The sequence below is a fragment of the Harpia harpyja genome, chromosome 14, assembly GCF_026419915.1.
Source record: "Harpia harpyja isolate bHarHar1 chromosome 14, bHarHar1 primary haplotype, whole genome shotgun sequence".
Taxonomy (NCBI): Eukaryota; Metazoa; Chordata; class Aves; order Accipitriformes; family Accipitridae; genus Harpia; species Harpia harpyja.
This window is the reverse complement of record NC_068953.1, coordinates 19,613,596-19,757,774: the sequence shown is the minus strand read 5'-3', so window position 1 is coordinate 19,757,774 and position 144,179 is coordinate 19,613,596. Positions and strand designations below refer to the sequence as shown.

General features: G+C 39.6%; 2 protein-coding genes across 20 annotated transcripts; one reads left to right on the top strand and one right to left on the bottom strand.

Moving 5' to 3' along the window:
• The first annotated feature begins 27,140 nt into the window (after positions 1-27,140).
• Positions 27,141-120,337, top strand: MEF2A (myocyte enhancer factor 2A). 10 transcript variants are annotated; one of them, XM_052808117.1, is made up of 12 exons: positions 27,175-27,525; positions 63,548-63,746; positions 69,871-70,074; positions 90,892-91,023; positions 91,089-91,226; positions 94,218-94,437; positions 94,653-94,712; positions 104,963-105,153; positions 106,819-106,842; positions 110,530-110,656; positions 115,585-115,711; positions 116,225-120,337. In XM_052808117.1, exons 2-12 carry the CDS (start codon positions 63,693-63,695, stop codon positions 116,601-116,603), a joined length of 1,656 nt encoding a protein of 551 aa, XP_052664077.1. In that variant the 5' UTR covers positions 27,175-27,525; positions 63,548-63,692; the 3' UTR covers positions 116,604-120,337. The 10 variants fall into 10 exon arrangements, with proteins under 10 accessions (XP_052664073.1, XP_052664077.1, XP_052664068.1 ...); XM_052808113.1 differs by lacking the exons at positions 27,175-27,525; positions 90,892-91,023 and adding an exon at positions 27,141-27,159; XM_052808108.1 differs by lacking the exon at positions 90,892-91,023 and having other exon boundaries at positions 27,177-27,525.
• On the bottom strand, positions 116,517-129,572 carry LYSMD4 (LysM domain containing 4). Of its 10 annotated transcripts, none has more exons than XM_052808127.1 (5): positions 129,086-129,273; positions 127,994-128,281; positions 123,491-123,839; positions 122,466-122,589; positions 116,517-116,659 (listed from the first exon to the last, which is right to left on the bottom strand). In XM_052808127.1, coding segments are annotated over exons 2-5 (747 nt in total). In that variant the 5' UTR covers positions 128,267-128,281; positions 129,086-129,273; the 3' UTR covers positions 116,517-116,658. The 10 variants fall into 10 exon arrangements, with proteins under 10 accessions (XP_052664087.1, XP_052664088.1, XP_052664079.1 ...); XM_052808119.1 differs by lacking the exon at positions 116,517-116,659 and adding an exon at positions 128,371-128,683 and having other exon boundaries at positions 121,019-122,589; positions 129,086-129,275; XM_052808121.1 differs by lacking the exon at positions 116,517-116,659 and adding an exon at positions 128,371-128,450 and having other exon boundaries at positions 121,019-122,589; positions 129,086-129,275.
• Positions 129,573-144,179: the final 14,607 nt, after the last annotated feature.

Sequence of the window (144,179 nt, the reverse complement as noted above, 5' to 3'; positions counted from 1 at the left end):
GTAGCATCATCAGGCTTAGAAAACCTTGGGACACAAATGGCCAGGTCTAACAATAGGCGTGAGTCAGTCGCTTTGCAGTTAGGTGATTTGATTTCCTGTTGCTCTGCTGTCTGGGCTGCTTGTTTTGGGGAACAAATCCTTATTAATGCTTTATCTATAACATCCTTACTTCCACCGAAAGGATCCCTCTGTGCATTATTTTCCTGACTTGTGCTGTGCATCACTTCCTCCTGCTCCCCAGCTGCGCAGCTGCTCCTGCTGCAGCCGCCTGCGCGAGGAGTTTTGGCTGAGCTCCTTAATGAATGCTGCTCCAAGATGCTTGGCTTAACTTCATGGCACCCATGAACATTTGTCCTTTCCCTCTAATCTTCTGAATTGCAGGAGTGTTCAGTATTTGGGCTTTAGATCCTTCCTGGTTTTATTCAGGTGTAGAAAAGAGGAGAAGGGAGGGTGATGGAGGATCTGTTTAAATAGAAAGAAAAGATAATGGTTTGGGGCTACGTTGTCCTAGTTCTTTCTTTTTTTCCTTTTCTTTTTTCTCTTTTCTTATCTTTTCTTTTTTATCTTTTCTTTTTTATTTTCTTTTTTCTTTTCTTTTTTCTCTTTTCTCTTTTCTTTTTTCTTTTCTTTTTTCTTTTCCTTTTTCTTTTCCTTTTTTCTTTTTCTTTTTCTTTCTCTTTTTCCTTCTCTTTTCTCTTTTCTCTTTTCTCTTTTCTCTTTTCTCTTTTCTCTTTTCTCTTTTCTCTTTTCTCTTTTCTCTTTTCTCTTTTCTCTTTTCTCTTTTCTCTTTTCTCTTTTCTCTTTTCTCTTTCTTTCTTCTTTCTTTTTCTTTCTTTCTTTTTTCTTTTGCTTTTTATTTTGTGTGCATGCATTTATTTTAACTTTTCTGTTTGAAGGGAAGAAGGGACCACAGGGTCTGAGCTGTGTTTTTAACGAAAAGAGAGCACCGAATGAGAGAATTTCAAGACGTTTTCACAGTTGTATTAAAATAGCCTAAGATTCCTGTTTCCTTAATGAAAATGGGAGCAATGTGTATCTTTCCACAACAGATATGAAACAAAGAGAACTAAGAAATGTGTTGGCATTCAAAAGAGCAGGAAAGTAACACTGTTCCTGTCACTGTTAGGAGGTTAAAATCCTGCCTGGCAGCCTATAAACTATTTAAACGATCCTACAGAAATTCCACTTAGTGAATCATCTTTGGGATTTATATCTAAATCCTTCACCCCAATTGAAGACCCAATGTACTCACAGCCCTGCCGGAAAATACACTTTAATGAGGGGAAATTGTAAAACTGGACTGAAAAAAAAAAAAAAGCCCTCTTCAGCAGAGGTCCTTGCTGCAGTCCTCGCTTCACATGGCCATTGAGATGATGGCAGCTGTGCTGCTGTGATCATATGTGACCTAGATTTTCCTCACAGTAGTCCTGTGCTCTCCCTGATCTTGTGTAGGCCTGAATGAATTGAATAGAAACGTTTCTGGATGCTTTCAGAGAGCAATGATATCTTTTTCTTTTTCTCTCTCTCTCTTTTTCTTCAAACCACAGCATCTGTTCGCCTTGTGGTTTTCTCCTTTTGCTCTCACGCAGTGGTTGTGAAAGAGGACAGGGCTGGCGCAGCTTTAATTTGGGTGATGGTGGATGGGGAAATCAGGGCAGGTGCGATTCCTCCTTGGTGTACTGCGACACAGCAGAGTGTAAAACTCGAGCCTGTGGATTTTAGCACTGAACACATACGAAGGATGATTAGGAGGGCTGTTGGGAAGATTGAGGGGTGAGACTTGCAGCATCAGGAAGCCCTGAGTCTCAGCACTGACCACGGGTCTGAGCCCAGCATCAAGAATGCTTTTAGGTACTGTTCACATTAAGGTCTACTGCCTGGGCTCAGAAATTACCCTCGTGCAAGCTCCTAATTCTCTGTGGGAGAAAATTTGGAGAGACTCGGCTCCTCAGTTCATGCCCAAGCTCTCATTAATGCTGTTTGGCCGGATTAGGTGTGGGCAGGAATAAAGCGCATTACGTTACGGCACCCAGCAGAAAGTGTGAAACCCTCCCTGGCTGCTGGGCTGGAGGCTGTGGGTCCTCGGACCCACTCTCCTCCTGAATGTAGCTTGTGACTTCTCACTTCCCAGCTCTGACACTGATACTATCTGTGTACGTGAATAAAAATCACTCCATTCGGAGGGTCTTGGTTAGGGTACTTGGAGGAAACTAGACAGATCTGGTCTGATTTCCCTGGGGGCGGACAGCAAGGCCTTGCAGCAAAAAAGGCTGAAGCAATCTGTAGGGCAGACTGCTAGTATTTCCTTCCTTCCTTCCATGCAGATCCTGCCGAGTCTGTTGAAAATTCAAGTTTCTAGGATCAGATGCAAATTTTTTTAAACTTCAAGCAAGCAACTAGCACTTACAGTCAGAGTCCAGTGGAGACTTTTAGATACTGTTCTGATAGGAACAAAAATAAACACTCTCCGCCTCAGTTCCTATGTAAAATAAATTGTAATGATCCCATCATCTGCTTTGCAGAAAGCTGTGAGGACGACTTCTCTTTAGTGCTGTCTTCAGTTACAGAGCTGTTCCGACAGTGGCGAGTGAGCGTTACAGGTGGTGGGTGGAGGTTCCTTCCGAAATTTTATATAACTCCGATATTATCTGTTCCTGTGATTGACTTGACATATGAATTCAAAACAGTTGGAGCTTCTCTCCCACTCTGGTGTAGCAAACTGGATGTGAAAATGACACTTCCCTGAGAGCTGATAGTTTGCTGTTCGGTGCATGGTGTTGGGTTCCTTTGTTCACTGAATGTGGCGCTTGGCAAGTGGTTTTTGCCACTTCAGGGTTGTCAGTTCTGTCTGCTAAAGGCCAAGATAAAGCTTCACAAAAAGCCTTTCACTCCAGACAAATCTTCTCTGTAATGTACTGACTCGATGACTAAAGGAACCAGGAGCTTAGAGGTGGTTTGGATTTTTTTCTGCCCCAAAGTGTGCCCTCTTCCCTTGTCATGCTTTTATTTTAATGTGGTATTTCCTACCCTGCTGTAAACACCAGGGTGGTTTTTGTCTTGTGACTCTGGCAGCGCTTTGCCATGACATTCCTTTCATAACATGTTGCTGATAGCACTAGATGTGCTGCTGGCTGCTTCCAAGGCTTATCAGAGGGTTTGGACCAAGAGCACTTAGATAATCCCATGAGGGGATGCATTAGCAATAAGAAACCTGTACGAAGCACTGTTGTGATACATTTGCAACAAAGCAGTATAAAATACATGGGAACAAAACTGTGGTCCTCTAGAAAGTTGTTATTTCAATACAGCCTGGTGAAGTGACACGTATAGAGCGTCCTGGTCCATTATGGTATTGTTTAAGCTGTAAAATGACCTCAGTTACTTATCAACAGTATAGTGCCAAAGGTGCAAAGCTGGACAGCAGCATCTGTCCTTCTGAAGCCCAGTGTGAAATGCGCATTGGTCATTATTAATGTAAGTATCAGAAATGTGAGAACTATTCATACCAGTGAAAGTTGCTTGGCTCTTGTTTTTAGTTGAAGAAAACAAACTGAGTTTATCATAGGGTTCATAAAGGTGTCTGAATACTTAAGAGATTCTCAGCAGCTGTGACTTGATCCACCTTAGTGGAATTTGCAGCTTTGACTGTTGAGGTGAAGCCCGCCTTTTCATTGAGTTATATTCTGTTGTATTAGTCCTTACACACCAACAGCATAAGGAATCAGACATGAATTCAGAATTACTGTGCTTTCAAATTATATGCAAATGGTCCGACCAAAATCACAAATTGATATCATGGCTTGTTTTTGCTGGCTCCTATAGCAAAGAATACACAAGCCACCCAAAGCTATTGGATCCTGTGCTGTGCACCATGCTTTTTCCCTGCAATTTGGCAGTTGTCTGAATGCTCAGCTCCTAATGAGGAAGCGGGGGTGATATACATATAGGGACAAGGCAAAAACCATAATTCATGGTCAAACACGAACGAAAGGAAGCTTTTGTACGGAAGGGACCTCTCCTGTGTATTGTGTCAGGACTGTCACAACCCCCAGCTGCCAGAACAACCTCTAGGGCAGTCGGATAAGTATCCAAATGCAGGAAGACAGCAGTAGTAGGCAATGAATCTGCAAAACTGGAGATAAAATACATGCAGTCTAACTGCAGATCTAATTATAATCAATGTAGGTTGTTTTAGGGAATTTGCAGAAACCAGGATTTGACTTCACAAGATGAAATGAGAAATTTAACAGGGATGAAGAAAGGCGTTACCACGCTATTCATAACACTCCTTGTTAGAAGCTGCCAGCTTCTTCCTGCATAAAATGAAGGAAGCTACAGGTGATGGAAAAATAAATTGGTCCCTGTGGGCATAGTGATTTTGACTATACATGTGTATTAGAGATGAGCCCGATGTGCTATGAACTGCAGGTGAAATGGCAACAGTGGTACATGGAAGCCTGGTATGTGTCAGTGATGCTGGAGAGCTGCTCAGAAATGGTCAGGGAGTAATGCCACATTTTATTCAGGATGAGGCTAAAATAAACGCTTCCAAGAACACAGAAGTTGCTTGTTGGAAGAGTAAATGGCAGACTGTGTGAATGCTTCTGAATTTTCTGCCCCCTTCTCACAGTTGTACCTTGCAATGTGGGGCTTGCCGAAGCTGCAGGAGAACATTGTGGTACAATGAGGAATTGGATGTAGTTTCCTACAGGTCAAGCCAGCTCCTCACTGCTGGCTCATCTCCTTGTATGCACTTTTGAAGCACTGAGTTGTATATGGTACTGAAAAATGTCTGCAGTTTTATAACCCCCCATACAGCTTTGGCTTCGGTCTGAAGCACAGTTATGTGGGCAGGGAGAAAATGTTCTCTGAATGAACCCATCATAAACATAGCGCCTGTCCCGTAATAGCTGGGATTGGAGAATAACAAACTAATAAACCAAAGTCCTTTATTTCTTCCCTTCTTGTAGATTGCATGCTGAAGGCTTCTGAAGAGTGCCTCTGTCTCTCAGTCACAAGCTAGTAGCAGAGACAACCTTACAGCTTGCTTTAGTCAGATGTGCTGAAGAAGAAATATTTGCTGGGTTTGCCTGGAAGCTCACAGCTGGGGTAGGTTTTAAATCCAGTTGGCGGGGCCAAAGTTTTTCAGTAGCTTTCCGTTGTCTAGAATAGGACTATCTAGACCACCCCACTGAGGATCTTTAGTTTCATGAAGGCTTTCTGGTCTCTAGTTATATCTGAATATTTAGCACCATGTAACATCACAGAGCTACTGCCATGCCCGTGTGGCCATAGAGAGTGGGTGTGACTGGGCTATGGGTACTGAACTTGCATGGTTTTGTCTGGACTTGTATGAGGTGAGTGAATGGTGACAGACAGGGAGGGAGCAGGCTTGTCTGGAGGACCTGGGTTTGCTTTCCAAGATGTGGAAGTCCAAGCAAAATCTGAGAGATCTGAAAGCTGCCTTCATCTCTGGCTGCGCTGCCCAGAAAGAACTGGACGTGGCCAGATCTTATTCACACTGCAAGTTTCCCAGTGAGCTCAAGGTGAAAGATAGCTTTCCTCGATCCTGTCCCACCAGGACTATGCATGATGAGCCCAGTCCTGGAAAACACCAATGCTTTGCTGATACATATATATATAAAAAAATAAATAGAAGATGGTCTTGCTATCTAAGAGAACTTAGGCCCTCTGTTCTCTACCCTTTCAGACGGTGTCTTTTTATCTTTCTTGTGGCCAGTTTTGAGTTGACAGCTTTACATCCAAGAGCTTTTTTGTGATCCATGGAGAGTTTTGTGAAGCTTCTCTCAGCTCTGTTTCAAACATGAAGGTTCTTTCTTACAATTCAGGTGCACAAAGCTAATGACTAAATGGCAGAGGAGAATCAGCCTTAGGGGGTTAATTTAGTGCCTTCTTTTGAACTACAGCACATGATGCTGTCCTTTAGTAACAGGACTCTAAGCTCACCTAGTGTAGTCTGTGCTCCTTCTGATGACCGTCTGTAGGCTCAAACCAGTTTAAGGAGTAAAATGTCCCCTTCCAAGGGAGCTCAGCATATATTCATGGTGCTAGAAATCACCTGGATGCTAAAGCAGTGCTTGAATTATAACAAGAAAGACCAGAAATTTTGATCTGGGTATTCAGGTTCACTTCAAAATCAAGCAGGCCTCACTTCAGCTATGGAAAAGAAGACTTTCCATGGCAGCCTGAAGGCCAATGAAGTCACAAGAATTACTGTCCTTTTCTCCAGGCTGATGTGTTTTTGTTGTTTATTGTATTAATCATGTGCTCTACACCCCCAAATTAATGGCAAATTGACTACGCAGTGAATTGCTGTTCCATTCACAAGATCCATGGTTGTGTCGCATCTTGGCAGTACCAGTTTCTTCTTCCGTGGCCTCTGAACTCCTGCCTGGCTTTCCCCAGCCCTTCTAAAAGTCATCCACTTGTCCTGCTGGCCACATCCAACAGTTTATCCGGTCCCTAAGGGAGCTGATAAGTTCCCTTCAAGTTACACAGCTCTCTCATCTCTGTTCTATTCTCTTTCTCTTTTCCTCCACCATCTTTGCTCTGCACAAATTACACCCAGAGCAGAGCAGTAGATTTTGCATAGAGGAGAGACAGTACAAGGCATATCTGCCAAGTTATTGCTTCTCCCACAAGTTGCTTCTTTCACTGTCACTTTTCTCCCCAAGCTTTGTAGCCCAAACTCTCCCTGGCCTCCATAGGCTGAGGACAGAGATAGCAGGAAAATGCTGCCTCAGATTAGTTTTTCTCTCTGGTCCTTTTTCTGTATCTCCACATTTTCTCTGTCTGGTTTATTGCATTTGGGGACAAAGATTTTTTGATACTGTGCAGATAATACAATGGTAAAATACAACATTTGGTAAGTGGACCACCTGTAATCTTGCCTTCACAGTTCTCTTTCTTATGCTTACATCTTGAATGTGAGATTTGGATTTGCACATTTTCCTTCCTCTGCAGCACAGCCACCCTGGTAAAAAGCATTGGCTTTATTGTATGTAATAGGTCCCAGAAAGTTGCTTAGATCTTTATTTCTGAGCTTGGCACAAATAATGTGCCATGAGCATTTTCAATGCTGTTCTCATTATGAAGGTAGAACTTTGCCCTGGAACTCTACAATCTTTTTTAGAAAAGAATTGGGAGCAGTAAGAGTGAGTGACAGCTCTCTCCTCAAACCTTTTCTATTAACTGACAAGAAAGGATGCCATTTGCTTCCTTTGCAAATAAAATGTATAAAATAGTACTAGCGATACCTGAAAATATCATGTAAAAAGTGGTAGTAAAAGGCAGCCCTGGTATCTGTTGAGAATGGACGTTGTTCTTATTCAGTCTCAGGAGTGACTAGAAACTTACCTTCCAGACCTGACTACAGGACAGGCTATTTTGAGGACATAGCTTGACTGTACAAGGGTTTTAAAAAAAATATACTATAAGTAGGCAAAAGGATTACATTACTCAAAATTGCGCATGCAAATGAAAGCCCCGTCAATCTTTGAAAAATCTTCCTTAATATTATATAATAAGAAATACATAACTGTGCCTATTTTTACCATAATTTGCTTTCATTTGATGACATTCAATAGTAAGATTTATTATTACCCGCATGGAAAATATCCTGCCTGGGGGTGGTTGAAATAGATCCTGCCGACAAGTCATCAATCAGCTCATGTTTATCTCTTCAGAGATCAGTGATATCAGTGGCAGGAACAATTTCAACCAATCCAAGAGTATTTACCGATAATAAAAGGAAATGTTCATGTGGATTTATACTGCATCTCTCACCAGAGGTCACACGACGTTTTTGCAGGAGGGCTGATTTATTGAGCCTCATTTAAAGATGAGGCATGGAGGGCTCAGAGGTGCCCGAGCTCCCTGCTCGACCAGCGGCAGTAGCCCTTACCCCGACGCATGCTCTGGCCTTTGCTCTCTTCCTGGGAGAGGGTCTAACTTTCCTTGGAGAGGGTGGCATGTAGAGGGCTTTAAGATAATACTGGTTTCCCTCTCCCCATTGCTAACGAGTTCAGCTGAAAGGATTTAAGACTAATGCAGACAAAAGATCTTTTACATCAGATGAATAGCATGCAAAATGATTGTCTTACATTTCTAAGAAGTGAATTGTGGCTTCTAACTTCACTCCGCTATAATTTTAAAGCAGAAGGTCTTATATTTGTGTCCCTGATAGAGAGGTTTTTCAAAATTTTATGACAACATTCAGAATATTTATAGGTATTGACTGCAGGGTTCAGGACAAAGATCTGTTGTCCTTGAGGCAAAATAACAACCCTGACTTTACCTAGTATTCGCCTCTCAGTGTAATCAGTCTGGAACTAAGACTGCAATTGTTATTTAACCCATGTATGAGAGAAGTTTTCTTTCTCTCACTTTTGCTTTTTTTCTTTGTAAAATTCTGTATTTATACTTAGTGAAACAAAGAACACTTTGAATCACAACATGAAGTATATGTTTTTTAAAAAGTTACAAAGGGGTCTTTTTTATTATTTTTTATGTTTTTATCTAAGGAAATTTACTGGAACATTCATTTCTGTTTGAGAGGAAACTTGTTCTATGTGGACAATAAAGATGTTAAGATCAGGATGAATGTCTATGGGAGATAATAATAGTGAATAAAAAAATGCACCAGTCCAGTACTCATATTTTCCAGGAACTGCAAGAACTCAGTTCTGGGTTGTGTTTTAAATCTAAGCCCCATTGTTCCTGAGTGGGCTCTGTGTCTGTCAGAAAGACTTCTTCTTTGTTCCTGCGAGCAGCTTCAATCTGAAGCATTTGGACGGGTTTCATATTTTAAACAAAATTTTGAAGATGTACATGTATTTTCATTCTTCCAGCTTTAGAATGTAAAGCAAAGCATCTTTTTACAGTTTCCTGCTGAACATGAGCAGAGTACGTTGACACCGGCAAAAGTAATTTGACCTACAATGAGCCTGTGTGTGGGATGGCCAGCAGTTATCAATCGTACGTGATATGTGCCATTAATATATTGCTCTTCTTATGCCAAGGAACATGCCTTGTGAGGCCACACAGCGCTAGGAAGAGCTTCACCTCAGGCATCCTGATAGCCTGGCGTATGTGTTGTGGTGATGCCGACCATACCAGCTGACGTGATTTGCTCTCCCGAGAGATACAAGGTGGGTGAGAACATTTTTTTCCTGTTGACACTGTTGCACTTGGTAGCAGGAATCATACACTTGCAGTGTCAGGACCAGAATTTAGTTGTGCCCTTTTACAGGTGAATACCCTAGGCTGGCGGTACAGAGTGATTTTTCTTCCTTTCTTTTCGTTCTCAGTCAATATGTTCTGGGTTGTTTGGTTTTTTTTTTTTTCACAAAGCAAATGGTACTTCAGCTGTGAAACACTGAGGGTGATCCACCCTCTACCGCTTTGGTGTTCACTCTGGCTGCGTGCAGGAGCATGGGAAGCTGCTTCCCATTCACAGACGGGATTTGTTAGTGGGTAAAGTTACTCTCCTTGTAAGAGAAGTTACTTGGAAATGCTGTCACTCACCCCTTTAACACCCACCAGTTAAACTTCTTCCCTTTCAAAATGCCCGCATGAAGTTCCCTGGCCCAGCCCAGCACCCACCCACCTTTTGCCTCTGTGGCTGTGCTTGTTCTCCAGTGTCACATCGTGCGTGAAACAATCTTTCACACGAAGAACTTCAAGAGTCCTTGATTCCTGTGTCACACTGCATTTGTAAGCCGAACTCTGCTATTGGCAGATTGCTGGTCTGTGAGACAGCTGTGACAATACAACCTGGCAAATATTAGCCTAGAAAATACTCAGGAGCTTGCTGCCATCAGCAAACCTGGGGTCCCTAAGAGGTCATTGTCAGCAGCGTGCGGGGTGAAGCCATCCAGTATGATCGTGTTAGAGCTAGCACGGAGGAGCATGAACTCCTGAGAGGGGACTTGGCACTGGCTTGTGCTCAAGGGCAATTGTTGGAGCAGCTTGTGAACAGGCAGCTTGCCAGCTAGACGGGCATAGCTGTGGACAGCTAATAGACCGTGCGTGTGTGCAGGGAAGGCAAGATGCACAGCTGGGAAATGGGAAGGAGGTTTCTATAAACTTCTGCTCTGAGGGGTAAGAGTACATTCAGGCGATGCCAATCCATGGAGAAGTAAAGAAATGATTTCTGGCAGCTAAGACAGGTTCTTGGTCCGGCTGAATCTGACAGAATGCTGTGGGGGAGAACTGGAGATGTCATGGTTAATGAGTATGGAAATTATATCAGTAGCTCGGCCATGTAGGTTTTAAATGTTGTCAATCTATAACACGCAATACTTCAGTCTAACATTTTCTGGCTGCCTAGTTTAAGGCATAAAAGCAGGCAGCCTCTCTCTAATGAGTCAGTATCTATAGACAGCAAGCTGTTGATAGCAAAGCAGAAATCTTGGCTTCTCATCTCAACAACTTAAGTTTAAATTAATCAAAAAAGATGGTGGGCAGGAGGGGAAGAGGGGTTGTTTTGTTTTGTTTTTCCATGTTTGACTCACCTGACAAGCTGAATTCCCCATGATTTTTCTGTCTCCCTGCTAGGCTCGCAGGAGCATTGTCTTATTCCTCTCTTCTCAGCTATGTGCACTCCAGCTCATGAGCTATGCAGTGACCTTCTTGCCCAGCTCATCTTTGCATCCTGGAGTGTATTTAGAATCTGCGCCACGAATGCTGGGATAAGGCAAAACCTATTTGCTGTAAACACATTGCCACCCAGCATTTCAGTCCAGCAAGGGAAAATTACCAAAACTCCAAGACAAAGGTGTTGTGTATCTTTTAACCGGTGTATGGAAAGGATCCTCTTCAACTCTAATGAGTCTGTGGCTGTTGCAGACATCCGAGTGGGCCTTGCTGTCTCCAGAAGAGACAGAAAGTGACTCTGGGAAGGCAGAGTGTGGAATCTGACACTGCTGTGTAATTGAGGAAAAAGAGGCCATATGCATTATTTATGAGCAGAAGGCTGGGCTTAATGTTAACAAGTGAGAAGAAAGTGGCTTCAAAACACTGGCTTTCTGCTCTTCCCTGTAAGAAAGGCTTGTTTTAAATTGCTTGCATTTTAGAGCAGGAGAGAGACAGAGCTGTTATTTATACCGTGTCTTATTTTGTGTGCGTGGTGTTGTACAAGATTGAGGGAGAGGCAGGGATTGCCCCAAGGAGTGCTCTCTCTGTTCACTCAAGCTGTGGCAAAGATGTGTCATGCTGCCTTGTAACTAGCTAATCCCAATCAGCTCCAGGCAAAAGATTTCACTGCAAGAGAGAAGCAAGCAGAATCGCTACCCGTTTGGCATTTCCATTGGGCAGGGACAGTTTTAAAAAGTCGACGAATTTTCTCTGAATCACTCTATCCACTAGATGCCCTCTCCTTGCAACCACTGTCCAGCTTTGGGGTTGGATGAGCTGATCTTGTGGCTTTTGTCCTCTTACGGATCCCCGTCCTGTCTGATGTTGGGGTACATGCTGGAACTGGCATGAGCAGTCCAGCTCAGGCTGTCACAAAGTCTCATTGCAAAGTCACACAAATGTGCTGCGGTTTTGTTTTTTAGCCGTTTTCTGATGATTTTCTAGAGAAACCAGGCCTGGCCAGCTAATGTCAAGTTTTGCTCTTAATGATGGCAACGTGTGATTATTGCCAGCAAACGATATTATGTTCCGAATAACATGGGAAGCTGAGCTGCCTCTTTTCCTGGGAGAAAACGGCGTGGGCTGAGGCAGGGCAAGTCCCTCCCTGTGGAGAGGTCCCCTTCGTTACTGAGCAAACGTTGCAGTTACTGTCTGCATGGCAGTCGCACCTAGAGCAGAGCTTGAGCTCTCACTGGACCTCCTTCCAGATAAGCACATCCATTGAAGACCCCACCACAAAGGGGTAAGGGCTCTTCCTCCCACTCCACCTAGCAGCTGTAAATGACACTCACTGCTGGTGCCTGCTAACTGCAGCCCTGCGAGGGTTGGAGTCTGTGATCGACGTGTTTGTGATGCAAATCTGGCACCCAGTACTAATCCATAAGCTTGTATTTCCAAAAGTTGTATCCTGTTATCTTCTGTGGGTCCCAAAAGGTAACCCCCCCCCTCCGCCCCCTGCCACTTTCTTCCCTTTGTAAAGGCTACTAGCTTCTCCTGTCACCATTTCTGCATTACAGCCAGCTGTCCTTTCTATGGTATAAAATCCAGGCACTTTTTTGCTTCCTGACTGCTTGCTGGTGTGATCCCGAGCAGCCAGTACTTTGTTTCTGGAAGAAAATTACCCCAGTGGGGTAAGATGAGAATAACTAGGCCTCTGTAAAAGTCAGGAAGCAAAAAGTGAACACCATTGCACTGGAACTGATGGGGGGAAGAGTACTCTGTTCCTTGATTTCTAACACTGGCTCATTGATTCTTGGTTCAATCAGCAGTTACTGCTTGTCCTTAATCCAGGTTCATAACTACTTAGTGGAGTGGGTTCTTAACAGAAATACCCCTGAGAAATCGTAACAACGGGGTGAAGGCGAAGCTGAAGAACACTGGGATCTTACCTGTGGCCCAGAATGAATGTATTAGAGCAGGGAATTGCTTTTTCTAATAGGCCTCACTTGAAAGTCACTTCGCAGACAGGTTTGTGGCGGCACAGCTTGCATGCATGTCCAGAGGGAACAGGAGACACTTACCTGAGTGCTGAAAACCAATAGCGCTTTCTTCCCATATGAAAGCAGGAGTACTGTTAAGATTTCCCTGTCCCCAAGCTTATTATAGCAAAGCAGGTAATGACAGGAAGGACTAATGAATAAGGATGGGTTTTGTAAAGGTGGGATTGGAATAGGAGAGGCTGGAGGTGAAGCACAGTGATGGGGGAGGGAGGCAGCCGGTGTGGGGACTGGTGAGTCATGCATCCTCCAGCAAGTCGCACTGACTCACTGGGAAGATGATCACTCTGCTCTTCCCTTTCTGCTAAGACTGAGCAATAGTGAATCAATACTCAACTTTAGTCTGGAAGCTCTCCAGTCAGAGAATGAGATGTAAAAGGGAAGAAGCTGGAGACCATGGAAAACTGAAATGAGAGGCAAAGGTGAACGCTGGCAAGCGCAGCCTGAGTGGCTGGTGTTTCTGCAGAGGATCCTTGCAGCAGCTGGAGGGGAGAATCCCCAGGTGCCTAGGCTGGATGTGCAAGAGTGGTTCAGCTCCTACAGCCAGGCTATGCACCGGAGTCTTCGATACCTGTTCGTGTTCCCTCTGCCACAGGGTCAAGGCTCAGGTGCTCTCAGCACTGCTGCTCCCGACAAGGCGCACAAACTCCTTGGAGCCAGACTTCGTAGCGTGCCACCTGGGAGAGGTGTCACCCACCTCCACCATGGGTTAAAGTTCGATCAATGCGGAGGTAGTTCTGATGTTTGTTATCTCCTGTCCAGCTCATAATGCTTAACAGATGAGGAAAGCCATCACTTAATCTGCAGAATCTGCAGATTTCTAAAAGAAAATACATCTTTTTATTACTTGTGTACACAAGAGAGTAATTCTGCATGGCTGAAGAAAGGGACCAGAGGGCCACGTGGTCTCTTCCTCCTCTGAGAAAGGAGGAAAGAAAATGTCTAAAAAGAATCCAAAAAGACCCTAAAAGCTGATTCGCACTCATATTGTTACAGCTTGAAAGACATTTCTTATGAGCGAAGTGCAAAGAGCCCTAATACACAATGTGGTGTTGTAATTATTTTCAGAGCAGCCAACGACTCTTGAGTGTGTTTGTGCGGCAAGCGTTGAGGGCAGGGGCTGTAACTGCAGAGTACAGCCAGTCCCCGATTCTGGGATCAGAAAATGTGATAGCAATTGCAAGTCAGTGCTGCAATTTTCTTTCGCTTTACAACTTTTGTGTTGGTAATGTGAAGTAATTAATGAACCAGAGCAGTGCTGCAGAGGGGGAATAATTCTAATGCTCTTTTTAAAGACGCTACTAAATCAATGGGGCAGTTTAAAAAGGAATGATAGCCTGGAGATCAGGAAACCTAATACGAGAAATTAGGCAGGGTTTTGAGAGTAATTGAATCTCAAGTAGGAAGGTACTTCGTGATCTGCTGTGTGGGCATTTGTACGTTTGGCATACACTGGCAAAGACAGAACTTGCTGACTTTTAGGCCAAACTAGTCAGACTCTGCAATCTTGGTCTGAACTAAAGATCCCCAGAAAAGGCACTGAGAGATTGTAAAGCACAAGCTACGCTCCTGCTTTCCACTGTGCAGGAGCAGTATTTTTCCACTCCTGTCATAGGTCTTCTGACTACCAGCTACACAAGCGATGTCTACATGGTCTTTTGAAGGCAGATACGAGCTTACTCTGGCCGCTGTCCAAGAGAACCAGAAGCCATGTAGCTGCAGCTAATGTGCTACATGCCCAAATTACTGTGGCCTGCTGAGAGGCAGGATATTAGCTTGGGCTGAGGGCTCTGGCCAGCTCAGACCATAAGTAAAGCAAGTTTTTGTCTGCATGCAGGAAAGCATGTAGACAAGGACAGCCAACTTGCATAGGATTTGGAAAGCCATTTTTATTATCAGTTAGGACAGGTTAGCTGACCCCATGAAGATCAGGCAGACACAACTTACTGTGCATCCTGCCCCAAGCACAAAGAGCAACACCACGTGGTTGGCCTCAGAGCCAGCCAGCTTCTCAGTGGCCAAAGAAAACTGCTTTGTGGGCTTAATCCAAATTCTGTGGGCCTCCAGTTGGCTATCCCTGTTGTAGGCATACCCAGGGTTTCTCTTCTGTTTTGGATGGCAGTGACTCGTTATGGACAGGGAGGGTTTGAATTCAGTCTTCACTGGCTCTGTGATTTTCTGCAGGAGCTGTATAATGTGACCCCTGATTGTCCACATTGAATTCTGAGCTGCGAAGGTGTACGTGCACATATAATGTGTTTGTGCAGTCCAACGCTTAACTACGAAAAAAGGGTGTCTCCATTTTGGATGGATATCTTTGCTGGCTTTTTCTTCCTAAAATTTTTTATTGTCTTAATTTTGAAGACTGCTTCGCTTAAGAAGTTTCACCACGTGTTACTATTTAACGTTAATGAAGGAAGCACTGTGTGTGTGTACATATATGTGCGTATGTACACATGCCATGTATAATACGAGAAAGCAGGTATGGTTATGTGTAAGTGCATACACAAAATTCAGTCTTGCTTATCTTAGAATGATACATAAAGATATTAAGGATCCACAGCAAAAACTAAGAATGCAGTATCCTACATACTAGGCAGTATCATGGTGCAGTATCAGGGACTTCTTTTACGTTTCACTCAAAACATGAAACCCCCCTCTCCTGCTCTTATGTTCCCCCATTTGCAACATTTCTGGAACATTAAAGCATTTTAAAAGCAGGCATTTGAGTAACTGTCTCAGTTACTGAGGATAGAACTCCAATTTGAAGAGGAAGAAGCTTTTAATTAAACAGACCCATCAGGTGAAATCCTGGCCCTATTAGGGTGAATGGCACAACTCTCACTGACCCTCCATGGAGTCAGGATTTTGCTCATATCTTGTAACACTTGCCTTTTCTGAATTTGAGTTATTAGTCCTATAACGGAATAGATAAGATAAAAATAGAAAACAGTCTAACCTAAAATAGTTTGACATCCATATCATAGTGCTTATTGTCTGAGAATACATCTAAATGACATGTTGATTAATCCTGAACTGAGGAAAATGTGATTAATTAGAAAGAACTGGGATTGTACCAATAATTCAGTACCAGAAGCTACACAGCCATTGACTCAGTGTGCAATGTTTCCAGTAAAACTTTATTTGCAAGCTGTCAGATTCATCTGCCATTTTCCCAGCCACTTTGGTTCACTTCTGAGTGGCCTGGATGAAATATTCCAATCCAGTTCATGTGGGTTATCAGCTACTTTACTAAAGGAACTTTTTCCTCTGCCTTTTACTGAAAACAAAACAGTCACATCAAGTCAGGTTGCTGTGAGCGGCTTTTAAGAGAGATGTCGGTTACACTTAGCGCACAGCTGGGGCCAAAGTGAAGCTGTGTAAGTGCCTGAGCTATTCAGCTGGAAATTACATCTTGTGCAGGAACCTAAATGTCAAGTTCCCCAGTCCCCTTCACAGCCACAACTCCGACAACTCGCCTTTTCCCATGACTCTTCTTCACGTTCCTACAGATGTAACTGTGCTTTCCTTCAGATACAATAAATCATAGATGGGAATGCCACAATCTAAAGCAAAGCAAGCTGTCACCCAGGAACTTCAGATGACACTTAGCCACATTAACGAGTAAACAGAGCCCACAGGAAAGATGCCTTTTGAAATGCACTGTTTGTGTCAGCAGTGCGAAAACTAATGAACCAAAACAATGAGGGGAAAAAAGGGAATCATCAGATGCACCTAAAGCTATAGGCTATAAAGTCAGATTGGTCGAGAAAAGCTCAAATACGAGCAAATCTTTGGGACAGTACATAAATTATATTTTCCATAAGCAGTAAGACAGCATATACTCCCAGCCTTATGATGAGAGGAAAGCACTAAAAGATACACTAAATGTAACCAAGTGAAGAGAAGGGAGCAGGAATGAATGTGTTTCTTATTTTGGAACCTTCTCATGGCAAACAAGCAAGACTTGAGCCAAAATCTTCAGGACACAGAAGGAAGTTGGAACTGTTACACTGCCGCATGGCTCACAAGCAAGCTGGCATAAAGAAAGGGATCAGCTATACATTGTTTAGAAGGAGCCACACAGAGCATGCAGTATAACATGCATCCCCAGGGCATTTGGAAGCAATGACTATCAACAGTCAATGGAACCCGTCCAAATTTACAGCAATGTAACTGAATGATAATTTCACTCTTGATGATGGAGGAGCAAAAATGTGCACCGGAAAAAAAGAAACAACTGGTGGTAGGGTATAGAGACGGTGCTGGGGAAATGGCTTTGCTTTACTTGCTATTGTTAGTTCCCTCAATTCTGAGTCTTGTAGTATACACTCTAAAACTAGTTACTCTTCCATTGAACCACTTCTTAAATAATAATCCTCTGAAGGAACCTTTCAGATCACTAACATGATGAGAGGAAAATAGTATTAGCTACAGTTCTTATATTTGTGGTTACTTCACGTTGATACAAACTGAAGTGCTTGGTCTTGAATTAACAATAGCTGTGGTTTAGGTTTTCTTCCTTCAGTGATCCCCAAATTATGCTTGCGTGCATAATTTGGTACTAGAGGCAGAATAAACATCAACTGTAATAGCTGAATTTTTAAGGTTAATATTAAGGCTAAGTACATAACATTTATTTTTCTCTGAAGAAAGCATGTATACTCTGGTTGAGGGGGAAGATGAAAACCATGTCTGTGAGAGCAATGGCTGATGGCTTAGTTCTCCATGACAAAACAAATAACTTCGATTAACTTCAGGCTCCAGTACCTCAGATGTTTGTTGTCACAGAGCAGCAGCTTGGCTGATTGGCAGCTCTGGTTTAGTCGACATGTGTTAACAGAAATTGCTCAATTTACATGGAGTACTTCAATCTGCTGGTTTAGAAGTTTCTGTCTCACATAGACTAGCATTTCAGCTTTTGAATAAATGGAGGACTTGTAAGGGTCATTAAAGAAATTGCTAAAGCTTCTGCAAATGCTATAGGCCAGATTGCTGACTGAGATGCATAGTGCTCACATGTCACTGCAGATACTTCCCAGATAATGGTACTGATTGAGATTTTAATCTGGACAAAGTGCTGGAGGCAACTTTCTTTCCAACACTCAATTATCCTGATAATAATATGCTTGTTTTTTTCTTGTGTTCAAAATGTGTGGTCTGCTGCAACTGTGCAGTGTACATACAGTGCTGTTTGGAGTGAGGGGGAAAAAAACCAGTGACCAAAATTCACGCCATGGCAAAGGGCACTTACAGCACAAGTCCCATAGCATGGAGGACAATATATTTTTACCTTGGATGGATAAGCCAAGTAACCACCATAAGAGCTGCATTTCTTTCCACAGGCTGCAGGACAACTTCTTACTAATTCTCAACAGCCATATAGGAACAAATTTGAAGCACAGCCTGCTGCTAGGACTATGTAGCATGTCATAGGGGCAAGACTATCATTTTATTGTGCATATGCATCTTGTATCCTCCCTAGTGGGATGCCGATCCATAACAGAGTCTTCTAAAATCGCACACAACACAAAGAATTCAGACTAGTTTCCCACGGACATTTTCCATAAAAGAATTTCTTAGAAGAGATAACTCAGTCAGGAAATGGGAACTAGGGGGCCAAATTCCTTCCTTCAAGTCAATCTCCCATTGGTAAGGGACTTAAAAAATTGTCCCTATATGACTAATCCCAACTATGCTTCCCTAATTTCAGTAACAGTTTCTAGAGATGAAGGGTGAAGCCATTTGAGAAAATCAAGCTTTATTTGCTTTTTATTCATTAGGGATTTTTCTGCTAGATTGAATTACTAGTAACACTTCGTTTATTAAAATTTATGAAACCTAGATTTACTTTTCAGTATTTATATCATCTTCTGATCCTTAATACTTCTCATCAAACTCCAGGAATGAAAACAAACTGAGCTGTTTCATGTTTGTTCACAATCAACTTTTACCAGGATCATGTTAGCATTGTTACATACTTGTTATTAAATGATGGCAGAGTGCATATTTCTGAGATAATGCAGAAAACCTGTTCTTACCTTCAACAGTTTACAACTGGAAATAAGTGTACCAAATCTGCTAGGAGAGTCAGAGAAGGTATTGCTGCTTTCACAGCTACCTCTGTCCCTCTCTCTACATCGTCTGCAGAGATAGCTGTGAATTGGGCTCACTTTCTGTTTATGTGTCCAATTGTATTTGTTGCTTGAAGTGAATGCACATGCCCTGGGCAATGCACATAAGATTTTTGGCTTTTTATGGCTAGTTGAAAGTCTTTCCGTTTATGTTAGATTAAGCTGTATTGGATTTAGTTAAGCTGGTGCTGGGTAGCCACTTTTATTCTGGACTAAGAGTGATTTGTGTCTATTTATCTTAAATCCATTCCTAATTGACTTGCACTGAACTGAACTAACACCTGATTTATGCCCTCAATTATGCCATTTTAACCAACAGCTCAGGCATGCTGTCCGGTTCCAGCAACTTAGCAAGTTACCGCACAACAGTTGAGGCACAGTAACTGCAGCGTGCCTTTCTTTAGCCTGCAGCAAACGTGAGGTTCAGTGTGTCAGTTTAACCTCAGGACCAAGAAAAAGAAATGTCTAAACTGGTTTCTTCCATCTGAGATCGCCACAGGCTAAGAGCAAACACACATGGTCAATTACCACGGCTCAGTTGAGGCATGGTAAAGTGTCAAGCATGTCAGTACGTGAATGAGATCACTCATTCATGTATTCAGACCCTGAAAGTATAATTTTAAACTGGTGTTACATAAACAAGTGTAACTATGGATATGGACACATGGACAAATTAGTGTGGGGATAACAAGTCCTTATGTGTCAGCTTTTTCCATATGCATACCTGCGTGAAATGCTAGGTGATTTGAGGTAGCCTCATCCTCTTTTGCCCAGGGGGAAGCTATAGCTAAGGCACGGTAAATTCAGAGCCTGGCTTCCATTGCAGTAATGGTTTTAACCTAGTTTAGAACAGTTCAGCTTGGCTAAAGTGTAGTAAGTCAGATTTAAACCACTTCTACACCAGTTAAACTATACCTGTTGTGTATTCTAGTTTTTGTTTAGGTGGTGCAGTTTTGCAGGTCAAATCTTTGAATTAGTAAGTGACTTTCTGTTGACTTTATAGAGCAGTATTTTACGGAGGAGTTTGAAGACCCTTCATTTTAAAGTCTAATTTAAAGATGAACTTGCATCTTTCTTAAAAACTATTGAAAGAAACAAACCCCAATATGAACAATAAAAGAAACCAATCCCAAACTTTCAGCTTTGCTCCCTGATAACACTAGTTTTCTTACTCCACCCTGTGGGAGAGCTAAGAAGAAATTTGCTTCTTTCCAACCAGGAACACAACAGTATTTGCTAAACTGAAATTAAAGATACAAAAGTTCCAAACTCAGGAGGAGTCTGGACCCTTTCAAACTATGACTGGGGCCAGTGAAACACAGGATCAAACACCAAAACTTTGGATGCTTTTCCTTTTTATTCAATAACTTGAACTCAATCTCAGTTAATCTTTCTCTGCTTCTATATAATGAAAGGAAAGACATTTCATTAGGTTATGTGAGATCATGTGGATTGATTCAACACATGGCTGCAGGACCAGGCATTATTATCTTGGCTAACATGGACACATTTTGAACACTGCTTCTCACTCTGCTATCAGCCACTGCCACCTCTGCAGTCATGTGACAGCAGGAGAAAAAGGATGGGAAGGCGATAAAGTTTGTGCCCACGCAAGTAGAAAAGAACTTTCTGTCCAAAGCCAGCTGGCTTGGCTTGGAAATGAAATGGCATTTTAGCATGAGGTGACCTGTTTACATGTGCATCGGAGCTCTGTCTCAAATCACTTGTCCTAGATGCAACAGCAGGGTCTGTGAAGTAGTTTATCATCAAGTAACCATAGGAAACAGGTGAGCTGTCTCAGTGCCAGTTTGTCTTCTAAACTGTTTGACAGATAAGAAACCATCCTCAGAGACTGCAACAAATGTGCTGCCGCATTTCATGGTTAGAACTGAGCATATTTTTAGTAAAGGGTTGAGAAAGTATGCAATAATCCTAAATCACAGCCAAGAAAACCATAAACCCCTTAACAAATGCCTGTTCAGATACAGAACTCAGAAATGCACGCCAGTTGATCCACGTTAACACTCTGGTTAAATTTTTAAAGCTTGTTTTCCAAGCTAAAGCAAACCTTCAACAGAGGATCAATGGCATTTTTGCCTTTACCTGAAAGGGCCAGAGGGAGCAGGGAAGCAGATGTCTGTTATTTATCCTGTGGGACACAGAGCAATCATCTTACAGGTACCCCCAAAGAAATCAATGGGAAATACACCAACGACACACTTGTACTGAGGAGTCCAGACATCATTATAAAAGACCCAAAATGCACCTTGTAAACTGCCCAAGTTTAAGAATGAAACTTTATTTCATAAATTAACTGCTTTAAAACTTACGTTTTAAAAGCAGCGCTAGCTGATTGCAGTCAGAGCTGAGGGTGCTTTGCACAAGTCAGGAGCAACTTATCTGGCTTTTAAGAGTTCCATGAGTCTTTTGTCACTTGAAGAGGCCCCATCAACTTCAAATCTACTTTAAAAAGTAGTTCAAAGACTTTTCAGGTATTATGGTCTCCTATATCTATTTCTGTCCCTTTTGTTTCCTAACAGCATGGGATACTGACCACACATACTGCTGTCAAATATAGAAATTAAACTTAGAGGAAAAAGGAGACATTTTCTCTTTAATCTCTTGGAAAATTTTCCAGACTAAAGCATAGTTCTTAAATTGATAATATCCCTTTAAGAATTTACTTGCCAGGTAATGTTACAAGAAAAAAGACTTTAAGGTCAGTTTGAACATTAAAAAGAACCCCTTTTAAATCAATTTCAAATCTATATTAGAGATAATGGCAAGCAGTGTTTGAACAGGTCTCCAAATATATTCTACACCTTAACAATGCAAATAACTTTAAAATCCTTTTAAATTATAGCTCTTTGGAAGAAGGGCAAGATCTATGCTAAGAAATACTTTGTTGCATAAAAATAATAAAAATAGTTTAGTGTTGCAATATATGACAGTCATAATATGTATAAAGCTACAAAATTATTAACAGATGAAGGCCTGCAGTTTTTGAATAATATAGTAAATATGTTGATTGTTCTTTTAGAGGGGTGAAATAATACAATACCATCAGAAGAGAAAAGTACATTTTAATAACAAAAATATTGAACATAACTATTTTTCTTTAGATCTGCTAAGCAGTCTGTGTGCTCTCTATAAGATGTCAAACTATACTGTGCATATGTACACTTTGCTCTCTCTATAAATATACATGTGCATGACACATTTCTAAAAGCAGTAAATGAGTGCTGGGGAAATACAGAAACAATGAAGTTCCTAAGAGAGGCTTATTTTTTCAAGTTATTAAAAGAAGGTGGCAAGCATTCATGAGGATATGAAAATTTAAAGCTGTCTGCAGGAAACTCTGAAAACCTCTGGTTAAGGCTGCTGCCAAAAAATCTCAGCTATGTTATGTCAGAATGTTTAATTGCAAGCTGCAATTTTAATGAATGGAAAGATATGGCAAAAGCAGGAAGTTGCTGAAGCAACATAGAGCAACCATGAAAATAAAATACCGAAGGTTGTAATCTTGAATGCTGCTGGAAGCAGGAATTTCCATCCACGCTCTGATTCCTTTTCCTACTGTGCAGAATTTGCCAGCTGTCTGGCTAAGGGGAGAGGTAAGCTGTTCTGGATATCATCTCCTGGGCTCAAGGCAGCACTTGTTATGTCTATGTGAAGAAGGCAATGTCTTTGCATTTGTCATTATGGGTGTTTACAGAAATGCAGCTTAGGAATAAGGGGAGGAAAGGCAAATGTCAGAGTGCATTAAATAACGTATTTTCTTTACTTTCCAAGAAGCTTGCTCGCAGCATGATGTTACTATTTATATCAGATCTCTTAAACCCAGCTGTTGGTTCATGTTAACGTGCAGAATGGTGAGAAAATCCCAGCAGAAGAGCGTGAATCCCAGAGAGACTTGTGTTCTGTCATTGTGAGGACCTATAAAATATCACAAGTTTTGCTGAGGTATGGATCAGGCGTGCAGTCAGTGAGGCATGCAATACAAATATTTCCCGTGTTGATCCTCCAGTATTAGAAGGCCAACAGCAAAGCAAAATGAAAAGTGCCAAATGCTGCAATAGACAACTTCAGATAACTGAGCTTGAACCCCTGGCTGGAAAAGTTTGAAAGAGAACTTTTACCTGTAACTGAAAACTAGCAAATATACTGTACACCCACATTACAGCATTCTTAGACAAGCTGTGTCCGATCTAATCTCATGTACCTTGGCCACAAGTTTTGGAAAAACAAATATTCCCAAGGCAATCAGATTACTGAATGCACCATATAACAATGTGGAAATATTAGTGGTTTACAGAGGGCAGTTTATGAAATGGATTGAGTGAATTTAATTTATGCATTGTCAGGCAATTTGGACTTAACTAAAATAAGGAAATCTTTACTTGATTATATCTGTCTTTAGTGGAACACCAGAGCCAAATAGTAGTGTAACAGCAATACTCCCAACCACAGGCAGGGAGGTCAGGGGAGTTTGCTCCAAGCCAGCTTTCTGAGAGCAAAAGTCCGTGTCTGTACTGAAGTGGTCATTATGGGGTTAACAGGGTTACCCAAAGTGTTAATGGAAAGGAACCATTATCTGCTCCTCTCTGATTTCCTGCTCCCTAGGTGGGAGTCCCCCCTGCTCCTATCCTTTGTTTCTAATGCAAGTTCCCATCCTGAAATGCTGTGAGTACAATTTGGTTTTGTTGCAATAAGTAGTCCTTTACAAAATCTTCATTCATAGAGCATTTCCACCATTGTAAGCGAAACAATGTTAGGAATTAATCTGGCCTGCGATTTTAAGAAACCTTGTTCTTAAAAGCTTGTTCTTAGACCCTCCTTCCCTATGAAGGATAACTTAACTGTTTGGCAAATATGCAAAAGCTACGTAACATCCCCTACTCCTCTTATCTGTAATTTTAGAAGTCCTGCATTTTGTTTTTATACAAAGTTCACCTTTAGAAGCATGAGACTAAGAATTTTTCTCCAGGACACAAGGTGAAAAAGCTGACTTCTGGAATACAAGGAACATTTGAAAGGAGGCCTGAGGGATAGCCATGGTACATCTCTGGAGTGTTTTGAAGGACGTCCTAAAATGTAAGTTAAATGTTAGTGGCGATATGATTTTGGTGGTAGTGCCTTCAAAATACCTTGAATGGGTAGGTGGAAATGCACTGGAATAGAGATGCAAGGGAAAGCTTTATTGCTATAACAACTGCTCGATGATGACTCTATTCAACTGTGAGGCTATTTAGTTAAAATTAAGAATACTGGTGTCATTTTTCTGTATTTTTCTTTATATTTGCTATTTCTCTGGATTTATTTCTCCTTGGATATCATGGAAATTACACTGCCTGCTGCTATTTGGCCAAGGGAAGAGATTTCAGGTGGTTCTTTTTACTCTCTGGTTTGTACATAAGATGGGCAGAAATGCATTCAGCGGTTGTTCTCTTATATCTCAAGAGTGATCCTAGCAGATGCTTGTGATAATTTTTCACTTGTCACGTTGACACTGAAGTGTGATGTTCTCTGGGGCTTTGTTACGTTGCTGCTTCTACTGTCTTATAAAGATTGTCATTTCTTTCTCTGTAGTGTGGATATTTCTGAATCACCTACAGCTTTGCATCCTTTGGATTTTCCAGGTGTGTTTGGCCTTTGCAGTTCTCCTGGAAATTAAACCTAACGCAGAATGTGGCCATCAAGTCATGTAGTGATTTTAGTCATTTTGATATCTAAATTCTTCTATGATTTTATTCGCGTCACCCTAAGGGCTGATTTTTCATTTATGCTATTGTGACATGTGAGAACATCTGCGACCCCCCCGCCACCCATTCTTTTTCACTAGCAGTCCCAAGAGGGGGCTGCAGAAGCAGATGTAGCAGCACATCATTGCGTATGGAAAACAACATCTGTAATTTCAATTGGATGCCATATTTTGCACTTCCTTTTCTCAATTGTTACATAGGGCAGTGTTTCAATTGAGGGAGGAATGCATTTCAGTGGGAAAGACGCTGCTCTATACCCCTTAACTATTGTTTGCAAGGCATATATAGAAATCCCTTGAGCAACACATGCAATGCTTATTCTTGTAGTGCCACTGAAAAGGACAGATTAAAACCAATTATTTATCTCTTTGGCTTCCTGCTCGATTTTTGCCAGCTTAGAATAATATGATTAGATACTGAAATTAATTAATGATTATATCCAGAAGTCCTTGCTCAGGCCTTGCTTTGGGGTCTTACTTTGTAAGTTAAAGAATTCAGGATTTTATCTAACATCTTTTCAGCATATTGCTGTCATGAGAGCATTTCATGGTATTAATCGTTAGATTCTAGCAATACACCTTACAGATATTATGGATGATAGGTAGAGTGACAAAGAAGAGAATAAACTATATTCATATGAAAATCACTGACATTTGGACTGTTCATGTTGAGAATTGTAAGAAAACTGTATGCATTTAAATCTCTTCCTGATTATTATAAGTCAGTGACAATCAGCTTGGAAAGATTGTAGTAGATGGCAATTACTGTATTTTGTTATTTGTCTTTCACACCCTGTACTAGCTTTTTCCTAGATCCACAGTAAGAAGTGCATACTCTTGCACTTCTGTTTTGCATGAAAGTTGGATGTTTCAGAAATTGTTCAACTTATTTACTGGCCGTATATTTAAATCCCAAGTAAACTGAACATCATAAATCCCGAACTTCAAAATTTCTGTGAGCTGTGAATTACTGCTTCCATTCAAGCTAAATGTTTGGAAACAGACAACAGAGATTTGCATTCATTTTTTTGGGAACGATCCTGGAGGATCTACCTTCTTCCCTTCAGCGGTGTGGTTATCACACTGCGAGTTGGGTGTTTGTGTCACCATTTCTTGCATCCTGTTTTCTAACCATTTGTGGAGCTACTTTTTTGTACTCAGTTAATGACATAGTCTTCCAAATGCAAAGAACACCCTCTGATTTCTGTTTTCCAGAGAAAGCACCTTTGATTCATGTGTCCTGAAGCAGAGCTGTGCACTCTCCGTCAGTGATTTAGTGCTTTGAAATGGCTCCCATCGTTTTACTCCGAAGCTGCGGGTATCTTGCAGGATAAATCTGGAGAAGCTGTAGAGCGCAGATGATTTTTGGCAAGTATCTTTTTGTCATCAAAATTTTATTTTTGGGTCATTCTTCAGCTGCTGCCTTCTGTGAAGGAGAAAGATGCCGATTTTATGTCTTTTATTATGCGTTCCCAAGTAGTCTTTTCTACTTAAAGCAAAATTAATGGGAACTCTGACAAAGATAATGTGAGGTGAAGATGGGTGGAGGAGGAACCAAGGTGGACTGTCACCTTAGCCTGAAAGTGAAAACAGAGCTCATGTCCCCCATAGAGCCCTAATTTTCACGGAAAGCCAGTCAGAAAAAAAGAAAAACAAAAAATATACACACACACATAGCAGGGAGGTGGTGGTGGTTTCTGTGAGGGCGACAGAGGCAGCTAGGCTGTTTGCGAGTGGTAACTGCTGTTCGTCTCATGCTACATCCTCCGGTGATCAGGTCTTGTGAGAGGATGAGGGACCACTTCCCGAGGCTTGCGTTAATTACCTCAAGGACACGGTTTTGGACCCTAAGGGCGAAGCTTCGTGTTGCTGGAGCGACGAGAGAGGGGAAAAGCAGCTCTGCTGGCTGCCGGGCAAGAAGCGGGGCTTTCCCCTCCGCCTTCTCCTCCCGAGAAGGTGGGCTGCCTGCGCCACGGGGCTGCGGGGCCCTGACATGGCGGGCGGCTGCACGAGGGGCAGCGACCGGCGGGCACCGCGGTGGGCGGGGGGGGCAGAGGGGGCGGAGCCACGGCCCGCCCGCAGGCCCCGCCCGCAGCCGTTGCCCCCGGCAACCCCTCGGCCCGTCGCCGCTGAGCTGGGGCGCGCGCGCGGCCCTGCCCTAGCGGGGCAGAAGCGTTGGCGCATGCGCCGCTTCTCGGTGGGGCGGGCCTGGCTACGTGCGTCACTGGTGGCGAAGCGAGGGTCGGGGCAGACCCGTAGAGCGACGGAGCCTTTGTACGCATGCGCTGCCGCCACGGTTGGGCAGGAGGGGGCGCGGCCGAGGGCTTCCTTCGCAGTAAGCCCGCACACGCTCGGCTTTGATTGGCTGCCGCTTCCCTCGCCGCCTTTCTGATTGAGCGCGCTCCTGTCACTCAAGGCCTCCACGTTTCATTACTCCCCGCCCACCAACTGCTCTGTGGTTGGCGGACGCCTCTGTTTCTTGCGGGCGCCTCTGTTTCTTGCGGGCGCTGTGATTGGCGCGGCCGCCCCTTCACTCCGGCGCTCTGCCCTATCGGCTCGCGGCGCCGCAGGATTGGGTCGGCGAAGAATGTAGACCCGGCCGCTCCCCATGGTAAAACAAAATAATCCGGGGACGCTAGATGCTCACACCGGGGCGCTCCCAGCCCCACCGCCGGGCGCAGGTTCACCTCGTGTTTCCCTTCGCTGCCTTCCCCGCCCCGCCCCTGCGCGGCTCGGGTGAGCGTCCTCAGCGACGTCCGAGCTGCCCGGAGAAAAGAGCGGAAGGATATCTTCGGGAGACGGCTGGGCCGCCTAAGAAGCGAGTGTGACAGAGGAAGTAGTTCCGGCCCCGATTGGGCCTTGTTTCCCAAAAATAGCGCCCAGCGGGTATCCGTGCGCCGGTGTCAGTGTCTCCTGAGGAGCCTCAGCGGGGAGGAGGCAGGAGCGGCGGCGGCGGGGACCGAGGGGACGCGGGCGGGCGGGTGAGTGAGTGAGCGAGGGGGGTCCCCGCTTTTGGGGGCGAGCGGGAGGGCGTTCCCTGAGCCCAGAGGCTCCGGACGGCGGCGAGGGTCGGAGGCGAGCGAGCGGGGTCGGAGGCAGGGGCAGTGGGTGACGGGCGGGGGCAGTCGCCGAGGGGGGGCGGCTGGGGGTGGGAGGAGAGGAGGGAGAAGGAGGGTGTCGTGTCACCCCCCAGCCCCCGCCATCCCCTTCCCGCTCTGCCGTACCGACGGCGGCGGAGCGGAGCGGAGGGTGCTGGCGGGGAAGTTGGTGCGGGGGGCGGGCGGGGGAGGGGCGCGGGCGGGGGCGGCGGCGGCGGGCGCGGGGTCCCGCGGGTGGGCAAGTTCCCCGTGGCCGGGGCCTCCCCAGAACTTCCTGCACCGCTCGCTGGAGAGAGAAGAGGATGGACATTTATGGACCAGGGCAGCGGAGTCTGCCCGGGGGCTGGTGCACCGGGGAGAGAGGGTGGGGTACGAGGCCGTGGCGTTCGGGGAGCACTGAGGTAAGATCGTCTTCGCCTGGGTGGCCGAGCCCTCTGCTTAGGGAGGGGTGTGTGTGTGTGTGTCCGGCAAGGCGGGGAGGAAAAATACCTTTTGTCCTGCTTCTCGGCAGCCACGTTGGGTAAGCAACATCACGTTTAAAAACAAACCAAAAAATCCCCCCCTCCTAGGAGTCTGTCCGCCGTATACGCTAGCGAAAACGATCGGGGGTCGGGGAGGGAGGAGGTGAAGGTAGAAATTGTTAAAGTAGTTGTACAGCGCATAAAGAAAGGTGCGTTGCGAATGGGAGGAGAAACTGGTCGCTAACGTGTAAACTAGAGGATGTTTTGTCCAGAGGAAAAGATTGATGGTAGAGCTGTGTTGTACTGCAAGTAGGATTTTGTGTTCAGCAGCTCTGTGCAGAAGTCATAAGGATAAGAAAAGAGACTGTTCTATTTCTGACTGGAAAGACAGTAAATTTTTTTTAGTTTATGGACCTATATTTTCCAATAAATTTTTACCTGCTTTTGAGATGCTAGGTGGTGAGGAGAGTGGAATTGCTTGGAAAAACTAATCCATAGTGACTTGTTTGACAGCTGATTAATTTCAGAGTTGAGAAACTGGAGTTCTCGGGGTGGGGAGGGAGACAATTTAAGAAGAGGGCTTTTTTTAGTGCTTAGTGTAAAACCATTGTGTTCCATAGTTGTACAAAGACTAAATTTATTATGAACAGTGGAGGAAAGGGGTTCTGGGAAGTACAAAGGAGCAACAAAAAGGAATAATTTGTAAACAGTAGTAAGGGGCGGAAAAAGAAAGAGTGGTGTGGTATGGAATTGGTAATATAGACAGTATTTATTTTAAACTTTTTTCATAGTCCGGTAAATTTTTATGTAGCATGAGGAAGGCTATAAGCTTTCAAACTTAATGTTAACAGTCTACACATAATTGTTCCTTATACAAGTCTTTTTTTCATTTTTAGGAGCTAGGTATCTATATTTTGATAGATATTTCTGTTGTCTTGTTATTGCTAATTAGTGTTCAAACAACCTGTGCAAAAGGTGTCAGAGAAATGTTCCTATAATCTATTCTGTCTTTAAAATGATTTAAAATGTTTATCTCTACCCCTTGCATGTAAGAATGTAATCTTTGTTTTTTTCCTCCTCTCTAACAAGTGATTTGCATTTGGGGGAGAAATGTGAGGTTCCTCTTTTTAAACTATTTTTTTCATTTAGGTGCTAGAATATGTGCAAAATGGCATGTCTTTCAATTACATAATTTAGAAAAATTGTAATAAATGATGTGATGTTAACACTTTTGGTCACTAAAGGACATAATTATAAAATGATATTTTAAAATTCTATGCTTATTTAGCTAGCAAAACAAAAATGAGAGAATGGAAGAATTTGTCTTGATGTTAAGGGATTATAATAGTGCTGGGCAGTTGGAGATGAGCCTTTTTTGATTGAGGGCATTCAGTTTGGAGTTCAGGAAGGAAAATAACCCAGTACCCTGGTTAGTTATTTTTCTCCTCCATAACTCTTTTCTAAATCTGTAGTTTATGTAGCCCACCAGCAGTAATAGAAGACTGTCATCAGTCAACAAGAAGAATCCTTCAATGAGAGGGACGGGTTCTACTTCAGAACAATTTGAGTGTAGATGGCAGTCCCTCTTTCTGCTGGTGCAGCTCATCTAAACCAGTTTTAATATTCTGGCATTTCTAATGATTTATTTGTGAGAAGGCCTTTACAGATTGTAAACTGTGGTAGAAATATATTAGCCTTTAGCCTGTACATTTGCTTGTTTTGCTCCATTTTTTAAGTGTGTTTAAACCAATGTGGTTACACTTCACCTCTCTAAATGAGTGGGCCCATAGAATGCTTTGCATAAGCGTAGATATCCGGATTTAGATTCCTATAATTTCACATAACGTTTCTTTCTCTGGGAAGCAAGGGGTGAAGAAAGAAGTGAACATTGAATTTTATGAAGCTGGGTGAATTGATCTATAGAATGGAGTCATGTTGGACTAGTAAGATGAGAAGGACTTGGCTGAATTAAAACTTGAAATAATTCTGGAGAATAAAATGGCTTATTATGGCAGAAGACCTATGTTATTTAGAAACCTTATTTGAGCTGAAGTGCATGTGTTTTACCTTAAACTGGTTAACGGGGGCAGCAAAGCTTTTACGGGGTTTATTTTAGAATGTTAGCCAAGTTTCTCAGATAACTTGTTGATGTCATTCCATGTGTTCTGGGCCTAAGTGCTGCTTCAGAGAGACTAGAAGCACCGTGCAAGTCTGTGAACAATGCCATGCTACCGTGCCTGCTGTCAGTCATGCCATGTGTAACAAAACACAGCTGATAATTCTCTAACAGTAGTAAAAGTAGTGTAGTATAATGCTCTGTAACATGCAAATCTGTGCTAGTTTGGGAACTGTATTTCGCCTAAATAAGAAATATCTTGAATTAGTAATAACTGTAGTTTGTTATGCCTTGCACAAGACACGTCTCTGTGTTTCAGCTCAATTTTTAAAAAAATACATTTTCTAAAAATTAACATTAGCACATTTTATTCACCTCAAAATTCTTAATTTTTATTTTTAAAGGCCGCAGGATTAAATAATCTGTGTAAAACTTAGGCTTTGGGCCTATTCAGTCATGACAGCAGCCTGATAATGTGTGCAGAACACTGGGACATACTTTTCCTTCTCGTTGAAATGAAGCTTACTTTAAATTAATTGGAATACTATGTGGCAACCTATATGCTATGTAACTTCTTAATGCACAAAGTCGCTTTATTTAAGTTTTCACATTTCTTTTATTTGAAAGATATTTTACTTGTGTAATAATGTGTTCTTCAATTGATCAAATGGAACAAAAGTCAAAATCTCTATCTGTGATAATATGGGTTATTTTGGTGCCTGTTGTCTTGTGTTCAGATTTGATTCCTTCAGCTCTGGAAAGTAATGAGGGAAAATAAATGCGCTATTCCTCCTCTTTTTCTTGTATACTTTACTGCTAGTGCTGAAAGCCTAATGAAATAATTATTTGAATGGACTTGCCAATGTGTTACTGCAGTGGTACTGAATGTAGGTTTGTTTAACTCTTTCACCTATTGTGTGAAATGAATAGTCTCCGAAGGTGCAGTCAGATCCTGAAATAACTGAATATAGCAGGCTTTTTCCCTGAATGTTTACAAGGTGGTTTTGGTGTCTTATGAAGTTTCTAAGATTACAGCAAGACTTTATTTTGCTTTTTTTCCCCCAAGTTATTTTTGTTGACCTTCCAGTAAAAGACTTCAGGAACTTTTTTGGACAGCTAATCAAAATACATTTTAGGTCACTGATGCACTGTCTAGTGAATGAACAAAGTTGTATTACTAAGAGTTAAAAACGGACTTCAGCTGTGTAATATGACAATTACCCTCCCCTCCCCCAGCATGTGTTCTGTGGTAGAGTACCAGCTAATAAATAATGCCATGGAGGGTTAAGTTTGTAGCCTGCAATAGTGTAGTTTGCTTTGTTTATTTTAAAGTAAGCATCTGATCTAGACTTCTACCTCTTACCACCCCCTTCATACGGTGCATTCTTATTTTAACACTTGATCTTTCAAGTTACTGCTTATGGAGTTGAAAGGAAGGGATTTTTTTTTTTCTTCTATATTAAGGGACTCCTTATTTTTGTTTATTAACTGTATTGTTCCAACCTCTGTTTAATGAGCTTGTGAGAATTTTTCTAGATTTCTTTATCTTTAACTTGTGTCTTTTTCTTTAGAAACATAAGCCCCTGTACTGTATATTCTCACTTCCATTTGATGCTAAAGAGGAATTAATATCTTGCAAGACAACTCTGTTGCTGAGATTTCCATCCCCCCTGCCAAAATAGTCACTGAGTTGAAATATTTTAAATGGTATATATGGTAATCTTCCTTTCTCCTTTTCTCCTTAGTCTGAGGTTGCAGTGAAGAATTAGGCAGGAATGACTGTCGGGTCAAGACAGCTAGATTTTGTGGCCAGTCTTTTTTCAAAACTTTGATGCAGGGGAATATAGAACCTTTTCTACAGAAAGGTAGAAAACTATGCTTTTTGTTCCCCATGTGTTATAACAGTACAAGTGTGCCTATATTATGAGAAGATGATACGTCTTTTTTAATATGAGTGTGATTAATTGAATTATTTTTCAGGGAATTATCTACTTTGTATTCAAAATGTTAGTGATGCTTAATTAGGTAGGTCTCCTAGTTATATTTGTCTCTGCCCCTGAAGAGCTTTTGAATTCTGCTGAAGTCCTTATGGGCCAACCTAGAGACTTAAAAGTGCGTTCTCTATTGCTTTGTGCTCAGCTGAATTTCACTAGTAGTCACTAAGTATTGTTGCATGGCTATTTTAAGTATACCAAGATAAAAAGTAAGTGTTTGGAATTATGAGCCAAGCATAGTTGTGAAAAGGTGCTTGCTTTGAGGTAAGTATCTGTGTACCAGGCATTGATGACAAAGCATCTTTTACTGTGTTTTTTTTACCTTTTTTTTTTTTTTTTTTAAATAAAGAGCTAAATAACTAGGAGAAAAACGTGTTTGCCTTCATTGTGGTGGTCAGAGATCACCTAAAAGAGTGGGGTGTAGAGCGGATGGGTTTGTGCTCGTGATACTTTTATGATGATAATAGAGGGGAGGAAGGATTTTTTTCCATTTACTTCAGATCCCTTCAAGTGTTTTTGAAACCCAGCTTCATTTGAAAACCAGATTGCTTCCAACACTGCAATTTAGGATTTCATAGAGTGGACTAATGTTATTTTTATTGTTTGAAAGCTAATCATAGACCTGTGAGAATATGTAAAGCAGATATGTCATCTTGACACCTGCAGTAATACTCACAAGCTGTGGTCAGTATCACTATTGAGTGCTGTACGAATATACACAGGACTGATCTTGTAATTTTCTGTGATCACTTACAATGTTTGGAAGGTCAAGGGGGATAAATTATTAAACTTTAGCTATATAATTATGTAAGCACATCTATAACTGAGCTGTGCTGTGGTTATGCTGTTAAACATTTCTTTCTTAAAGATACTGGCACACAGAGTTGAGAGAGAGAATTCAGAGATCATTTTAGTATCACTTATGTGTAGGAAAGTATTGTAAGTGTAAAAAGATGGGATATGGAAGAATTACCAACAGTTGTAAGAGAAGAGAGTAAATAAGTAGTTGAACCTTGAGAGACTCACAGATATACACACACATACAAAAAAATGAGGGGTCACAAAGGGCAGAGCAGACTTGCCTTGGCAGTGTCCATTAAAGAAACCGTTGAAAGGTACCAGCATCAGGTGACTTCCCCCCCCGCCCTGGTATAATGCAAAAATCTGTATTACTTGAGTCCGGGAGGCTGAGAAAGAAGTTGTAATAGTTTTTTTTCCTCAGATATCAAAAAAAGTGGCAGTGTTTTTAAGCAGACATCTTTGTCCAGATGTTTTGAATAGTATTTAGTTGACCATCTTACTGTTGTGGAAAACTTGTATAGTATAGCTCAGAAACATTATGTGAGGTTATCAACATTAAGGACATCTTGGTTTTGGTATCATTCTTTCACAGCAACTGCCCTCTTCCTGATATGACTGCATGCATCCTGTTTTAAAAGCTGTAAGCTGACAAGAATGACTGCTAATAAGTTGGTGTATATAGCAATTAAAAAATGTTGCTTTTTAGTGTGAGCTTTTAAAGCACTGAGTCTTCTGAGAATATTTGAGAAAATGGGATGTTCCATCATAACCGTGTGGGTATTATGTTGTCATGCAGTGAGAGTAATAAACTAAATTTTTCTGTAACTAAATATTTTTATTTTTCCTTGAAGCTGTTAAAATTAGGGTGTAATGATATGAGGTTTTAATTGCAATTCAGGTGTCTTAAATTTATGCTCAGATGCCCATCGGTTTCATGGTAAAAGAGGGGAAAGTAAAAGGTACAGCAAGAGATACACTGTTTCATTTGATATGTAGGGAAAGCGCTTTCTGCTAAAGTTTTTGAGCCTATAGGCTGTCAAATTGTTTGTTAGTCTGAGTTTGATAATACACATATTAACTTGGCTAGTTGGCTTTGGGATTTGAAGCTTCAGAGTGCAGAATAAGGATTTCCTTTGAGAGACTTCCTTAATATTCTCCTGTGTTTCTTTTGGAGTGTTAAGGTTTTTGTGGTTTGTGTGTTGTTGTTTTTTTGTTTTATTTTGTTCTCTTGTTGTTCTCCTTATCTTTGTTCGTAGCATTCCAAATGCTGGTATCCTAACTCTTTGTCACTGAAACATATATGAAGATCTTTGCTTTGAGAGATGTTGCCTCAACTATGAAAAAAGTGCCAGCAGTAAGAGTATTAATGGTTTCCATTAGGAAGCACTAAATTAGAACTCCTGCTTCAAGGGAGGGAGGCAAAATCATGGATGGCTGGAGAGACGTGTGGTCAGTAGGTGGAGGCAGGTATTTACTGGATATTGGAGATGTGGAATATAGGTAGTTGTTAACACAAATACTCTGAAATTTCACAAGGAGTATGTAGAGCGTTGTTTTCTTTGTCACAAATATGAAAACTGCTAACCTGAATAGCTGTCAAAAAAGTAATGGGAAACTATCAATTGAATTAACTGAAATTTAAAAAATATTGTATTTTACCAAAACTATATTACAAAATCAGACAGAAATAGAGAACACTTGTTCTCAGTGAAGAACACAGAGAAATTCCAGAAGACCCCCAGACTTTGTTGTGGGTTTAATGAGAGTTGAAATTTGAGGGCAGGGGGCAAACAACAAGAGTTATCATAAGATAATTGTCAAATGATTAAAAAAAAAAACAACCAAAAACAACTATTGGTCACTGTTTCTATTTATCACTGTTAATTCAGTAGCTTTAAGGAACTAGTTAAATATGATGTTCAAATGATTGGAAGTTCTGGATTTTAAAACATAAGTTATTAATGTTCCTGAATGCTGGGGTCTTTTAGATGCTTTATGCAAAATAGGAGGAAAGTACTTTAATGATTTGTTCAGGAGATGAAATAGGGTTAGGGGAGAGTTGAAAATTTCAATTACTGTTTCTGTCTTAGCATACTGAAGGACGCGTGTAGTGACTCCTAGTTGAATTGGTTTTTTTTACAGGCTTATCTACATAGGACACTTAGACTCATAGTAAGATGAAAAGTAACCTGATAGCCCACAGTTATCCCACTAGCTGCTTTTCGGTAAATCTTTCTGCAGATACTTTTAGCATGCCCTATATATGAGACTTCGCTAGTTCAGTGGGTTGCAGTCTTTTTTTCTCAATCTGTAGATTCCCCATATGTTTTTGCTGAGGAGATGGACTCCTGTACCATCAAGTTAAGCCTAGTGGTACACATGCTTGTTTTTATAGTTATCTTTTGAGGATGCCCTGGAATTAGTCCATGAACTCTGTTGTTGTCACAAGTACATGTGTATTTACTGTAAAAAGTGTGTTAGCATGAGGTGCTTATATAAAACTTGCACTAGATTCTATCAGAAAATAACAGAGTCGTTCACCTCAGAAGAGGTGATTGGAGAGGAGATCGAAATGTTATGACTACTAAGAGATCCAAGTAAAATCCTCTTTTTTTTTTTTTTTTTTTAAAAAGCTGAGGAAAGGACTTGCCCCATGTTAGAAAGTTATGATCCAACCCCAAATCTACTGTGTAATCATGTTATGAGCCCCTGCAGCACCCTCTGGTGATCCAAACATGCTTGTGCAGCAGTTGGTGTCCTGGTTGAGCTTCTGAATGAGCATAACCATCAGGTCTTGATACAGGAGCGAAGAAATACTTTAGAACAGGCCTAGGCTATCACCAACTTGATGGTGCTATTGGGTTTTGCTGCCATTTTTTTTTCTTTTCACCTTCTAATTATTGTTTAAGATGAGATGGAAGTCACTGAAGGATCTGTAGACTGTCCTGTTAATACTGGCTCTAGGCAAGCATAACCAGTGTGATTGCATGAGATAAAAGGATTCCAGCTTTATGGCTGGGTTGCTGAGGAGCAAACGAAGCATGGTATGGGGAAGAGGGAAGAACAAAGATAATGTGTATATGAAAATTTTTATTCTGTATATTATAGCCTATTTTACTTACGATATTAAAATACGGCTTGGAGAAAGAGTGGAAGTAAATTTAAAAATAGTCTGAACAGTAATAGTTAAGTAGTGGGTTTGCAAGTAATAAATCTTACAGAACTTCAATTTCCCTTATTTTTTGACTCTTCTGTTATTCCCAGATCTTTCAGAGTATCCCCTCTATATGGTGTATTTCTCTTAAGTTCTGTAAATATCTTAAATATCTGCTGGCTGTGACTAGTCTGAGTACAGGTGTCTGCTGACTGCCTGAGTGATCCAATAGAACCTGCTGCCCCTCTGGTCACTGCCCGTCAGGTGCTTTACCTGGGGGCTGTGTGCAACTGCCAGTCAAAAATTCTGCAGCACTTTTTCTAAAGTCTTAAAAATAATTGGTACTTTTACTGTTGCACTTGGCTGAAACTGGCCCATTAAATCAGAGTGAGGGAGAATAGACTATGATCATGTAAACCTCATTTTATTAGAAAAGTAGGTTTAGAAGCTGTGGGTAATAGACAGTTCCATCTTCAAGATTTTAGTGCCATCATTGATAATGTCCTAATCTTAGATCAGTAAACACTGTTATTTTCTTAAGTGTTTTTATTTAATTTTATGAAAGTAAACTTAAAGGTAGGATGATTTAAAACTCTGGATTTAGTTTCTTAATTTGCTTTGCTTTTAATGTATTTGATTTGATCTAAATGTCATATTGGGCTGTGATTCATTCATTCAGCAGAATAAAGTTAAATCTTAAATAGATCTTCATTTCGATGATGCCTGTTTGTAAATGTATGGGAAGATAGTTGTGTAGAATATTTGTGATTTCTTCCTACCCAGAGAGTCTGGTCAGGATGCTGTTTGCAAAATTCTGCAATGGTTTGGGGATTTTGTGCAGGGAATTAACTCTGCAGCATTTGTATCTGGGATTTGATTCTTGTGATCTAGAATAGAAGCTCAATGGGTTGTCATCGCAACTGCTTGTCCTCTGCTTATCCCTTGCCAGACTTTGGACCATAACTGTATATAGTTACAGACAGCAGTTTGCTTCTCTTACGCATGTGTTCTGGAGGTCGGGGAGCAGGGGCTTATTTGTATCAAAGTCAGAAGACCTGTTCATCTGGAAGCCATTTAGATTTTTCTGTTTTAACACCTTGTGTCTAATCTCCTCTGCACCTGCTGTCCCCCCCCGCCTCCCTGCCCCATTCCCCCTCCCTGCCCTGAAAAAGGAACAGAAGAGTGGAGGGAATATCTTCTTTTGTTCTTAAGAGATACTAATACATTTCTTTAAAATCCTTCTTCCCAGCCCCCCATGTGAGGCTCATACCTGTGTTTTATTGAGGACTTCCTGGATCCTATTTTTTAAAACACGGTATTTTTAAGGCTGAACTGTTCAGTAATAAACACTACCACAATATTCCTGAAGATACTGGCTGACTAGTTCTCAAAAGAGGTTTTAATCTGCTTTTCCATCATGCATTCCGTTAATGAAATGTTAATGAGAAGATGATCTGATAAACTTCTTGAAAATTTTCTGTGAAACAAACTCACTTATCTGAGGATTTTTCTTCAGATCTATTTCTTTTAAGGCATCTATGTTTGTTTCTGTAGCTGTCTGTCTTACATGCATGTAGATAATGCCTACAAGCAAGCCACAAAGATTTTGGTGTGTTGTTCTTCTAAGGCTTGAATGACTAATGTTCTGAAGGTGTAAGGAACAACAGCCCTTCATGTGAAGTTTCTTTTGTGCTGGTTACAACTGTTAGAAGCAGGAGAAAGTAAGTACAGACTAAAAATCCAGAGTTGCAACCTGATGAGGAATCCTCCAGGCTTCTTATCTTGAATGGTTGAGATCACAGTTCTTGATTCTGTCTTATCTGTACTTTACTGCTTTTAATTCTTCATGGTCTCTTCTGCTTAATCTTAATGGCTTATAAGATACTTCACGGGCATAATTAGCTTATCTTAAAATAGTCTGATCTGTTAGCAACATTGGAACAGTGAAGGGACAGCCAGCCCAATCACTGGGTTTCATGTAGTGCACCCACAGAGATGTGTCAGTGTTTGGACCACAGGGGAGGAAGGAAGGAGTAGGTGAGAATTTTTTTGAAGATATACCTGGATCTTGAACATGAATGCTTCAGCCCACCTGTGTTAGGATTTACAGATGTTTTCCATCGGGATTTTGATAACAGCCAATTAAAGTAGCTAGAAGGCAGCTTTTGTTTCAACCAAGATACAAGTGGAATGAAGATAGAAAATTTAGTTCCAAGGGTGTTTCTTTGCTTAGGTTGTTTTCTATATTTGTGGCTTGAGTGTGTCTGACTTGGTTTATCAACTTCTATGCTTGAGAGAGAGTGAGCCTCATCTTACCTCAAACTCCTCCTTTCAAACTTAGGAGTATTTCTGGTCTCAGACCTTTAAACTTTGAAGTGTCCTACCATTAATGTATCTGCTTACTTGAGGCTCTGTATCTGGGTTTGACTACTTTCTATAATTGTCTTGTCTTCCTTTTCCATTTTCATCTCCTTAGACACAGGTATACAAATACTGGCTGCTCTTGACTTTAAGCAGAAAACGTAGCTCTATTATTTCAACATGTAAAATGCTTTTCAGGGAAAGTTTGTTCTGGTTTTGGATTGAAATTCTGTTCATTCTGGAGTCTAATAAAACTTCTGCATCAACATTTTTAGGTCCTGTGTTTTGATCTCTCAAACCCTGCAAAAAACAAACTTGTAAGAAATGCTTTTATTACATAGTGCTTGAGTTTGCAGACCATCATTGAAAAACTAACTTGGACTCTGTACAGATGTAGTTAAAAACAAAGTCTCCTAGTAATGTTTGAGTTTTGCTTCCAGGTGGATTCTCCAGGTGGTTCTCAACTCCACGCAGGAAGTGAGAGAAGTAGTTTAACTGTATGTTAATGTCTTGCGTATGCTGCAAGATTTCTTGAGCTTTTCCTGTAAGTGGCAGTAACTTGGCAAGTCCTATGCATAGTTTAATGTTTAAACTAACTCTAGTTTTATTTTGCTGGTGTTGCTGGTGCTCTTACCTATACAGATAGAGTTGCAATATAACTGAAGATTGGGAGGTTGAACGTGCTTCTCTTCCTGTTGGAGGTATGCATCCGAGAAGCTTGGTATAGGCATCATTTTAGTATGGTTTGGTTTGTTACAACAAAATTATTCTGGTGAAGCTTCTAGACCAGATTAGATGAAGTCAGCTTTCAACTGAATTTGGTACATTTCTTGTAACGCTTGGGTTTCTGTGTTCTGTGTGGGGTTTTTTTCTTTTTTCCTTGTTTCTCCCACATTCATTAACTGTGCTTACAATGAGTTTGCAGTGAATTGGTTTCAATGTTCCAGCTAAATCCTTGGCTGTAGTGATGGCATAAGTGGTAGAGATCTTATTCTGGTGTTGTTTCTACCATGTTTCCTTGTGTCTGTTAGACCTATTTAGATGAAAATGCTGTAAGCTGATGACATTGTCTGTGTGCTTGATCCCCGTTATAGTATTAATGTTGATGTCTTGGAAGTATTAGTAGAGAGATTATTAGGAGAGGAAGTCTAGCACAGAAAAGCTTCCTGTAGACTACTTGAAATAGTGTTGAATTCTAATGGGGTTCCCATGGTAGTGAATGTGTTTTCTTTAATACACATTAGTCAGATCTTGCTATTGTCTTCTTTATAATACAGCATGTTGGCTGTATTATAGTCAATACACAAGTTGGCTTAGCAAAACTTTCTAAAATGCTATAAAAAAATATGTAAAACCATGTTTGGCAAAAAACGCCAAAGGGTTCTAATGGTTCCTGAGTGTGTAGGGAACTGTCTTTTTCTCTTTGGCATTCACATAAGCTTTTTAATCCAAGTCTTTGTCTCTTTCTCCTCTGCTGTATTCCCATACTCAATTAAATTATTTAACTTTTATTTTAGCAATAGGAGACAATTTGAGCATAATTAAAATAATGTATCTGTCTAAATGAGTGATACCTAATTGGATTATCATTGTTTAGAGAACGTGTCTGCAATCACTCATTGCGGAACTGTACATTTCAGTTTGAGTGCTACAATAAATATTGAAGTCTCACCGTTCAATCTAACGAATGTAGCTTTAGATCTGCACTTTCATTGCTACTCTTAGCTTCCAGAATGGGAAACTAAGCATCTCACCAGTGGGGTGAGATGCTGTTCTGGAATTCCAGGACTTTGGTGAAGGCGAAGGGAGCTCTGGCTGTAGTTTAGTGGCAGAGAAAAGCACATGCCATTTGCTCACCCAGCCCAGTGAGCACATGGCCAGCCCTTCTCTTCTGCTTTGTCTGCTGTGTCTGTTACAGGACGTGTCTGTTACAGGACGTTTCAGCCCTCTTACTGCCCAGGGTTCATACTCAGCCCGTGGGAAGATGCACTGGATCAGGAGGTGCTCAGAGTAATTTAGATAATGAGGGAAGATAACATCCATATTGTTTTCGTAATTTTTCTTTAAAAGGTGTTTCTGGGTTATAGTGCTGCTTTGCTAGTCTCAGGCAATTTATGTATGAAATCTCCTAAATCCAGAAGGTTCTTCACCCAGACCTTAGACCTGTGCATCCAATAGATCTGTGCAGTATGCTTAGGTATGTTACAAGCTTATAGGCCTTACCTGTTTTTCCTAAGTTTCCAAGCAACTTCCTTGGCTTATCTTAATAATGCTGTCATTTGAAAGACTTGCTAAGGTACTATACTGAACAACGTATGATGGGAAAAATATCGCTAATTAGATCTGTCTTCCAGATTAGAGACCAAATTCAGGAAAATAGTCTTTTAGTCTGTTTAGCTAGAATTCCTCAGATCCCCTCTTAGATCAAAGGTGAAGCTATATTGTGATAGATGTATGCAGGCTACCTCTAAACTAGTTTAATGTAGCAGTGTAAGTCAATGCCATGTTAGGATACCCACACAGAGAAAGCATTTATTTTTTATCCCTACCACTTGAAAATCTGTGGTGTCACAAAATGCTCTTCAATTGTAGTACCTAAATGGGGCAAACCTGTTTTTTAATGGAGAACACATCTTAAGAGTCATATTTGTAATCTATTAAGTCTTTGGGAAACAGGGTTAATACGTTCAGTTATGACTATTCACTAGCAAGATGTGGATGGCAACGCACCTGCATTTTGAGGTGGGTATGTCTTATCACATGGTCTCGTGTGGTTTGTAGCTGTGAATTCCTGTTTCAGCTTTTCTTCATATCTTTAGCAGAAGAGTACTGAAACTTTGATGTGTTCCAGTAAAACAAATTACAGTCAGCACCCACCAACTTTTATTCTTTTTCCATTTGTTTCTTTATTAAATGTGGTTTGGTCATTTTCTATGTATTGTGAGAACATACTAAGATTTTTTTTGATATAGCAAGCCTTGCTGCATGAAATGCCCTCAAAAGTAGGCTTGAAATCCTTCCTAATTATTGTGTGACAAATTTAAATCAGTAATCCTTTAAAGAAAAAAAAAAATCTTATTTTTGTTTATGTTTTTGGCTTTCAGTAAAACTTGTAGTTCCAAAATTTGTCTGTGGTCTAGATTGATGCCTCTCTTCTAAGAAGAAAGTTTTGGCTCAGATGGCTTTTAACAAATCAGGAAAACTAGGGAGGTAAAAAATTTTGTTTCATTTTGTTCTGTATGTATGACAGAGGCTTCTGAACTGTCCAGCATATAGATCTTGTGGTCTTGATAATGATTGGATGATGATGGTGGTAGTTTCTACTCTTGTAATTTGACCTCACCAAAGGATGCCTGACTCTGAGAAGCCTTAGCTTTAACTAAGGACTTTATTCTGCCAAGTATAACTTCCATCAGCTTTTGCTATTTACAGATATGGAAGATAAAAAATTAGAAATAATTTTCTAGTGAGAATGCTGCATTTTTGCATTTGTTTTCAGTTCTCCAGTTGATACCTGTGGGTTAAATTAAAAGTTTAAATTGTGATCTGGAGGACTTCTGTGCCTCAAAGCTTGTCTGCTAATCCATTGCTTTAGCAGCAAGTATTACTTTTAGTGGCAAACCTTGCCTTGTTTTGAGTGTTTTGCCCTTGAGGAAATTTAAGATTGGTGCCTTACCTTTCCTTTGAAGCTGGTTGATTGCTTTCTGACCCTGGTGCAAATGCCTTAATCCTCATCTCCCTGCCTATGTGCAGTTTAACAATCTCTTGTCCTGTTTGTCAGTATGACAGGGCAGAACAGTATTTTGAAGAGGAGGTATGGCGTGGCATGTGACTTGGCTAAAATGAAGTGATATAAACAATTGAAGCTATGTTGCATATCATTTTTGCTGTAAGGATCTGGAAGAGTGAATATGTCACAATTCAGCTGTTCTTCCCTCCCCCCCCCCAAGTTGCAAGAAAACCAGAAGTATTCTCCCCGCCCCATCTTTCTCTGCTTTTTTGAGCTTTCATTCATTTCACTTCCCAGTGGGTAGGTGATGAGTTTTCTGTCAGATTTATCTATTAAAGTGCTAGTGTTTTTCTCCTGAGGAAGAAAGAGAAAGTCTTGTGAATTCTACTCTCACTAAGTGTCTCTCTTTTTTTTTTTTTTTTTTTTTAACTTATCTTAGTATCTTTCTGTCCATTTTAGGTTTGTCTTCTAATGCTTTCATGAATAAAGTTCCAGATCAGTCAGCTGGGTATGTCACATGAACAGATTTTTGTTCCTTTTTTCTACCTGGGGTCTTGAAGAGGAGATGCTCCAAAACTGACCAATTATGTACCAACACTTTTGGAGAAACAAAACAATTACTATCTGATCTTAAAAACAGAGCATCTGCATAGTTTTACATTATGCATGCTATGCTTTTATTGATATCATGTTAGGTAGGTTTTGATTTCTGTTGGGGTTGGGTTTTTTTTGCCTCTGAAATAAGAGTAACCTGTAACACATCAAACAATTGCAGATAATTTAATTCCAAGTCGTCCACCAAGGTCAACATTTTTTAAAATGCTCTGTATAATATTGAGCGTGTATTGTTCTTAGTCAAAACATGTTTCATATGATCTGTAAGACTGTAACTTTTCTCTGTAGGACCCTAATATTTTTTGCTTGCAGTAGAAACACTGTTTCTTTATTTTTTACTATATTGGTGAAATTTGGAAGCTACATTTTTAATGGTGCAGTCAGAAACCTGTTAATTAGAAGGATGAAAAACCTGTGTTTTGTAGACAAGTTGTATTTGTTGATCCCATTTCCTAGTTTTGTCTTCATATTGAAGTTTACTGGTTCAGTTATTTCATTACTTTTCTGTGTTTTTTAACAGTGCAGCTCTTGGTTTTAGTTATGTGGTTTTTTTCTTTGTGAAAGGAATCCGGTATAAGACTGTTCTAAATGTGTTAACTGTTGTATACTTCTACTGAGCTGGTACTTTTTTTGTGTGTTGTTCTTCAATGCTGTGACTTTGCTAATAGCAGGTCAGAATGGTATGTAATCTAAGTCATCAAGATGGAAAAAAATTTTCAAATAAGATGTAATGAAAAAATGGGTTCAAGTCTGATGCAGATAAGGAAGTGATGGCTTAAATATTTGAGCAGTAATGAGTCAAATGCAAAGTTTAGCAGAAGTAAACAATTAGACTGTTTTAATTCAGCTAGGCTCATGTTTTTGACAGTTATGCAGAGGTGAAGCATGGTTCTTGAGGAGTTTTGTTTTTTTTTTTTTCTTTTTTCTTTGCAGTGACAACTTCTGTGCTCCCATGGGTTGGGGGGTGGGGAATTCTTACCAGCAGCTGCATGAAACCTGTAAGTGCAAAGATGGCCCAGATTTGATGTTAAAGCTATCAGGCAGAGTACTGTTGTGTATTGGCACTTTGTCAATATGAGGCTATTTGACCAGATAAAGTATCTCAATCATGTGCTTATGTTGACACTATATGAGTACATATTCTGCATGTAGCTAATATAAGTGTTTATCCTGGTTCATTAAAAAAAAAAAATCTCTCCTATATTAGAGGTGATTTGGTGCCTCCAATGTAGTCTGTTAGTGCAGAAGTTGTAATGTCAAAGTGAAACCTGGTCAGTATATCAGGACCATACTGTAGGCTTCGGATAGCTTGGTGCTTAACCTTTGAGTGACTAAAATTGCAAGTGTTATATAATACTTTTCTTTTGTAAAAATGTTGTATTCTGTATCTTTCTGTCAGTGTATTATTTGATAAATGTAGTCTTCTTTGCAGACTAATTAAGGAATGACTGTGAATTACGAGCCAGTTTAAAGTATCATCTACTTGAAATCCAACCATTTCTTACAGCATACCTGTACCTTTGCTTCTATTTGTTCTCTTGATATGCCCATAGCATATCTTTTATTGTGGATAACTCAGCTGTTGATAGTTCTATCTGGTTTCCAGGAGTCCCCTATCCAATGGAAAGGGAGGACCAGTGACGTATGAACAATCTCGCGAAGTTCCTACTTAGAGGAACAGTGTCAGAATGTGCTTATAGTATGCAGCAAACGTGCAATTGCAACTTAAGTTGAGATAACTTTAAAGTAGCCATTGTGGATATGGTTTCACGAGGGTAGCAACAGTCTGAGATTTTTATGTGGGCTAGCTGCCTAAGTATTTACCAAAGGTCTGTATGATTCCCCCTGCCTCCAACTTCAGTGCTGAAGCTTACTGTGATTACACTGTTCCTGGTAAGTATTTGAGTTTGAGTTAGGCTTTCCTCTACGCTTATGACAAGAAAAAGAATAATGTATATTCTTCCAGCAGAATACAGATACTTTTTTAATCTCTCTTGACCTCTGTGATCAAGTCTATTCCCCTTTTATTTTAGCATTCTCCAAGGCAGCAGTCTGAAGCCATGAAACACATTATCTGAAATGTCCCCATGTTAGTCTATAGGCAGCTTTTAGAAGAGGTTGCCTTCCTTTCCCTATTAGGCTGCCATTCTCTGTAGTGGTATCCTCTTTTGTAGTATGACATAGGAAAGCATTGTGACAGAAGTTGATAAAATATTTCTAGTGTGTGCTTCATTAATTTTGACAACTCAGATTTGTTTGTACTGTTTATATGCCAGTATGTGTATTTCTATATATGTCAATATATGTAGAGACAATGTGTGGGGTTTTTTTATGTCAGTATCTTTTATAGAGAACATCTGCTATGAAATTGTTAGAACAGTATGCAATGATACTTATTTAAAATGTGTTCTAGTAGTTACTTGGTTTAATAAAGCAGTAAAATATTTCAAATGTAGTTGAATATCCTACCCAGTTAATAACATGTACTGTTTTGAATTTCATCACTCTTATATGTCACGTATTATAGACTATAATCTTGTGACCTTTTCCTTAAATTTTCACAGCAAGAGAGTAAGACAAACCAATTAGCTTTGGAGTTTTGCATCTTAAAAATTCATAATATAGATAACATAAATGCAAGGCTTACATGTGTGTGTTAAAATAGTAAATGGGTTAAAGTAGCACTGGCATACTTAGTACTCTGTTGGCACAGTTTTTCCCTTCAGATGGTTGTTTGGAATGTGAGGCCTCTTCCTATATTTGCTGTAGCAGAACTAAACTCTAATGTAACTTAGAGGAGAAATTTAATACAAGCAGCTTGTCCAGAACTGACCTGCTGCCATGATAGCATGTAATATATTTAGCATGCATGTGTCTAGTAACCATGTGATCTTATGGAAGTGAATAAAACAGTGAAACTCTCAAAAGTTATAATTTCTCTAAATGTTTCAGAGTTCTGTTAATTAAATAAAATGTTATCAAACTATTGGAAGAGACTCGGTTTGTAACTGAGATGTAACCAACAGCAGAATTTGGAATGCTGCAGCATTGTGTCTGCATATCAGTGTAAGAGAGGACTGCAAATTCAAAAGTAGTTGGATTTTTTAATCCACCATAGCTTTTGGAGTATTTTGTTGGGTTCTTAGGCTGTTACAATTCAGTTTTCTGCTGCCATGATGCCTAAAGATTAATTTTTAAATGAAATCTGAAAATAGCAATCTGATCCTCAGGTACTTCATCTTTAAGAAAAACTACAAATGTAAATTTTGGCAATGCTGTGATATTGTCAGAATTTCTTGGTATCTTCTGTGCTTAAAAGCTAATGTGTCAGTTACATGCCTTCTGCAGATTTAACAGGTCACCATTTGGGAGATATGTATGCCACTTTTTCCTCCATATCAAGTCCTCTATCAAGACAACATTACAAGGTGGATAATCTCTTTCATGGAATATAATCTCTCTTATGCAAAATCCTAATAAAGTTTAATACCATTTTCTCTGCTTGTTTGTTGCTGAAAGTGTGATGTTGATGTTGGTTTACTGTTTAAGGCTTTTTGGTATCTTGTGCTGAGCAGAAAGAGTGAGATGGCTTGCTCATCTTCTCCTGTTTGTTGTGCGATACCATTTAACATGCAGTAGCAGGATTCTTCTTGCACTGCAGCTATGGGCCCAGATGAATAAAAATGTCTGAGGTTGGATCTAAGCACCAGAGTGCAGCTTTAATACTGAATATGGGACGACATATTTCTAAAAAGCCATTGCTAAGGGATTTACTTAGTCTCAGACTTGCATGATTGCATTCCTTAAGCTTGAAGATTCAAGTGGGTTCTGAATGCTTTGGGAGTTCCTTTCTTCTTCAGGTCCAGTGGTCACATGTCATGCCAGTGAGGCTTGGCTAAAAGCAGAGGAAAGAAGGATTCCAGCTCCCCCAGCTGTGATTTAACTTGTACATCTTCCAGCTGGTAATTTTTTCCACCTCTTCCTGTTGAGAAGACTATGTAGGCACTTTCCTCCAGATAATGGGTTGTTGGATTTTGTTTTTTGATGGTATTTCTCTAGGTGCACTGTCATTATGGACTAGTAAGCTCCTTCGAAGGTTGAAGATATTTTCTATCGAATTCTCTAGTTTTGGTAGATACTGCATTTACAGAAAAATTATAAGGAAGCCCAGTGGATTTTCTTTTGAGTACTCCAGGGACACACATAGTAAAGCAGCATTAAATTGTCTTAAACATAATAAAGAACTGAAATTATTCTGTAAAGCATAATGATATTGTGCGCTCAGAGTTACGTACCTTAGCATACGTACCGTTTCCTAGCCCTGCAGAATATAACTGTGTTGGAAATTACACTTGGTCTTTTTAAGTGTTTCAAAATATCAATAATCATCTTGCCCAAGCTCCTGAATTAATAGCATATGAAAACAGCAAGGTCCCTTTAGAGTTCCCATTTTGTTTTTCCATAGCAGCCTGATATTTGAGAAACTGCAGAACCACCGGTGAAAACTCAGGTCTAGCAAAAGCTGCAACTTGTTTTTAGTGGGTTGGTCAGTGCTATTAACAAGTATTTATTAATTTCAGTTTCATGATTTAGCTTGCTTTTTCTCATGGGTCTTCTAAATAAATTTTTGTTACAAGAACTGAGTCTTGCGCTTAATTGATTTTGCTTTCAGAAGGCCAAAGAATACCATGTGCATCCTTGAAAGACCTTCCCTTAAGGTGAAATTCTTAAAAGTGAATGAGAACCAGTTTCTTTTTAATGTCTATTTGAATCTACTAAATGTAAAAAGCCATGTCTGTGTCTTTGTTCTATGCTTCGTGACATCAAATTGCATAAAATGCCACAGATAAAACTCCCTACAGATAAACTTACTATTAACTCTTTCTGCTGCTGCCCTCCATCATGCTTTTTCCTCTGCTTTTGGGGACTTCCCCTTCTCTTTAATGCCTTTCTTCCAGCTATATGGGGTGAGCATCTTCACTGAAGCAAACTTGGACTCATTCCAAAAAAGAACAGTGAGACTTGAGAGCTGTCTCACCTCCATATGGGAAGCTTATAGGGAATATTATCATCCTGTTCAGGAACATTTTGGCTTCAGTTCCACCTACTGAAAGAATTAGGCAAGGGCACCCATTTGAATAAAACAAGATTCTGAGTCTGAGGATTCACTAGATGGACAAAGTACTTCTTCCTGTCCATGCCCAAAATCACATCTTGCAAATAATGCAGATGGACTGACTTGGCAGTGTTAAAATGTAAGAGTAGAAATCTTAGTTTACTCTTTTTAAACCAAAACTCAGTGCATTGCTGCTGCTTTGTAGATGCTGTATACCTATGCAACAGACCTAGCTCATGCATGCTTATCTATTGCTGAACTGTGCATTTATGGTGGTCTTAAGATTTTATGTGGTACTTTTTCTGATGCGGAATATAGGGTTTGTGGTTTTTTTTTTTTAAGTAATGCATACAAAGGGGAGTGCCTGCCATCTATAAAGGCTAGCTAATGTTGTTAAACAGATATTACCATCAAAATTAAAAATAGTCAGTGGTAGACAAAGAGGAAGGAAAATCTACAAGAAGCTAGAAGGAGGAATCTCCACAAGTATTGGTTGACATAATGTGTTGAGTAGTGCCTGCTTGAAGTACAGGGTAAGCTTGTTCTGATTCGTGTCTTCCTTTTGAAAGCAAGCAAACGTTTATAGTCTGCAGGATGTCTCCACTCTTCCCCCCAGTGAAGCTGTATGCTGGAGAAAATGATGACACTGTATGTTGGTGAATTCTTAAAAATCTAAACATAGACCACAATCATAGGTGTGTCTGTGTGGGGGTAAAAATCTATTAGCTTCAGATGAAATCATAAGCTGAAGTTTTGAGAACTAGGTCTGACTCAGTGGTCAACATTTTGGTTATACTAAGGAGTATTTGTTTCAAATCTCAGTTTAAAAATCTGTTAGCTTGGCAGCAGGATGAAATCTGCTAAAAAGCAACTATCAATCTGCAGTTTGTCTGAACTGCAGAGTGAATTGCTGGAAAGTTACCTTTCTTCCGGTGGGAAGACAGAATTTTGTAGTCTTTGTGTTGCGTTTTTAATTTTCTTTCCTTTAAGCAAGTCTGAATGCATTTCCTTACAGCTTCTGTAATCCTGCCTCGAAGTAGAGGATATGAGAACGGAGAGAAAAGTAGAACTTGGTCACCAATATAATTTCTTAATTAAAATCTACTTTACTAATTCTTTCTTCCATTTTATATGTGCTGTCAGGAGCATCTCATATTTTGGCATACAGCTTTTCCTGTGTTCGCTGTAAGTTGACTGTTTAGTTTTTGTTAAGCAATGTGTGGCTTCATATGCAAAACTTGCAAAGCATAAGTTAAGGGAGAAGGAGCTGAGCTATGGAAGAGCGTGAAAGGATGGAACGGGATGCTGGAAGTTTCTTGCAGTACGATTTGTAGCCAGTTGCAGATTCATAGTAACAAAGCTCTATACTGCAGTGAGATTTAAGAGATAATTGCAATTTGCTGGGTGGTATACGAAAGGAGGTATGTTCAAAGATACACCAGTCTTATTGAGGGGAAAATATGCTTTTAATACAGGCAAAAGCAGCAGTAATACAGATGAACATACTAAGCCCTAGTTATGCTATTCCTTCTGGGCTCCGTCTTTGCTGATGCGGGTGAAATTGGAGACTAGGAGCACTGGTATCTCTGCTGTTTGCCAGCTAGCTGTCAATATTTATTGCTTCAGCTGCTGCAAGGTTTCCAGTCAGAATGTAAAAGAAAGATGGTTTTAATGTCCTGAAGGCCCAGAGTACTCAACAATAACTTTTTTTTAAAAGGAGTAAAGATTTCTTGCAAGTGCAAGAATCCTTCTAAGCAGGTTCTTGAAAGTTGTGCATAAACAGCATGCCAGTTTGCTGTGGTTCACTTTTTTGTTCACGTAACTCCATATAATCATGTTCACAGACAGAATCCACTTTAATGAATACATTTAATATGTGAGTGGTGGTTTGTTTTTGTTTGTTTTTTTTAATTAGGGAAATAACTGTATAGGGTTTTTCATGCAGACAAAATGCTTTATTGTCATACCAGAAAGGAATGGAAAAGATTGCAGATTCTTCCTTGTGTATTCTAGTGATAGTGTTAGAATAAAAAAAAATTCATTTCTATGTCTAAATAAGTCTATCACTTCACAGGCAGGAATTTAATACTAGCTTTAACCAGTCATTTCTTGAAGCTCAGAGATTGACTGAGGTGTCTGAACTTGCACAATTGCACGCTTTCATCTATCAGGGCTACAGGCAGTATCAAAGTTTTTATAGTGGGATGCAACTGTTCCTACCAAAATAAGATACTGCTGTTAACATTAAGTGCAGCAATTAGAACTAATATCTTCAAGAAGTCATTCACATCTGACTGCTATGTATTTGCTTTGCAACTGAAGTATAGTTCCTAGGTCTCTTAGCTAGGTTTTTGTCAGAGGTGAGCAAGAAGACAGCATGGATGGAAGGGATCCAGCAGTGTGTGTGAAATAGGCACTGTTTTGTGTAATTTTCCTAGCAGGTTTAAATCATTGGTGCAATAATTAAATGCTGAGATGTCCACTTTGACCATTTAATAGTGCAAGAGACTGAGGCTGATTGTGCAGTCTTCCCTTCTGAAGTGGTTTCAGGGCTGCTTCTTGGCATTTCTGGCAGTTTCGTTGATAGTGAGGATAATTATTTTTTCCTTTTCCAAAATCAGGATAGTAAGCTGTGTGTGACTGGTTCTTTGTTTGTTTGTTTTTAATTTTTAATGCATAATTGCAGGTCTGGATAGCCAGATATATTTATAGTCTCTGATTCCTGACCAGTCCTGGTTATTGTCAGGTCTAGGCAGTCATTGCATCAGATAGTACTTGGCTGACTAAGTAGTAAAGATGGAGATGTCTACCTTACAGTTTCAAAAACCTTGCATTTGCATCTAATGTTTCATGTCAAAGTTAAATGAATATACTTGTTTAAATGGAAGAGGTTTTCAGTAAGGGCAGTCTACAATAATCTGAGCCCGTTTGGGCTTCTGCTTCAGATTCCTGGCTACTTAATGTAATTGAAAATAGGCCAGCTGCCTTTCAAATAAAGATCCAGCTTTTGTGATATCTTGATTTTCTCAGTATTCCTTGCTCTTGTTTTAACTCTTCAGTGATGTAGTAGTTTATCGAAAGGGCTTTGTATATTTACATATGGATCACCTAATTGATTCTTGCTTGGGACCTCAATTTTTCTGGGCCTTCACTTAAACTTCTGTCAGCTGTATCTTCTCATTCAGGCATTTTTAGTGGCTCTACTAATGTAAGATGTTTGTCAGGGTTTGTTGACAGGAAGAGATATTGAGATATTTTCGAAGTTTTGAGGATTTCTCTTTTTAATACGGTGATGGGAGCAAATAGGTCAGACTGCTCTCTTTTTTTTTTATAGTCGCTGAGTATTTCATTCTAAAAGCTATTGAAACAGATATTTTAATACATCTTGCTGTCCACCACTTGAATCATGTAGCTTTGCTGTGAAGCAGTAATGTTAGTTAGGGTTAAATGACTTAAGTTTTCTATTTGCAGCAGTCTGCAAGAAAGGTGAAATAATTAGATTTTATCATTTGCTCTGCCTTGCAGGTATAGCAAGTAATGGAGTTACTGTAGCATCATGAATCTCCACTTATCAACTAAACCATATTAACTGACTGTTTATGCTGGTTTGTTGCTATTGCTAAGGAAAAAATAGTTTCAAAGTTAGTTTAGTTTTAGAATTAGGTTTCTATTCAGAGAACAGTTCTTATCTGAAGATTCAGTTTACTATAATCAGTGTAGTTTAGGTGGCATTTTTGCAAGTTAATCAAAGTGGCTAGGTTAATGTTAATGACATATGAATGCCCAGGCTACCAGACATCACCTGCCAGTAAAGGGAAAGATTTATATGCAGGAGCAGAAAATGTTCTCAATAATATTCTCACTTCTTTTCTTGGTAGAAACTGAGTTTACTACGGTATGTTTAGGTGTTGGGATATGTATCTTAAGGTAGTTAACTTCTGTTTTTAATGGCCTGCCCTGTACTTGATTTGGACAGTCTTGGCTTGTGATTGCTTTTAAGAATATAGACATCCAAATGGAGGGCAGTAACACCAGCCTTTGGGGCTGGGGGAGGGGAAGGGGGGAGAGAGAAAGAGGATTATGAAGTACTTGGATCAATAAAATGTTTTAGGTCATAAGGAATTTCATTCTAGGCTGCTTTTAAAAGTGGCTGCTGAAATTAGAGAGTTTGTGGGAATCAGACTTTCTTAACTGTGGGTGCCTAGCACCATCTTCCTGAGTTCACTGATGTTGTCTATATTCTGCCTGTATTTAATCTTTTTCCAATATATTGTACTTTGTTTTATTATTTGCCATCTGTCTGCCTCAGATTCTGAAACCTTTAGATTATAAAGAAACAGTCTCCATGCGTGTTTGGAAATGACCTGCCCTATGATCTGCTGCAGCCCCCTCACCAACAGTAATTGTGTTTTATTTTACTTAAATATGAAATTACTATTTGCTTAAAAGGATGCAGGGAAGGCAATAATTCACTGAAATTTCGTTGTAATCTCTCTGAAGTACAGGTTAACTTTTTAAAAATAGTTACTTAGAAGTTTGAACTGGTGGTGTATCTGAATTTTAAAAGAAGAGATTGAGTTTTGAACAAAGGTTATGGCAGCCCACAGGAAAAGAACCTTGCCACTAATCCTTGTTAGAAACATGTAGGCGTCTTTATGGTTTACTGAATGTCTTACTGAGGCATGCAGGCTGTTTGAAGCATTATGTTGTCGTGTCTGTCTGGTTTATAATTGTTGCACTTCAACAATATGACTGCATGCTGTCATTTAATCAGACATCAAATAAATTATCAAGAAAGCTTTCTGGATAATTGTTCAGTGATTTAAAGCTTCTTATAGATTCTTTGATGTGTGATACCTCTTTTATTTGTTCTCTGTTTTCCTGTCCTGTTCCCTCTAAAAGGGGGGGTGCCTGTATCATGTAGAATCCTCTGGAAGACTGGAAATGTGTATTTGGTAAGAAAGAGAGTATGCTCAGGAGGGAAATGGTTGTGGAGACTACCTGTCGTAGCAGGTAAAAAAAACAACCCCAACAACACCCCACCCCCCCAACCAAACAAAAAAACCCCACAAATGGGAGTTGGGCAAGAAGCTGATATAAAGGATCAGGAAGAAGCAGATAGTTAAGAATGAGCTAAACCTTGGGAATAAGTTTCTCAAGTACAAAATGGGAGCATATGGTGCTGTGCGTCACAAAGCCACTGTTGACTGATGCCAAACTCGGAAATGAAGACCCATCTTGCAAGGGCGCAACATGCAAGGAAGAATCTTGTTTATAATCCTTCTATATTTTCATATTCTCATCTACTTGTGTTTGTTTCTTGCTAAGAACTTTAATAAAATCTGGCATTCTTTAGTTTGAAGTCTGGTTTGAGGAAGCTCTCTATAGGACAAAGTGTAAGTAGAACCATGTGAAAACTATGGCTGCCTTTGTATCCCATTACATTCCTGAAGTCAGCTGTAAATGTTTTTGATTGCCGTAATGTTTGTTCAGTAACATGTGTTGAAGTTGTTGTCATGTGGCTGTTTGTTGCATTACCTCAACAGTTTGAACTTTGTAGGCAGAGTGGGCAGTTTTCCTCTTCGTAAAAAGTAACAACGAATTACTAGAAGTTTAGCCACTGTTAAGAGTTCAGAACTTCACTGAGTTTTGGAAGTCTTGCTGCAAATCACACTATCAGTTTGCTGAAGTTTTCTACATTAGGTATGCTCAGTGTTAAATAAGATTACCTCATAATTTATGTTCTTTGTTTTTTCCAGTAGAAGAAACTAAAAAAACAGAGGCAATCAAATGCTTTTTATATACATACTTCCTAAAGAAAAATCTGCTACAGTTTCTACTCTTGCCTTGGGAAACAGTGCCTGTTATACACCAGTCAGTTTTAATATACTGAGAACTGACACTGTTTTCCTTAACTGGAGAATTGCTTATTTAGCATTTGCTATAAGGAGACTGAAGTGCAGCCTGAAAAATTTGAATGCAATTTTAAAGAGAGTATTTGGAGGGTAAGAGTAATTTATCTCATAACATTGCCCTACAGTATGTGCTGCGTTCTGAGTATTTTTTTCTGCCTGTCTTCATTTCTATAAATTTTAAATCTTATGTCAGGATGCTTTTTGAGTTAGCTCAGTTGACACCTTGTTTAATTCTGAACTATGGGTAAAAGGAGTACACTGTATTTGTATTTTTCTGATGTTGCTTTCAGGTGTTTATTTTTTTGCTGAATAATCTAGCTGCGAGATGTGGTTAGGATACGTCAGAATTTATATAGAGGGATATTTTTGTCTACTTCCTGGTTTATGAATGCTCAGTTCTTTATATGTATGTTATTTGTTGAGGTCCTAAATGACTGTAAAATTAGCTCCCCCCAAAAAGCACCCACTACAAACTTCAGTACTCCTCAGAAAAGATAATCTACTTAAATGATGTAGTTCTCAGAGGCAAAAAGAAGAACAATACTCCTTATGGATAAGGATGTCCAAACAGACATGCCAGGAACCTGAATTTTTAAGGTTACTTTGACATGTTGTTGCTTATGTTTAAAGTGCTGCTCCCACTGAATTCAGCCTGGCATGGCCATGTTAAAAAATCAGAGCAAAGCTTTCAATTCAGTTATCTATAAAATGATGAAAACAGTGAGTGACCACATAAATGAAAAAAAATTGGCGATGCAGCTTGTCTAGAATTTCACAGAAATCTGACCAAATCAACTTAGAACAGTACTCAGCTGTTGTAACTGTGAAAACATCTTCTGTCCACTTGCAGTCCCCAGTCTTTACTCACTGTACGTACTCTGATTTGCTCTACTGATTTCTGTAGAGATAAATATAGATGTGACAAGTGGGGCAGAGCTATTGTGAGAACTTTGAGATAGTGAACTATACCTTTGCCAAATGCATGTTGTTATGCAAAGTAAGATTATCTGTATTCTCTGATCTATTGATAAACTTAAGTTGAGATTGGAAAAGTAATGAGCCTAGATAGCAGTTATTAAAGTTTGAGTGTCACTGCGGTAACTGATGAAATATGAAACTTCTGGAAATAGATTTCCCAATGATAATACTTTTTCTTAAAGCCATGACTTAACACTTAAAATGTGTTACATACTGCTAAGTTATCTAAAGATGCATCAATGAGCCTGAAGAAGATTAATGAAGTGTTAAGATGTTGCAAAACCAGAAGAAAGCTCCATTCTGGTTGACAAATTTTTTAATTGGACACTGAAGAGTCCTGTGTATGTATTTTATTCTCTCCTATTGTAAGATGAAGAAAAACATTAAAATGAACCTTTTAATTGTCCACACTGTTAGGTGTTTGTTGTTTAGTTAATTACCAATGCTTGCGAAGGTGTCTTTTCAGCTGATTCTTACTTAGGCAAGCTTTAAAGAAAGGGAAATTATTTTCCCAGCTGAGAGTAGCAGCATGGTTTCGGTGATTCTGCTGCCCCTCCTCATGAATGTATAAAGTTCATTTCACAGGGTTCTGCTTTGACTTCTGTAACAGAGGAGAACTCTTTTGTAGCAGCTTTTTGTTGTGGATGAAATGGTGTATAATTTAAAGCCATCTCTGGTAGACACGTTCTTATCATCATTTGGGAAGGTACCTCGTGATGTCTCCCTTCTTTTGAGGCAGAAAAGAGTTTTGATAAACAGACAGACATGTGGCTTTGTGCCTTTTTTTTTTTTTTTTTTTTTGCCACATGGTACTTAAGTTCCACAGCCATTACAGATTCATAATAACCTCGAAGCACATGGTTTTTAATCTTGAAAAACATTTAATATATGTATATTTTACTTCAGGAAAGAAACATTCCTTCTGTGGCTTATGTTGCGCAGAGGTCTATGGGTTTAAAACCTGTGTTTAAATGCTTTTCGTTGCACTTTGAGCTTGTCATTGTGACAGTTATGAAACGTAATAAGTTTTAAACTAATGAAATACCTGCAAATACTCTTCTATTTTGTTATGGAGCAATCATATCTAAACTTAAGTTTCGATTTCTGCATCTAGTTCATTAATTTTCCAAGAGCTGTAAATGGAAAAAAAGGGAGGATTATCTAGTCAAAAGATGTAAAATTGGGATCAAAGTGACATGGTTGTTCTAAAATCTATGGTTCATTCACTAGGAAATTAGTCTTTCTGGCCATAGCTTTTAAATATTGGGGCTTATTTTGTTAAGTGTCCAGAATCATCTTTCTTTGTGGCTATCTTTGTATGCTATGGAAAAGTCATATCTTTTGACAAAATGTGTGATAAATTAGGAACAAGTTTCTTGAGAAACTTTCCAGAGCATGTTTTCCAGACTGCTATTCAGTCATTTTCTTTATCTGTTTGTAGAAGTCTAGCAACAGAATTGTTGTAATTCCTTAAAATATTAAGTTCTGCTTTTATCTAAAATTGGATTTTAATCCAGTATTGAAAGTTTAGTTCTCTTTCTGTGGTCTTCTTTCTCCACTGTTACCTCATCAGTTTCCAGATTCTGTTTTCCAACTGTGTTTTAATGTGTTTTTGAGAATGCAAAGATAAATTATTTTAGAAAATACTAAGACCAAATTTATAGATGGGAACAATAAAATAGAATTTCATGTCACTTGAAAAATATGTGGTAAAGGTGTATGCTTTTACAGATAGCTTGATAATGGCTGTTTTGCTTCCACAGAGTATAAATGCTCAGAATAGGACAATACATATTTTTTGGACTTAAGCAGTAGGCCAAGAAAAAAGTTTATAGCAATGTAACAATGTGAAAAATATTTGGATATTGAGTTTAATTGAAAGGTGAACCCATTTAATTTTAAATAGCTAACTAGAGCAGAGTTCCTGGCTGTCCCTGATCCTGGACAAGGCCATGTTTGTCATACTGTTTAGGAGTGCATGTACTGTCGTAGGTGATGCTGATAGCTCTTGAACTGTTTGGTCCATCAGCTCAGGAAAATCTATCTTTAAAAAAAAAAAAGAGCATTCAAGGAGTAATAAAACTTTTTTTTTAAAAACAGGCATCTGAATCTTAGGTCATTTGTCATACAACTTAGATTTCTGTAGTTCTGTATACAAGAAAATATAGGTATTCAACTTCATCTTAGGACTTACTGCATGGCAAACAATGGCAGAAAAGGCCATTTTGAGCAACAGTATATTTAAATAGTATTTGGAAGTTGCAGTTCTTCAATAAGACCATATTTTTTGGAAGTACTTTGAGATCTTTTCTAATGTGCCTTCAAAACTTAACTTGAAAAGCTGTGTAACTTACAAATTAGAAGGTCAAAAATAGATTTGATTTTAATGTGGAAAATGAGGACCATGTTTAGTTGCAAAACTCCACAAATCCACTCTTAGCAGTACAGTTTACCGAAATGGTCTAGTATCAAAGATGTGTGTTGTTCTTCCCAGCTGAAAGAAACAAGTGTTTTGTGATGCATACAAAAAGAATATCAATAAAGAATTGTTTATGGCTTCCTGTTTTTTATGTTGTCCCACTTTTTAAAAAAAGTTATTTTGGCTAAGGGTTGTATTATTGTTTTATAACAATGCTTGTGTATCACTTGCTAGCTGAGGACCTTGGAGCTCTGAGGCCAGTCTCGTTTACTCTAAGGCTCTACTTGGATGTAGAAGAATGGCTTCTAAACTGAGGATGGAAAAAAGATTTATTTTCTAATATTGTGGTACAGTAAGAAGTGTGAGATAAATGACAACATGTAGACTTGTTTTGAAGGGGTAGGCCATGCTATTGTTTTACACTTATATTTGACATTATTTACAGCAATGTATGGTGACAGGGCTATAGAAATGTGGCTGTAGGAAACATTTTTGTTACTGTTTTTGCACACCTCTGCAAAAACCCCAGCAAGAATCTGAGCGTGATCTCTGCTAAGTGCAAACATATAGGTAGATAGAGTTCCTTTGCTTGAAATCTTAATTTTAAAATCTAGCTTCAAAGTGGTAGCAATGAATTTTGGACCAGGGTTGGTAGAAAGTCTAGAGCACAGTAATAACATCCCATGGCTTTCAACATGTTTCAGTGCAGATCCAAATCTGAGTGAATATTTTTGTATAACTAGTTTGGGATTTTGGAAGAAGGTGTCTGGAGTTGTATACTTACTTTATATGGGTTTGCATTCTCTTTGGGGTTATAAAGAAGAAAATGTTTTTATCTCTCACTTCTGGGCAGCGAAGTGGAGTCTGAGAATCATGTTTGACCCAGCTCCATACAGCCCTTTAACCTTTTGATTAATTATTTTGGTGAAGACATTATTTGACTCCTAAGTTTTTCTACCTATTTCCACTTAGTGCTATGGGGCAGGGAGGAAGGACACTTACGTGTTTACAGGTACTATGGAAAAATTAGCTACTCTGTTATCTGCCTTAGTGTAAAACAGTTAACACATGGTGATGGGCATTGTCTCCATCTTGATATGTATGGGAATATTTAATTTCTGGTCACATCCTTGGTAAGCATGCAAAGTGTTATAATTACCAGTGAGCGTGCAGTTTGGCCATGATATGGTTGTGCAGTCTATCAGTTCATGTGTAGGGGCCAAATCTACAAAAATACCTGCACAGGCTCCTTTAAGGCTAGAAAAAGACCTGTTAACCTTGATTTAGTGAAAATTACTGTCTGCTCTTTAGTAAGCCTTACCTAAGGCGTACCAGTGTAAGATGCATCTATACAGATCTGTGTTTTCATGCAGCTGTGGCTTTTGAGAGTTATGCAAATTATCTGACGTCATGACACTCATTTCTTTGTGTGCATTGCAGTAAATGAGCTGTGATGAGGCAGTTACTGTCAAATGTAAACCTGTAACCATGATGGTGAAACGGAAGTTCCAAGAAAACAAAGAGTCAGAAGGAAATAAAAAGGAAAATAGATGGAAGGAGTATAATTCTGACACAGTTTTTCCCAACCTGTTCCGCCAGAAGGCTTCCAGACCTTGTGGAGTTCTGCACAGATATAATTTGTTTCCACTGAACCCCTGAAAGAATCTTTTTAAATAGGTCAGATACAGTTTCCTTGCTTTAAACTTATATTTCTCTCTCTATTTATGAAACCATAAGCAACGTTGACAACAAACCAACTGATCTGAGTTCCTGAAAATACACAGTCATGAGGGTATGTTTTTACATATGGTTCTGTTGTCTTTCAGTATTTAGTGTGGTGTTTTCACATGTGCTGGGGAAGGGAATAAATCCAGAAAATTTGGAATAAAGTTTACTTTTATACAATAATAGAGGGGTTTACTTGGACAGCTACAAATGTAATTTTTCTTGCTATTATTGCAAGCTGATGTTACTTTCTGTTTGAAGCTCATCATGAAGCACATGGGGTTTTTTTCCTTCTTTTTCTCTGCTTACTCTTACTGTTCTGTTTAATAGATGCCTGAAATTCTTCTTGGGGGGTGGGGAATTTTGCTTCTGTGTGCCCATGCAAGTAATGTAAAGCAGTTTTGGTGGCTGTAATTTGATTCTGTCACTTAAGGAGGAAGAACTTTACCTTCATCAAGGCTACTTCACGTTAGTTTCATGTTTACTTTCAGAAATAAATGCGCATTGATCTTCATATATGTCTGCTAGTTTTCCTTTATTAGGGCAAAAGTTTGTTGATGATCTAGATGAAATGGCTTTGTGACTTAAGAATTTTACCTAAGTATGTTTGCAATGCAACTATGATTTAGCAAAATTAAAACTTTGCTAGTTACGTTTTTGATGTAACCACATAGTGGACACAGCCTTATATCTTATCTTACGTAGTTTTGTTGCTAGTCAGGATAGAAAATAAAACTCCAACTCTGACATGATCAAGGATTAGAAAAAGGAAAAGTCATTGCTCCCATGAGAAATGTAATGTGCGTTTGTCATTGGTAGTAACTTCCCATTTGGATGTTTTGAGCATGCACAAAAAGTGGCTTTTTACTGCACAATTTATTCTGATTTTGCAGTTGGTGTCAAGATCCTTTCTACCCTAAGCTCATGCCGAACTTATGTTTCAATTCTTAGCTTTGAAAATCATCTTGTATGTCACTTCAAAATGAAAGGGATGCTGTATTTCAGAGCTGGGTTGCCTTTGGCAAATGTGTTTCAAAGCCAGGTTTCTGGTGTCCATAGCAACCTGTGGGAGAGGGAGGAGAGGCTGGACCCAGATGGGGACAGACATGCAAATAGGAATTTGGAACTTGCTAAGTGAGAAAAGCGCTTGAGGTTGAAGAAAGTAGCAGAGCTGAGATGAGAGGCAACAGTGGACTGATTAAAGAGGGTGAAGCAGAGGTGGTAAATGGGAAATGGGTTGATGCATTTATGCCTAATAGAGCATACTGATTTTAAAAGACCTGAAATAACACCCCAAAACTGTAACAAAATGTTGGTGAAAATTACTGTCAGTTTTCCCATTTCCCTTGATGGTACATGGAACAGATAATAGTGTTTTCCTGCTATTGTTTCTTCCATTAGCTCATGGAAAATGTTTGGGCATCTCTTATTTTGTATCCTTAAGTATATATACTGCATAATCTCGTGTCATATTTCTCTTCCTGTCTACCCTGTTCTCCCATGAGCTCCTTATTTTATTCACTGCACAGACTTACTTTTGAATATCTGTTGTAAAAGGTGGAAGAGCTGAGTGAATGAGATGGGACTGTATGAAGAAAATGTGTGGTCCCTCATAGGGGTTTTGAAATTGTGTTCTGGAGCATAGGTCTGTTTCCTCTAGGAAAATTTTGAGAACTAGTTAATTTGTCTAGGTGTATGTCTAATGCAGTAGAACATAAAATATTGTTATGCCTCTGTATAAATTTATGGTAGATTATCATAAAATTTTATATACATCTCATATCTTGTATACTGTACACACTGTCTGTCCTTCTGTTTCAGAAAGAACAGTGTGTAACTGGAAAGGGTGGAGAGGAGGACAGGATGGCTGGCCAGAGCATGGCTTTAGTGTAAAAGTGGTTGATTGGAGTAGGTATCTTTAGTTTTGAGTAAAGGTAGCTGAAGGAAGATACAATATAGGTATCAAAATCAGGACTAACATGAAAGGTGAAGATGACTGTTTGTTTACTGTCTCGTATAATTAAAAATCTGTGGATAACAAATATAATTACCAGGATCAGGCTTAAATGAAAGGATATATCTTCTACTCTGATGCATAACTAAGCTGTGGAACTCCTTGCTTCTAGGTGCTAAAAACTTACACAGATTCAAAAGTAATATTTATGGAAGATTATTTGATGAACAGCTTTAAATCTAAGATTCCATATATGACTCCAGAATTTCCTGATTCAAAAATCACTGAATATCTGGAGAAAATGGTTTATAAATACTGCTTTTAAGTGATATATGCTTATTCTATTCCTATGTCCTTCCTTTACCATCCTAGTGATATTTGCTAATAGCCACAGATAAAATGCTGGACCAGATGGATCTTTGGTCTCACATGTGATGGCTATTAGTATGTACTAGTTACAATGGTGAGTGCTTTTAGAAAGCAGAGGAAGGAATTTGTTAATTCTGTATTCAGAGAACTGTTTCAATAATGTGTAATACATTTAAAAAATGAAGCCACAAATGAAGGAGAAAACAAATTTTTAGAGCTGCTTATAGAGACCCTTTTATTAGTTATGTTCAAGGAATGCAACCAGATTTTTGCAGAACTAAATTTAATGTGTGATCATAGCATGAGCTGAAATTTTTTTTTGAGAGTGGGGCAGCTGACTTAAGACTGAATGTTTTATGAATTGAAGCTTAAAATCCAGTGGATATTCCTGGTGGGGTTTTTTGTTGGTTTGTTTTGTTTTGTGAGGTTTGGGTTTGTGTTGTTTTTTGTTTGTTTTTTGGTTTTTTTTAAACAAAAAAGGTATAAATTTATATGCCAACTGTTGCTTTCCATGTAAAATATTTACTGTGTGCTATTGGTTGTGTAGAGGCTTGTTCATCTGGCCTTAGCTAGCTATTAATACCTTTTTCGTAGTGCCTTGGAAGAAATTATTTTCTTGAAGAAAATAAAAGGAATACAATGTTGATGCATGCTTTAAAGTGTTTTGCTGTATAAACAGTGTCTAGTGCCTATCCTTTTGATGAATGGACGTCACATAATCTTAGTGTTGATTTGATCTTAAATTCCATGGTATACTATTTCTAAATACTGTTGGGCATTCTATGATGTTTTACCAAAGCAGTCCTTTGTTGATATCAGGTAAATGTAAAATGACATCCCTTCATTTTGTGATGTTCCTCCACATCTTTTTTTTTTTTTTTTTTTTCTCTCTCTTCCCTCCCAAGCTGAATCAGAATGTCATGGTTGTTTCCGCAGTGTAAATTGAATGTATTGTGAAGTGTAGCCTGTGACTAATCACCTCTTGCTGTCTCTACTTATTAACTGTCTGATGGTGATATGGTTGCACCACTTTCTACACATGGCCTCAAGGATATGGCATTGTGACACCCATATTAAAATATGCAAGGCTTGATTTCAAAAGACATTTCGGGTTGGAAAGTTAGAGAGGTTATAAGCTAATATTGTGGCTGGTTTTATTCTTTTTATTTTAAGGAATGTTAGGTGGTAATAGAATAAGGTGTACCTATTTCATGTTTATACGGTCTAGTATACAGTTGACGTTCTAGAGGCTATTTTCAATAGTTCTCCGGTTTTGTTGAATTAATGTTATCTTGCGGTTCAAGCAGCATGTTTGGAATATGGCTTAGCAATTTTTTTTACTGAAAATGCATTTAAAGTTTGTTAAATGTCAGTGTTTTACAAGTCAGTTTGGTGCATTAGTACCAGATTAAAATATTATGATGGTACACTGGCTTTTCAAGTTGCATGGATCTTTACCTTTCTAAACAATATAACAAAATGAAACAAGTGCGGGACTGGTAATTGGTTATTGGCAAATGTGTAACTTATAGATTATTGTAGAGAGAGTAGCTGTGTGAAGGTCTTAATTATTCATTGGTATCTTGGTAGCTGCGAAATAGTTCTGCTGTGAAAATATTTTCTGTGGTCTTTATCCTTTTTAAGTAAAGATATTCCCTCTTTCCTCTGTCGCCTGCTTCCCAGTGAAACCCCAAATATTGTCTTACGAAATGAGACGTAATTTAGTTTAGGAACAGAAACTTGATATTCTCATGATTTTGTTTTGTTATCATGCTGATAATTTTAGAAGAGAAACAGTAAACACAAAGCAGTTCTCTAAAAGGTTTCCTAAGATAATGAATGGAGTTTACGAAAACTTTGTGGGTGAACTTTTGAAACCTCAGATAACTCAAGGCCTAAAATCTTAGAGTGGTGAGCACCACCTCCTTTGACAACTGTATTTAAGATATCCAATTGAAAGTGTATGAAATTACTGGTAATTTAAAATCTGTAGTTTGTAGGTAGAATCTAGCAAACTAGTTGGAGTTTATTTAATTGGAACACAGTATGTATGTAGTATAATATTTTACTAATGAAAATACTTGGTTCTTCACTGAAACTATGCGTGCACGTGTTTTATGGCTATACATGTGCTTAAGGATGCTTCCTCTTTAGTAATTTGTAAGTTAATTTTTTTCAAAATTTTATTTTTAGGTGCTTATAAGAAGAAATAGGAACCTTTTCTCAAGCTGAAGATAAAGTAAAAGAAAACTGTATCATGTGTTAGAATACTGAAGAGTGACATTTCTTGGATTAGTATATTTCTGGATTGCAAAGCAAAAGCAAGAAGAGGCTGAAAATGGGGAGAAAGAAAATACAGATCACAAGAATAATGGATGAACGGAACAGACAGGTGAGAAACAAGGAATCTGCATGAACAAGTTCATCAGTAATCCTAAAAATGAATGGAAACTTTGAATACATTCATCTTAATTCACTCTTCTGAAGCTGTGCTTTGTCTTTGTGTATCTACAGGTAGCATTACCAGAATACAAATAAGAAATATATCTCAGTGGTTTTACTACTGTTTGAGGGGAAAATTGTTATTTATAAGTAATATCAATTACTACTTTAAGTCAAATTCACTGTAAAACTACTATTCCTATTTAAATGGTACCCTAGTCTGTACTTCTAGTAGGCTGAAGGATCGTGTTGAAACAGACACCTTACTTGATCTGATAGCGACTAGGAACACTTAGTAATGAAGATAGAGAAAGGATGAGAAGTTCAGAAAGGATGTAGTAAAAGTATTTGCTGCAGCGTCTTTGACAGAGGAGTTTGACATAGCTGTGGACAATGATCCACAGTGGTTTGGATATAGTAATGAATTTTGTTAACATGATTCTATTTAAAAGCATTGAGTTATAGTCCTCGTAAGAGCTGTTTGCTACAACAGTCTTTAAAAATTGTCAGTCAAAGGGGATGAGTACTCAAAAGCCCACTGTTTTAGGGAAAGCTCCTTACTTGGCTGCTCTTGCCCTAATAAAGAGGTGTCCTGTGAACTGTGAGGGTGGTGAGGCACTGGAACAGGTTGCCCAGAGAGGCTGTGGATGCCCCATCCCTGGAAGTGTTCAAGGCCAGGTTGGTTGGGGCTTTGAACAACTTGGTCTAGAGGAAGGTGTCCCTGCCCATGGCAGGGATTGTGGAACTAGATGATCTTTAAGGCTTTAAGGTCCATTCCAACCCAAACCATTCTATGATTCTATGAAAAGTACCAAAATTGATGACTCTGTAGAAGTAGTGTTTCCTCTTAACTTCTAAATTGCTACATGAGATAAGAAATAAAATTTTAATTGTATATTGAAATGTTGAGCGGGGTATCTGGTAGCTACCATTTTTAAGGAAAAGGATTGTTGGAATGACTTACAATCTTTAAGAATAGTCATAGTGGGTCAGACCAAAGATTCCACTAGGCCAGTATTTTTTGTCCAATGATGGTCATAAGCAAATAAGTGTAGGACAGAGATGCACATGTTAGGCTACTCTGTAATCCTCTTCTAGCTTTCTATTCTTAGCTCAGGGATTTCCTGAGCTGGATGTGGTTTCCGTATATTTAGTAACCATTAATGGAGGTGGGTTTTTTTGTTTTCCCTGCCAGTGAACTTGGTTATCCTTTGAGCCCTTATAAAGTTGCAGCATTTACAACATCTTTTGGCTAGGTTTTCCTATAGGTCTGTTACCTGTTGTTTCAAGAAATACCTTTTCATTTACCCTTTGTCATGGTTCTGCTAGTTATTTAGCTCTTGTGTGGAAGAGGCAGCAGTCACTCACTCCCTATCTAGTCTGTCCATCTTCCCTGTTACTCTGTGGACCTCTGCCATGTTTTCTTCTTTTCTCTTAAAATAACTTTTTCAGGCTGAAGCACCCTAGCTTACTTAGTTGTTTTAATACAGAATTTATTCCAGACCTTTGACCATTCTTGCTACTTTCCCTAAACCTTCTTGAGTATTGCTGCATTATTTTTGGTGGCAAGGGGACCCAGAACTGCACAGCGGTCAAGATGCATGCGAAACAAAGACTTTTATAGTGGTGTACTGATGTTTGTTCCCTTCCTAGTATTTGGTTTGGTTTTTTAACCTCTCCTGAGCACCAGCTTGATGTTGGGGTAATGTCAGAATTCCATGAGCCTGTCTTGCTGCTCACACATCAGCTCAGAGCCCATTGTTTTTTGTTTGTGAAATCAAGATTTGTTTTCTCCCTGTATTGCTTTAAAGCAATTTAAACTCTGAGAAGACTATATATAGCTAAAAAAGTATTATTGGAGTTTGGGAGAAAGCCAAGTATTGTGTTTGAACAGCTTTAATCACACAGTGACTGTATGTTTGATGTAGATAAATGTCTTAAGTACACATAGTAAAAGTAGATGAATTAATAACTTCAGTTCTTTCAGACCTTGCTCTAGAACTTCAGATGTATTGAAGAGGTAGAAATTTATTCCCCTCCCCCCTTTTTCTAACTTACTTAGACTAAGTTGGATGGCCTTGATTTTGTTCTGCTTGAAATACAAATATAGTTATACTATAGCCTGACTTTGATGTGGTGGTTTTTTTTCAGGAGGAGATGAGTTTTGGGGTTTGTTTGGTTTTTTTTTTCTTTTTTTGATCTCCACCTCATTGTTCAGGTTGGAACAATGGAGAGGAGGAAGATTAGTGCATTTGTATCAAGTTTTAGCCCACTTGTACCGTTGCTGTGACTGAAGCAAAATATGGGGATTAAATTCTAAGTTTTGTTTCTGGCTGTGTTTTAGTTAGCACTTTTTTGGGGTTTTTTAGTGACTAGGAAGAGGCTTTAAGCTCTAACTTAAAAATGGAATTAGTCTTGCCTTATCCTTCTGTGGAAACTCAGATGATAACATGCTGCATCTTGTTTTTAAAAGGTTTTAAAGAGATAAAATAGCTTTTACTAGTGGAGCCAAATTGTTTATGTGTAGAGTTATTGATGGTGTTCTTTTACTCCACTGGTGTCCTGTGGTTTTGGTAGCTAGTATATAGAGTTTTAACATACTAAAATGCCCTGATGCACTGGATATTTATTAGGTATTAATTTACTCTTTAGAATTTTTTTCATTGACACTGATAAGGAGGGCATTTAGGGTTTGTTTTGCTGAACAGAAAGTATAGTTCAGTTGTGTTCTGTTGGTTTTTCTGTGGCATACATAGCTGGTTAGTTTGTCAGTCGTGAACATGCATATGATGTCCTGTTTAGATGCTTAGTCTGGTACTTTGGTTTTTTGGTTTGAAAATGAGTAGAATGGGATAGACCTTTGCCTGCAGAGCAAGTTCATATAACTTATGTGGGAAGAAAAGCTATTGTTTTATCAGAAGCATCTTATTTCTGATGGGATTGTGTGAGAGCTCAAAACAGAATATATAGAGCATTACTCTGGGGGATTACAATTGTCATGAGACTGTCATTGTATTATTAATTAAGCAGTCTTATCTGCTTGAATGAGCCGTAGGACATTTATCTTCATTAAGCTGGAGAGAATAAAGTACAGTAAATTAGATATCAAAGGAGCTCAATCTTGCTGCCTTTGCTCTCTCCTCCTCACCCATTTTTTACTAAGCAATATTAGAATAGTGTTGAGGAGGCTATTGGCCTGCAATAAGGGTACATCTTTTTGACTTCAGTGTGGTCCTAAATGGCAAAACAAAACAACAAAAAAAGAGAAATTTGCAGAACTAATATTCTGCTTTCTGAGTTTTTAAATGAAAACTGAGTTTATAATAATCTGTGTGCATTAAAATAAGGCTTGGACTCCAGTGGTAGTGGGGTTTGTGCTAAGCACTGCCCAAGCACAAAGTGAAAAATTGATGCTAGCTAAGAATCTCGGAAGTAAAAAAAAAAATCTCACAAGTAAAATAGCCTTCCAAGAGGTGAGAAAGATAACATTTCAGTAGAGAAGTTAAGATCCCTTGTCCAGGATTGTATGCATCCTCAGTGGAGCTAAGCCTTCAGTCTTTTCGTTTAATGACTTCTCAAAGTAATGTAGCACACACACATCTTGTTTATGATGCCTGTTTCCTGACAAAAACTAAACAGTAGTACCTGTCTATACCTGCTTATACTTGGGTAGTAATCTCTTAAGTATTTTGTAATTGAAGTATCAGAAGAACAACACAGCAATTTAAAAAACCCACAGTTTCCCCAAATCCCCAGAGGAATCCAGACAAAGTGATTCTTAATGTCCCATCCAAGGTAGGATAAATAAATCCCAAGTGTTCTGAAAGAAGGCATATGTAAAGTGACAGAACTGCTAGGAGACTTACACAAGATCTGTTTTTAAAAAGCGGCTGTATTGTATTATATGTAGATAGTAAAATTTTCACCTGCATTTGGGAAAAGTGCAGCCCAGTAAAACCTACATTTGTACTTGGTCAACTTGTTGAATTGATAACTGAAAATAAAATACTAACAGAAAATGCATTAAGGTAAAGTCTCTCAGTTTTTTTGGCATCTTGTCTCACTAATGTAATTGTTAAACAATAAGTAGGTAAAAAGATATGCTTACCCTAGTTGAACCTTGAATGTGTTACAGCACTCTTACATAAAATTGTTTCAGAGAGAGTGCTGTATCTTAATGGAGCTTCTCATCAAACGTGCTTTAAAAGGGCTGAATAAAAAAGTTATGGTAAGTACTCACTTTTCATCTGAACATGGATTATTCAAGTCTCACGAAAGGCTCTGATTAGTGGTCTTTAAATACTAAGAAGTTTCCAAGTTAGAAACACTGCACAGGAACTTAGGTGGAACTATGGTTATCATAATATGCCTGACTTTGCATATTCTCATCTTTCTAGGTCTTCTGTTTATTACGTCCATTCCTACTGTGGCTAGGTGTTAACAATCCAGGTTTTCAAAAATCATAGGCACAGTGCATTTTTGGGGGGAGTGGGCACATTTTAAAACAGTTGGTTTTCTCTGTGTTTGTTTTGTTTTGTTTTTAATTTTGGGGGTTTTTTTGTTTTGTTTTTTTTAATGGACGTGTATACTGTTTTATAGCTGAAGAGGAACCTCAGGTCCACAGTACCTTTGCAAACATTTGTGGTAGAAGAGCAAAGTATGCATATACTGTTTTAATAATAAAGTTATTGTCAGCATGCTATGTACACGATCTTGTTAGTATATCTGTCTGCATCCCTCTGAGACTTTATGTGGTGGGAAGGATAGTATATATTTTGTATTATGCATAGTATTAAAGCAATACACATGAGATACTCATCTCTGGAAAAAATGCCTTGAGATGTGTATACACAGAATTTTCCCATCCATCTTCTGAAAACTTGATGTACACCTAAGTAATTAACATGTTAAACTATAGAAACCCATAAAACAGGTTTGATTGTCTCTTGTGTTTTACTTCATTCCTATCTTGCAGAAGTATACTATTGTCTGTTAAACGTGTAGGGCATGTTGCTTACCCACCGGTCACAGAGGCATATACTTTGAATTGTAATATGGGAGTGTGAATATGGCCATAGACAGAGGTGTTCCATTCCACACTGAAGCTCAGATTGAAAGGCTAGATCTGAAAACAGCATCTTTATTTAAAAGGTCTTGGAACATGAACTTCATAGTAGTAGATTAAGTGCCTTTTGGAGACACTTAGAGGACATTTAGTAAAAATATTGTCATTTAAGAAAAGTTGGCCTTAGCATGAGACCTGTTTTTGATTCAACTTGATGTCAAATATATTGGTACTCTTATATCCTTAACTAACTGAAATCTTGTGAAAGGAATAATTTTTTTAAAACTTTTTTCAGAATTGATGGTGAGTTTTATAACTAAGTGTCCTTCCACCTTCCCCGATGGGCAATGGTCCTTTGTGATGGTCTGTAATGGATTTATTTCCCCACAGCAGTTCTAATTGGACAGGATGATCATTTCATGATGTTCCCAAGTGGCAGAAAACAACTTAGAAGTACAAGTGAATCTAATTAGATGGTTTAATAGCAACAAAATAAGAATATTTCTTAGCTTTGTATAATCAGAAATCATATGATGTAGTAACAGTGTTGCTTCCGTTGATATTGCTGTTTTCTTCAATTTTTAGAATTAAGGTTGTAACTTGTAAACTAATTACAGAACAACTAGTCATCACAGAAGAAAATATTCTGATACCTGGAAAGTCAGTGTTAGTTGAACAGAAGGAAATATGCTTAGAGGATCCTACCAACTTTAACTCTCCTTGGTAGCTATGTACCCTCTCCTTAGTAGTTATATACCAGTGGAAGAGTTGGGGGGGGGGGGTGTAATTGTTTAGCTTAGTCTAATGTAGAGGATTGGCCCTAAAAGTGACACCCAAATATGATAGGCAGTTCTTCTTTTAAGCTTGTACACATGTTCAGTTTTGTCACTTGTTAGTAGGAATAAATAGTGTAGGCTCAATTGGTGTATTCCTTGAATACTTGATTATAGTCCTTGAAATCTTGTCATGTGTTTAAAAAGAAAAATAATCATTATTCTTTCTTCTCTAGGTCACCTTTACAAAGAGGAAGTTTGGATTAATGAAGAAGGCATATGAGTTGAGTGTACTCTGTGACTGTGAAATAGCACTCATCATTTTTAACAGCTCTAACAAACTCTTTCAGTATGCCAGCACTGATATGGACAAAGTTCTACTTAAATACACAGAATACAACGAGCCCCATGAAAGCAGAACCAACTCAGATATCGTTGAGGTAACAATTTGAAAAGACACATCAGTTTTCTTATCTCCTTAATACTTCAAATATAGAGCAACATAGAGCGTTTTAAGATATTTTAAACAAATGTATTTAATAACTTGAAAACAGTGTCATAAAGAGTACACTACTGCTTCTAGTCTGGTTTCTCTAAGGCAATAAGTCATCTTTACAGCCATGTTGTTTTCCCATCTGCCCTCCACCCCCTGCCAGTTTCTGGGAAGCATGTTTGATTTCAACCACATTTGGCAATGGAAATAGAGGTGTGAAAGAGGGTTGCTTTTCTGGGGGAGGGAGGGGGGGAAGTGTTCAAGGTTTTAAGGGAAAAAAATCAATTGGATGGAGCATAAGGTCCAAAGAGTGCCCTCAGCCTAACAGACAATTATGGTTGGCCCCTTTTCTCTTCTGAGGTAGTAGTCATTTTACCATTCAAACGTTGCACATGGCTCAAACCAACCACAGTCTATGCTGTCCCTTGTTCAGCCAAAAAAACAACAAAAAAAGTGAATCTGTGGAGCAAATGAACTTAATTAAATTTGTTGTCCGGCCAGTCTGTGTGTTAGTTAAAACATAGCAATAGAACAACTGCAGTTTCTGCAGTAGTAGAACAGCATATTTACTCAAAGGTATTGGTTTCGTCTACTTTTATTATGCTTGTGCTTTAAATAGAAACTCTTTCCAGTACATAATTTCTAAATTAGGTGCAGTAGAAATCAAGGATTTTCTTGGCAATTGGAGCCTTTATGTACTCTAACTGCATTTCAGATATGTCTCCAGTAGTCCTGTAAATAGACCAAAACAGGTGGCTGACTTAAGTGTTTCATTTAAATTCTGAAGTTGTCTTCTGAACAAATGCCTTGCTTTTAGGAATGATTTAGGAAAAGTGATTAGCCTTGTATAGCTGAAGAGTCTGTTGCCAAGGGGATAACAGAGTATAGGGAGGATACTAGCTGATCTTGTAAATAAGTTTTCAAGCAAAAATCAGATTGACAAAACTGAGAAATAGACAAATGCCTTATATTTCTTTCTGAGAAGTTTCTCTGCTAATTTGTCAACTGCCTTTTATGATCAGAAAGAAAATCTCCCCAACTTCTGTTTTCAGCATTGAGTACTAATGAGGGTGATAATACAAGCTTTGAAGAGTTGGAGTATTATTTAGTCACTGGATTAGTATAAATAAGGGATAGCCACTGCAGAGGAAGGGAAAACCTGATTCTTTCAAGATGAACTTTTGATTGCGACAGACGTGAATTTGAGATAGGGATGCAACCAAGTCAGTTAGCCAGGCTGATTTTTGTTCTGCATCTGAGGCCTCTGACTTGTGGTAATAGTGCTTCTTCATATCCCGAGGTGTAAGAACTTCTTCAAAAATAACTTATACGCAAGGTTGCCTATTGTTTTTTGGTTTTTTTTTTTTGTTGGTGGTTTGTTTTTTTTACCAGTGTCAAGAGTTTACCTAAGTGCATATATGGTTTCTATTCTGGGGCAACATGCAAGGACTTATCTGCAAATTCTTTCTAATTTTCCTCTGTAGGTTTACTGTATTATACTAGTGCAGGATTTGGGACTTTACTGTCATTTTTCAAACATAGTGTAATTTAGGAGTGCATCTCCTAGTCTCTTCAGATTAGCCCTGTGTGCTCTTTAGTCTGCTTGAAATGTTGTTGTTTTGGTGGTTTGCTTTTTGTTTGTTTGTTCGTTTGTTTTTAAAATTGTCTTTCTTGGGAAAAAGTTATTTAGCCAGAGAGGGGAGCGTATACCTTTTTGCAGCAAAAATACGTTCTTTAAGTTTATGGCTGTGTTCTGGATGGGAAAGTTAAGTCAATAGGATGAAGTATTCACAAGCTCAATATATGTAAGATAGAGTGATGTATTCTCTCTGTTGGATTCCAGGAAAAAAAATTGTGTGTACAGTATTTCAGAGAGATACTCCACAGTTTTGTTTTTTGCAACTGATTGCATTTTAGATTTGCTCTGCCTGTATGGTAACTTTGTAGTCTATTAGCTATTGTTCTTTAGGCAATTAAGAGATCATTCCTGGTTGGGTTCGGATGGTTTGCTTCCCACTGTAAGTAAATAATGTCTTTAATTTAGAAAAACATTCCTTTTCAGTGGAAAATTATCTACTTTTTTGCTTTACAACAGAGCTGAATGGGTTTAACGGAGAATATGATGTGATCTGGAGCAGATGCAATGGCAGGTACAGCATAGGTAGGGAGGAACGTGGGAGAAGAGATGGGGAAGGGGGTAAGACTCCTGTATTTAAGCAGTAGCAAGTTGCCAAAAGCTCACTGCTTCATGTAATTTCACCATTGACAGATGCTTGTGGCATGATAGAGGTGAAGTTACAGCACGAGCATTTTGGAAATGTTCTGAAAGAACAACGTAAAATGGCTTCTCTTTATTGAGCCTATGTAGAAATACAATTTTAACAAATAAAAATTACGAAAAACCCCTAAAAATATGTCAAATATATGCTAAACCAATTTAGAGTAGTCCCATTTTATGGAGTTATAGCTGATGTATATATCTTAGTTAACATTTTAGTAATTCACTTGCCTCTTTGAATATAACAGATGGTATTTATCGTGATGTAGGCTCACCGTGAAACTAGTCTTGACCCACTGTGTTCCTGATATGCATGACAGGAGGTTTTTTTGCAGTGCTAGAAGGAAAGCTAATTCTACACAGCTGAGAAGCTGTATAAGGGAAGAAACAAATCTACTGTTACTTATTTTCAGTACTGGGTGGATGGCAATGTTGTAAATGATTAAGTGAAATTGATGAGACATCTTCCCCTTATAGTTGCTGCCTGTTCAGTTTTGGCATAGGAATTGCTTTTATATGCCCAGAGCTTGGTATCTTCTGTTGCTGCTGGAACGTTTGTGTGAAAACATAGTAGGAGGGAGAGCACTGGCATCTTAAATGAATACTAGAATTTTTTTTATATGTGCCTTTGTCTTTCACTGTACATGTTGTAGATGCGATGCTCTGTTGTTGTCTTGTACCTATTCGTTTCTAATTTTTTGTCCCTTTTATGTGTTTTTGTGGGTCCCATTTTTCTTTTTAAGTTCTGTAGCATTTCATTGTTCCCCCCCCCCCTTTTTATTTCCCCATTCAATTTCTAAACAGTCTGTCTATCAATAAATTGTTGCCTTCTTTACCTATTTCTTACCATGAGTTTTTGTCATCGTAATTTTTTTCTTTCGTAGCTACTTGGTAACTAGTAACTGATATGGGTATAAGGAATATGGATTTTCAGCTGTCTTGGCAGAGTCATAGACTTTTGAATAGGTGGAATTGGAAGTTACGGATTGGATTTTCATTTTAATGTAAGCTTAGTTTTCTATCAGTAGTATACTTGGGGATGGTCCATTCCCTGCCATTTGGTACTTTTAAGGGAGAAGATCTTGTGACAGATGGCCTGTAACCACTTTTAAAGGATACTGTGTGGCATTTTTGAGCTGGGATTCAATCTCTGTGATCTTTGACTTTTGTTCTGTTTGAATCTGTTCTACAGCATTGGAAAAAAGAGGTGAATAGGGAAAACAGAATTGTTTGAAACACTGAAAATGTTCAGAACATATGCAGGTCTGTGGAAGAAAAACTTCCTTGCTTATCAGGGTCAGGCACTATTGGTCTTACGGGTTTCTTAAATTAATTTCTGCATCCCTCTGAAATATGGAAGGTGAACACAGCTGATGTTGGTGAGGACAGTGAAACTTTGCTTATGGTTGCTGATCTCCTGCATTTAACTCAAGAGAGGGGGAGTGTAATGTTTCCTTTAAGCCTCATGAAAGAAAAAAAATCTATCTTCTGTTGAAATTCCATAATAACATTTTTGTACGATTTCAGAAATAGAAATTCTCATTCAAAAAAATTCTTTGATGTCTCTTGCTCTTGGAGAATATGGTCTTTTTTCACATCAGATGAGAGAGGTTTTGTTCTGTTTTACAATAAAGTTTCATTCGTCTTATTTTTTCATGATTACTTGAGTGAAAGCTAGTGCTCTTGCACGGGTTAGATGGACTATATAGGGATATTGAAAAAAGTGAAATTTTCATTCAGTGGGTGCTTTGAATTCTTGAAATATTAGAATCATATATTTAGTTTTATAAAGCCATAATGGCACTGTTGAAGATTGTTATGCTGAAGTATTCTCTATAATTTGAAGGACTTGCTGTAGGTGTTACAGCATTTGATGCTCTAATGTTTATGGACTTTTTTTCTGTAACACATTATTCTTGGCAAGTAATTATTTTTCCTGAAGAAAGAAGTAGACTACTTCTGCAGAGTAAAATGGGAAGAATTTCAGGTTTTATCAGGATTTGGTATCCATATGGTCAACAAAATGTTTTAATGTATAAAAGACAATTTGAGACCTTGAACGTTCATCCTTTTTTGATCCAAAGGAAAAGAGGGAAATGAGCAGGCAGTCATACTCAATCTTCTTTAGTGTAGGGCGTGTTAAGATTATTACAGATTATCTACAAGGTAACACTTCCATGGTGGGTCCTTCTGTCCCTCAAGAAGGCCTCAGAAAGCAGCAGTTGTTCAGTTGTTCCTTCTCTTCCAGCCTCGCCTTTTCTGGGAGTCAAACGCTGAAGACAGGCTGTTCTTGCCTGTTTAGCTCGACTTTCTATCTCTTTTCCACATTTTGATGTTCCTTGAGCAATACAGCAAAACAGGGTTTATTTCACCTACACTTGGCTGTGGGTGGGTTGTGCACGTTCTGTCATATCACCTCATCAAACTGAGGTGATTTGATTTTTAGGAGCCTGTCTAAAATATGACCTACTTTGCTGGTTGGCATCTGTGCCCATGAGAATTTTGGATAGGTGTCAGATAATGAGCCTCTTCTGTGCTGTATACTTTAATGCAGTTTTCAGTATAGTATAATGTGCTGTGTAGGGCTTAGACTATACCCCAAATATTGACAGCTGTCCTTGAAATATGCAATAATCTGCAATAAAAAACATAACTAAAAAGTAATAAAAAAATCTATCCTAAACTATATCATGTAATTACTGTAAACATACTCATTCTTGTGAAAAGACTGCTGTATTGGAATAATCATAATTGTTTCTTGGTGTAAGTTACAGGAAGTGATTTGGATTTTTGTATTAAATCTCTTAACATGGAAAATGCTGACTCTAATAGGAAGCAATGTTTGTGATGGCTTGGTGTGATAGTGGTCATGTCACAGTTTTGACACAAGACAGAAAGCAGGTAAATGTATGTGCTGCAACTTAACAGTAGTGTAAATAAGCCAGTTTAATCTTACAGAAACTGTATTCAGTGCATCATCTTGCATTAAAATACCAAACAGGCATTCTACTTCTCTGCCTTTTCACAAAATTTTAATGAAGAGCTGTTATAGGAGCAATACATGTTCTTCAGTCATAGACATATATAGTGTAAGAGACGCGATTGTCAGATCATAGCTTTGAGTAAGCATGTAGAGCTCATCTGCACATGTAGAGCCTGCAGCATAAAGAAGCAGATGCATCTCCACAGCCAGATGGAGCATATGCCAAGAGACAAGTGTAACAGTGTGGGGAGCATAAACAGAAAAGTTGGTGTTGAAACACTGTGTTTATAAACCAAAAGCTTTTTGGTTTTGTTTTTTTATCCGGTTTTCTCCACCTCCCCAGCATTGCTTCTTTTCCAGGCTATGGATTACCAACATGTATTTTGAACTGTTATTGGTGTGCCACACAGTATAGTAGTTTGTTAGCCACAGGATGTTATGGTATTTTGGTACCACTTGAATTGGTTCATAGCTTCTTTTTTTAAATTTAGGTGAACTTCATATGAAATTGAAGATCTGGGAATTGTGTCTCAGTATACATGGATGCACACATACAAAATTAGATGAGAAAGATGTTCAATTAATTGATCCTATTTCCTTCCTTGGTGGATACCTGGTGTATCTAGATGCAATCTAGATATGCATTTGGCAAGCAATTTGGGCTTCCATATTTTGCTATTCAAAGCTAAAAAAGTAAGATGGTGGAAATTGGATCACATCCTTTAAAAATACATTTCTTTGAAATGTTTCATAAGAGAAGTTACATGGTAAGTTTTTAAACATATTTTTAAAAAGGAAGAGAATGGTGTACAACCACTTTCAGCTGAAAATGAAAATTGATGCTTAATGTAACTGACTAAAATCTCCAAATATACATGAAATATCAACACAGCTTTACAGAACTGAGATAGTGCTGAGAGGTGATACCATGAATGTTGATGGTTAGACACACACTAGAGATTGTAGGGAGGTTGACAATGTTGATTAGTTAATATTGTTTTGCATTCCTTCATATTTGATAGATGGAGAATTGCCAGAAGTGGGCTAGACTTGGCGGGGGTGGGGGATGGTGTGCGGGGAGAAAGTAAAAAGCAAAAAGCTTTGGGCTGATAGAAGATGACGTATGAGTACTATGAATAGTATTAACGTGGTTTTGCTGTTTGGACTACTTGCTTTGGTCTCCAGATAGCATGGACCGCACTGTGGAAATAAGTGGTATAAATTTAAAAGAAGGAAGAAGCTTAAAAGTGGTTTCAGTGAAGTAAGAAAATGACTTTGTAATCTGCTCATGATGTTGAGAAAATGTAGGCATTATTGGACTTGATTTGCTAAATGATTATGTAAATGTAATTATACTGCATATAACATTTCAAATAATTTGAGATGGCACACAAATGCCTTTGAGACATTTTAAGGAGGTGATTGAGGAGGATTTATGTATGGTTAAGGACTAAAATCTCACTTTTAGCTTAGCTTAAAAAGAGAGAAAATGCATAAAAACTGAAGTGGTCTGGAATATGATTCATCAAAAAGATACATAAAAATGTATGTGTGTGTATATATATATGTATAGTGGCTTGAATCTATTTTTTTCTAGAAGAAGTGTTTACTATAAACCTGGCTTGTAAACAGGTTATGCTTTGGGGTTTTATTTCCCACTCAGGGTTCAGGAAGAAACAGCTTCCTTGAAAAGTTTAAAATGTGGTCAATGTAGCTAATACTTATGTTGAGTATAGTGACAGAACACACCTGTGGATTTTGTGCTGAGCAGAACAGTTACCACTCCTAATGGTGTCTGTCTTTTTTTTTTTTTTTTTTTGTAATTTGGGAGATTAAGTTCAACAATCCCCAAAGTTGTTTTATTTGAGCTGTTTACTGTTATCATTAGTTTTCCCATATCTGCATTTGGTAATACTGTTCTAAGAAATAAAATATTGTTTTAATTCTTTGGCTATGCTGAAAATGCTTTGGGCATACTGGTGACTAATGTTGAAATGACTTTTTTTTATTTAAATGGTAGGTTGTTGGTGACTTTAAGAAAGTTTACAGTGATAGAAAAAAGTTTTTTGTTCCCAGTTAATGTCATTTTGCATTCCTTCATTTCTGATACATAAAGAATTGCAAAAAGTAGGATAAACTTAATTTGTTTTTTAAACAGCTTTGGCTTGCCTGCAAATAATCTAAAGCTACACTTTTCTTGTGTCCAAACCAGTGATAAAATTTAGTGGTTTAGGGTTAAGAACACTAGATTTCTTCTACTTCTTAAAGTGCTGGTGTTTTAAATTTACTATGCCGTACTGGTATTCTGAATTTTGATGAATTCCATCTTTAGTCACTAATTAAAGCATATATATATATATATATATATGAAGTTTGTCTAGAGTGCATCTTAATATATAAGTTCCTGAAGTCTCCTGCTAATAATAGTTGTGCTTAGCTATTGTATTACCACTAGTAATTTTACATAGTTCCAATTCAGATTGCTCTCTGTTCTACAACAGTCGGATGACAGTGAGATTATCTTGAAGCTGTGAAATGAAATTTGCTGTGGTGTTCTCCTTATTTTTGTTAATAAACTAACAGAAAAAGCTAAGCACTTAACTGGTGAATGACAGCTTACTTGGCTATACATCAGTAGAATCTCAAATCAAATTAGATGGCTCTTCAGGAGGCTGTGCTGCTGTGAAGACCAGAATCTTAAATCTATGTCAAATACTAGTAGAGGGCCTTTGTGTGGTACCTGTCTACTGAAAACTCTGCCGAAGCAACCCTGCAATAGGTGATGCAGATGTATTTTAAGAACCAAGATAACTTTGTATGTCATCTAGAAGACACACAAAGAGTTTGAGTTGGTCATAGTAGCATGTTTGTCTCTTTGAGAATTTTTTCCCCCCATTTATGTTAATCTCTCTTTAAAGAGGAATGAATGATATCACAGGTCCAAATATCATTAGTAAAAAGGAAATAGCTAAATCTTTCCTGTCCTCATTACAACCTATCAGTGTTTCGACCTGGTTGTTTTAATGAAGTGGTTAATTGTCCTGTGAACTAGATGCTTGGCCAGCGTTTTAAATTCTGTTTGTAGACCAGAGATCATTTCTTCCCCTCTTCCTTTTCCACTGCCTTCTTACAGTTACCTGATGAGAAAATGTAACTAATATACTAAACTCTCTCCCTTCTTTTCCTTCCTGCCTCCATCAAATGCTGTTAACTTTTTTTCCTGAATTTGACATGAAACCCAAAATAAGAATAAATAGATGTAGCTTAATAGATATAGTAAATGAATTGTTAAAAGTCATAGTCTGGAAGATGCAAGTTCTGAGCAGAGCTGGAGTAGTGCTTGTTGGGGTGTTTAGATAGCAATCTTTCTGAGCACAGATAACAGTTTTCCTTAAAACAATTTAAAGTATGGCTTGATTCAGTTCCCATCACTACCTATGTGTGTAGCTACGAGATACTCATAATCAGTAAAGTTCACAGAGATGTGCTTTAGTTCTTAGAACAGTTCTGATTGTGACAGACATGACTATGGGCATGACTGTTCAGTGTCCTGACCTGCCAGTCAGAGGTATAAGCCTGTCATTGTAATACTAAAGTGTAGACTACATCTAAACAGAAAGTAGTACTATTTAAAGGTTCTTTCCTTAGTTTCTAGTGGTAACATGAGTTGTTAATATTTCAGTTTGGATGATGTAAGCATTTTCTAAGTGTCTCATTGAACTCCAGACATATTAACCATTAAAGACAGCAGTAGCTAACAATGCTAATGAATATAATGAATATTTTGGATTCTAATTATGTAACGTTAACTACTTTTTAGTTTGTGTGGGGTTTTGGGTTTTTTGGTGCTTTCCTTCGCAGTGTGCAGTATTTAGCTGTAACTGGAATAAATAAAAATATTCAACAGCCCAAAGCTGTAAGAGCAAAACTTGTTTTCACTGTACCAATGTAACTTACTAGGATGAGGTTTGACTAAAGAAAACTTTTGCTTTTGCTCATTTTACTGTAGAAAACATAGGCTGTTGTGCTTTTGAATGAGGCCTTACGATGTAAAACTGACCATTAGGTGGAATCTGTGTTGGTTTTTTAGCTTATGGCTATTGTAAGTATTTCTCATGTGTTTTCAGTGAAAACTACCCTTGACTTCGGTTTACATTGCAAATTAGCAAATAGTAGTAGCATATTTATCCTTCCTCACAAATCTTTATTAAAATATAAACTTTGAACTGTAGAAGCTAAAATGTGTCCAATGTTCTAGACGTTTGTAAAAGATGCACTTTCAAGTGGAGTAATGAAGAGTATTTTGAGAGAGTCTTTAGGGATCCATATTGCATTTGGGATACTTTGGCCCATGAGGGTTTGTTGGAGTGATTCCTACATCCTATACCTCTTACTTGCCATCTTCCTTTTAGAAGCAAGGGGCGATTAAGGCTCCATGTTTATATATTTGTTTGTAGTACAGACTTGGATAACAGATTCCAAAGATTCAAAACTTAATGGAAGCAGCTATTTTTTTTAATATTGCATATAGCTTCTATTCTTGGTGAATAACACATACCTCTCATTTTCTTTGGAGACTGTTTTTAGTATTTATTTAAATAGGTGCTGCCGGTTAGCTACATAAACCCAGTGATTCTCCTCTGTTATGAAGTTCTGTATTTATTTACCAGCTGTGCAAGTGATGTTTTTCCAACTGATTCTGCAGTGTGTTTGGAGAATGTTTTTATTTTTGAAATTTATAGGGCAGACACACAAAGTCCAGTTCTGACACCCACTGCTTGGGAAACACATATCAAAGATCTGCTTCTGGATTTAGCTGTTCTGGAGATGCTGCGTTAAGTAGCATTGAAAATCGATTCCAAGAAAATCTGTAACAGCTCACTGCTTGTTAATGCTGGAGTTCATGCAGGCGGTCACACAAAGACATAATTATTTACTTGTATTAACAAGTTCTTCAAGCTGTGCTGGTCTTTATTCTGCAGCCCTTGTGTTGCTGCAGAATTTGGTGCTTTTGAAATTCTGTATTGACAGTTAGAAGAGTGTATTTTTACTTTGCAATTTCAAAGTGAGGACCATGGCATCTGTTAATGAAGAGTGAGTGACTTTACACAAGCTGTGCATGGGAAGAACAGACCCCAGAACAATGCATCTCCTGGAACTACAGTGAGATAAATAACTGTTCTTTCTGATGATACTCTTGATTTCAGTGGAGAGTTAATGTAAGCCCAGCTTTTGATTTCCAAGCTCATGGGTTTGGTAGTGTCTTCAGCTGTCCACCCTGCCAATCTGCCAGTGATTAACCACCTTGCAGAAGGGACAGCAGAAGTGCTAGCTTCTTGATCATTACTGTTCATCAACCAGTGTTTTAGCATAAACTGTCAAAAAGGAGGGAGAGTGTCATCTATAGGATGCTTTGCTCCTACTTGCCTGTTGGACCTCAGCATGTTTACATGCTGTGTTTCTGTTGAGAAGTTTCTAATACTTTGCTTTTGAATAATCTTAATGTTTGGGCCTTAAACTGATAGTGCTTCTGCAGAAGAGGGCTGGGGGAGTCTCTAGCCTTCAAGAAGAAATGTCCTAGCTCTTCATACTGTCATAAAACCTCCCAGTCATGTGGGTGTAGTGACATACTTCTGATCATATGATGGAGATTGTGGTTTGTTCATTGCCAGTGTTTTACTCCAAGTAGCGTGGCCCATCTAGGCTGTAACGTTCTCAATGCTCATCTGAACAAGGGACTTCGTGTTGATCTTTTCACCTGGTATGTTTTGTATAGTAACTGTTTTTGTCACCTGAATAAAGAAGGTATTTATGGTGGTAGTTCTTGTGGTACAGATCTATGAATCTTCTAACAGCCCTTATTGTATCATATCTTTCTTGTTCTTCATAATACTTATAAATCAATACACATGCAGTGTTAATGTCTTTGTCACTTACCAGTGATAGTTATTACATCCTGTTAATGTCCTATCAGTGATATAAAATTTCATGTGGGAGCTTACATGTCTGCAATTTATAGCATAGACTATGGAATGCTAGTTAAGTTAATTAGATTGGCAGTAGTGTGAATTTTAACATTTAAATGATGTTTTACTGTAATTATTTTTCAGTTACTTTCAATAGGAAGTGAATAATATATTTTTAATTAAAAATTCCCAAATTATTTGGGAATATTTTGAACATTTTTTAGATCAAAGCTCTTCTAACTGTAACAAAGCAGTGCCATTTAAAGCCCTGCTCTTTTTTGCATTAACTTAAAATTCAGTACTTGCTGAGTAAAGTGACTTGTTAAAAAGAAAAAAAAAAATCAAGCATGCCAGAGCCAGTCTTTATCCAACATTGACATGAATTACACATGATAAAGTGTACTCATATTTCATTGTCTCTGATTCCTGTACGGTCTTTTCTCTCTGCCTCTCTAGGTCCCACCTTTGATTTCCCCACATCTTTGATTTCCCACCCCCTTTTCAGGTCAGGTGAGAACAGTCTTCAAAGAGGTGTTTTGGCTTTTGAATAACTCACTCTAAGTGCAGGTTATGCAAGGAAAACATATTAAATGTATTTCTTTGACACATAACTGAGAAGTTCAGTATTCAAAACATGAGTTGTGACATGCTTATTAGTGTTGTGTCTTGAAGTCCTACATTCTAATTATTTTAATTCAGTAAAAATAGAGATGTATCTGTTTGTACCCTACTTCTTTATTTCTAGAGAGGCTTGCTGCTTCCTGCTGTACATACTTATCTCAGTGTTTTCAAGTACCAGCTTTCAGTTGTCTTATTCAACTTGCTTTTTTGTTGTTGTTGTTGTTGTTAAGTATTCTGCAGTAGTGTTATGAACTGGGATAATGCTTGTATGCTGTGCATGCACATGCCACACCTGTTCAGAGTGCACACATGTGTCCGCACATACTTCTAGCTATTTGTCTATAGAGTTGGACACCTTTTTGGGTGAAATAAAGTGGCAGTTCCATACCAATATTAAAGATAATTGAAGCTTGTTCTGGTAGACATTAGTGTAGTAGTTCCCATAATCTTACATGTGAATGGTATTTTAACAATTGTATAAATCCTTAGAATCTGCTAAACATGTTCTTCGGGAATAGTTGGTATTTGTGTTGTAATTACTGTTTTGATAATACTAAGTTATCTTGAGTACCAAGACTCTGAAACAGTTTCTGTTATCCTTTCTAATTTTCAAGCTGTAAGGAGAAATTCAGGACAAGAAATGTTTGAAATAGCAGTACTGTATAGGCAGGTAGACCAAAAGAAGCCCATTCTTTTTATATCATTGAATTGTAATCAGACTTCAGAAAATTTTTCTTGACAAACTATGAGTAGGAGATAATATTTTTACTAAAGAACTTCTAAAAGATTATGAAGGATATTATGCAGATGGGTTGCTACACTTGGAAACTTTTCATGTTCCATATGGCTTATCTGCAATATATAGTTGCTGAAGGGAGGCATTCAGTCGGCTACTGCTGTTGCTGATTTATATTTTAACCATTGCAAGCGTGTAAAGAGGTATATATGGGAGGATGTGTATGTACATATACACGTTGTCACTTGAGTAAGGATTGAAAAAAGCATTTATGTACCATGCAATATCTCTGAACATTCTGACATAAAACTGTGTTTTGCTTTTTTTTACCATTAATTTTGTTTGTTGAAGACTGCATTCCCTGAAAGGACTATAAAATATGCTTAATTTATATGCTAAGGAATAGTTTCTGCTTCCTGAAGATAAACATGGAGCTACTTTGTCTTTTGTTTTTAATAAAAAGATTGAATAAGATTGACTTAGACTGGCAATTTAGTACGCTTTAATGGAAAAATCTAGTTGATGGTACTTTCTATAAAACACGTGAAATGAAAACCTGCCCAGTGATATAAAATTTCATAATCTAGTAAGTGGTATAGAAAGTGAAAGAAAGACAAATGCATCAAATATCAGACTTTGAGAGCTTGGCTTAGCTTTCACTGTGGAAATAGTATTATCAGTGCTAATGGATTACTAATCATTTTAAGTCTCAAGAATTTTGTTTAGGAGTGAGCAGTCCAGTTTATGTGTAGGTCAGCAACTGCATTATAAAGTCCACAGTTTACAGATGGTGTTTCTCTAAAATCACAAATACAAGCAGCTTCCCTTTCTATACCTTCTAGTCCAGTGCACTGTGTAATATTCTAGGGGTGAAAAGAATGTATTTTATAGCCCATAAAATAGTTACTCTTTAGTAATTGCTTGTGGTTTATCTATTTAAAATAACGTTTCACAGCAAAGATGCTTCAAGCTAGAATTTAAGTCTCATACCATATCATGTCTAAAAACCTTCTGTATGTGTTATTTTATATAAAGGAGAGTTTGAATCCTGAGTGCCATCTTTATCATATCTTGGAGGAATTTGACAGCTAGCTTTCATGTTTGGCAAGCAAGGGATACATGTTAAAATTTGCCAGATATTGGAAGTGCTCCAACATTTGAAACTAGACCGTGTCTTTTCTTAGAGTGGTATATAACAGGGACACTGATAAAATTTCAAATCATGAACATTTTTCATCTGTAAATGAACATAGCAGAGCATTGCTTAAAGGGCTCTTCCCTGTGTTTTATGGCCTAGTGCTAGGCAGGCTTGTAACTTTCTTGTTTGTAAAACCCTGGAGTAAGTAATTAATGCTAAACCTCCTTTTTTTCCCTAACATACTACAATATTTGGCCAAGAAATATAATCATTGTAGCAAACTTTAACAAAGTACTTTACTCAGAATTTTTGATGTCTAGATATTTTTGCATAATATTATTTAATTTCAAAATACCACTAGTGATTGAGCACAAGTATGGAAAATATTATTTCAGTAAGCTAAAAGTAGACTATGTAAATTTTTCAGATTTTATTTAGTATACTTTATTTTCGTTGGGGAGCCTACCAGAAAGATTGGTGAGGCCTTGTTCTTTAAGAAGTTAAGCTCTCCAAGTTGCTTAGCTTGTGGAAATGTCTGTCATAATCTAATTTGACCTCCTGTGCATTTCACTGAAGTTTTGAAAGCTGGGCAGCACTCTGCTTTACTGTGTTGTTTTGGGATGTATGTATTTGTGGCTATAATTAGAATGTGAAATTCTAACTGATAGCATAGCAAAATGTAATTGAAATGTGTCGGGGATACTGAAAGCAATAGTATTAGGGCTAAACTTAAGTAGCCCCCTAACTCAAAGGAAAACAGCTTCATAATGAAATTTGCAGATGCTTCAGTGGTTGAAGCTGAGAACATTAATAGAGCCTGAGGAAAATTTGCAAAATTTGTAAATATTACATAAAATAATCCAGTACATCTAACTATGAAGAAAGAAATTGAAGCCTACAGAAATAATTTGATGAGCTTCAAACACAAAACATGGTTACTGGGTTGAATTATATGTTTTTTTCTCTGGCTGTTCACTTTTGATGTATACACTGCACTTAAGATTCACTCTTGCTTGTATTTTAGGCAGTGGTAAAATTCATATACCCAGCACTGGAGGGTCAAGCTCTGACTTTGCAGAACCATGTTGTTATTGTACAGAAAAGAAACAGAAATGATGACACTTCTGAAGCCAAACTGACCTGCAGGAATTTTGAAAACTATAAATAGCTTTCAGTGACTAAGAATATTCCTCGGATACTTGAATATGTTTTATACATAATAGGAGAGAAATGACTTTATGTAAAGGATGATACACTGTAGTATTGTTCAGGGTGATGAAAGTGAAATATTTTGTGTTATAAAGGAAGAAAAATCTAGCCTGGTTTTAGGCTCAACTTCTTGGCAGTAGTATGTAACAGGAAGCAAATAATAAAGCAATTGTCATGCTTTCAACATGACTTTTTGCTATATGTGAAGTAGTTCTTGCCAGCTGAAGTCTCTCTCTGCTGTGGGAAGGGAGCTGAACTGCATTAAAGGAATAAGCCCTGTTTTCTCACTGATGTTTCACACAAAAAGAATGAAAACTGGGTGGGAGTGTGGTGCTGTGACTACTGTGTTTGTCCTTCGTTTTGTGAATATCTCAGAAAAAAGGTGCAGATTTTTAAGTAGGATGTGATTATCAGTGGTGGCTGAGGCAATGGTTTGCTGCTGCTATAAAGGACAGGCTATTCCTTCTGCCTACTTTGTATCTGTGGTGCTCAGCCCCATACATTGGAAAACCACTTTATTCCTGCTACAACTGAAAACCCAGCAAAAGTAAGTTAAATAAGGAATGGCCAAGGAGAATTTTCTGTCATTTTAGTGAAGAAAAAATGACTTACTGCAGGCTTGAGCAAACTTCAGAGTTGGCTTAAGGGTGGTCTGTAGGATCCTGTACTTCTTGTGGCAGGAAGATGTTACTGTCAGTCAGCTTGTCCAACGACTCCCACAGAGAATTCAGCAGTTCCCTTTAAGCATGGGGAAGTAACCTTAAAGCATGGATCTCTAATCATCTGCAGAGATGGAATGTGGGACTGATCCTGAAGGCTACGGTATGGCTAAATAGCTCTCAGTTATCCTTGGATCTCTGTTTTAGGAATTACTTTTCTTTGTTTCTGAACATTGTTAGGAAAGGCCCTGTTGCAACCTGGGCTAATGGTACTGGCTTTCGCATTTTATCGGTGAGAGTGCAACTTCACAATCTTTTGCCTCAGTGATCTTACCGTTATTCCCATCACGGATGACAAAGTGATGCTCAGTCCCGTCCTTCCTGCGCAGACCTGCGTAAGCACTTGGTGACTGCATTTGTGGGTGAGGAGCCTTTGGAATCTGGTGCAAGTGGCAACAGCATCCTCTCCCTCTCCACTATTGCATGGCAGCTCTCTAGAGCATCAGGAAACTGTTTAGTTGGTTATCCTTTCGATACCATGGTGTACGTGCCTACTGGAGCAGCAGTAATATTTGGCAGTACTAGTGGAGCCTTTCTGTTACTTCAGGCCTGAGGAGTACTTACACTTTTTAAAATTACAGTTTTTTAAAAAGTGTTTATTCCAAATTTGTGCTGCTTCACAGCTTTTCTGTACTCTGACTGCAACAGCAGAAACAGAACTAGCCACAGGTTTTAAGTAAAGGTTTGCCTTTTCCAAGGGATATCACTTTTCATTTCAATCTTAGTTAAATTTTGGAAATGTTTTTCCTCATGATTTGGGATGAAGCACCAACAGAAATCCTGTTTGGCCAGCTCCAGTAGTAAGTGCAAAAATAGAGCTGTTAACATGATACATACTAGCATTGATAGCAACAACCATTTCCTTTTTGTGTAATATTACAACAAACCCAAGACTGAAAATGTTTTGAATGAACTGACGCTTTTTAGCACTTCGTAACACTTTTTACATATGAGGTCATCTTACTTTTTTGCTTTAAGGCAGAAAAATATATTTCCTGGGGTGACAATGAACATAATCAAGTTTTCTACAGTTTTACCAGAGCTGGTAAGGAGCCTAGATCACTAATACCAGTAGTCTTGGCTTTTTTACCACACTCACTGAATCAGAGCACAAAACATGCTGATTGTGCTTTTTTAGCTGTTAGCAACATGTCCTTTCAGAGTCGGATATAAAAACCAGGATCTTTCATGGGGAGGAGTACAGTTGGGGGTTGTCACTTAACTTCATCTCTGGTAGCAGTAATCTTTGTTTGTTTGTGCAGAATTTCTGGTTTCCAGAGCTGCTGATGACCAGTATATTGAGCCAGTGTAAGTTTGTGTGAGAGAAGCTGTGTGCAGCTGGGTTGGGACAAGCCTTGGAGAAGGTGGTGACTTGATTTCATGCTGTGGAGACTCAGCAGGCTTAAAGCTCCTGCATTTCATGTTTCTCTGTTGGATTTTGTAAAAGGAAGCTTATGCTAAGATAATTACACTGTGATGGTTGAATATCATCTTTGCTTCCTCATGGATTGTACAATAAATTTTTGTATTTTTGTACTTTTTGGTATCTGTATTATCAGTTTCAGTAAAATTTATGTTGAATTGTAGAGAGAAGCTAATTATTTTTTTGTTGTTTTGCAAAAAGCCCTTCTTCTGTTCCTTAGATGCTTCTTGCCAAGGCTAGTCCAGCTGTTCTCATACAATGTTTTCTAAGCTCTGCCATTCAAAAAAAAAAAAGTCAACATTAAACTAATAGTTACAATATTCAGATATTTCATTTTTACACAGTGGAACAAAAGCAGTTTAAAACTTCTGGGTCATTCTGCAGTATGAAGATGACCACAGCTGTCTGGAACACTTCTATAGCAACTTTGTATGTCACACAACTATATTGTTGTGTTTGCTTCATTTTCTTTAAAAAAAGATTTCATACCTGCCCTAGTCCCTCATAAATACTGTGCATTATTTTCTGACAAAAATCAGTATTTTTCTCTCATCAGTTAGTTATTCTAGTCTAATATCAAAGCTGCACAATCTTGGTTATTGAAGGCATAATACAGTGCACTGGCAAACATGTTGGAACAATTTCCAGTAATTCTGGCTAAGTCTAGAGGAAGTGGAAAGTAATACAGATTAACTCAAAAGGCTACACATTCCCTTAAATGAGCTGGAAAACAGGACTTAACACCAGAAGGTAATTGCAGTGAGCATCCAATAGCAAAACTTGAAATTTAATGTTCTTTTTCACTCTTGTTGTAGTAACAAAATTTATGTTCTTTCTTTTTTAGCCTCAACTGCAAAAACTCTGATTTTATTCTAAACAAGCTTGTGTACCACAGCAGAGAAATAAAACTCTCTTCATGTTACACAAATATTATTTGGTCTCTCCTAACTGGCATTTTTTTCCTCTACACCTCCCCCCATCTTCAGGGTTAATAAAATTTCAGCCTCCATGATAATATCTTGGAAGTAGCTCAGGGGGCGAGTTATTTACGTTAATGGGAGAAATAACAAGATTTAGCTGTAGAGAATCATGAGGGTGGAGTCAGCACTTGTTTATGGAGTTTAGCTTTCCTGAGTCCCCACAGAGCGATTCCCAGTAGTCATGGCCTTTCTTGTTTTCTTTTGAGCAAGGGCCTGTTATCATGTCTCACTCTGTAGCCTGTGAGAAAGCTGAGGCTGGGCTGTCTCGCATAGGCTTCGCCTGGCCGTGTGAACAGATTACAGCATTCCGCTTGTTAGTACGAGCCACGGAGCAGAAATGTTCTACTATTATGTTACTGGGCAATGATAAAGTTGGCAGTCTTTTTATGGTTAGGTCCTCAAAGTGGCAGTTCATGTTTTAGTGATAAGGAGACAGAGCTTTGGATATCAGACCCAGACGACTTATCTGTAACAGTGAACCGTGGCTTAAATCCTTCCACAATGACAGGAACCCCATCTGGAGTGAAGGCTTCCAGAATCTTAAACAGGAGATACTGAGGCATTTTCCTTCCTTATGAGTCAAAGCAGACTTAACCCCATTGTTATCAAAAAATAAAAAAAAAAAAGTCACCAAGAGGGAGGATGCATTTTTATATTTAACTAAATCTCTTCCTTTATATTAGAACTTTGAGTATAATTTTCAGACAGATCTGGGAGGATGAATTGGCAGCATTATGCTTAAAAGCTTTCACTTGATTGTTTTAGAATATTGAAAGGAGCACTAATGAAACTCCCATGCTGCAATACTTAAAATTGTTGTAATGTGTTTGTCAAAGGAGGTGAACTAGACAGTATATGTATTTCTTGCAAGATCTTTCTTCATAGTATCTAATACAGCTTCTGATCGTGTCTTGGGCACTGCATATGCATGTTGACGCTGAGCACCACATAAAGACATATTTGGATTCTATTTACAGAATTCTGTGGGTTGCAGGGGTTAAGTGTAATCCAGATTATACTGTGTTAACATTTTCCCTGCTGATATCAAAGTGTAGAAGACTGGCAGGCTGACTTGTTAGAAAGGGTGGGGAGAGGGATAACAGACTCCGACCTTGAGAGGCCAAACAGCCAGCCCTTGTATGGCCAAGTCCATATACGTGTCCAGCTGATTGGTTAGAGGAGCAGGATCAGTGCTGTGACAGGTGTTGGAAGAAGCTACACCTGTTTTCCCCATATGCTGATTTAGTGATTACATTTTTGTGGGAGTTCCAGATACTGTGTGGGATATGCGGAGCAAGCCAAGAAACTTGAGAAGGAATTATAGCTTATGGTGACCCGTGATATTAAAGAATTTCAAACGGCGTAATTGAATTTTCAAGTACTGCTTTAAAACTGAAGTAGAAATAGGCAGCATTTTGCATATATATGAATAGCGAGAAAGTCTTTTGTACTTTTTATTGTACTAAGAATTAGTAGATAGCACTCCAAGAAAAATACAGATGAGTACTATAGTCTAAACCAGTTTGTTTTTTAAATAAGAAATTCAGTGTGTTATGGAAATATAACTTCTATGGGAAAACAAATGCAATTTCTTTATGGTGCTGAGAACATCAGCTTGCAGATTTCAAATCTTTAGGGTTTTTAGTGTAAAATTCATAGAATATAGATAATTTCTCACAAAAAGAAAACATACAACCCTGCTAATGTGTAAATGTTTAAAAATTTATATTGCTTTCCTTTTTAAACTTTTTTAAAATATTAAAGATTTTTCAATAGGAAATATTTTAAATCTTGTTTTGTTATAAATGAGAACTTGCAAAGAAAGATTTCTGATTGTGTAATAGGGTGAAAAACAACAAGGAATACAAATATCTCTTAAAATTTGATCACGAGACCTGTAGTTTCACATCCTTTCTTTCAGTAGCTTATTTGTAATGCCTAGGTTGTAGGCAAGTTTGGTTTTTTTTTTCCAGGCAATGTTGCTGTGAGTTCTCCATCAGAAAACAGGAAGTAGCTCAATGAAGCAGTTGCATCAAGTTAGCCTAAAGGAGTCTGAAAAACTTATATTTAGCAAACTAAGTCATTTTAGAGAGGGATTATGTAATTTCTTTTTATACTTCTTTTTGCAGTTCTTGTTATCATGCAGGATGACAGAAGTACAGGAAAATCCTGCCTTCATAAACTACTGAGACCAAGTGTTACATCTATTAATGTATTGCAGTTGTTGAATTTGACCGAAAATTTTGGCCACTGTGTTTCTCAGAGTTTAACTGTATGCTCTTTAAAAAGTGAATATTAAAATTTGGATGCTAAAATCAAATTATTAAAGATGCAGTAAACTGGCTTTTAATTACCAGTGATGACATTAACACCTTTGCTATAGGCTTGAATGTTCCTTGTATGTCAGGCGACTTTACTCCATCAGACCGTATCTAAAAACGATTTTGCATGGAATGCTGGAGAGATGAAGTTGTTGTAGGTTGAAGTTACCCATGAGATGGCACCTGGGAGAGTCTGTGCCTCTGAATGAACCTTTTCTCTTTGTGTACTATGCCACTATTTTGAAAGACTAAGCTTGTCTGTTGAACAGTGAGTTTTGTCTGTGAAAGTTTCATTCATGTAGTTTCAGTGGCTCTGAATGATTCAGTAGTATACAAAACTTCTTGGCAAGTTAGTATGATTTGTATGTGAATTTTCCAATTGTATTTCAGACCTTAAGAAAGAAAGGCCTTAATGGTTGTGAGAGCCCTGATGCTGACGATTACTTTGAGCACAGTCCACTATCGGAGGACAGATTCAGCAAACTAAATGAAGATAGTGATTTTATTTTCAAGCGAGGCCCTGTAAGTACTTTTATTTTATCTCTACTTTTTATTTGTTGATCCTTTTTATTAACTTCATTATTTAGGCTCTGAACAAGAAGGAACACAGAGGGTGCGACAGCCCGGACCCTGATACTTCATATGTGCTCACGCCACATACAGAAGAAAAATATAAAAAAATTAATGAAGAGTTTGATAATATGATGCGGAATCATAAAATCGCAGTGAGTACTAAAGTATGGTTTGTGCTTCTATTACATGCATGAGAATTTTCATGGTGTTTGCTTACCACTGAAAACTACTGCAAAGACAAGAGGATGTAATGGTTTGAGAAGGGTATACATATTTGAGGAAAAATTAGGTGCTGATACTTGATCTTCTTAAAATACATTTTATCTTAAAGAATAAGAAGATTTATCTCTAGCTTCTCTTTCGCACTGTTAGTTTTCCATACCTTGTGAACCTGAGGTAACGTTTCTAAATTTCAGGAGCCTAGCTGTATTGCTTAATCCTACCTAAAATATTTTTATAAAGATAAATTTTGTTGTGGGATGTAGGATAGTTTGTTTACATCTTGTAGCTCTTTATCTGTCTGTTGATCAAGATTTTACAGTATGTTACAAGCAAGCAAATAGAATTGGATTAATTTTGTTATCAAATCAGTGGAATTTATTTTGCTGAAGACTGGATGTAGAAAGGCTTTTATATCTTTAAAGATAAAGACTGGTGCACAATGGGAGCCTCAAAAGATTGGTGTCTTACTCCTCTTGAAATTCTAACAGATACTTCCTTGGACACTGAAAGATCTTTGAAAATTTTGTCCCAAGCGCCTAACCCATTTGCAGCCATAAGTCACTTGGCTTCAGAACTCAAGAAGTTTGGGGATAACAGCAGTGTAAATTTTGCATGTTTTTCATGGAGGTGTACTTGATGACTTCTAATTTCCATCTACAAAAACCAATTAGTGTTGCGTATTACAGGGGAAGTATTTTCTAAGAAAACTAATACAGGGTTCTGCCACAGCCTTTGAATTTTTTAACATTGCAAATCTTGTAGCAATTAAAGTAAATGGACTGGCTAGGTTAATCGGCACAGACCCTGGAGCAATTGAGTAGTGTGTCCCCAACTGACTTGCTGATACTAGAAATTATTTCATTGTTCAGAGCAATAAGGGCATCTCTGGGGACTTAAGAGCAAACTGACAGTGTTGATACCCAGCACCACTTCTTTTAGCAAGTTCTTTATTCTTGAGTGAAGCCAGTATCTTTTGCTTTTGCTTTGTTTTGAAGCTTTTGATATCCAACATTCCTGTGTTGAGCTATCTTCAGGCCTCATCTCTCAGTACCTTGCAGCTAAATTGCTCTCCCTTGATTTTCTGTGGTCTTCATGAACAGCCTGAATTGTCTGTGCAGACATCAGTGTAAATAAAAAAGGCAACATAATGTTTTAGCTCTATAGTTCTGTATTTATAGCTTAAATCAGACCTGTTACAGTTCTATTTCCAGTACTTATGGGTCTGTATAAGAACATAGTTTCTTTTGTTCTGGTGCACTCATTACTGTGAAAAGATAGGAATGAGGCAAAGCGTGAAGAATTCAGTCATAACCAAATGAGTACCATAGATGGGCAGAGGCAGCCTTTATTGTAAGGTGTGGGGGGCAAGCTGTCATTTATTAGTTCTATATTGAGAAACCTACAGAAAAAAAATGTTCCAACTGTTAGTTTCTAGCATTGTTTTAAGCATACTTAGGTATTTCAAGTTTAGTTTGAGTTACTTGACAGCATGCTGTTTAAAAACAACCTTTTTTTTTTTCTAGATATTGAATAGTTTCTTGAAGTAGTTTCCCGTGAAAACAAATACCAGTGCAGCTTGTTATTAGTTAGATACTGTGAATGATTTGCTAGTATTGCATCGCTATGCTTCATTACTTTTTCCTTCCGTCTGTGCCAAAAATTGATAATTATTCTTAGAATGCTTCAGTAGGGAGGGACACTGTCGTTGGCTCTCACTAGTAAGAGATTTTGTTTCTTGTAGAAAATGTATTCTGCTCTTTCAATTTAGTGTAGTTATTGTTATATTTCTAATGGTATCAAAATTGTTGTACAGAAGTATCATTTTAAGTAAATTTTAAGCTGCACATGACAATAGTGCATCTTTTTAAGTATACTTGCTAGGTCATGAATGTTTGTTATCTGCATTTGACCTCTAAATCAAAACTATTGTCTCTCTACTCTGTCAATAAATATTACTGAATTTTTACCCTTAAATTGTACCTGTCATGGTTTTGTTTTCAGTAATTATGAGAGTTGTGAAAGAAAATAGTCCCTTTTGTTTCAGGAACTCATCACTGTCAAAGGATAGGAATGAGACAAAGGCCAAAGTAGTTAGTCATAACCAAATGAGTACCATAGATGGGCAGGCATCTAAGCTTTTGATTCTAATAGTTGTGGAAACACAAACACATATACTTCAGAAAAATAGTTGCCTTTTAAATAATGCAGTAAAAATTAGAATTTTACATAATGAGATTTGCAAAAAAGAAAGATGGAGTGGTTATTCAAGCGGGGGTTTGTGGAACACAGCTCAGAATAATGACCGTTGAAATGTTTCAATTCAAATTATTGAACCTTGTGACTTTCTAAAGATCTGTTTGCTTTTTTTAGTCTGAGAAAGAAAAAGTTTGAGATTAGTAGCAGTATTTTGGCAAGGTTATTAATAGAAAATGTTATCACTAACTTTTTCTTTTTTGTGTAATAACTATTTATTTTATAATGTGCATGTTTATGCTTACGTTTTGAAGGTGCAACAGTTCATTGATTTGTAGACATGTTTACCTTGTCATTGCTTTGTAATAATCCAAATTAACTGGTAAATCTGTATTTCTGAGCTTGTGAATTCTTGTGATTATCTTCAATTTTTTGTATTTGAACTTTCAGTATTTTAGAAGTTTGAGTAATTCTTTTGGAACTGCATTTATATGATGTATAAGAGTTTAACACCATACTCTACAACAAATGGATGTCTTAAAATTGTATGCTTAATAGAGTTTAAAAACTAACATAATTAACTCTTCTTTTTTTTTTTTTTTATTTTTTTAAAACCTGAGTAATTCTTGGCAATCTTTAATGTGTATTTTTATAACATGCTATTTCTGCAAACATAGTTAATGTTAATGTTGTTGTCTTGTGTGTGTTCCTTGTCTTCTTTCATCCAGCCCGGCTTGCCTGCTCAGAACTTCTCGATGTCGGTTACAGTTCCAGTGTCCAATCCCAACACTTTAACCTACAGTAACCCAGGGAGTTCCCTCGTATCCCCATCACTGGCAGCCAGTTCGTCGTTAACGGACACAACCATGCTCTCCCCACCTCAGACCACCCTGCATCGGAACGTATCACCTGGGGCACCTCAGAGGCCACCGAGTACTGGCAATGCAGGTAAGATTTCAGTACTGTTGTGCTTTCCTTTTATATACTCTTTTAATTTTTTTTATTAAATTAAAAAACCCCACAAACAAAAAAACCCCCAAGTAACAGGTTCTTAATGGTATTGGTGCTTCTTCTTTTTTGTAACAGCTTAAGTTTTGAAGTACAAAATGATATGATACTGTAATGAAAGCAAGTTAGTTTAGCGCTCTGGCTTATTTTTTTAGGTGGAATGCTGGGCACAACTGACCTCACAGTGCCAAATGGAGCTGGTACCAGTCCAGTTGGTAAGTGCGGTATTATGTCTTTGTTGAAAAATAGTATTGTGGTTTTAGTTTCACAGTTACTCAAAAGCAATTTTTAATTTTGACTGTTTTGAAGAATTGGGTTTGGAAAAAGAAAGGTTGTAATTTTCTTAATTGCCTTGTAATTGTCAAGTCTCATAAATTCTTATCAGGCATTTAACTTTTGACTACCATGCCCTTTCCAATTCAGTAATATTTGCATTTTTTTATTTTAGTGGGTTTCAGTAGTAGCATGCTGCTCTTGCTTTTGTGTTTCTTTACAGGTGTAATTTCAACACTCTAAAGAGATCTTATGTTTGCCATATTTCTTACTTTGTATGAAATTCACTGTGCTTACTAAACTATTACACTAAAGATAACTGAGCTGTGTTCTCAACTTTAGTATTCACAAGACCTGGATGTTTCATACTAGTTGTGGTGCCAATCAAAATGAAGAAAATACAGACTGTATTGTTTGTATTGCCATGTGTATCTTGCTAATCGTTTTCTAGCAGTTATACAAAGAAAGCTGATAGCTAGGTTCTCTCTTAATTTTGGAAGGTGATCAGAATTTCTTTCAAAAACAAATGAGAGATCTTGCCAAAAATAAAATTCACAGTATTTTTTGGTCTTCAGTAAAAAGATATGATAGCACTTTTTCATTTAAATAATATTTTGTCTCCCCTAAACAAAATTTAGTACTCTGATAGAGGGCAGGCAGCCACTGAAATTTATCAGGCCACAGAAAGACAAAATAAATGACAGTTCACCTACTTCCTTCATGTTCCTTCCATTCCTTCAGATGTCTTGGTGACTGAAGGTCAATTTTGCAAATACACATAACTCTCCTCAATATGTGTTCATAGCAAGGAATTAGAGAAGCAACTGTTGACCTTTCAGTATTTGCCCACTGGCTACTTAGTGTGGCAACTGGGAAAAAGTTCTCTGAAGATAAAGTCAGGCAATTGAATTTGTGAATAAAAAATGCTGCAACTACAAGGCTGAAAGCACAGGGTTGGCTTTCCACTCTTCATCCATTCTTTGGATATGAGCAGTAAAGATATGAAATATTAAGGTGTGGTTTCCATCAGGTAAGCAAGATTTTAAATAGAGGAAAGTTCCTCAGTTGAAAAAAAGATGACTATTTTTAGAAAGTGTGGAGGTCAGCTGTTGATTTCCATAGTATTTCTCAAGTCAGACTAAATAAGTTTATTATCAGGCCGTTTCAGGCCTCTTTTCCAAAATCAAGCTTCAGTAACAGCAGCCTCAGATTTAAGACTCCTTCTTTCAATAAGCAAATAAAACAGTTGTTTACAGCAATTGCTATAGAATATTAAACTGTAGAAATACCCAGTTACAGCAGCTTGGTGAACATATTTAATGCAGTAAAATGTTTTCCTTGTTGCACTTATTAATAGTTTATGTGAAAAGTCAAAATGTACCACTTATCTCTTACTTTCCAGAACACCCAAAATGTTATACATATACCCACTCATTTCTAGAAAGATTTTTCATACCAGTGTGTGTTGTGGCTATACAAGAACAGTGGAAGGTCTATAAGAAGCATCTCTAGTGAAATTCAAATACCTAGTTAACGCCAGGATATTAAGCCACAGAGTACCCTGAGTTGTCAGAGCTCTACTTTCTACTAGGACATGGCATGGCTTCTTTTAAATGCTGTCAGGTGCACAGTAACCTTCTCTATTGCAACCAAAATTGAGAAACCATACATAACCAGATAGAGTAAATCTGCTAACTTGTCAATTTGAGCTTGACAGCTGCCATTAAAGTGTGTATATCAAGTTAATTATGTCTGCAGACAACAATGGTTTTAGTTTCTTGCTACATTTATTGTAGAATTCACTTTAAAAAATATATTTTCTTCTTTTAGCTTTCAATCTTTTCTTTTAAACTTCTCAGGAATGGAGAATTCTCCTATGGATATAGTTGTGAAAGTTCATGTGTCAAATTTGCAGCTCACAATTTGTAGGAGAGATGTCAAAGATAAAGATGGAGTACTGGCATACCCATATTCCCAGGTATTTCCTTATAGACAAAGGAAAAACCCAAGTCTTACTCAACATTATGAAGTTTTGAGCATTTGAGATCTTGTTCTCATTTCTTTGAAAGATACTTATACGCCTTTATCTCTGAGTAAAAAGCAAGTAAAGGTTATCTTGCAGAGTTGAGACTCAGTTCAAAGAGAGATGTTGCATAAAATGGCTCATATTTAGTTCACATGAGTCTTTTTCTCAACTCCTGTGTAACTTGATTGGAATAGATATGATTTGCTTTAGCAGTCAATCTGCCAACCTAACAGTTTTTCTGTGGAAAATAACGTAGAGTAAAAATATCTGTGCGTTGTAGAAAAGATTGGTTGGTGTTTTTTTATGTCTAGAACAGAAAATTTTGTGATCCTTTTATAATACTGAGAGCTTGCTTCACATGCAGCTGTCATAACTCTTGAAAAAGCATTTTTATTTTGTAATATTTTTAAAATTTTACCCACCACATAAAAAACATTTGCTGAAAATTTTTACTTGGCAAGTATATCGGTTTTGAGAGGAGGAAAATGTCTGGCATTGTAACAGTGTTTGCTTTTGAGCTACTTTATTTTTTCTATTAATTAGATCAAATGTTTTGGAGCTAGAATTTTCATGATACTGTTGCCCCTGGTCAGTGTTAAACCCTGTTCAGTTTGTGATGGGCATCTAACAAGCTTCAAGAATCTCATGTCACCAGGATGTGTACAACTTGCTATTCGTTGTCAACGTCATCATGGCTTGAACACGTGCTGCATGTCTATATTGCTCCTTTCAAAAGGCTGTGGATTCTAATTAGGCAAAGCATAGCCTCACTTGCTCCGAGTACCCAAATACTGGGCAGAGTTTCCTTTACTTTGAACTGAAAGGACTTGATGGGTGGATCACCTTCAAATTTGTCATAAGGAGGTCAGCTTCAGTGTGTTCCAGTAGATTCGGTATTATACCTCGAATCATCCAGAGGTTGCCAATGAAGTGCACTTCCAGTGAAGTTGTCCCATCCTTGAGGACTCCTGAGAATCAGAAAGGCTCAAAAGAAGTACCACTGTTACCCAATCTCTACTTTTTCTTCCATACCTTTCACATATGGCATTGAGCTAGAACCACGCAAAGGACCTGAGCTGGTTTTCATTGCCAAGACTGCATGAAAACCATAAACGCTGAGACCTTTGGACTAAGATGAGTTCCCTAAGTTCTCCCCAGTCTTAGGTGATTTTGAAGTTGTTGGAGGTGGAGGCTTTTTATGATCTTGCAGGGACACAGTATTATCTGTCTATACATTTCTTCGTCAGTGAAGTAGCCCTTCTGGTCAGATGCAGATTATGGACCCATTTAATCTTCTGGGAAATTATCTTTCCTCTTCACAATTTTATCATCAGGAGGATGGATGAGAAAGATCTCGTCTTTTTAAATACTGAATTTCTCCTTTTTGTTCCAGAGCTGTATTTTCTCTAAAGTCCTCACTAATCTTCAGATTCTGAGAATGTGAAGTAACTTTAGGAATACTGAATTTCTTTGGAATAGAGCTGAAGGATATACCTGCTTGAAAAACTGTTGTCTTGTGAGCTATTGGATCTCTATTAAGAGCTAATCTAGATCATGTGTGGTCTTTTATCCTGGCCTCCGGAAGGATTATACAGAAGTCCAACTGTCAGCTTGCATGTACCTGCAAACTGCTTGTTTATTGCCAGAAAGGGATCAAGACAGAGAACTGTGAAAGGCCACACCTGTAAATGCTTCTCTTCATCCTAAGGGCTTGCCTGATTGGGAGAGCTTTTTCTGCATGTCTGAGGATAAAAGAATCTTTTGGCTTGGTCTTGCACAAGTCTGAGTCAAGTGGCTAATATGCTGCAATTCTTAAGAGTACATCAGAAGGCTTCAATAACAAAACAGCTTTCTGTGCATACCTTTCTATTCATGTTGTTTTATTAAATGAGAGACACCTCAATGAGAAGTATCCAACTAACTCTGGAAAAACATACCTCTTGCAGGAATTTTGCTTGAAACTGGATTGATGCTATCAGCTTCTTCCTTAAGAAAACAGACTTTCTTCTCCCTCCACCCCCACTCAAACTCACCAGCCTGTATCATCTGAATCAGCTAAAAAGATTGGCACTGTTGTTGTAGATGACCACCTTAGGCAAGCAGCTGTAAACCTTGAGCATATTCCTACTTAAGGTTATGCGTTACTGGTGGTATTTCTAATCTGCTATACTTGCTCTTCAGTGAGACAGGTAGTATCTGTCGTGGGTAGTCTTTCACTAGACAGAGCTTCTCACTTCCTAGCTTGTATTGAAAGGGCTTTGACTTAAGAAGGTATGTTCAAGTGATGCTAAATACAGTGGACAAAGGTTCTTGCTCTGTAATGTCAATAGCGTTGGCATAATGTTTTACCTCACTGATTTTTAAGACGATGCAGGTAAATACAACAGTTAGTGTTTCATCCTTCTCCAAGGAAGAAGTTGAAGGATCCCTGAAGAACACTGAGAGCAGCCTATTTACTCTCACAGCTTCCAAGCTGTCCTCAAGGAAAAGGAGTACTGAAAGTGGACCGCAGACTGTCTGTTTCACAGGGTGCAAGCTGACCCCTTTTCTTTTGCTGGATGTTGTCAGCATGTAACAAAGTTTGATCCATCCATCCTCCTCTGATTACATCAGCTCACAAGAAATGACTGGCTGAAACCAGCATGAAAAACATGCTGGTAGAAGAAAGCATTTGGGGTGGGGTTTGTTGTTGTTGTTTTTTAATTGTAGCAATCTCTCCTTGGAAACCATCCATCCACATGTGGTCAGTTCAACCCCTGAACTACCCTTAGATTTCAGTTGAAATTTCATATATTATGTGTGTTCATTACCTTACTGTAATTTCTGATTTACTAAGAGGTACAAGACAATTCTGGTTAGAATTTGCCACGTGTATAACAAATTATTAATCTCCCATCTGGATTAAAGTATTGCAGCATATCTGTTTGTGTGAAGTCTCAACTTTTATATAATGTCACCTTGCCCAGGATACACCACCACACATACTCAGATGTTCTAAACATATCACTTCTGTCATCCATTCTTTACATTGGCTTTGTATAGATACATAGACATCAACAAGTTCAGAAAGTAGAACTCTGATTTCATTACCTGTAAACCGTGTAGTTGACAAAAGACCTAAGAGGGATCCAATTGCCACTGCTAATGTTTCACCCAAAGTTGAATAACATTTAGATGCAGAAGCAGTATGCCTTTCTTTTAGGTTTGCTGCTGCATTCTGAATAATAACCCTGGTCTTGAAGAAGGCCCATTTAAATTCTAAATATCCTTGAAAATTGTCTCTCCTTGTATGTAGCTTTAGGCAAAAAAAAATTCTCCAGCAACCTGGGAAATGATGGGGTTTTTTAGTTTTGTAACATGAGTAAGCATTCCCTTGACACTGCCATGTGTATTTCTTTTTGCTGCATTTCAATATCTAAAGTACTGCCTGAGAAGTATAAATCTTACGTTAGACATGTTTCAAAATCTTATATTACTGTCAAAGGTATATTTTAATTCTAATCATAGTATTATCTGAAGTATTGATTTGTAAAGATCAGTGGAAATACAGTTATTTCAGCTTCCTTGAGATGTTATAGTAAATTCTTTCCAAAGCTGTCAGAGAACTTAAGCTTTTTGAAATGATGCTAGAATCAGCAGTGATTTCTGTGCAAAGCTGAAAATGGTATGAAGAGCATATGCTGGGTTTTTTGGGCAGGGGGGTGGTTTGTTTGGTTGTTTTTTTTTTTAATTTCCACTTAAAGCTATCATATTACAAAAAAAAAGTAAATAAACCGAGCAACTAATGCACATAGAAATGCTACTGTTGTATTTACTTGCAATACGTTTCTCCCCCTATACCCCACCCTGCCCCGGTCCTACATGTAAATGTTTTTCTTCAATAGATTTTTATCTGGTCTTCTAGATGCATAGTGAATTGATGGCTTGTTGCAAGCACAATTTTCAGTTTACTTCTAATTATGTGACATTTGTTGGGTTGTATGATGTCATTTGAGGCATAAATATTTATTCACTACCATTCTTATTTTTGCTTAATCTTATATTGCTTAGCTGCTTGCCCATAATTATTTTCCAAAACTCCGTATAACTGTTCAATTTCTCCAAAGATGAACCACAAGAAAAGATTAATGGCACCAATGACTATAACTTATTCCTTGAGTAGTAATAAGTACATGGAGTACTTTCTAGCCACGTGTGTTCATTGTTTCAGCTGATGTGATTTATATAGTGAAATATGAGTCTGGCTCATGTAATTGAATGCTATGTCTTGGGCTGCAGGACGATAAATGAGATTAAGCTGTATTAGTTTCTGAAGGCAGAATACACAGTTGTTATAATGGCTGGGTTTTAACATTTAGCTTCAGAAAAGAAGTTACTTCAAAAGTAAACATTTTCTGACTGAACAAGAAGTAGGCTAATGTACATTGGCAATGTTTGTTATCATAAAATCTAATTAAATTAAGATTCATGTAACTGAGAGCTTATCATCTTTGCATTGGTGTATGTTTTCCAAAGAAGTGTTTTGAACATGCTTTCATAGTCTGTTTTAAAGAATTAGAGTTAAATAAAACTCTTCCGATGGAAGTAAAACCAGTAGTCTTATTTTACACTTACATAGGATTTCATATTCTGTTTCCATTTTCCAGTTTGATAGTGTTTTTAAACATAAAGTAATTGTCTTCGGAGAAGATCTATAGTGGGAAGGGTAGATACGATTTCTGTATTATACAAAATAGTAAGTAGAATTTATGGGGTTCTTAAAGCCTCAGTTTGGCAAACTGCTGTATAGTTGCATCATCCTGTAATCATTATCTTTTTCTGGCTCCTGACCGCTTTTAGTTACCCTTTCACTCTTAACTTATAATTTGATTTTCTTACTAGATTATTAACAGGAAAAAAGGCTTTAAGTTTCATATTAAAAAAAAAATATTCTACAGTCTTATTGCAGCCCCAGCATACGATTCTTCAAATAATCAATATAGATACTCCAGTGTTTGCTAAATGTTCAATATTTGCTATTTATAACAAAGGGCTGCTATTGGATTAATACCCATAGTACTGCACACTTAATGACGTTTTTTGTTTCTCCTGTTCTTAATATATTTTTTCTAAATACTCATTTTAAGAAATACTCAGCCTTTTGTCAGAATAAATGCTTTGACTCTGTCCTGCTGCTGAATGATACTGTGCAGAGAAGGCAATGGCAAGGATTTTGTTTTTGACAACACCACTAAAAGCATGAAATGTTTCTGAAGGATTGGCAGAGCCTTCTAATAAGGGCTGCAGGAAGTGACTGTATTGGGTGTGGAAGAAAGACACTGTCCAGATTTAACACACGAGCTACTGAAATATTTGAAAACATAGGACAGGAAATGGTATCATAGGATAGACTAAAATGCTATACAGAACTCCATTGTTTATACAAAGTGTTATTGTTCTGAAGTTTAAATTCAACTCAGAACACCACAGCTTTGGCAGATAAAAGGTAACACTGACAGCCTAGTGAGTAGTAAAATACCATGTATTATTAGATTAAAGCCCAGACTTTACTTTTTATAACAATAAGTTCTTTAAATGTTCTGGCATTTTTTGCTGAAAATGGAAGATACTGTAACCATTTTGTAGATATAATTTGAAAATTACATTATTTTCTAATGATTTTTCTCCTTCACATCTGTTTCCAAATCCACTTCGTTTTTACTCTGTCCGTTGTGCAAGATTCCTCTTGCAATCTGATGCTGTGTAGGCTGTCTAATGTTACGCTCATTTATAATGGATAGGTATTGATGCATAACTGTATTTAACAAAACCATGATTCTATGAAAACTGTTTCACAGTTTCAGGAACCTTAGGGGTAACACAGAACTTAATTTCTCTTTTTTGGCTGGTTCATTTTTCTGTGTGACCTAGCTGTGGCTAGTTTTCTCCTACCAGTCAATAGTATATTTAGCTCTGGTAGGTATTCTTAGCTCCAGCCCAACTTTTCTGCCTCTATAACTAAATTTTATCACTAACCTAGAAGAATCCCAATAAATTCTGCTGTTTTCAGCCGAGGAATGTAGATGCTTTAATCATGAAATGAGTATTTGCTGTGGTTTTTAATACAGAAGGAAGAATGCTGACATAAAAAGCTTTTTCTTCTTTCTGCTGTGTTCCTTCTTTCCCCTGTAACTTCCGATTTAAATGGTAGATCCTCAGAAAACGTATTCCCATACCTCCCATACAACTGCTTCAGGAAAGTACTAAATTAGAATAACTCCTCCTTGCTCTGCTAACCTTGAAAAACTCAAGGGACATATCAGATCATCCACGTATGGTCAGGCTTTTGACACAGTAGGAAATCCACAAAGAAAGTAAATCCAGAATTTGAAATCCTGGTTTTACAGTTGTGAATTTACTGCTCATCAATATGTGAACAAGAATACCGTGGTTGCAAATTCTACTAAGTTCTACCTACTTACAATTTTTTTCTTCAAAAATATTTAGCAAGAACTTTATTTCCAAAAGACCTTTGTAAAACATCTTCACATCAGCACAAGAGCTTTGTTATAATTCTTACATTAATCTTTGCTTTTTCCATTTCTAAATTGATAAAACAATATGTAGCGTTCTATTTATGGTGGACAGGGAAAAGGTGAGGATTGCATTTGGCAGTTCCCCCACCATGTAACAAGGATCAGTAGTAATGGCGGAGGCTCCTTCATTAGCATCCTGGTGAATTCACACCTAGGTTCTCAACATACACTAGATAAGTATCTTAGCCATACCAGTCACCTTCATGAAGTGTTGTGCTGTTATTGATACATGTTATTGTTCCTCATTCCTGCTAAGCTTTTAAAAGCATTAAAAATTTTGCTAAAGAAGGTAGAATGTGACACTGACAACTTTCTTATTTTAATTGCTTTTAGATTAATATGTATTTAATCTAATAAAATTGGATTGGGCATAGGGGCTTGTTCAAATTAGAATAATAATACAGAATTTATGCCAATGTGGCTCTACAGGCTATTAGAAGAGAATTTCCCACACAGTGAACTTTGTGTAATAGACTTTTCCCTGAATTGTGACTATAAAGGCTGCTTTCAGAACTGCAATGTTAGTATAAACATAATCTTACTATGAATTGTATTTATTTATACACAGACATACACAAGTTCTGTAGTGTGAGTATAGGGTTCCCTGTTGTGAAATTCCCCTTGCTTAATTTTTTTTGAATTTGCAGCTGAATAAGGTGTGTGTGTGTTTTGGGAATCGTTGCTATAAATATGATAAAATCATTGGAATGTGGCTTTAAAATTTTTTTGAGAAATATATTTTGGTTAACATGATTGGTGCTTTTGCCAGTACAGGAAAATAGCATACTAGACACTTAACCGTTTTACTGTCTTGTTACTTTTTTCTGATCTGTTTTGAGTGTAAGCTAAGGCCTGTATCTTGAGCGTATTCAGCTTTTGGAGATTTCCATGCTGAAGCTGGGACCTGTAGGCTTTGGCTTGTCTAATTCTACTTAGAATCAGTATCAAGAGTAAGGTAGAGAAAGACTTGTATAATCGATGGGCATAAATGACGGGTATATCTGTGTCCAGAGCTTGGAATGAATTTGCAGGAAAAGGATTTTTTCCCCTCATTGTTGCTCAATATAATAATCAGACAGTATGTATTTTTGAGAGTGAAATTAATTTTATTAGAGAATAGATACTGGAGTCCTGCAGATCTTGAAGATATTTGAAGAATATGTTTTAGAAAGAGAGACTTTAAGAGCTGATCTTTTTATTCTCGCAGGCAACAACTCAGTATAGTTCATGTTCTGTGGGGATGAAGTGGGGTTGTGCAAAAGCACACACTTTTTTGCAAGCTCAGCCTGCAGGAACTTCAAAGGGCAAAATAAAAAAACAACAGATGTTATTAGAAATAGCTCTTTGGCAATATGCTCTTCTCAGCGTTTAAGCTGCCACAGCATGCCCTTGAGGTGGTACTACCTTTACATATTGATCTTCTGGTGAAAGTGGTTTTTGTTTGTTTGATTATTCAATACCGTGCTTCTTGTGAGAAGTTTGTTGTTGGAAGTTTTACAAAAGAAGTATTTCGTAATTTGTACATGTGCACCAAGATTTTGTATTGCTACATCTCTTCAGTCTTACAGTACATTTGTGTTTCCTCTTTCAGGAAATGGGTTTGTGAATTCTCGAGCTTCACCAAGTCTACTCGGAACTACTGGTGGTGGGAATGGCTTAGGCAAAGTCATGCCTACAAAGTCTCCGCCTCCACCTGGAGGAGGTAATCTTGGAATGAACAATCGCAAACCCGACCTCCGTGTTGTCATCCCACCCTCCAGCAAGGGTATGATGCCACCACTGGTAAGTTAAAAACATTTCTTCTATGACTGGCTTTGTAAAAATGAAGTGTTCTGTCCACATAGACAGGGAGAAACTATCTCATCTGCTTACTGTAGCTTACAGAAATAGAAAGGTGTTTGTATTCTGAAATTTTACCAATGAAAATCTAAGTTATAAGTTGATACCTTGGGAGAAGTTAAATTTGTAAGGATTTTTTTTTTTTTTTTAAGTGTAAAATAGCAGTCTGACCTAAATGTGGTTGAATGCAATCCTAGAGACATAGATTGGGATTTTGTTGTTTTCAGTTGACATCTCACTGACTTGGTGCAAAGAACTTTGTTGGTTTAGAGGATGTGGGCTTTAAAAAAGGTTACGCAGCATTCTGTGGAGGAATGGCTGATGTTACTGGTGATGTGAACTCTATTAACATGCCCTAAAGCACACTTTGTACCTGTTTTTCATGGGTCGTAATTTTTGTGGGATGTAAAATGTGGCTTCAGTGGTAATGATGGTCTGAGAGAAATGCTTGTTTGATGTGGTGTGCTGGAATGCAACCTTGTGTGTCCTATGGTAGATGTTATGTCTCCAGTGAAGGCATAAGAGAGTAACGAGGATCAGGTTCAGTCCCTATTTGTGTACTTTTCAATACCACTGTGCAGTTTGGCATGTTGGTAGTAATGTTTGTTCAGCCTAGATTTGGAATAGCACACGAGTTTCGTGTCAGGCATGAGGCAACCACAGCATTGAGAGCAAAACAGGTCTTTCAGGAAGAGTTACTCAATTTTTCCTTTAATTTGGTTGGTCAGATCCTTTAGTCTTAGTCTTTCACTGTCATGTAGAAATTTTAAATATCTGTGTGTATGTTTTCTGTTTTCTGTGTATGGAAGAATGAACCATAACAAACAGGAGCAGGATATAAACAATACAAGTACTCCGTATAGTTCCTACTTGTTTTTAAAATACCACAAGTGCTTACATTTGTTACTGGTATTCATGATGAATAATACAAAATTAATCCAAGTAACAAAAACTGTAATTATTCTCAGGGTAATGATTCTTGAAGTTTTAGTTTTTTCTAGGAATACTGAAGTGTAGAAGACATAGGAAATACGCTGGCTGATTATTAAAGTGAAAATTACACTTTTGAATTAATTAGAAATAGATACAAGAGGAGGATCTTGTTAATGCTGTTGTTCTAATGTTAGTAGTGTACAGTACCTATTTACTGTTGTTAAGAACAACATAATATTCAATTTAGGTTTTGTCTGTCTTTTTGAGGCAATTGGAAAGAGATTTCAGAGTAGAGATGCTGGGTTGGTATGATGGTTGTATGTGAAAAATATTCTGTTACTAAGCTGGATGTTTATTAGATCAGTCCATCCAGAAACTGCTGTGCTCTGTATCTACATGTGTTGTCAACGTGTAGCTGTGTCCTTGTTTTTACTAAGCTCTTTCTGCACTAATTTTGCCAAAGCATGTGTTCTTTCAGTACAGTATTTTCTAATTGACCCAAATTATGTAAAGTATTATACTTCCTAGTAGTATTATTTACAGAATCAGGTGGCAAATTCACATTATTAATGAAAATAAATAAAAATCCTGAAGCACAAGCGTGACTTTTTTTTCACTTTTGAAAGCAATGCTATTTTTAGTAACTGTGTTATCCTTCTTGTTTGCTGAGTACAGTCGGAGGAGGATGAATTGGAGTTGGTGAGTTTGGGCTACTGTTTGATGAGAGAGCGCAAGATGCTGAAAATGTCTTTTACTACAGCTTTTTAACTGTAGTTTCATTACATATATTAAATAATTCCAGTGTTCCCTTGGTAGCAGATGAAAATACATTTGTTTTATCAAACTCAAAACCCAACCAATTCAAGTTGAAAATGCATCCAAAGTCTAGTGCTTTCCATTTGTAAACTTCTATTTTTTTCTTTTCCTGAAAATATTTCTGTTTTTCTTGGAGGGAACATTGGAAAAGAGCCTTACAGAGTAACTGTCCATGTGTGTAGGATATTTACTGTCTTTTATGTAAAATATAAATAACCACATCATCCCCTATATTAGTGGAATATTTTTAGAAAGTGGCTTCACTTAAGTTCTTCAGATTGTAACACAAGCCCTGTATTACTTCTCTTATTTTCAAGGAGATTACATCATTGCTGGTGAGGTCACCTTTTTGGAGTTTAGAATTATTTCATCTTGCGTGAGATTATCAAACCACAGGGGTGTTCCCTGTTTACCAAAAGGAATAGGGAATTGCAAACGAATAATTCTACCTTTTTCCAGTGGAAAGATACTCTGCTTTTGAAAGGAAACTCTCGGGATTTGTGTTTTCTCTATTTTTTCCAAAAGGTTTTAACATTTGGCATTCTGTTTGGAAAATAACGTAAGGCTAAAATAATTTGTAACTTATTTTTAGAGCAATTTGCAAATTGTTTAGCTGCTGTAGCACAAACCATGCAGAAGATGCTGCATCCAAGTGCAATTGTAAAGATACACAAAGAAGTCTGCCTATTTACATACCTTGATTTGTTTTTGAACATGGACCTGTTGCTAATATGAGGCTCTTAATTGCATGAAAGCATGCAATGTAGTAGTTTAGATAAACTTCTTCATGAATGCATGCTGTTGGTTGATTTTTACCTTAAATGTTAGCAATAGATTTACAGAAGTAAGGGGAAATGATTTTTGAAAGTCAGTATTGGAGTTTTTATGGTTTATTGGAATGACTTGCTAATTGAGCAGTTAAACAGCTATCATGCATGTTCTTCTCACCTTTATAGAGAAGTGTCTGGTTTCCAGTGCAAGTAGTAAAGCTCTAATTCAATGCAAAAACACTTAATCAAAATATCATTGCAATTGGAATTAATGCAAAAGCCCTTGAATTAAGGTATTCTTGCCTGCTAAAAACTGCTATGCTCTTTGCAGCGTGAAATAATGAAGCTTGCTGACGGTGGCAGGTTGGTTTATGGATACTGTATGGAGCGTGGTCCCTCTAGTGGTTTTAAAAACTGGGCTCATCTGTTAGGGGAGGAAAGCTCACACAAAGAAAACACAGTAGTGTCTTCCTCAAACGTGGTAAAGGAAGTACACCTGCAACGTTACATCTCATTATGCTAATTTCTGATGCTAATTCAAATGCTAGAAAGCAGTTCCAAACCATGTCTGTGAACATTTATTCTGTATAGTTGGAACTGAGCACTGAATATGAAAAATGGGTAAGAACGGTAGCATAGCATGAAATAAAGATATTGAATTTTTCCTGTTACTGCTATCACTTGCACCAGGTTAAAAAATAATAAAGAATTAATTAAATTTGTCACGAATCTTCGGCTGAATCTCCGAGTACAACAAATATTAGACACATCTAAGTATTTCTTAGTGTCTTTGTATGGCTGTATGTTCAGGAATTATATTCAGAAATAAATTACCTCAGAAAACCACCTTTATTAGCCACTCAATAAAAAAAAAAAAAAAAAAAAAAAAAAAAAAAAAAAAAGAAAAATCCCATGGGGAAATCCTTTGGTCTGGATTGTTTCCCAGTATACTCCTCTTAACTTTTCCATTATACAGTAATCCCAACTTTATAGGCTGCCATCCAAGAAAGCTTTGGAAAAAGGTCAACTCCTGACACACACAAAAAATCTGCTCTAATAACATATCTTTATGCCAGATAAACTTCATCTAGCGGAGATTTTCAGAAGTACGTAAGTGATTTAAAGGGATAAATTACACAGAAAATCAGTGGGACTTTCTCTGTGACTTAGAGCTTTAAAATCTGGGAGCTCTGAAGCAGAGTGGGTACATCTGCTGAACAAATGCCAAAGAGCCTCCAAATTGCTACGAGGCTCAAAGGTGGGCTTTCAACAGACAAAGCAGAGATCAGAAGCTGGCAGCCAGTGGAAGGTTGTAGCTAATCTTAATATAGTGCTGTGGTATACTTTTTTTCTTTAAATTAGAAAGATACAAGCTAAGGATTGATAATGCTCAATTCATCTTCATGTGTTTAAGCTTAAAATTGAATACAGCCCTGTTTCTGTACCTGCTCATTCTGTTATTATAAAGGGAATCATGAATTTTTAATACTGCTAGCTCTCTCAAGATCAGAGTGGAGAAGAAAATTAAGTGCTGCAGATACTGAAATACTTATATACCTGTCTGAAATAAGGAAAAAGTAGTAGTAGCTTCAATCTTTTAAAGCTAGGAAATGGAACTCTACCAAAGAGATGAAAAAAATGCTACTATTGTAGCAAATGTTTTTTCAGAGGTAGAGAGACGCTTGCTTTAAAAACATATTTCCAGCAGTTTGAAATCCAGCTTCCCTAATCGGGAATGGTTCTGTAAGAATGTAGAAATACAGGGTGTAGAGACTTCTACTACTTCTAGTATTTCTAAGACTTGTGTAGGTAAAACTAAGTATCTGTTTGAAAATAAAAGCATGTAGCATTTCCTGTTCTTGACAGTATCTGGCATGGCCAAATTTGTTGAACTGCATATTGTGAAGGAAGATTTAAAGTTGCCTCCATGAAGAGTAGTATATTCTGTGACAGAGCAGCTTTGCTGTCTGGTGGTATTCACCACAGTGTTTAATATGTTTTCTAAACAGCAAATTTGGTTAAAGAGCTTAATTTGCGTGATATGTTTGCTACACATGTTCATTCTGGTATATGGGAAAGACAGACTGTTATTAAAAAGCCACATTGTGCCTACGGTTAGATAATCTGAGACAATCTACTTTAGCTATTTTTCCTGTTCAAAAAGCACAGTTGCTCTGTGTGCACTCAGATGTCATTTGCTTTGAAACCTATCTGCATTATAACAAGTACTCTCTCGGTTTCTCAGGAACCATGGGAACAGCAAGATTATTTTATCACTGCAGTCTTATCAAATTTAGAAGATCTCTGTGTTCCTTTCAGGACAGGTGTAGTCAGCACAGTGTCAAAACTGGCAGCTAAAATTTTGAAAATTGGATAAACAGCTGGGAAGTGGGAGACTCTTTTCTGGTGGAACTGCACCTCGCCATCTGTGCTAAAACCCCTTTAGAAAATAAGACTAAAACCTCTTAAATCACTTAAGAACTTCTGAGAATTGTTGTGTATATCCCTAAGAAATTGCATTTATTTTAATGTCCTAGAACTCCAACAATATTGGAATCTGCATGCACGGGAAGTAGACCCGTGAGTCTTAATTTTTCATTTCAGTTTGCCAAGATCATTTTGGTTGTCTTGAAATGTTTTGGCTTGTTTAGAAAATCTATCCTGAACAAAAAGGATGTATTCATAACTAAAAAATAAAGCAAAGAAACACATTTTAATTGAATGCTATTTTTATATTAGCACTTGATTTTCCATTGTTCTAACTGGTATCACAAGACATGTTGTTTTTAATCATTTATAGAATACCCAAAGGATAAGTAGTTCTCAGTCTACACAGCCTCTTGCTACCCCTGTGGTGTCTGTGACAACTCCAAGCTTGCCTCCGCAGGGACTGGTGTATTCGGCCATGCCTACTGCCTACAACACTGGTAAGCATTGTTTTTAATAAGTGGCTTGATTTGTCAGATGTACAAGGCTTTTGTGATTTGTAAGCCCAGAAAATTTGCATTTCTGTGACACTTCACTGTATTTTCGTATTCAGTTCAAATGAAGGCTTTTATTCATCAAAAATGAGCCTTTAGCTTGTAAAATGTGTAAATGTTGAGACTTTTATCAGGAAGAAGCTTTCAGTCAGGTTGCACACGGCTGAATACAGAGACACACAGTAAAATGCATTGCTTACAGCAGTAGTATTCAAGCTATCCATCTGAGAACTGAAATGCCCCACATTTAAGCACTAGTTGATACTTCTGAGCATACTGTCCCTTTCATTCTGCTCTGCTCAGTTCCAACACCAGGTGGGCATCAGATTCTGCTGGGGCTTTCAATTTGCAAAAAAGCCCAGATGTACAAAGCCCAGACAGGGCCTTCTCCTCCTTCTCTTTATCAAGTGAGGTGGGGACTCATGGGGAGGCATTGTCAGCATTTCACCTTTGCGAGTCCCTATTATCTGAAGGACCTTCAAACTACTTTTTATCCAAGATGGGCGTTATGCAAGGAATTTTGTAATATAACTGATAATTGGTTTGCCGGTTTGGAAAGTAGTTCATGATATGGTGCCTCCTACTTTGTCTCCATACCAACAGAGGTAATTTTGATTTCAATCTCAAGGTTCTTTATTTGTTACAGTCCCTGTATGTAATTGGTGAAGGAATTTTTGTGATCATTTCCTTGAAAGGCTGCAGCCTTGGTAGCGTCAGGTTGATTACCATTGATCTGTGATGCACAGTTTAATTTTCAAGTGCACCTGCAGAGAAACTACATTGCAAATAAGTGTCAATAAATTTTGTAAGTCAGAGTTAAAATAGCTACTGGTTAAAACTAAAAAGGAAAACAAAGGAAATAATTCCCCAGTTCACTGTTTTTTAGATGAAGTCTAGTTAAGACTTTCAAATGCAAGTGCTATAATTTGTTAAAACAGGAATTTCTGAATGAGGAGCCACTGTGTTGGCAGTGTTTAAGTCTTATTTGGTAGGCTTTCAAATTCTAAAAAAATGAAAATAAAAAAATTTAACTTCTCTCTTCTGCAACGATAGCTCTTAGGAACAGAGCTACACTAGAGAGCTTCCATTTATAGCTGATCAACTCTGGCTAGACAGAAGGACCCGAGAGTGTTCTTCTCTTCTTTCTATGAATCTGGGAAGATCCATGCCTCCAGCAGAGGAGATTTCCCCAGTAGCGTCTCTTCACTTGGCCTGTATAGTCTTTGATGGCTATACACAAGTAGCTGGCAGGCGTGAGATGCTCAGGAACCTGGGAGGCAGTGGAGGGCATACTAGGAAGGAATAAATTACTTTTCCTTAAGGAGCCACTGTGTTGGGTTTACGTGGCAAGGTTTTGGGGGGGGGGGGGGGGGGGGGGGGAGACAGGGACACACGCAAGCCACAGGGGTGGCTTCTCTGAGAACAGATCAGGAGCTACCCCAGTGTCAGACAGCATGTTACAGCCAGCTTCAAAATGTACCTGCTGCCGCCGCCTGAAGCTGAGCTCATCAGCAATGCTGGTGGCACCTCTGTGATAATAAATTTAAGAAAGGGTAAAAAACACTGCAATGGCCTATTGTCAGTGGCCTAATGTTCTTACTTTTGTGCAAAGGTCAGGACAAATCCAAAAAAACTTCAAGGTTTGTAGAAAATGACCAAAACCTGAGTGATATAGAGGTTTTGGAATCTTCTTTGTTTTTTGCAAGGAGGGGCGCTGTCAGGAGTCTGTAAGGTTGGAAGATGAAATAGAGCAGCCATCCATTCATAATAATTCCCCCTCCCCCCCCCCCCCCCCATGGGATTTTATACATTTTTCTCCACTTTTACTAGCTTGGAAAGTCTTCACTACAGTTTTTAGTTTAGACTTGTAGCCATCTTCCAGTCAAACAACTCAGGTCTTTCTGTATCTTTCTGCATTAACGTGCTCATTAACGGACATCTACTACCCTTCGGCCACTTTCTGTGTGGGTTTGCCTCCGAGGCACTGCCCCAGGCAGTTACTGTCATGCATGAGGTTTGCATTTTGAGAGGGACTGTTTAGTCATCAGCAACAGTAAATACACTGTGGGAGCACCCAACTAAATTGTTGAAAATTTATGCAAATAATCACTACCCCAAGGGGGTTAAAGTCTAAAGAAATGAATGAAGGAGAAGATGGGGTTGCAATAACAGTAAAATGAGCAGAGTGAAGAATTGTGCTTGGTGACTTGTTTTGGATTATAAGCTTAAGTATGAATTTGCTGGACATACAGATCTTGGTTTGATACTTGCCACAAAGATTGTTTGTATATTGCATTTAATGGCTGTTTAAAGTAAACAAGTAGTTCTGGTCCCTGCTCAGAAGACCCACACGGAGTTTTACCTGTCACCTGACAAATCCCTTCATTCTCTCATGCAGTCTGATATTGTTTTAGGAAGCACTGTTGTGTGCGTCCATCATCCAGAATAACCTGTAAGCTGATGACTAAAACATCAAAAAGATGAGAGGGGCTGTAGTCTGAATCTCAGGAAGCAGCAAAGATGATTGAAACTGCTGTCCTATGCAATGGACAAGTGCTGTTACCACGGGATATGGTTTTTAAAAAACAGCCCATTTCCTTTGATAATGCAATGATTTGTGAAAAGCTTTTAGCCTTTAGTGTTTTTCAGACACTTTAAAATTGTTTCTATTAGATTTGAGCCTTTCAGGGGATTTGCAAAAAGAAATTTGATGTCGAAACCAAATTGTCATCTGGGTACTCTTAGGGTAGTCACCACTTACGTAGCAATTTCAGTTTTGCAGTTCAAGGGCTAAGATAAAATTTAGATACCTAAATTGTTTTTCTGGATTGATAGGGTTTTTTTTCAGGGATGGAAGGGATAGATTCACCTCTTAGATCCTTAATTAAAACGTTGGATATCAGTTTTGCACAAATACACTATTTTATATAACTCATTTTGCTGGAGAAGTATTCTTTCTGCAGATTACTAGAGGAAGGGCCAGAATGAACAGAGTTACTTGTTCTAAAACAGTCTAGGCATTTTTAAAAAACATTCAAAAACCACAGAGATCAGTTAAATAGTAACTTACACTTGAGCAGAGCATATCTAGCCATAAATTATATTACTGGCTTTAGGTCAGTTATTTTGCAGAGGTGTGAACTTCAAAGGTATCTTATTGTTAGGGTCACAGCAGTAATGGTTTCCATCACATAGAAGGCACTCTTCTGTCTGTACGACTCTTGTATCAAGTCACTCATGTATAGAAATTGCTGTCTTGCTTTTTTATTTAGGGAAGTGATAGTGCAGCTAACTGTATAGTGGCATTTGTATTCTTTGGAAAAGAATCTCCTCAAACCCCTGTCATCAGACACATTCTGTCCAAAGTACCAGAAGTTAATTGTCCATTATCATAAAAGCTATAATTGCAAAGAAAAAAAATATGGAAGCTGAATTTCTATAAACATTTTCTTCAGGTTTGCTCTTACAGAAATCCCATTGGCACAGAACAGTACATCCATGTCAAGTGTTTGTTTGCTACACGGGCATGTTGTCATAGGTCTGGCTGCTCTGAAGGTTGAATGCATGTCCTAGTCATTGGAGGGCGTGTTTTTTGGCGTGTGGTGTTTGGGGGGGTTTTTGTTCGTTTTTTTGTTTGGTTGGTTGGTTTTTTTTAGTCTTGCAGAAAGGCTTTGGATCCATCAGCTTGGGAAAAATCTTTCTGAATCTGGGCAGAAATACTTGTGAGGGTTTTTCAGGGTTCCAGTAAAAATGTCAACTGAGAGGAAATGAAACCAAAAGAAAAAGGCAGCTTAAGTAGCTTCACCTGCTGGCATGCAGCTGGGATTCCCAAGGTCTTGAGGAAGATTCTTGCAGTGATGCATCTCGGAAGAGCCCGATACCCTGCTGGCACTGGGCTCCTCTTCCTTTGTAGGCTGTTAAAAGGGAAACCTAGAGGTTGTCCGCAGCGAGCAAGCTGGTGGATGGAAATGGCAAAATTGTTCAAGAAAGCTTATCTCAAGAGAGATAAATCACAATGGTGTTGTCATTTTAGGACAATACTAAACAAACAAACAAACAAGACCCCCAACAAACAAGAAAAAAACCCCAAACACAAACCCTACTTAAGCAGAGTTTTTTGGTTCATCTGCTGGCAGTATAAAGTAAGTTTGGCTGCTGGCATTTTGTGGCATTCTTAAGAGACTAGAAATTATTTTAAGGAAGCTGTATTACAAAATAATTAAAAGCAGAGAAGTGTTTGCAGCTTTGTTTTAAAACCTGAAAGAAAACCAGGAGTGATAATGATAAAGTGAAAATGACTTCATGAGAACTGTCTAAGCGCTATAGCCTAGCCAAACAAAACTAACAGCCGGCCATTGGCTGTTGATGAGGAATATGTTGTATTTTCTATTATCCTTTTAAGTTGTATTTCTACATAATAGTATTTTTTTGGTCTAAATAAAGAGGTTTCTTTTGTTTATTTGATACAGAGATGACAATTGAAGCAGATATAAAGTAATGAGTGAAACTGTTGTGGGGAGAGGGAGAATGTGATATGTTAAAGTAAGACTGCACAAACGGAGTGGATGGGAGGGGGTCACTAAGGCTCCCAGTTGCAGTGACTTTGCTCATACCATCCCTGAGGCATCCAGCCCCAGCCCTGCTCCCACACTTCAAAGTTTTCACGCTTGGACTCCTCAGGGTCACTTGCCTTTATTTGTTTTGGGCAGAAAGCCTTTATATTTGTGTGTGTGCGCGTATATCACATTTATTCTCATCTATTTATATACATGTGTGTGTCTGCATATATATATATATATATATAAAAAATATGTACATATATATATATAAACTATTATAAAGAACTTTCTTCTTTATTTGTTTTTCCCTCTTAGATTACTCCTTGACTAGTGCAGACCTGTCTGCCTTGCAGGGATTTAACTCCCCAGGAATGCTGTCCTTAGGGCAGGTATCTGCCTGGCAACAGCACCATCTTGGTCCAGCAGCCCTCAGCTCTCTCGTGTAAGTACACCTGGTAACGTTACAGTGCTGCACCCCGTTGGGAACTTCTGCCACTTCAAGCTGAATAATCCGCACCGGGGAATACTTAGCGCAAGACCTTTTTAATTTCTTGTCTGCTGGCGGTGGTGCATTGCCTTTCAAGTTTTGCTCCTTGGCTGCAAAAGCGTTTGTATTTCGTGTTGTTTGTCCCTTCTGTCAGGTCAGTCCTCAAGCAGACAAGCCGTGTCCCTGCAGGCCCAGCTTCTTGCAAAGGAGTCACCTGAGTCGTGAACTTAAATGTTTGGAAACAGGAACTATTTCTCTTTGGTTTTAACCTCTATAAATGCGTTCAGACCTTTTAATTAATGCTTTTTTCAACTTTGTTTCTTCACTTCAGTAAGTTGCGTTTATTTACATGCTCATTTTGGGGGTGTTGAACCACAAGACCACACCATCACACAGGCACGTGAATTGTCACTTTCTTTTCCTTTTTCTTGTTTTCTTATTTCTGCCTTTTGGTTTTCTTTTTCCCAGTACTGGCAGCCAGCTATCTCAGGGTTCAAATTTATCCATCAATACCAACCAAAACATCAACATAAAATCTGAACCAATTTCACCTCCCCGGGACCGTGTAACTCCCTCTGGGTTCCCGCAACAGCAGCCACAACCGCAGCAGCAGCAGCAGCAGCAAGGGCAGCAGCAACCGCAGCAGCAGCAGCAGCAGTCGCGGCAGGAAATGGGTCGCTCTCCTGTTGACAGTCTCAGCAGCTCCAGCAGCTCCTACGACGGCAGTGATCGGGAAGACCCGAGAAGTGATTTCCATTCACCTGTCGTGCTGGGACGGCCACCGAATTCAGAAGATAGAGAGAGTCCATCGGTAAAACGAATGAGGATGGACACATGGGTGACATAAGCTTGCAGTGTTGCCTCTTCAGTTTTGTGTTCTCAAAATGAACTGTCCTGACATATCTAAATTTATAAATAAGGACATGAAATAAGTATATTTATATGTATATACATACATGCATATATATATCTTCACATGCATATATATGTGCGAGTGTGTGTAGCATACACAAAATCATCAGGCACTTATGACAAACTTCTTGTATAGCTGCAGATGTCCCATGGTAAAATGTAACAGAACAATCCTGTAGGTATTGATCTAGTCTGGCACTTACCTGGACTTGTTGTTTTAATAATATAACCTGTTTTGCAAAGAAACGTTGTACCCGCATTGTAATCCTACCACACTAGATTGCAGAAACCAAGAGGGCTCGCCTGTAGTAATGTCCCTGTGTGTTTTTATTCAAGCTGTATGGTTACTTGTAGTTAAGAAATAATGCTTTGTAGCAGCAGAGCAGTAGAAAAGCAGGAAGAAGAAAGCAATACTGTACATAAAATGACCTTTATATTACCCAACCTGGCATGGGTCTCTATTGCAGAGGGTGCATGGAGAAGGGCTGATGCTATAAGACATACAAAAACAAAAACCCTGTTTTGCACGTGCAAAAAAAAAAAAAACATAGTGTATTGGGTCAAAGAAGTGATTTTTTTAATGAGTGAGAGAGAGACATAGAGAACTCGCATGAAATATTCAGAAAATATTAGCCTAGAAAATAGAACATTAACAAAATAAAATTAATATATTAAGTTATAATTGGAATATGTTTGACAAATTTGTTTTTACGTTCATACCTTTGAAAAATATAGAAACGGATTTTAGCTCATGTATATTTTATATTAAAGAAAACAATACCCTAATGAATTGAAGACTATATATAAAGTTATATACAGTACTTTTGAACACATTCTGCTATGAATTATTTATATAAGCCAAAGCTGTATGTTGTAGCTTTTTTGTAGAGTATAGTTTTATCTTATTTTGACTTTCTAGTTTTTGCTTTCAAAGATGAAAAGGAAAAACTTGCAGGCGGAACCTTGGGGGAAAAATAAGCCATGAACACTTATATGTAAATTTAAATTTGAGCCAAACTCTTTGTGTATATAGCATCCTAAATATATTATCACCTTTGGTGTAAGTACCTATGTATTGTACGTTCACCAGATTAAAAAGTATATTTTTGTGGATTGACGCCAACTTGAAAAAAGGCGAGGTCCTTATTAAGTAGAGTATTCACTGTTTAATATTTACTATTTTGTTAAATATACTGTACTTTCTTTGGATTTTAATTATTATTAATATTATTATCCAGATTTTTCAGAGGGTGTATAAAGGGGTTTTCCCCCTCACTGGTGGTGAATGTGTGCCGTTAAATTGTAATCTCTGTGCTGTATGGTTAAGCTTCATTATACATTTTATATATATGTATATAAATAGCAAAGTGGCAAAAAAAAAAACATCCGGTGTTAAGTTCATCCTGCATAAATATAAAAAATCTGTTACAAGACATTTTAAGGCATCATTTTAAAGCTGCCTCTTCTGAGGAGGAAGAAAAAAAACCAGTGGAAAAACTTGACCTAATTTCTCATGATAGGGAAATAACACATATCAGAGGAGCACAAAAGGTTTTTTAAGTTGGTAAGTGGTTTGGGATAAAGCCCCAGCCGCAGAAGTAAATTTGCTGCTTCCTTGAAGCGGAGCGAGGAAGCCAGAGCCCCATTGTCTCGCAAGGCCTAGCTCAGAGGTTTTGTTGTGGACTTGGATTCAGTAGCGTGATCTTATTTGCAGAGCCTGGCTCTGCGGTCAGGGAAGGGCAGGGACAGCAAGGGCAGTGTCCTCTCTCCTGGTAACTCCTCAGCCCTGCTCAGACCAGTCTGGCTTACACCAGCTGGGTTTGGGGGAGCCCATTCCACTTTGGGGCATGTCCTTGCCTTGTTGAAATCGGGTCTCTTTCCAGGTCCTTGCTGTGCATCTCCTCTCCCTGCACCTGCGAAGCTTCTGTATGGGGAACCAAAAACTAAATCTTACTGCTGGGAGTTCTTCTTCTGGGGAGGAAACTACCTGCAGTGCTGTTTTATTATCTGGTCTCCTTTAAAGTTATCCCTGATAGTCATTACATTTTTGCTTGGGCTTTAAATTTTGGGGGTTTTGGCAATTAGAAAATATCACTTCCTTGATACTATAACTAAGAAATGTGAGAAATGGAAATCCAATGGGGACAGCTCCCTCCTCGGGTGCTTGCTTTAATGTGTGATTGAAGAACAAAGTCTTAGGACCTACAGCTTCCAAATCCTGATCTCTCGTTGTCGTGGTAACCTCTAAAAAGCGTACAGGTTTCCATTCATTTCAGCCACTTATCTTTGGCAATTACTCTCCATTTATTGTGGTTAGTTACTGGTTTAGTGAAGCATAGAGGGAAATGAGACTCTTTCTAATGGCAACTCTCTTTCCAAAGTGACTGAATTCACTTACCACTTCAGAGAACCTTTTACTGCTCTGAAAAGTTATGTGATTTTTTTCATTATTTATGCACATATATGAACTTTGCTGTACATCTGAGTGGGAGTTCTGCATTCACATTTACTGTCTATTTTCTTGTGTGCCTTATAAGATGGCTTTGCTGACTGTATCTCAATAGTCTTTATTTCTATGCAGGTTTTTAAACAGTACTATTACTGTTTTCTTTAAGAAAAAAGCTACATAAGGGTTAGAGTTTGTATTGAAATTGCACCAATGAATTAAAAAAAACCCAACAACTAATAATCAATCTGTTCTTAAGAACTGCTAGCGGGACTGTTCATGTGTTGCCCCAAACCCTCTTAACAGACTTGGCAGAACAAGTCTTTCCACAGACCTCCCCTGTCAGGGGGAGAATCTCATGCCGTTGAATAAATGGGAATCCTGATTTTTAATAACAAGTAACTAACTTTGGAACATACTTTTTTAGGAATTGTAAAAATGTTTTATAAAAAAAAAAAAAAGATGACATAGCACAGATATTTCAACAGGTAAAAAATACTTTTTTTAATTAACTATACTGAATGAAGTTGCAAGGGGATCCAGTCCTCATCTGAACCCATTCAAGCCTGAATGATTTAAGATTTTTATCTCTGTTGTGACAAATCACCTCTCCATCTTCGAGCTCTCACTATAGTATTTAAAAATACATGTTATCAGGGATTCGTCAGAGAAAAATGCTTTAGCCTTTCCTTTCACTTAAAGGACACTAGTGCATCAGAAACTTGCGAATTACTGTGCGCACAAGAAATACATAGTAAATAAGGAACAAAATAACTCCTAACAATTGATCATGGGAAGAAGTTAAATTAGAATGTGAAAGAAAGACTTAACAAATGTAAACATTTAAATCTTAGTAGAAACTTTCTTCACTTTGCTGTGCAAGAGAACACTGCTTTGCTATATTTAAAATGGCTTTTTTAAAAGAGATTTATGTATTTGGTAAATGTTTGTAGTCAACAGTTCACAAAGAAGCTGTTCACGGTTTAATGCTGATAAGCCGTTTGGCGGCACAAGCTGGACTTTGTTGCCATCCTTGAGACGAATCTTTTAAGAAAAAAATAAGTTAATCTCAATTTTTTTCCCTGAATGTGTTGTTTTTTCTTCAATATACAATAAATATTCTAGTGAACTTTTTATCAAATGGTTAAGAAAATGCTAGAGGTTGTTGTAAAATATTTGTATCCTGCATTCACTAAAGTAAAGATACTGGCTTTTACTGTGTACTCCAGCCTCTCTCGTGTTTGCAGAGCGAGTCTTCCTGTGTGGTGCACCTTTGCCCCCCTCGCCGGCTACCCGATTCAGTTTTGAAACATTGGTTTTAACCTGCAGCAATGATTCTTTTAATCAGTATGGATTTGGGGGGGATACATATATCTGTTACTACTTCAAATTACAAACTGATGCCCTGTAGGAACCTTATTATACAATGCTTACAGAAACTTGCAGGAAGACCTGGGTGAACTCTGACTGGTGAACCGAAGGCAAGCCCTTCCTTCCCTTGTCCTCCTTCTGCCATCACTCCTGTCCCGTGCTGCCCTGAGCCAGGCAGGCAGGCAGGGTGCTGCTGAGAAGCTGGTGGGGTGGCTGTGGGCCGAGTTGCAGGGTGCAGCACTGCCCTGTTCCCATTGCTGCCCTGCCTGGCTGGCTGCAGTTCTGCATTGTGAAACAAGAGATAAGGAAATGGCAGCACCCCACAAGCTCCCTGCAGCTGGAGGGGGCTCTGTGAAACAAACAGCTTTTGCAAGAGAAAAAACCTGGCAGAGAAAGGTGTTCTGAATTCTTACTTTTTCTAGGGTCAGGTGGAGATGCTGCCAGGCACTTGTCTGTCCAAGGAATACGCTCAGCTGTGCAACACAGCATAGGCTAGTGGTGGAGACAACAAAAAAAAGCACAAGCTGCCTGGGGTGGGTAGTGCCCCTTGTGCTTTTATTTCATTTTTCTTTCTTTGAAAATGTGATAATCCCCCCCCACCCCTGAACAAAGAAAGATACATTTTCTTCACAGAAGAAAAATACAAGTTGGGGTTTTTTTTTCAGTATAAACTACTTTAGAGTCCTTGTTTACAAAATTAGGTTCCCTCAGGCTTTCCTGAGCACGTTTTAAGGGTTGCAGGAAACACAGGTTATCATTGTAACATCCCAGGGTTCTTCTTGCTTGGTGTGGTGTTCCTCAGGTTGCTGGGAGGCCTCAGTCCTGTCTCCCCCCCACCCCCTGCCGCAGATGCTGTCAGGCTGCTCTTCCACAGGGAGGAGCAGATCACACCTGCACCACAGCTCTTGCCCAGCTTCGCCTTCCCTCACAGAGCTGGAAGCAGCACTGAAGCTTTCAAAAAAAAAAAAAAACCCACAAACAAAAAAACCCACAACAAAAACCAAAGCAGCAACTCACGAGTTCCCCTGCTGTGACGCCTTGCCATGGCAGGGTCAGCACCAGTCTGGCCTTGCGAAGGCTGCTGCCCCTGCTCCTACTCCAGCAGCGCTTGGTGGCAGCCATGCCCACCAGTGAAAAGGCTCGGGCCAGGCTGCTGTCCCACCAACAGCTTAATGGAACCAATCTTGGGGCAAGGCAGGAGGGGAAGCCAAACAACAGCTTTTTCCACCTGCCCACCAGCCCTGTGCCCTCACCCTCAGCAATGACTGCAGCTGCCAGCTCAGCAGCAGGAGACCAGCCAAGTCCTGCGCAAGTGGCCCAGGAAAGGGCCAGGACCCTTCCTGAAACAGCCAGCTGCTTTCAGTGGGCTACTGCTTACATCATACATCACCTCATCCCAGGCCAGGTTTCATGCAACTGTGCTGCAAAATACCTCAGGGTTTGGTTCTAGGAGAGCATTTACCTCTGCGCACTGTCCCTGAATTTGCTGAATTAAATTTTTGAGGCCAATTCTTCCCTGCAGCAAAGCTCCCCAAAGCCTCATTTCCTGTTCACTTCTAGCATGTAGTTTTTACTGATTTGTCCTAAACAGCACCAACCTAAGGCTTACCTACATCTCAGGACACCACCACCAGCCTCTGAAGTGTCATTGGTCTTTCCTACCGACTCAGAAGCTTTTCCATGCAAATGTCAGCAGTTCACAGAAACACTTAACAATCAGCAGCTTCACAGTCCCCATCCTACAAAGGATTTACACTTCCTTCCGTGACTGTCTAAGGTAACGCAGGGCTTCCCTCCCAGACCTTGCAAATGAAATGGCAATGCTCGCTCACGTGAAGACTACACACAAGGACACTCAAGTCCATGACTGAAATGGGGTGTTTGAGGTGCACCATTATGGATTTTTTTTTTTTTTTTAAAGTAATACTGGCTAGACCTCCCCCCCAACAAACGAGCCTTTGAGAAGCATGTACTACGTACCACAGGCCTAATGCTACACTCACGTCCTCCTCCAATACTCTTTGGCCACCTGCAGTCATGCTGAAGTATTGGCTCTGGACAAGCAGTACCCTGGCAACAGCACAGATTCTGCAATGAGCTCCACCTGCAGAGACACTGGATTTCAAGAGAAGTCTCTGACGGATTTCATCAATGGGAAGAGAAGAGATCTGGGCTCACCCTTCCCAACAGTGAGCTTGAAGCATGCTAACAAACACAGCTTAAACATTTGCTCAAAAGGATAAAAAGCTGAGGTGCTGTCATTGTCCTTGTGCCATGGCACCCCCAGCTTAACATGCTAGAAGTCATCATTTTAGGGTTAAGTATGCCAAAACTGCCATGGTGTGCAAGAGATAAAAAATGACAGTTCAGAGAAATAGAAGAGTCCCCGCTTCTACTCTAAGCAAAAAGTGTTTTCTTAAAATGCAAACCCCCAACCTTCCAATCACCACATTAATACTGCACTCTTTATCTCAGCAGCAAAGGATTCACTTCTTAGAGAAGGCATTAAGAAATACCTGAAGCAACCAAGATGAGTAAATTGCTACAAAATACTTTCAACAGAGTTCATGAGTGTTAAGCCAGCTGCCTGATGATCTATCTTTACAAGCAACAAAGCATCCTCATTTTTCCATAAAAATCGCATCATCTCACTTTCAGTCAAGTTCAGGATTACAATATCAGCTACTTAAAAAAAATAAAAATAATCTGTATCGTTATCCCCCTGAATGCACTCGAGTCAGAGTCACTGATGTACGGGCTCCTGCACCGGGAGGAGAGGCTGTATTTGGCTTTCTCTCCCCCTTATGATTTTTTTTGTACAACTGAGCTTTGTGGCAATTTCCCTTCCAATCCATGTGTTGAAATATTTGAGGTTAGTGTTGTGTTAGATGTATGGGCCACCAGGCCTTGTGCTTTAAAATAGATGATATAAAATACTGGCAGGACAATTCCTATCAGAAGCATAATAAAAACTGCATTCCACCACTGGATTCCACAGTCCGCACCATTACTAGTCTCCTGCTTCCCTGACTCAGGCAGTGGCCTCTCCAGTGCTTCCATGCAATACTCTGCATTTAGCTGGACCTCCACCTGCACCGCATCCTGAATGCTCTTGTCAATCCCCTTGAAGTAGTCGCTCAGGTGTCTGCCGTCAGCAGAGCTGCTCGCACCATCATCAGGCTCCGGTAAGTCTACAAGCGTCAGGCCGGTCTGGGAGGGCACAGTTGAGAGCAGCCTTAGTTCTCTGCCCTTCTCTGTTAAGAGCCCGTGGGTCTTCACAGGGATCTTGATGGACTTCAGTGCATACAAGTCCTGGTCCTGGATGAAGTTGTTGACACGTTTGATATCCGCAACCTACAGAATCCAAAAAGGACACGAATATTAGTGTAGGACAACCCAGTACTGAAGCAGGAAGTAGCTACAAAACTAGTGTGCAAGCAGTGGTCAGAAAATAAAAGCAAACCCTGGCTACAAGTGGCTTAGTGTTCTGCAGAGACTTCCCAGCTGTTCCAGGGACGCTCCAGGTCCTGCAGGATAGAAAGTCCCCTATTAAACCAGTCTGTCTATTAAAACTCCTTTAGTGCTGTTGTATCTCTCATATGCTGTATTTTGCTTAATACTGTTTTTCCTTCCTTTTGCTTTCTTTACCCTTCTCTCACTTACTTTCTAATCCAAGTTAAGGCAAGAAGAGTCTTTGTAACAGATCCTTTTAAAAAGTTTTCATACCTTAAACAATGCATGAGTGTTTAAGGTGAGATGACAACATCAGTATGAGCAGGCAAAACCCTCCCTCTGCTCAGAAAGTGATTTCAGAGTGAACAGAGCTCCGTCTTTGGAGCATACCACAGTTGTGAAAGCAAGATCACAGCCTGGAAGAGAGCAGGCGAGCATCTCCCACATAGACATGGGCATGCTTTGCTCATGTTCCCAAGCACCACCCCTCTTCTGCACGACTACAGCTCCATACAGCTCATTTCTCCACAGTTGGTAAATGCTCCCGCTGAAGGTATACTTGAGGCAATAATCTCTGTGCATCCATGACCATCTCTGGTGGTTTGTGTGTAGGGTTCCCATCTGTGACTGGTATTCCCACCCAGCTCGGTGATGCAAATAGCAGTAAGAAGAGCAAGAAAGAACAAACCATACATACAGCCTAAGTCACAAGGACAGCCGGTATCAAAGAAAAGACAAAGGCAAGGCAGCGTTTCTTCATTTAATGTTAAAGAGAAGACAGCTTAATACAGCGTCCACTCACAACCACCTAGTAAGTAAGTACATGAACTTCTCAGTTGCCCTAAATCCTCTGTCAAAGAAAATAAACAGAACTGTCAATGTGTGCAAGGAGCTCTCCAAAGCAGCCAAGGCGACATAAAAGAACCTCAAGGGAAAGGCTGGAGGATGCAAACCAAAAAAAGCAGCAAGACCCCAAACCAAAGAGAAAGGCAACACGAACAGGTTAACCACTCATACAGAAGAGACACAGTACGAGGACTGCACTTTCAGAGAAAGTTTGATTTGTTCTTTTAGAAATCTAGTAATTTACTGTATGAATGGCATTCACTGCACCCTCACAAGCTTGAAGCTGCCAAAGAAACTGAGGAACTAAAAACAAGCAAGCACTTCCTAAGCAAATGCGCCAGTGCCATCAGCGCCAAAATCATTGACAGCTCAGGGCAAAGACCTCCTTTTAAAAGAGAACACACAAATACACTAGAAGGGAGCTCGAACATCTCCTTTGCCATTGCAAAAATGTTCAGGGCTACCTGCAGGCTATGCTGCTGCCAGCTGGCTGCCAGGAGCAGGGAGGTACCACCCCCAGCAGCGCAGGAGGTGCCAACGGGAAGGCAGTCCTCCCCTCCCTGCAGGGAGACCCCACAGGTTGGAGGACCGTGCAGCGGGCCACAGGAGAGAGGAGCGGCAGCGGCTCTGCCTGCGGAGCTGCCTCTCTCCGCGGATCTCCCCTCCTGCCTGTACAGGCTGTCAGGGCACCACACGTCAAGCTCATCTACCGTCCAGTCCCTGAAAGGCCAAAAAGCAAGACTCTGCTGAAAGGCAGAGAGGAGATGAACGCCTGAATCTCACGCTTATTCTGCAAAGCTTGACAAATCTGAAAATGGGAAGCTTAATCTAGATCCTAATCTGGTGCCCCTGAGGCAAAAGGAATCCTCCGTTGCTGGTTCAGACTCCTCACAGCTCGCCCCAGCGTAACATCAGGACTTAAGCCCTGCAAAATTATGTAGTTATGAAATAACAATCATCTCACCCAAAGCCTCCTAACTGAGGTGATGCTTCAATTTTTGGTTTTGTTCCAATGCAAGCAAATTATTGGGACAGCAAATATCCCCTGCAGTGTCTGCAATCACACACTGCAATGTTGTGCTAAGGCTCTAGAAACAGACAGTGGAGCAGCACTCACACAGAAACAATAAACAAAGCTGATGGGAAGCCTGCAAGAGCACTCGGCTGCACAAGCCTTTTAGGCTTATTTTCTGTACTCATTTTTTTTGGCTGCAGCAAGCTCCTCTTGTCCCAGCTCAGAACAATGCCAAAAGCAGGCCAGGACTATAAATGGTCAAGAGTAAAAATGAGAATTTTGAAGTGCTTTGCATTTCTGCCATGTTATCTGTAGCGCACACAAAGCTATTTGTTGCACTGTCTTAATACTCCCACCCCAAGCAGGCCCTCACGATTCTAAAACCAATTACAAGTTCTCATTGATTTCAAGAAGTTCATCCTGGATTTTTTAAACACAGTCGCATATATTTGTGGCTACAAATCTTCCTCACTGATGTCCTGGTAGCCTTTCAGGAGCTGCTTAATTATGCAAATAAAACAAATCACATGAAAATTGATCAGTGCCAGCCTGTAAACAGACAAATACACAAATCTCCAATAATAAGGATTTCTGTACTTCCTCAATTTAACTGGAGCAAGTCAGAAGTGCCCTTTCTGGAAGGCAGGGAGGCAGTGGGACAGTTTTTTTTCCTGTGGGCAGAGAACACTGACTACCTGGTCCCTCCCCACCAGCTTGGTTTCCCCACTGGACAAGCCCAGCAGCCTTCAGCAGGGCAGGCAGGGTAGATCTACCTGCACCTGCTGGAGCTGAAAGGCTCCAGGAGCAGGGCAGCAGGGGAGGCAGATCAACAGTCATGGCAGGGACGGGACCAAGACCTCCTGAGTTACAGTACAGGGGGCATGGCAGGCTTTTTCATGCCACAAAGCAGAAGAGTTGCTCAGAATCTTCCTCCTTTGAGTTCACCGAACTGCTGTGATTCTGCGTAAGTGGCAACAACGACGCAATTGCTACTGCTTACAGATGAGCATATAGTCACAACTACAAAGCCAACTGCTGCAGCTCTGAGTTCTCAGGCTCTACCGGTGCCAATCAAGGCCTATTCAAGTCCTACCAGACTTGCTTCTTCACACGCATCAGGCTCATCAGCAGAACCTAGAAGGGTTTCTTTTTTGTTTTGTTTTTGTTTCTAAGGGAATGGGAGGGGAGGAATTGTCGCAATTCCTCTAAACCCTCTTGCTTCAGCTGCACCACACAGCTGTTGTGTTGTTAAGCAAGACAGGCTGCAATAGTATTGCAGCAGTTGAGCCAGTACTGTATCATTATCCTCATCCAGGTCACTGTCCAATTGTTCACATCATGGAACTTTTTAATCACAGTCTAGCTTGCAGATAAAGGAGGCTCTAAAAATACAGCTTTAACTGCTAAACAACGGGGTACATCTAATGTTCAGATCAGGTAATTAAACTTTTCAACAGCTTTTTCTATAAAGCGCTCTGCTTTTGAACAAAGAAAACGTATTTTGTAGTATGTTCCAACTCCAGAGAAAATGCACTGTGCACATGCACTCCCTTCTGCCTGCAGATGGCTGAACCGCACACGCTTCTGGGTACAACAGCCAACAATCAAAACCTACATGCACAGACAGCAGCACCTGGACTTTGTGACCTGGACTTTGGCATTCCTCCTTCTCCATGCTGACCCGTGTTAGACTTAGACCTTCCTTGCAATATGTAAGATTGTAACTTTCAAAAAATAAATGAAAAAAAAAAAACACCAAACCAGACCCCATCAGAGTGGCATTTCCTTGTACTGTTCAGTTTGCTTCAAAAACTGTAAGCTCCTTGAGAGCAGGGCTCTGATCCTCATTTCTGTACTCAGCTTCCTACTTTTTGCCCTCACTTAAATAACTAAGTACAAATCATGACTGCTACGCTGCACTTAGTCACCCAAATTAAACAGGAAAGCAGGTTACACAGGGCATGGGGTTGACAACATTTTCCTACGCTGTTAGCTGAAGAACTCTGTTTTGTTTTCCACCTTTCTCCACCTGAGTTTTACCCAGATATTGACCATTCATGAAATACACAGGGCAAACACTTTTCAGTGTCAAAACTATTAGACAACAGCATGCCTTCCTGTAATTCTGGATACTAAGGTACATGTAAAATACCTCTAAAGTAATTAAACCCAAACAAACAGAGATAGCTCTTACTTTACAACCATACTGCAGGGCTAGCTTGTTAAGATTATCATCCTCTGTAATCTCTCGTTCCAGAAGTACCACATCTCCAACTCTGTCCCGAGAAGTGCTGCATCGCTGCTGCTCCTTGCCTCTCGGTCGCAATTCTGTAACATTGAGTTCCTCCTCTGATGACTCTTCCGAATCAGATCGGCCATTGGGAAACACATACACCTGCCTACCCGGGTAATTATGGATGGTGACAGGAGCCTGGAAGGATCTTGTCCGGCTCTCATTCAGCCTCATCTTTTATACCAGCACCTGGAACAAAAACCAGACATTTTGAACTTCCTTAATACCAGTATTTATTTCTTAGCATGTAACATTTGGGAGAACGGACAAAAGCGCACCATAGTTGCATGTGTGCACACGTGCACAAAGCTTTCCTTCTACCCAGATCTTCTCAGGGGCAAATCCAAAAGATGCCATTCTAACAGCAATGACAAGAAATATTAGAAAGGTTAATGTACAGAAACTTCAACAATGGGTAGATTATTTTCAAACTGTTTTTTTGTCTACCTGTGGACAAACCACTACATAATACTACTTTGCTACACATCTTAAATGCAACTCTCTATAATTTCATTAAAAAAGCAGCAGAGTCACTTGATCCAAGTGTCTTTAAATATGGTAAAAAAAATCCATGGAACCACATCAGATGTCCTAGCAACACACAATAAAAACTGACCAAAATTATCCTTTATGTTACCTTTCCGGAAGTCCTTAATTCTCTACACTTTAAGAATCCACATTTTAATTTCATGGAAGTGTGCTTTTTTTTTTTTTTTAAATAAAGACAGCTCAAGCTACACTTAGCTTCAACCTGAAAGACAAGGCCATTTTGTTGTATAAAGACAAGAACCTGCCTGAGCACTTTGTTTTAATTATTGCTAGGCCTACAGCAGCAAGTTACTAGGAAGCCACTTTCTTTTTTTCCGCCCCCCCTTCAAAGAAATAAGTTTTTTTTCCTTCGCGCAGGTAAGAAAACCGCACATTCTCACAGAACTCTATTGACCTTAATATTCTCAATCTACCCATAAGGAATTCTTACGGTGAAACCACTACCATTTTATGGCATTTCATTAGCACCGAGCACAGCACCCACAGGCTGCAGGCAGGGTCACAGCTCCGCCAGCAGAGCTCCAAGATCTAATACACCTGGCGACCTGGGTGCCGGCAACCACAGGGAGACAGGGGCCCGCCTCCCCGCGACCCTCACCCCGGGATGGGCTCTCCGCTCCCGGCACCGCTCCCGGGGCCGACGACGGCGCCTGCACGGTGCACAGCGAGGCGGCGGCCGGCCCGCAGCCTCCCTCGGGCCCCGGGAAGCGGGAGCGGGGGGGGTCGGCGCGTCACTCGCGCCAGCCCCGCGCGAGGGCCTCGCGCCGATCCCCTCAGCGCCTCAGCGCGGGCCCGATCCCCTCGGCGCCTCAGCGGGCCCCTCTCCCCTCACCGGGGGACACACACACACGACACACCCGATCCCCGCAGAGCCCGCCCCTCTCAGCGCCGGAGGGCCCCGGGCCCCTGACCCGCGGCGGGCGGGCGCTGCCCCTCTCCCCGCAGCCCCCGCTCCGCGAGGGGCGGCCGGGCCCTGTCCCGAGCCCCCGGCACTGACCCGCCGCTTCGCCGGCCATCGGCCACACGCACCAACTTAGCCCCGACTCTCACCCAGCTCTCCTCCCATTGGCTAGCAGCGCCGGAAGGCGGGACCCTCAGCGCCGTCCGGCCAATGGGCGGCGGGGAAGGGCGGCGGAGCGAGGTTGGTTGAGCGGTCAGCGCTGGAACCTGTTGGCCGGGAGGGCCGTCCCCACTTAAAGGGCCCGCGCCCCTCGCCCCACCCCGAGACCTGTGCCCGAGGCACTCGCAAGAGCGGGCAGAGAATATACATCTGTACAGCCCTACATACGGTATCATTGTGATAATATACATTGTACTGACTATGCACACAGTTATAATAAAATTTCAGTTATTACACGGTCAATACATTGATCATACGCACACATATATCCCATCTACAGCAAACTTGCCCTAATTTTGGGAACGGCGGGGCCCTGCTGGGAGAGTGGTGTGGTCAGTCCCGGCCTTGGACTACCCTCCCTTGCTCAGCGAGGCTGGCGAGGGCGTGTGGACGCCGTTCCCTTCCAGACGTGCTGCCCCACGGGCTCACGGCTTGCATTTGGCCACAGCCGCGGCGAAGCCGGTGCCGGCAGAGCGGTTGGTGGGGCTGATGAGGTGTATTCTGCACTGGTATGTTTTCCTTGGCCCATCCTGACTCGTGGCTTATGTTTAAAAAACAAGCTCAGGACAAATCTTTAACAAGTTCCACATGCAAAGCTTTTCTGGGCTGGGGGGGGGGGGAGGAGAGGAGAAATATTTCCTCGTAGCTGGTTGCAGGAATTAACCAGGCACCACTCACCCCAAGGGCGAGCATGAAGATCACTTGCGAGGGACAGCCTTGGGGCTTTGCTCAGAAGCATGAAGGGCTGCTGGATGCTCTTTACCCTAAAGGAGATGGACAAACCTACTTTTAAATTAAATTAAAGCTGAGCACAGTTGCTGGCTATCCCTTTGCCTTCTCTCACGCAGTCTGGGTGCTGGAGGCAGGGAAGGCAAGAGGGGAGAGTATTTCCTCTCCAGCTCCTGCTAACACTAAGTTAGATGCAACATCAGCTGACAAATGTCACACACTGGAGAGGAAGGAAGGCTCCCCAAGCCTCAATGTTACTTTTTTTAAGGAACAGCCATTGTTTCCTCACCGCTCTTGCTTGCCCACACAGCTTTGTGGGGCTGAGTGATTTCAGGAGGGCTGGAAGGGCAGTGGGAGAGTAGCCAGGCAGGACTGCGGCTGAACCCAGCTCCTCCGAGCAGCAAGCCATCATCCGAGCAGGTATTAGGATTTCCTTCTCTCCATCCCTGGGCCAGCTTGTCTCATGAGCAGATGATTTGGGGGCTCAGCCAGCTTACGTACTCTTCTGACCCAACAGACGATGGATTTAGTGTGCTGGAGAGGGCTCTACAAGTGTGGGGACTAGATGAGACGTGCCAAAATGCCTTCGCTGAGACACTTGTAATCTCTCTGTGACTACTGGGGTTCAAAAGTTACAAGTAATAATCAGGCTTTGTCAAACAAATACAGGTTACTCAGGGTAACCTGCTCAAACCTGGAAAATACAACTGCTAAGGTGATCTGGACATGCGGGGGAACCAACCAGACTTTGCTGGCAGAGCTAAGTCTGGGTTGCTTACTTCTCCTTAACTGCCATTTACTGCTTCTTATTTTTCTAACTTTTAAAATATCAGGAAGAATTATTCATTGATCTCATGGAAAGACACCAGGAAATGTAGATGGGAAATCGCTTCATCCTCCAGCTGAAAGATCCTTACACAATCCTTGTGAGAAGGTGTTTTTCTGTTTTTCTCCCAACTGTTGGGATGAAACAGCTGTTAAGAATATCAAGCAAAAAAGCTTTTAATAGTTGGATTCAAAATCACTTCCCTTCTCGGATTTGTCTACACAAATCATAAACATGGAAGCACAGAAGTACTCAACTGGCGTCAACTGATTGCAAATAATTCAAGCTCATTTGTGCATTTGTACAGGCTGAGCTGGACATTTGCTTGCAGTCCTGTCCTGGAAGAAATGTGTGCAGTGTCCAGACTACCATGCACAATGTAATGGGTAATCTATTACCGAGATTTAAACATCCCTGCACAGACCAAATCTGCAGGTTTCTCTACTGTCTCTGATGCATACTGACCTCTTTTCTGTCTGTCCAGAAAGTCTTCCAGCAGTGCTAATGGAGAAAGAATTAAAGCCTTAGAACAAAACCCGCCAATTTAGTGCCTTTCAGGCCTTCATTATCAAGTGGAAAGGACAGAAGAAAGGCCCATTTCAGTTCTTTTTTTGCCTTCATAGGCACTTGAACTGCCAAGTTGCTTCCTGCCTTTTATGGGAAATTCAAACAGCTCAGGATTTTTTTTTCTAACTGTCTGTGGAAGACTCTGCAGTAGATCATGGAAAGGTCCTTCACCTTTCTTAATTCCAGGAACCTGACATACAACTCTAGTGTGCCTAAATAGGACCTGGATGGATCTCGACAAATTCACTTCAGGCAGGACACGGAGAAGCTCCCAGTCCATTTTCTGGTGGTTCCTAGACCTACAGACATTACACGAACATAAACCACCCCAGCACTGCGGCAGCACTGTTTGCCTGTAGCAGCAGGACCCCAGGTACCTGCTGCCGTTGTAGTCCTGTGAAATGACTCTGCTCTCCCTCCCAGCAGTCTGCAATAAATCTATGCTGCAAAAGGATCACAGTCCCTGCGAGAATTTACTGCTTTAAATATGTAGTGTTCTTGAGTTATAGGGTGTTACAAGATTCCTTTTATCTTGGCCTAAAATTCAAATGGCAGATGTGATATGTTTTACCAGGCCTGAGTAGGGAAATGACAGGGAATTAGTGACCATTCGCTGAGTGCAGCCCTGCCCCTTCTGCCCTCTGGGACCTTCAAACTATCATATTTTACCTTAAAATATTGTAATTGTTCTCACTTCAGCAAGAAATCTGCCTCTAGCAGAGTGGGATAATTTCACTATTAGGTAATTAATCCAGCAAGGATTTATTACACTGAAAAAAGCACCACGACTGGAGGCCTTTCAAAATGTTTTAGATACCTATCTGGTTTTTCCAGGCTTTTTCAGTGTGAGCATCCTCTGCTGATCTTTCCATTTGCAATAGTTGAAATTCAGCCTTGTGTCATTTCCCAGCAGCTTTTGCTGACTCCCTGGCCTTTCCTGAGCCATTTCATTTCGCAGCAGAAGAGCTCAACTCTGCACCTCAGAACAGCTTATCCTTCCTGGTTCTCTGAGCTCGACTGCTCCCCACCACATTTTGTGTAAGCCAGGTTTGTTCAAACCAAAGTAGAGAGATGAGGTGGCATGTGAGCAATCCACAGATACATCATTTCAGACTCTCAGCCAAGTGAACTGAGGGATGCGTCTGCCCAGTGGCTTTGTTGCTGCCAATGTTACTGCTTCGCAGCGGCCTTGCCATGCTGAAGCTCAATTGATGCAAACTGTGGTCAGTACGAAGAATATGATAATGCTTAACAAGAAATAACTGTCTGTTTTGTAGGAGTGCTGATGTTGGCTCTGGGCCAATTGCATGGATGATGTCATCATTCCAAATAATTGGAAAAGTTTTGTTGTTAGCAGATGGATTGTGAGAGCTGCAAAGTCACAAACAAGTGAAGTCTGTCTCAGAGCTGAATGGTTCAGTCATTATACACATTCAACCAACATAAGGGTCATATGTCCCCTGCATTTCAGGAAGAAATCCTCCTACCTCTGACTTATGTCAATAAGGAGGGCAATAGAACTGAGAAAGTCTGCTCATGTTCGCTTAATCCAACGTAGCAATGTGTCCATGATGCTGGGCACCAGCCAGCATTCACATCGATGCAAGCTCCTTCCCAGGGAACATCAGAGTTAATCACTTCATGATAAAGAATCAAAGCTTTAATTAAGGTCTTGGCTGGGGCTTTCCAAAGAGAGCATAATCTAGAATAGGGCTCTCCTCTTTTGTCCCTGAGATTCTTCTATGCTCTTGCTCAGATCTGGAATTGCTGTCTCTTCATCAGTTTGGTTTTGCCCCTCTTTTTTCAGGCTCACTTCAGAAGTGTCGCAAGTGTCAGACACGTATTCCTTGTGTCTCTCTTTTCTTCTCTTTAAGCAGCCTTCTAAGCTCTGCAGTAAAATCTATTATTTGGATTTCCGATCACTCAACGATAGTCTGCTTTCCACCCTTGGGAAACTAATAACTTTTAACGTGCAAATCGCAGAAAGCAGCTCCAGTCTCTCTTGCACTGGTATTCAATTAAGTCGCCTGCCCAGAGATGGGCCATTTCACACATCCATGCACACGTTGCTCATCGGTGCTAACTGATGCTCAGGCTACAGCTGCTCAGGCTGGCATCCGATGGCTTCCAACTGTTCAGGACTAGTTGGAGTAAAAATTGCAATTAATAAATCACCAGGGCCATCATTAATTGTGACTTGATCCATAATTTGGGATTAATAAAAGCAAGACAGAGTGAAATCATTCACCCGTTTCCTTTGCCATCTGGGCTATTAACAATAAAAAAGTAGAATATACAGCCAATAAAAGAGGAAGGAGGGGAGCCTCACAAGTAGCGAACTACCATCCTGACACTATGTACAGCACAAGTTAAAGAAATACTTTTTGAGCATCTGCCTCTTAATATCAACCAATTACTCCTGCTTAGCATATACAGGGGAAGGCTCCTATACAGCACTGTGAGGCAGCGGGAATCTGCTGATAGTTCTGATATTGCTGAATTATAAAAAAAAAAAAAAAGGGAAAAAGATGAGTATTCCTTTCCATCTTTATTTCATTGTTTCCTAGTGGGAGACTGGGAAGGCAGCTGTAGCAAACCACACCGACGTTCAGGACATGGCATTATAGAAATTGTGATGCCTCTATTGCAAATAATTTATAAATGCTGGGCTTTGCTCTAGTTTTGGACTAATGTAGCACAACCAATTTCAGTGAAGTTGTCCCCTGTGCTAAGGCAGAAGTATGAGCCAAATGCAACAAAGTAATACTCTCCCTGGTGTCCGGAGTGACTAGGCTTATGTGGGTACTGTATGTACATTTGACTGAATTATATACACAGCAGTAAGTTTAAGAGGTTGATGCAGTAGGCACACAACACAGGGAAGAAAACCTCAGTTAAATTAAATTAATTATAGGTATATATTTAGTATAGTTAATTGAGCTATGGAGGTTAATCTTGAGTGCATGTTTGGTAGCATCGGGTTACACCTTGCGTCTTTTAATGGTTTCTCCTGTTGGAAGTGCTTGTCTAGCTCAGCAGGTTCCAAGCTTAGCCATGGGCAACTCCGCATAGGAGTGCTACTCCTGTCGTTGACTGCCCTGGGAGGGTCTCAGGCTGAAACTTAACACTCTCAGGAACAAGCTGACGGTTTATGTATGTGGTCGCATCTGGAAAGAAGCACAAAGCCTATGTCTGTGCTGCTGCACAGGAGCAGCCCTATGACCTGGCTGACAGCCAGCTTCACACCTTATCTGCAGGGGCATCCCTGGCTCAGGGGTGACCCAACCTGCATACAGCCTACACCTTCCTTATTCAAGGGTACACCCAGCAGCAATGTGACACCCAACCCAGCAGCCCCCACCCAGCCCATCCCTCCAAATGGCTGCAGCATGTGGCAGACACTGTGGCCTGTGCCCCTCCCCAGGTAGGACCCTGCTGTTGCCAGCAATGAGAAGAGGGATTCGTCATCCCTCTGAGTCAGGGTGTGAGGTGCTGGGTACCCTGTACTTCTGACTTCTTCCAGGGCAGAAGCACAGCTCTTGCCTCCACCCTCACAAGCTTTTTCTCCTGTTTGTAACATAGCAGGTGTTATAATAAAGACCCAGCTTCATCATTCATCTCCAGCTCAGACATCAAATTACTCCCACCTACGACGACTACATTTGCAACTCTCTCACGTATAATGTGACTCTTAGGAATAAGACTTTTATCTTGGGAACCAGAATGCAGATCTAAACAGCACTGCCGTCTCCTGGAGGAGATAACATGTCTTTGCTGAGAGACCTAGTTCTGTGCTTGCTTTCTATCACACAGCACCATTTGGCAGGGGCTGCCTGGTTTATGTGAGAGCAGACACTGAATTACTTCAGAAAAACAGAGACTTATTCTTTATATAAAAACAAATGACTAATTAAAAGTGGTTTTAATTTTGTAGTTCATATTTTCTTGGGATTGTGCCAAATTCTGGAGTCCATACTCCACACCCTGTCCTTCTGGAGGAATTTGGCTAGGGAAAGCACTGTAAGATTTGTTCCCTTTCCTCTCCCTTACTCTTAAAATCCCTCCCCCCGCTTCTCCCTTCCTGCAACTGGTAAACTGTGAAGAACAGGAATGTTCCTGGGAAGAAACCCAGGCAGAATCGCATTCAGAACAAGTCAAAGATTTCTTGCATAGCTGAAGCATGTGTTTGCAATCCCCAATTGCCGGAGCATGTAAGCCCTGCCAGCGCGTGTTGTTCCCTTCAGATGTTCTCAGAGAGCTCTAGGCAGTGTCCAGGGTAGTCTGTGGACAATCTTTAGCTGAAGCATTGCTCCTTGGCCCACCTGTTAATGGTGCCAGGGCCAAAAAGGCTCTTGGTGAAAGGATGGCAAACAGCCAAGCCTACCTTTCCAAGAAGCTGTGTTAGTGATGGTCAGAATCACTGGTCTACGTGACTCCCCTGAGCCACAAACTGGCTCCATTTGGGCCAGTGAGAGTTTGGCTGCTGCTACCAACCTATCACTCCAGGCTTCAGGCAGCTTCTGGGATTGATGCTCTCCAGAATAATTAGCATGTGCAGCCCTGACAAGTACTGCTCAACAGAGAAGGACAAAACCATGAGATCCCTAATGGATGTCCAAAAGGTAAATTACGACTGTTGGGAAGCAGCAGATAGATAGCCAGTAACTACAGCCTGTTCTCCCTTCTGCTTGAGAGGTGCCACTGATCCAGAAGGAATGTAACTCTTCCAAGAGGTGCCATTTAATGGTTCAAAACTGGAACCTGACAGGGCCAATAAGGATGGGAGTGGGGGGCCGAGACACTGGTTGGAAAAACACAGCTTCAATGAATTTGCGAGGAAGCTTTTGTCCTTGGCACCATGCGGCGCACAGTATATTACGGGAGCACAAAGTGAGTCCTTGCTCAAACTGGTGCTGATACTGGGGAAAGGCAGGTTGATGAAAGCATCAATTGTCTTTTCAATGACCTTATCATGTGAGCTCAGCCTGCCAAGAGCTGTCTCTCACACTGCGCTCCTCGTGGTCTGAGCCAACAAGCCTGAACGCGCTGTGCTGATATCTGATACCATTCAGCATTGCATGGCAGTCTCAGTGTTGCACACACATCCTTTCAGAATGGGATGATGACATCTCTGTGCTTTGCTGTGTATTGCATGCCTCCATGCTGTCTCCAGCTCGTCTCACTTCCAAACATGTCCAATCTAACTTTGCAGTTTTTTGAATATAAGGTGCCCCAGGGAAGGCCCTGAGCTTGCTGGAGGAACAGAAGAAACAGAAGAGTCTTCCAAAGCAAGATCTTTGACCTCAGTAGCTGAGAGGCTGTGCTGTGCTTAGCCTGGCTCTCCTTCATGCTTGCCAATAGGGTTCCCACGTCTTTACTGGTGTGTGGCAACAATAATGAGCAAGTAACACGTGGGGGCAGCAGGAGGCTTTGCTTTCTTGTCAATCTGTGGTTTTAGCATCCTTGCAAGGGTCTTGCAGAACTGAGGTGCTCCAAGATTTGAGGGTCGCTGTGCTGGGCACAAGCCCAGAGTGACAGCTACAGCTGATCAAACTATGGGAAAAGCATGTCGTAGGAGAGAGGGGCTTTGTGGCCTCATGGGACAGGATGTCAGCACTGAAACCTGCGCTTTCGTCATTGCATCTGGTCCTTCTCAAGTTCCTGCAGTCCCAGCCTAAGCAGTTCTGCACTCATGTTACAAAGCACATTAAACCAGCAGACAGTTACAGCATTGTCTGCGGTGGCAAATACGTCTGGAGTGAAAATCCCAGGTCTCAGTTCAGATCCCACTGCATCCCACCAGACAAGCCTTGCTGAGCTTGTTGCACTACAGGCAGGATGGAGCCCAGCATGTCCCTTTCAGTGAGGTGAAATGAAAAAAAGATGCTCTCAACTGACTGCACTGTGAAGAAAGATGCGGGGTTCATCTGATACCATTTATTCTCTTGGAGACTCCGAATGTTCAGGTAATGGGAAAATGCCTTGATCTTGGCTGTGAAGGTCTTAAAAGCCAAGTTTTCAGAGTAGGAACATTTCAGTCAGGGAAGTGGCCACAATTTACATAGCAAGGCTCTGGGTTTTTCTGGCAGGGCTATTCCCGGAACAGGGTGTCTTTTTTCCTGCTCTGGGTGAGCAGAACTTCAGGAGTTGCTTGTGCACCTGATATTTGTCTGATTGCTCACATCAGTGCTCCCCATTGTGTGAGTAATGTGGCGTCTGAGTGTTATTGGCCCAAGCTGATGCTGAAAATGGCAAGAAATAAAAAATCCAGCAAAAGCCAGCCCAGTCACCAAAAATGATGATGGATTAATTATAATAAGGGTTGGGAAACAAAACAGCCCTGTGCTCCATCGGTAATTAAAAAAAAAATAAAAATCAGATAAATGCCCGGTTAGGAAAAGCATTTTTCTGTAGCTGAGGCTGCTACTTTAATTGGAAAGTGCTGTTAACACAACTGCCTGACCAAGGTGAGTGCAATAGCACAGCAGGGCTGTTGCAGATCTGCAAGTAAACAGCTGAATTGCATCTCTCAGCTTCAATGTGCAAATTTCTGAAGCCAAAAGAACAGCTTTAAATTTAAAACTTCTGTTGGAGCTCATGCTTCAGTTGGGCTATGTGCCAGGACATGCAAAGACTTAGGGCAGTAAGAGTCTCATGTAGATGAAAAGACAGTGGGGAATCATTTGAGTTGGCTAGTAATGTACTAAGCTATAGCAGGATCTGCCTTCATTCCCTTTAAACCAACTTGTGGGGAGGAAAGTTGGGAAAACTGACATTTTATCACTTGTAATTCTTACAGCAAAAACTGAGGCTAAGCATGGCCCTGATAGAACTCCTCTGTCCTGCACACAGCCCAACAGAGGGGTCCCAGCCCCAAGCTGGCTCTGCCCTTTCAGTAACTGGGCTGTGAAGTAGCCCCTGAAAACGCCCGAAACCACAAACTGACCACCATTAAGCACATATGAGCTGCTCTGTTGGCTGTTGTTTTCTGTTCACTTCAAACCATAATCTCAGGCAACCTTTAACCACAGAGTAACAGGACAGGTTTGTGCTTACCCTTGTTCTTCCAAGGAGCTCAAAGTCCTTCACAAAGCTGCAGCCAAGCAATGCTATAGTGGTACCTCTGCTATTGCACAGTGGTTCCCTGAGCTACAGGGAAGTAAACTGATTTACCCGCGGCTGCACAACATGTTGGCATGTCAGCACAACGCAGATCCCAGCTTTCTGGGAAGCTGGGGCGAGCATGCGTTAAGCAATGAAAGATGTGTCTGCCTGTCAATAAAGACTTAGAAAAGCTGCAATTGCAAACTGTGCAGTAGCAAAGTGACACAAACATTAGCAGCATGACCACCAGGTACCAAACAAAGCACAGCTAACCAAATCAGTTTCTTGTAAGGAAAAGGAAGAAGAGCAGAACAATGTCTTTTACTATATGGGCTGTGTCCCTGCTGGTTAATGCTGCAGCTCCCTGTGCAGGCAGGCCTTAGATGGACAGGCTGAGAATAATTACAAGGAGTCTATGCAATCCTTTGCTGGGAGTCTTCGCTGCCAGAAGCTGCTTTACAATATTCTTAGCCGTTTCCCTAAGTATCCAACAGATTGGACAAAATTAAAGAAACATGGGTCTTGGGCTCCAAGGCTACTGGGAAGTCACTAATCAGGCTCCCAGCTGAGCTGAATGCAAGGAAGAACATTGTTAGCAATAAACACAGACAAATCTTCTTTAATTGGAGCCATGGAATGGGTATGTGCTTCTGGGGAAGCCTTCATCTTCCTTCTGGACCACATTCCCCATGAGGAGCAGGGCGCCAGTGGTCAGTGGGGGCTTTTATCATAGTGCCAGGGATGTTCTCAGATGATAGGAGAAAAAAAAAGACACACCAAAAGCTTCATAAGCAGAAAAATCCCACTCATAGCCCTTGTTCTGGCATAGGGTACTGGTCCAAAGGGGGAGGGCAGTGTTTCCACTTGTTTTGAGGCTAGCGCTAGGAAAGTCTCCTAAAAGCCAAAGGCCAAATGCTGATCTTTCTCTTCAAGAAACAGTCCCAGGGAATGGGTCAAAGACAAAGCAGTTGCCAGCTGCAAGCACAGCTCACATCTCGTGTATAAGAGAAAGGTCCCATCCTGCAGCGATGCCTGCGTACACCTCACTCTGCACAAGCGAGCAGCCCTCTGTACAGAGCTGAGCTGTGTGCTAAGGGCTCTCCTGCAGTCAGTCTCCAGCCCAGGCATGGTGCCCAGGCAGCCAGGAGACCAGGATGAAGGGCTCGAGGACAGAGCTGACCCTTCATGGCTGCAGGAGCCCTCGCCCTTTGCATGCCCACACAGCTGGTGGGCAGGCAGCCTGGGGAGCTGTGGAGGTGGGGGCCGGGCTCACGGGCCCACAGTCCAGTCTCACCATGTAGACATCAACCTTGCAGGAAAGACTTTGTAGGTCCAAGGCCTGGATGCAAGAAGGGAGTTTCACCACGGTCTCCTCCATGAGAAGTTGGCTCCCGGGTCATGCCCATGAGGAGACTGTCAACATGGCATGTGGGTGCATGGGAGAATGTTGGCCGTGATGCTTGGCCTTTAAATCTGCCAGGATCCTGGGGAAGCCATCCCAGGACCCTGTGCTGCCTCTTGGAGTGCTAAAATCAGAGCAAATACAAGAGGAAAAAAAAAAGAAGGGGGAAGATGAACTATTAGGAGAATTAAAGTGACAAATGAGCAGAGGAAAGGTAAAGTGTCATCTTTCTTTTGTGCTCGCAGGTGGGACTTTACCAGCAACAGAATGAATACTACAGAGAACCAGGCAGCAGTGGATCAGATACCCCCCCCTTCCTTAAAATTCAAAACACACAAATGCTGAGGTCTTGCTAAAAGCAAAGCACTGTCCCCTCATCTCATCGTTACATGTAACCCAGAGCCTGTGGATAGCAGCTACAGTGAACTAACATGAGTAAAAGTAGCTGGACTGAATTTGCTAACAAAGAAAAAAATTACAGGCATGTTGTTAAGAAAGTATAAGCACTAATTCTCTCTGTTTATTCTAATTCATTTTGATTGATTGTGCTTGCCCTAGGAAACATGAAAGCTGGTGGGGAACATATTAGCAAAGAGAATAGAAGAGCAACAAGTTGAAGTTTAGAGTTCATGCAAACATAGTGCCAGTCACTGAACCAGAAAAAAAAAAAGTTGGGTCAGAGGCAGTCACTAAGTCGAGAAAGGATCTACTGATAAGATACTCTTGGGGAACAATCTCAGAATGATGTGAAAGATAGATGGGAAATAGTGCTGCAGAACTAGGCTAAGCCATCAGGAGAGAATACTGCATCATTTGGGTTTTTTCTTTGCTTTCCTGCCCATTCTTCCCCATTTATTACTAGAAGAAAGAGTATTTTTGCCTGTAAAAATCTTTGTGCCTAAAGAGGTAACACTGGTGTGCACTCCTGCACGGTGCTGAACTTCTGGGTTCAGCTTTGCTGAAGCTTTGCTTCAACTTGCCGGAGAAAATCATAGTAAAACTATTAGCTATGGATCTCTATATGATCAACATTACTTCGACTTTAAGTGTCGACACTTACAAACTCCTTGCTTGTGGGAAAAAAATATTTCACAATGGTTTCAACTCACCAGAAAGCTGCTCCCACCAGCTACTCTTCATGCCTTTTTTTATAGATCTGATGCGTTTACAGATGTGCCCAGAAAGGGGCAGTAGAGACCAAACCCACACGATGAATAGAAAGAGACGTCCTGATCAGGGAGAAATATAAATAAAGAGCGAGAATTATTTGCAATGTTTCTTTTTCTTGGCATACAGAGGCTCCACCATGTGTCCATTCAAATAAAAACAACGGGACCTGTATAGGCCAAAATGGGGCTGCTTGTTATAACACAACAATCTCAAGGTACTGTGAGATCGCTTCCTTCACCTGCTTTTTGGAGAAGGGCACTAATCCTGCCCAAACGTGGATGCTGTGTGGGTTGCAAGAGTTGGCACAAGGGTGTGTAATGCCCTATATGCCTAATAATGCTCTAATGCACTATATAATGCACTACTTAACACTTAACGTCACTACAGCAGCATGGCGACCTTTGAGTTGGCTTATTAGCAGGGGGAACAATAACAATTTGGGAAAGGTTTACTATCAATCAGGCTTACAAATACTTATACCACGGCTCAGCACTAATGCAATTTGGCTTCCACCTAACCTTGAAAGAGAGGAGACAAGAGAAAAAGGGGTGCTTATAATATCAAGATTCCCAACAGTTCATGTTGGTGTGAAGGTATGAAGCAGGGAAGCCCATCCCTGGACCACCTTTACAATCCCTTCAGACTCTCTTGAACCACTCAGAGTTAATTCTAGAGCTGATTCAAGCGACTGCCTGAAGCAAAAGGCAGTTATTTACTTGGAGCAAATCCTTTATGTTTTACTTCATTTAAGCCACCTATCCCAGCCCTGTGCTATTGCTTTATGCCATTTTCTTGCACTGTCCGTAATCCACAATGGAGGGGACGATTTTGCTGGTGGGGCTGTCCAGGAGCTCTGGTTATGGGACAACACGACAGGCATAAACCATGCAGCCAGTCTCTTCCTCAAAGAGTTTCTGGCCTAAGAATAAGATTTGAAAACATGAAAGCAAGCAGGGGGCAACGTGAGGTGTGAAACCAGCTATTTGCAGCAGAGGAGCTGAAGCAGTAACAGCTTTATCAGGAAACCAAGAACCCTTTCTGGTTCTCCTCTCAGCATAGCTCTACACACCAGCAAATCTGGCTGCAGACTGAAATTTTGGCTTCCCCTGAAGCCAATGGCAAACATCCCACTGGCTTCAATGGGAGCAGGACTTCATGCCAGATCTCGTGCTTCCCATTCCTTTGCCGTAGCCGTGAGAGCAAGCTTCCCTTCCAAGGCTGTGTCTGCAGCTAGGGCCTTCAGGAGCAGAAGTATGGCTCTCCTTGCAACCTGAGAAGTATCAATGTGAAACAAAAGACTTCTTTTTAACAGAAGTGGTGATTGCCCTAGAGAACAACTTGCTCAGAGTTCTGGGGTTCCCTGGAGTGCCATTTCTTTCTCTCTGAAATGTTTCCCTTAGTCTTTAACTGCCTATTTTCCCCTAGGCTTTAACTGCCCACAGGGTACACAGCAGCTCAAGCACACAGCTTTTGGCTGTGATGAAATCACTAGTGGGAGAAATGGTATGAGCTGGGTTATGTAGCTAGCAACATTCACCTCTCCCAGTCTTAACATCCCTTGTTCCATACCTGCTCACATAGCAGTACCTATACATAGTGTGACATACAGCAACACAGCAAACAGGCAGGAGAAGAATAAGTTGGCCCATTTCTGCTTTTATCATGACAGAGTTAATGCCTATTGGAGGAGGTAAAGAAAGGGATGCTGGAAGAGCTGTGTGCTGACCACACAGGGCTCTACATTTGTTCTGGCATGAGCATCTCTCTGCTGAGATGAGCATCTTGAAATCTCCAAGCTATTTCTGAGGTGGCAAGGCCACGGCTCTCATTTCCTGCAAATCTTTGCTTTCCTTGGCAAAAATCAAGAATTTTGTTAGGGAAATCTTGGTGGGTGTTTTGTGATCAGTGAAGCACAGCAGATTACGTTACTGGAGGGTGTATACAGGACCTCCCATCTTCTAGACATAGTAAAATGAGTCTGTTTGCTCCAGAAATTCAGGAGTCACCAGCATGGTGCTGACCACCTGTATTATTTCTTAGGCCATGCAGCATGTCTACTGGACAGATTGATGTCCATACAGCTGACTGTTTGCATATCAATTCTAGAGGCAAAGGAAATTCTTCAAATCCCAGAGCACAAATGTGCACTGCTACAGAAAAGCAGGTGGAGATGTGCCAAGTTACAGCTCCTCAGTTGCTACCCCTGTGAAGAATGCCCTGCAAGGAAAACTGGAAAATATTTCATGAAAGAGTAAAGATAACACAAGACTATCTGGCAAAGGGTAGAATTTAATATTAATGGCTTTCCTTTAGTCACTGTATTTCCTGTTCCTAACTTAACCCTCTAAAATCAGCAATGGTCAGAGAAGGGCTATAAATTTTTGCACATCTAAAAGGTCTTTCAGTGAAAGATCTCACAGCACTTTGCAAATATTAGGGACTGCTGAGGGATGGCTAACCCCTGACGAGACTGCCCATGTAGCCAGTGGGCAGATGCTCCTTTGGCTGCAGAGGCCAAACACTGAAATTTGGCTTCTGCCCCACCCTGCAAGAACATCTTCCTTCTTTGTCTCCCAGTTCATCACAGGAACCCAGGAAACGAGATGAGCTGGGCTCCCCT

Coding starts and splice junctions, on each gene's coding strand:
- MEF2A (XM_052808117.1), top strand. CDS start 63,693: ATGGGGAGAAAGAAAATACAGATCACAAGAATAATGGATGAACGGAAC. Junction 91,227..94,217: donor TGCGGAATCATAAAATCGCA/GTGAGTACTAAA, acceptor TCTTTCATCCAG/CCCGGCTTGCCTGCTCAGAA. Junction 106,843..110,529: donor AGGAGGATGAATTGGAGTTG/GTGAGTTTGGGC, acceptor AATCATTTATAG/AATACCCAAAGGATAAGTAG.
- LYSMD4 (XM_052808124.1), bottom strand. CDS start 128,266: ATGAGGCTGAATGAGAGCCGGACAAGATCCTTCCAGGCTCCTGTCACC. Junction 123,840..127,993: donor CCCTGCAGTATGGTTGTAAA/GTAAGAGCTATC, acceptor TGGATTCTGTAG/GTTGCGGATATCAAACGTGT. Junction 122,590..123,490: donor GAAGCAGGAGACTAGTAATG/GTGCGGACTGTG, acceptor GTGTCTCTGCAG/GTGGAGCTCATTGCAGAATC.